Below are 144179 nucleotides of genomic sequence, written 5' to 3'. Positions count from 1 at the left end.
AGCTATTTTCTCTCTGAGAAATACAGGCCTCCATCAATTCAATTGCTCAAGCAAAGGCCCCAGGTCCTGACAGCATTCCTAGTGACCTGTTTTTATACGACAAGAAAAACTGGTCAGCATATATTTTGACCATGTCTAACGCCATTGCAGGGGGCGCCCCCGTACCTCAGTCATGGAAGGGTGCAGAGGTGGTTTCCATTTTTTTTTAAAAGCGACAGATCCTCTCCCAGCAACTATAGAACACTTATTCTCATTGATTTCATTCAAAAAGTAGTCAGTCAAGCGATCTTGAATTAGATTCAGAAATGGATCAGTGAGAATTATATCTTATGCCCAATTCAGGCAGACTTTAGAACCAAGACTAGAACAGTTGACCATTCTTGGTTACGCTTACTTTCTTGGAAAACTGAAGTCATTGGTCGAGGGAGTTTGTGCGTGGCCTTTATCGACCTCAAAACCACGTTCAATCTCGTCCCCAGACATAAATTGTGCCAATGTTTAAGACATGGGGATGCCGTCGGAGATCTTGTTCTTAGTAATTTGACTACATGACACAAATTTCGCTAAAATACGCTGCAGTGAACCAGGACAGCATAATAACCCTAAAGATGTCAGCAGGGGTGTTCATCAAGGGTGTGTTTTGGCTCCCACTATTTTTTCTCTTTCCATGAACAACGTAGTCCAGTACTTGCACCAAAATCCCTCTGATGCCCCAATGTTGGGGGGTGAAAAGATTGTTACGCTCTTGTTTGTAGATCACACCCTGCTGGTGTCAAAAACCCCAGGGGGGCTTCAAAAGTCGCTTGCACAGTTTAAATATTTCTGTAGTACACGGGGGCTAGAGATTAACACCTCAAAAATGAAATTGCTGATGATTAACCCTGGGCAATATTACTCTGGACAGAGCAACCACTTTTTAATATCTGGGAAACTCTATAGCTGATAACATGTTGTGAAAGACCCAAGTTGCTAAATCTACTTTGAAACTCTCCGGAGTAGCAGGGGCATTGACTAAAGATTGTATCAAACTTTGAAAAGCACCGCTTTAGTATTTGGATCTCCACCATATGTGGGTGATAAAGTCTGTAATCAAGAATATTCCAAATGAAAAACGCTGAATCCGTAATTGCAAAAAAGTTCAAAGTTCTTTTAATAATCCATTTGAGGTAACAGCCAACGCGTTTCGTTCCGTCAAGCGGAACTTCTTCAGGGCGCAATAAATGTCATCAGCCGTGAGTGTATTCCAAGTCAAGGTATCGGATTGGGATATAAATCTGTTCCCTCAATGTAGGCGATGGAAAATAAAGTGGATCCAAGATAATAGTTTTTCAAAACCTGTTTCTTGCCGATTATTTCAAAATATTTCAAGATATTTTAGAGATGTAGTATTCACCTTGCAATTTCAAAGGATATATTTCTTGCAAAGACGCTCATATTTCTTCATCCTAATTTCGGATATACTGCATGGTTCACTGTAAGGTATTAACCTTTAGTAATATAACGTGCACGTTTTGCACCGTCACGTAGTCAAACTCCTAAGTCTTGCCGGAAAGGATTTGGCGCACGGACTGTCGAGACGCCAACTGGGGGTATCGGAATTGACCCTGACAGGTAACTACCTTAAAGTGACTGTGAATTAGGAGTCAACCGAAGACTTAGGAGTTTGACTACGTGACGGTGCAAAACGTGCATGTTATATTACTAAAGGTTAATACCTTACAGTGAACCATGCAGTATATCCGAAATTAGGATGAAGAAATATGAGCGTCTTTGCAAGAAATATATCCTTTGAAATTGCAAGGTGAATACTACATCTCTAAAATATCTTGAAATATTTTGAAATAATCGGCAAGAAACAGGTTTTGAAAAACTATTATCTTGGATCCACTTTATTTTCCATCGCCTACATTGAGGGAACAGATTTATATCCCAATCCGATACCTTGACTTGGAATACACTCACGGCTGATGACATTCATTGCACCCTGAAGAAGTTCTGCTTGACGGAACGAAACGCGTTGGCTGGTACCTCAAATGGATTATTAAAAGAACTTTGAACTTTTTTGCAATTACGGATTCAGCGTTTTTCATTTGGAATATTCTTGATTACAGACTTTATCACCCACATATGGTTGAGATCCAAATTCTAAAGCGGTGCTTTTCAAAGTTTGATACAATATTGATTTTTCCCAAAGGTTTTGGGATATACTCTTTGGACAGGGAGTATTTGAAAATTGCACGCAATTCGAAAGAAAACTACATACAGATATTGGTGATATGTGGGTTGGTGCTTTGAGTGTGTAAAAGTGGTCCACAGTCCACATTGCTTTGTATAAAATTGCATTGACTAAAGAACAGGGGCCAGATGTAGATAGCCCTTTACCGGTCGGAAACGGCCGGTAAAGGGCTATGGAGATGTAGGGGCTAAAAAAACGTACATTTTCGGTAATTTTACCGAATCAGTAAATTTACAGAATCGGTAAATTGACGATTCTGTACATTTTACCGATTTGGTAAATTTACCATTCGGTAAAAATACCGAAAATGTATTTTGTGACGTAGGTAGCACTTCTAACAGTGCTACAGGGCCTTTAGAATTCGGTATTTTCCATGCAATACAATTGCATGGTAAATTACGATTTCCTGTGTACATGCACATCTGTGCATGTACACCTGTGTCATGTGGCACACAGACATGCCCTAAGGGCATGTATGTGTACAACATGGCGCAAAGCCAGTTACAGGGGTGCAACAGTGTGTCAAAGTGACACCCTGTCCCCCTTAGCAATTCAGTATTTTTACCGATTCGGTAAATACCGAATCAGTATTTGCTATTGAATCCTATGGGCTTCAAGGCCCATAGGATTCAATAGCAAATACCGATTCGGTATTTACCGAATCGGTAAATACCGAATCTTACCGATTCAGTAAAAAATACCGAATTTTTACCTACATCTCATTTACAGATTCATAAATACCGAATCGGTAAAATTCGGTATTTATGAATCGGTAAATGAGATTTACCTACATCTGGCCCCAGAGGTCTTCGTATAGTAAACCAGTGATGGCCCCATTGCAGATATACAATTCCAATATGCCACATATGGCACAGAGCTGTAGGGTTTTGACAGGTTGGATGAGCTCTCTAGAGTTGAGAACACATTTTGAGAAGATTAGTACTACTCCTTCTGAGTAACCCTCTCCATCCATTGAGGCCTTGGTAGGAAATCAAAAGTGGACAAGGCTAAGCTGTAACCATTGCTTTTCCGGCAGAGAATTTGGACAGCTTCTGAGTTAAGCTCCCATCCCAAGGCCCTAGACGAAGTCATTTTCGTGGACATGCATAACATGACTGAGTGGTTAAAGAACATCAAGCACTCATTATGTACTTTAGTGTTAGAGGACCTCTGACTTAACCGCATCGCTGCGGGCGATATTTTCCTCCTGTGCTGGGCCCCTATGAAAATGGGTGTGGTCGTGACGGAACCATTCCGTCATCAGCACAGCCCAACCGTGACTGATGACGGAATCGTTACGTCACAAGCATCGAAGGGGTTAACAAGGAGCCAGAATCATTTATGGCTAAAGACCAAATGAGATTGCGGTACTGGGACTGGTTTACCCAGTTATCTGCTGACAAGTCCTCTGAGGGCCGGCTCAGTTCGGACATTACAGATTTTAAATCCGATGCCTTCAGAGAACCCTATCTTGATATCATTCAGTCTCCAATGGATAGGAAATTGTACATGCAATTTAGGTTTGGCACGCTTCCCCTTAATGCACACACTAGCTCATGGCGTAATGCCTCATCAGCTTCTAGATTATGCCCTTTTTGTACTGCATCTTCAGAAACACCTGCACACATTCTCTTTGCCTGCCTCACTTACTCCTGTCCCAGAGGAAAGTGGCATACACGCTTATGTAAACATCTGGAGACTCGAGAACACATTGAAGCATTGTGTATCCTAAGGTCTTATTCCAGAACAGTGATAGTTTGTGGAGATGCAAAATTCTTTGGTCATATGTGGGCACTAAGGAGGAAGATGATGCTTAGTGGAGGTGAATGAATCTGAGTACTCCAATACGTGTTAAATATTTATGCACTATTGTCATAGAGCAGCCTCTCCCAGGAACTCCTGCATAACGCTGGCTTGCATGGTGGGGGAAATACTCGATAGGGAGCTGCCCAGAATGAACCTAAAGCACCAAACTGTTATACTATTTATATCCTCTAACTCTGCTTTTAAATGGAAAGTTTGCAAATGTTATTGTCATGAAATTACGTTTTAGACAAATAATCACCATCACATGAGCTAACTTGCTTTTCTAATTTTAGAATCTAATGCTAGAAAAAAAGTTTTTGCAAAGCACTTAGAATTCTATTAATTGTCTGCTGGTTGCTCTATGCATGTGAAAATGTTAAGTCGTTAGGCCGTATGAGGGCCACAAGACATAAAGGGAATTTAGCGAATTTTAGTAATCCCTTTGCCAGGGTATGTTGCTGTCAACCTGCACTTTATTATCTGTTGTACTTCGGCCATCGCACTCTATATGTCTGTGTTTTGTATAGTTAAAAAAAAACGTTATTCTGTACTCTCATTGCTCGTGATTTTATGTCCTTTAGAGATTAACCTTCGAATATGTTCGCACTCTATTCACGCATGATAGTAATATTTGGGCCTATGTAAAGTCGTTCTAATATCATGCTAACTAGTTTTTGCTTCTTTTTATCTTATGTATTGTGTATGTTACTGTTTTTATGACAAAAATAAAGCTATCTTCACTCACTCATTCCATGGTCAGCCTGGCATTAAAAGATGAAATGCCGTGACAATTACTCTGCATATCCGCTGAGGTTTTGGAGGTGTTTTCTGCCACTTCTGAGCGCATGGCATTAAGCATTCCTAGTTCCCTCAGAATGACATCCAAGACGGAGTCCGATGATGGGTCTACCCCCTTTCCTGGTTTAGACTGCTTCCCCATCACCGCCTCTGTGAACAGAGCAGCCTAGTGGACTTCGACTTGGTGGTGGGAGGCCAAGGTGAGCAGAGGTAGTCCAGGATCAGTACTCTGTGAAGAGGGAGACAGTAGGGACCCAGGGACTAACTACAACCAAGTCTGAGAGGGATGATAGCATGATGGGGCTCTGCATCCAAGTGAGTCCAGCCAAGCGTTATCCCCAGGGATCATCTTAGAAGGAGGGGTAGGCACATCACCCTGTCAGGGAAAGTAAGCTGGCACCCCTCAAGTCCCAAGACGCGAGGACATCAGCAAACCCCCAGTACTGCTGTGTCGACTGCACAGCTGCTTCAGAAGTGCTCATGAGTGGTGCAGTAATAGGCGAAATACCAAGATGTCTCAACAGGGGGGGATTGAGGGGGGGGGGGCGGCCTTAAGAGTAACAGTCACTGTCCTTCTTCTCCAGCAGTGCAGAAGGAAGCAGAACAAGTAGTCCACAAGATAATGTAATCAGCGCTTCAACATCAGACACCATCACTGCAGAGAAGGAGGTGTGTGTGCTTCTATGGAGGCTGTTGGGGCAAAAAGATGTGTCCGGGGGAGATTTCACAGGCCACCACTCCCCACACTGTCACTGTGAAATGGTTATCGTGGCCCGGCCCCTTGCAGACCTTCACAGTGCCAACGCCATGTGCTGCGGCTTGGGACATAATGGTATGGGCAGGTCTGGAGTAGTGTTGTCACCGCCCCGCCCCAGCAGTCCCAAGGCAGCAAATTATCCCTCCAACAGTCTTTGGTGGCCAGACATTGTTCTATCTGGTCCCCCTGGCAGCAGTGTCGGTGGTGAGGCCACACCCTAAAGGCAGCAGGTCCTAGCCTAAGCCCCGGTAGTCCTGAGAGTGCAGCGCTGAGGTTCCTTCGGCAACCCCTAGTGGTTGCATCCCAGATGGCAGGGAGAGGATGCCCGTTCACCGCATGCCGGCAGGAACTCATCTAGTGACCCTCCATTTGCCCGGTGCCAAGCTCTTCCTCTAACTGTACTGTATTTAATATTTTAGTATCCACCTATATGGGGATTTATCCACCATATCAGTGGAATTCTCTGAATGGAAGTGAATAGGGAATAGTGAACACTTAAAGTAAATCATACAACTGACAAAGATTCACACAGCAACCACACAACAACATTCTACTTCCTAGGCTTTGACTCATACTCCTGGACTCCCTCACTATCAGAACCCTGCACTCCATGATGCAGTCAGCCCTACTCACTGAGCCAGGAACTTCACTGAGAATTAGATAAGCCCTACTGCCAACAAAAACTATCTACTTCCATACAAACTCAGGAGAGCAGAGAAGGCAGCCACGTGGCAGGAAGGTACTGACTCACTCAATGCATTAAGGAAGAAGGCACCCACCATGAGAGACATTAAGTGAGAACAAATGTCAGGATGACATGAGGCAGGTGAAGGAGACGTTCTCCAGGGTTCAGGTGGTAAAGAGTATTTATGGAGATGAACTGTGATCCATTGCTTCATTTTACTACCTTGAGGTGATTGTCGTTTCTCCCATGCATCCAGACCTGTTGTATGGTGTTGTATGGGCTGCTTGTTCCTGAGAACTCCAAAATCCAAAAAGAAATGTAAACACCTTTTTCCGAACTAGTTCTCATTTACCGACTCATGCTGCCTTGTTATAACCACACCTTACACAGATACGCTCATATCACACGCATATGGGCTTATTTACAAGCCCATTGGGCTGCTGGTGCATCACTTTTTTTGACATACCAACAGCACAGTGTGCTTGCCCATATTTACCCTGCATGGCTTTTCATGGGCTTGTATATATAGCACCCTTTCACGCATTGCGTGAAAGGGGCATTCCATGGTTGTTGCTGTTGATATTACCAGGCAACATCCATTGAATCTGATGGATTCCCAGATTTACAAGGTTCTGTAAACCTGGTATTGCGTCAGATTCCTACACCTCCCTAGGGGAAGTGTAAGGGGGGTGCAACAAGGAGAAATTCCTTCATTACTCCTTGTCTTTCCTTTTTCTATGTGTAGTCCATTCAACAGCATGCATAGAAAGTGGAAAACACATCCTGTAATTATGTTTGTGTAGGACGGTGTCCCTTCCGGCACAAAAACAATCACCCAGATGGTGCAAGTGTGTCTGCATTGGCGCATGGCAGCCAATTGTGTGCGAGAGCAGAGGAAATACAGTAATGCACAGTATCTCATAGATTAAGTGCATTCCTGCCCTCTCCTTTTGACGCAGGGTAGTGCAGCAAGATTTATTGGTGCACTGCCCTGCACCAAAACTTTGTAAATGAGACTTATAGTCTTCATACACATGCAGTCAAGCCCCATTGTTAAAACAGTAAACTATTATATTAACTGTAATGAATTACTTCTTTCTCTTATATAGACCCTATTAAAAGTGCTTTGATGGGCCCCAGATGGGAAAGAAGAAGTTTCATCGAAGTCTGGACAACACATATGGTATGGTTCAAAACACATTCCTATAGCAAACACTGGAACTCATGTTGTATGGCAGTACTAAAATATGTTTCCTTTATCTTCTTGTAAGGTGTAAAATAAACTTTCATGTTTTGTGTGGATGTTTTTAAACATTGACAAATGCTTTAACTATAACTTAGTATAAGTAATGGTACTAATAAATACTTCTTCAATATTTTCCTCAACCTACATTTAAGTTCCTCTATTTTCTTCCCATCCATCGCCTTCCATTATATGTACTTCTGCTCCAAGAACTGGACCAACATGTGGACTGGCCACAGACAGAAAGTGAGGGTAGAGAATGTTAAGTCTACTGCCTGCTTTTTCTGTTTGCTATAACCATATTTTTCTTTCTATATGTGTTAAATTATGTATTTCTCATATTAATTAGAGCTGTGCAGAATGTGCATGAAATTATGTGAAATTACATTCAATTGCCTTAAATGCAAATCCATCATTTTACACTGTATTTTTCAGAAAAAATGCAGCTGTGCATCAATTTGTAATACGAGGATATATTTAATCCCTTTGCTGCTAGGCCTTTATTGGGCTTGTAGACTCACCAAGGGAGGGCCAAAGGTGGATTACTGATCTTATTATCTGTACATCTCCCTATACATGTAAGGAAAAGTCATACAGTGGGGTCCCATTCGCAAATTCTGGAAATACGGGTCGGTAGGGACAGAAATTTACTATTGATTAACCACTACAATAACATCTTTGACCCTTCTAGTACTACTGTTGTAGATGAACTGGAATCTGTTATGGACTCAATTCTCTGCAAATCGGCTATATCCTATGATATTGTTTGGGGGGGAGACTTTAACATCAGAACTTGCCCTCTCTCCTACTCAACTACATGTGGATACGATGGGGACAACGGGGAGAATCTATTACACTTTCTACACTCACCATACGGTACTTCCCTTAACAACTTGATGCTAAAGTCTGATGTATCCATTCACCAACATGCCCCTGATAATGAGGGTAACTTGGCCCCCACCTTTACGGGGAGAAATACTACCTCTATCATTGATTTTCTGCCCATTTCCAACCGGTTAGCTCCCCATTGTTCGGTTCCACAGATCTTAGACCCCGGTCTGAGTGACCACAATGCTCTTACTATGACCATATACTGTGAGCTCCCTAGGAAAGTACATTCCGGTAGGGTTGTGGATGACATTATCCCATGTAGGCCAAACGGGATACGCATCAAGTGGTGTGGGGAAAAATCAGAGAATCTACACCGTAGTGTTGTGAAAGCTGGCCTAAATACGATACTTAGTTGCCTTGATACTGAAGCCCCACCAGAACAATCCGTAAATAACTTTGAGAAATTAGGTGCCATAATTAAGCAAACCCTCACCACCAAGAAGGTCCAAACTAAACGGGATACACAGGGTTGGTTTAACCAAGCATGCACAAGGGCACTAAAAGCCCTTAAACTTGCCCTCTCCACCACCCCCAGAGACAGGGAAGCAGTCACATCCCTGAGGGCTAATTACAAAAATGAGCTAAAACTCAGGAAACAAGAACTAAGAGAAATAGCCTGGGAAGATCTGAGCAAAGCTGCAGCCCTCCGGGACAGCAAGCTGTTTTGGAGTACCATCAATAGCCCATTTCTCCAAAAAGAGGAATTTCCAGTTCTTACCGCCCAAGTTAGCGAAGATGGCTGGGTGTCACACTTCACAGGGATCTTTGACCCAACTGCAGAACCTAGTGATAATTCTTACATTAATTATATTACCCCAGTTGAAATCCCGAGAATCACGATCCACGAGGTGGATATGGCAATAATGAATAGTAAAGGGGGAAAGGCTCCGGGCCCAGATGGGGTACCAATCGACCTGTATAAATTCGATCCAGCCCTCTGGAATCCATTACTGACCATAGCTTTTAACGCCGCTATGGATAACAGGGCCCCCTCTACCTGGGGTGAATCCATCATTATTCCAATCTATAAGAAGGGGGATAGAGGAGAGGCTAAGAACTACCGCCCTATCTCCCTTCTGGATTCCTCACTAAAAATCTTAAGTAGGGTCCTGTTAGCACGTTTGGAAGATTGGGCCTTAGATAATCATATCCTTGCGCCATCCCAATATGGCTTTAGAAAGGGCCTTGGTACGATTGAACAATGTATCAACTTGAACCTTTTAATAGGGAAATATACCAAGGCCAAACCGGGATCTCTATTTCTGTGTTTCGCGGATCTTTCTAGCGCATTTGATCTGGTTGACCATGCTTTGTTATGGTCAACTTTATTGGGTATGGGAGCCCCCCCGACATTATTCATTTTTTAGCCACACTTTATTCTAACTTATCTGCCCAAATTCGCTATGGTCCAGCGGGGGAGTGCACACGAAAGATTAGAGTAAGATCTGGTATCCGACAGGGATGTGTATTGGCCCCGTTGCTTTTCTCGCTCTTCATTAACTCGGTTGAGCAAGAACTAAAGCAAATCCATGCTGATGCCCCCCAAGTAGGAGGCACTCCCATACCGGTATTACTCTATGCCGACGATACTGTCCTACTCTCCAGGACTCCTATAGGTCTCCAAAAACTGATGGACGGGTTTTATGATTTTATACAGAGAAGGAAACTTAAAATCAACAATTCCAAAACCTTTGTCATGGTGTGTGGTAAAAAGCTGAAACTTTTTAAACCCTTTTGTTTTAAGGAAAACCATATTGAGACTGTTACCAATTTTTGTTATTTGGGTGTTACTTTTAGTAACAGAGGATCGTGGGGCCCAGAGGAGATAAATGTCAAAGCCAGAATGGGGAAAGCATCCCTAGGCGTCTTCCGCTTTGCCTCTAAAGTAGGAAGCCGCCGTATTGTTGACATGCTGACTATATATAAGCACAGATGTACCTCGATAGCATTGTATGGTTCGGGGGTGTGGGGACACTGCAACGTAAGGGCCCTGCAAATTGTGGAAAACAAGTTCCTCAAACGGCTGCTCTGTCTTCCTTCTTCGGCATCCACTGTTTTAACCCATTCGGAACTAGACCTGGATTACCTGTCCGATCTAACCGGATTAAGGCCATTGATGGTATGGAAATCCATTTTTACCAAGACGGAAACTGCCTTTACCAAAGACATTATCAAGGACTGCTTACTCTTGGATAAAGTTTTAAGTATTCCATGGTTAAAATATGTGATCTCATCTGTTAAGGACCTGTTTGACATGGATATATGTAATGAACCCACTTGTTTGAATTCTCTGACCAAACAGGAACTAAAAAACGATTATTTGAGGGCGAAATCTGATGCATGAAGCAATGCTACCAGAGAATATTCCACTCATACATTTTATTATTCACTGAAAGATGATAGTCGTGGTGTACCCATGTATCTTAATGTTATCCACAGACAGTCTCACCAGTTTGTTCTCTCAAGACTGAGACTAGGCATAGCACATAACCTGGTTGCCTTCCCCACAATGAAATCTCACCCATCTATTCCTTGTCCATGTGACGGTTTTACCAAACAAAGCACACCGCACTTTTTACTACTCTGTCCTTTGTATAAAGCGCAGCGTATTTGTTATCTTAAGCCTATGTTCCTTAAATACTCCATGTATACTACAGGTAACGCAATGAGGCTTTTATTCTCACTTTCAAGTCCAGATATATGTTTTTTTACTGCTACTTACATTTTGAAATCCATTAGAGCTAGACTTAGTATGGTTTTCCCGTAAAAATTATGTGCAGCAACTCCCACACCATATGCCAAAGTTCTCCCTGTTCATCATTTTGTTTGTTATGTATATGTAATGTTTTAACTGTATACTTTTATGATGTTTTTAACATTCGAATAAAGTTATAAACTGAACTGACTCACCAAGAACCTGATGTACCCAGAGCCAATAACTGAGTTGCACCTTACAATGTTTTTTTTGTGTGTACCGGGTATACAGCAATTCATTTAGTAAAAAATAAAGAGTGAAAAAGAGGTATCAAGCAAACCTATATATTTCCAAAATGGGAACAAGATAAGGAGTTTAGAAGCAATAGTTATTCACACATCTGAATGTGTGGGTTCCCATACTAGCATGTGAATTAGTGGGCATTTTTCAAAATGACACCATTTTTGCACACTGTCTTACATTTGGAAGGCACAAATGCAGAGAAAGACAATTGGCAATAATTACTATTCTGTACATATCCTGGGCACACGTGTATATTTGACAGTTGATACAAAGTTGAAAATATGATACAGTTGACACCAGTGGTATTCTTAAGGGTTGTATATGTAGAGATGTTCCTGAGAAAAACAACGCCAGCTGACACATGTTTAGGCAGGGGTTAGGTCAAAACGGGCGGGTACGTCCGTGAAAGTGCGCAGCCTGATAGTTCAGGGTCCTGCTGTTGCTAGTCTCGCCGAAGGAGTGAATCTGTGTTCCCTTAAGTCTCTCAATAAAATTGGTACCTCACTTGTGTGGGTAGGCCTAGTGCCTGTGACAGAAAAATGGCACAAAACGCAACTTAAGCACATCATATTTTTTTGCAATGTCCCTAGCTGCGGGCTTTGGGTCCTCATTCATCCGGCACCTAACTTAGCGAACCTGTATTTTTTTAAACTAGACATCCAGAATGGGGTGACTTGTGTGGTTCTCAAAAGGTTCTGTTACCTAGAATCCCTGGCACACCTCAACATTTGTCTAAAAAACACTGTTTCCTCAAATTTCTGTGATGAAAAGTTCTGGAATCTGAGGGAAGCAACAACCTTCCTTCCAGCTAGTATTCTCCCACATCGCCTGCTAAAAATTCTACTTGACTTGTGTGGGTAAGCCAAATGCGCACAACAGGAAATGACCCAAAATGCTATGTGGACACGTCATATTTTTCCACTGAAAACTGACCCTATTTTTGCAATGTGCCTAGCTGTGGATTTTGGGCCCTAGCTCCCCCGGCATCTAGGGAAACATAGCAAACCTGTAAATGTTTGAAAACTAGACACCTGAGGGTATCCAGGGTGGGCTGATATGCATGGCTCTCGTTTTTTTTTTACACAGAATCCCTTGCGAACCTTAACATTTGAATTAAAAACAGATTTTCCTCACATTTCTGATGGAATGTTCTGGAATCTGCGGGGAGCTATGAAATTCCATGCACTCAGCATTTTCCCAAGCCTCCCAATAAAAACTGTACCTCACTTGTGTTGGTAGGCCTAGTACCCGCAACCGGAAAAGGCCCGAAATGTATCTGTCATAAAATAACCTAGCTTTGCAAAGGGGTGATCTGTATTTATTGTCGTAGGCTCGGCGGCCACCTAGGGAAACCTACTAAGTCCAGACATTTCTGAATACTAGACACCAAGTGAATTCCAGGGAGGTGTGGTTTGAATGGACCCCCCAGCGTTTTATTACCTAGAATCCCTTGCAAACCTCAGATTTAGCTAAAACATACACATTTTCCTCACATTTCTGTGTGGGAAAGTTGTGAGATCACTGGGCTGGCCCAAATTTCCTACCACCCATTATGCCCCCAGGACTCCTGAGAAAAATTCGACCTCATTTGTGTAGGTGGACCAATTGCTCACTACAAGGAAGGGCCCAAATCATATTGTGGAGGCATCAACATTATCATTGACAAAACAACCTGGATTTGCAAGTAGGTTACCTGTGTGTATGGTCACGGGTTTGGTGACCATCTAGGGAAACCAACCAAACTATGACATTTCTGAAAACTAAACACCCTGAGGGGTCCAAGGAGGTGTGTCTTGTGTGGGTCCCAGAATCACCTGCAAACTTTGGGGCCCCAACAGGTATTTATACTATTCATTTTCAGACTCTACCTGATGTTTGAGTGCTTCTAAAAAAACTTTAAATAAGTAAAAAATGTGGCTATAATAGAGAACACTTTTGCCTGTAAAGGTAGCTTGGTGAAACAAGAGCAATTGAGATGTGGAAGGCACCGTAAGAAAACATTCTGGGGCAGATTTGTTAACGATGTGCACTGCTGCAAAGTCCCACAAAAGTGACTCAAAGCGGAACAAGAGTTGATAAAGAATTTATTTTCCAGTACACAACTTTTTACAATGGAAAATTGCTCTCAAATTAGCACAGATAGTGTTTTACACAGCTTTTTGCTTCTAACGTCATTCCCTGGGTGATGTAAAGCCAGATCTGCAAAGATTATCAAAACTGGCTTTGTGTCAAAATGACACCTCCTTCAAACAGACATTTTACAAGAGAAATGTTTAAATTTCCCCAAACATTTCAATCATTGGAGGTGTGCTTCACAGTACAGTACACATCCAAAGTGTGAAATGATAAAAAACTGATCTAAGCATAGGAATTTGTACGGGAAAGGTACTATTCAGTACAAAATCTGTGCCAGCATCACACACACACACCTTTGAATTATGCTGTAAAGGTGTGTGCCCGGCAAGTGGCTACTTGCTTGTATACCAGCAGGCCATATTTATTTTTTACGGATCTGTTCTGCTTTCTCCCCTCAGCGTAACACCATACCCCTAGGACAAGTTTAACACACTTTTTGGACTGGGTTGCATCACAAATTGTGCACAATCCTGCCCAAAAATGAGTTTCTTATTTACTTGCCAGTGCAAAATTGCTATGGAAAGTTCCCTTAAAGTAGGGCACTGTTTTGCATCACTCTGCATTAAGGGGGCGTGCAGTGGGTGGTACGTAGGCATTCCCATGCAAACACCGCTTTGAAACAGGCATTAAAACAGAGAAATGCTAATTTTTCCCACTTTGCATGTGTGCTGCACTGAAAAGCACTCCAAGGAAGAAAAGCTAAAAAGTTAGTCTAAGCACAGTATTTTGTACTGGAAGGGCACCTTTCCAGTATAAAACCTGTGCAAGACTCAAATGATGGCGCAAAGATGTGTGTGAATGGCACTCAGCTGCCTGATTGTGTGCCAGCGCTAGGGAAATTATAGGATAGTGCCAAGTATCTGTAATTATGGCACTCTCCTGCTCTCTCCTCGTCATGCAATGCAGCACAGCAACCTTTCTTGCTGCGCTGTGCTTAGTGATACTTTTGATAACCTGGGCTCAAGATTGATTGTTGTGCTGGTTTTGCATACATTTTTGGTAAATCTTGCCAGAGTTTCTAGGTGTTATAAATACTTGTATACCCCAACCTGCATGTATAAAAACGCTCCTGTGCAAGTTAAACAAATATCCTGGGAAGTAATGCTAGGTCATATTATAAATGGACCTTACTTATACTAGATAATGTAAATATTAGGAGGCCAATGATGACTTAGGCATTGAACTGAACCTTGAATTCATTAGGTGCCGCCCGTTAGTTCTTAGCATGTAAAGGTTCTATTGCATATGCTACTTTTACACAGATTCACTTTCTATTACAATGCAAAGCGGGATGAAGCAAAGACAAGTAATACTACTATTTATCGATAAATGGACGCAAGAAGCAATTAATACTATTTTGCCCCCTATCTCATGGGCCATGGCCATGGTTATTCTTTTAACCCCTCCCCCGGCTGTGTGAGCATCCCATGGGTCCTCCAGTTGTTCACTTTTCCCCATCCATTATAGACACCAAGACCTTTGTGGTGTTAGAACGGCCAGTTTATTCACATTAGCTGGTACATAAATCATCACAATTGCATCGGTCATTAGCATGGTCAGCTCTTCGCTTATTCTCCATTACATATCAAGTATTTAGTTCATAGTTGGTATTGTAGTGTATAATCTTATCTGTATTGCATATTAGTAACCTTCATTCTCATAACTTGCAATGCATCCTCCTTACAGTCATCATGTTTTTATTTAATGGTTGCCCTAAATCACTGTTTATCAACTTCCTTCAAGGCAATACTAATGCTGGTCACTTGGTCTGGTCGCCTATTGTCGCACTCATGGCCACTTCCCTCTCTGGCCGGATTGGCCATTTAAATAATCACTTGTTGTGGTCACTCTACCAACCACTCAGTTGCCGCGCTTTTCGCGCCTTGCCACTGCTGTGCCCCTTTGGGTGCAACCACAGGGTGAGGAATAGCCACTGTCCCTCTAGGTTCAGCTACACATCCCAGTCCAGTGGGACTTTCAGCAAATATTCTCTGGGCTACTGAAAAATGCAATGTCACTATGTTATGTGACACAACCAATATTAGTGTAACAAGTCATTTTTTATTTCATTTACATAGACTGAAAAATTATAATAATGCGCGAAACATACTAGGAAATGGCAGGACATGAAGCATTTTGTAGAGTATATGTTTCAAAACTGTATTCTAACATGGCCTAAGAAGCTAGAGTCTAACATCCAAAATGAAATACAATTGAACTGTTCTATTCTTTTATGCCATCATCTATTAAATAAATTATGCAAACTTTTAGATTATGTTCCTCAAATGTATTGATTTGTTTATGTAAATAAACAATTCTAATACCATAGTAATTGACTTGACTGTGATGATCCAGTTCAACGTTGCATTGTCAGGAGGATCTTGATCTAAATACAGCAGCAAACATGTTATTAGTATGCGGTTGAACAGCTCTGTGCCTTTTGAAACCTCTGAATGAGGAGTTTCATCATATGTCTTTCGTCGGAGTAGGCAGACAGCTCTCCTAAATTGTTGGAGGTCCTGTGTTTCAGTGCAGTCCATTCAGTACTCACACTGGTGTGTGCACCAAACCCCAACTCAAATTGTGGCTGCATATGCTTTCATAAAAAAGATAGGCCCAAGGTTTCTGATTTTACTTCCTGGCAGAGGGTTGGCTGTGGAGCGAGGAGGTTGCTGATTGAAGGGGTTTGAATTTGTGGAATAGCAACATGGTTTATTGAGTGTCCAAAACATTGCTGACAGAGGGTGTTGCTTATAGGTAGACAATAACGGAAAAATCCATTAAAACGGACGGTCAATGTGCACACTTGCAGTAACCCCACACTTTTGTAGTACAGAGAAAGAGACACAGTGTAGGCAGACCTGATCCCATGTAGAATTACATTGGATGACCTACTTAATTATGAGTTGACAACATAGTGGTCTTTGATATAGAAAACGTGTAAGTGTGTGTCACATGCTTGGAGACAACTCCCTTTGACTGGAGTATATTGGTAAGTGGTTCCTGAAATGTGGCCACCATTTTGGTGGTGTATCCTCAAGAAGTGCATGAGAGACAGGTCCAACATAACAGTATGGCACTGCACAACTGCTCCCACAGATTAGTTTTCCCGAGGAAGTGGCAACCCCCATGCACATGCAAGCTGGGGAATGTATGGCACTGCAGAGAGGGTACCTCGGGCACAACTATGGTTCAGAGGACAAACTTTCAGTGGTTAAAGCACTAGGGGTCCTGTCAAGCCTGCTTTCTGTGGGTGATAATTGACAAAGAAGGCACATTTGTTAAGTTCAACTTTTGGCATCAGCATGGCTAGCACTAGTTGTCACAGACTATGATTATCTGGCCTTTGCGAGTGAAAGTAGACCTGATACTTTAGTGTGTGTTGAAGTTCCCAGGTATGAGCACTCAATCATACTTTGCAAAAGAAAATTAATAGTATTTTGCTGAAATCTCTTCTCCTATTACCACTAATCAGTACATTTCGAACATCGGCTGTTGTGAGCCTTGCACACTACTTGTTCCCAAGCGAAAATAATTTGACTGTTGGAAGCAAATCTATATTTTCAAATGAAAGCTCACAATCATAGATGGGACAGTGATGGCTGTGCTCAAGACGAAGTGAATCCATAGACACTAGGATGTGTGCCTGGAAATATATCACCATGAGGTATAATTGTACTCATGTGGTATTTATAGCTGAGGGTGCAGATGCAATCAGACCACTGCAAGCAATTACAGGGTGATTTAGAAGCAACTAGCACCATCGGTATGTCACGTTGCATGACCCATCGGCAGCGGAACCTGCTGAGTGATATTTACAAGCACACGTAAAGCCACCTTGCTTGGCTTTACCTGTGCTTGAAAATATCATCCCTTTTCGTGTTAGGGGCATGACATGGGTGTTGCTGTGGGTGTTCCCATGCAACACCCATGTCCACAGATTCATTTCCGGATTTAGGAACAATTGTAAATCGGGAAATGCGTCAGAATGCTACGCCACCCTGGTGGCGTAGCGAGGTGCAACATGGAGAAATGTTTTCATTTCTCCCCGTTTTTTTTCTTTTTCAATGCCTGCTGCATTCTACAGCAAACATTAGAAAATAAAATCACCTCAGATTATTGTTTTTGTGCAGTAAGGTGCCCCTTCCTGCACAAAAATAATCTCCCCACGTTGCAGGCATTCTTGCACCATGATCTGGAATTCTGGAATAGTGCACCATCAAAAATATTATCCAAACTCAATAAGGATATGCGTGAAAAATAGGTATTCTTTTCAATTTCCTTCTTTTTTTATTAATATCAGATTCTTAAAAAAATGCACAACATCCAGCCAACTTGTTTCGTTCAGTTATAAACTTGAACTTCATCAGGGCTTAAACAATAATAACTCATTGGATAGTCCCAATTCCGCTCAATAATATTTTAATTACTTCACGTCCCAAGCTGGCAGATTTCAGAAAGAATCAGCCCATAATGAGGCCACAGGTATGATAGCCTGTCACAACTGCCTGTGGTGATTTTCCCATCACATCCCCAATCGTATTGGTTTTTTGATCGGTTGGGGACGTGACGGGCAAATTGCCACGTTACGGCAGTTTTGACAGGCTATCATACCTGTGACCTTATTATGGGCGGATTACTTTCTGAAATCTGCCATTGGACATAAAGGAAGTACAATACCTTTGAAAAAAACATACTTGCCATAGGTGACAGATGAAACATCTATGATAGGAATTGGGACAATCCAATGAGTTATTATTGTTTAAGCCCTGATGAGATTCAAGTTTATAACTGATCGAAACGCGTTCGCTGGATATTGTGCATTTTTTCTCAAGAACCAGAAATTAATAAATAAAGAAGGACATTAAATGGAATACCTGATTTCATACATATGCTTATTGAGTTCGGACAATAAGTTTGATGGTGCACTATTCCAAATTTCGAGATTTCTGTTCTGCGTCGCAGTTGCACTGAACGATGGCAGGTGCAGGAACTGTTGTGCACATCTGTATGAAAAACATACAGTATATGGAAGAAGAAACAGAACAGTGAAGTGCAGCCTTGACAGTCTGCCATCGTATGTGCTTTCTTACCCTTGCACCATGGTGCAAGGGTGACTGTGCCAGTGCATGGCAGAATTATGTGTGCCAGTGCAGGGGGAAGCACAGAGATGCGACATATTGTTGTAAATATGTCGCATCTCTGTGCTTCGAAACTAACGCAGCACGGCACAGCAAAATGACTTGAGGCACCGCAGTGCGTTATTGTCTTGTAAATCAGCTCTAACGTTTTTAATCAGATTTAGAATGAGCTATCACTATCAAATATAGTCCCAAACCATCAATGACTTAATAGATGAGTGTCGGAGTAATATCTTTGAGGTACAGCGGAGGCACAAACTTGCAAGGTTGAACGCTTTGGTGAATTTATGGCAGGATATGTTTCACCATCGATAATTTACAAGGAGGAAGATAAATGCAATGCTGATGTTTATGCTAAATCCAAACTGGCATGGTATGATTAAGAATTACTTGAAAATTAAGGAGCAACACAAATAACTGACTACATTTCACTTTGATGCATCAAAAAGAAAGAACAAAGAACACAACTGTGTGTGCAAAAATACCATTGTAGCAGATGGCTCTGCTCCTGGCTAAACCCCAACACAGACTTCTTTTTGTAATTCCATTTTGACAACAGCTACGAATCATGCACTTTTGGGAGAGCCCTCTATGTTCCAGTGAGAATTAAATGGTTCAGTGATGTTCTCCACTTCACACGAGTGAAGAACTCGTATGGACAGACACTGCTGGCCGGGCTACATTGGAACTGTAATAGTGTTATAAAGTTAAAATTACATGAATATTTTTTGACATGTCCCTGTACTGGCTTAAAATCAGCGTGTGACTTCCGCTTTAGGCAATGTTTATAAAATCTGACATTACACAAAAACACTTGCCTCTTTCTAAAGTACTGTGGCAGCTATGAATCTGTGAGAAACTGGATCACAGATAGAGGTGTTATTAAAAATCATAATCACTGTTGGAAAAATTCTGAGACATTTTAAACGCTTGGCATTTGATAAAATAGTTATGTATTTTCTTCAGCTTAAAAGTAAAGTTTGTTTTCTAGAGTACTCGTGAATATACTGCAAAAGGCAACAGCATTCTATATCTTTTTGGGCTTCCAAGATGAAAATGCTTGCTGTTCTCCAGGGAGAACAATCAATACCTTTCCTCATAGGGCCTCATTACGATATGTTCTATAAGGGGTATGCAGTTCCTAGGGGGACGGGTAAGACAAGTCTTTCTTCGTGATGCCCTCACACACACCGGAGGATGTCATGCTTCATCACTGGGCTTTTCTCCTTGTCGGGCCGGCGCTGAAATGCCTGACGGTCTCACCGTAAACAGGGCTCTTTGGCGGAGATCTTTTAGAAGAAGTTGAAGGGTGCGTGCGGGTGAGAGGGCAAGGGTAATGCACAGGTGGTGAATATTAAAATACGTCTGGAGCAGTCCTAGTCAAAAGGTTTAATGTTAAGGTAGTTCCAGCTTGGTTAAAAGTATGTGGTTGCCCTATGTAAATGCAATGTTCATAGAGGGCTACTGCTGTGAGGTGGGTCGACATTTTTAGTGCCTATATTGCTCCTCAAAAGTTTTGTGTCACTTCATCAGGACCTATGTGAATAACGTGGTGCACTACTAGAAGTCTGGTTCCAAAATTGTGGGGTGGTGACCAGACAACATAGAGTGGTGCCCTATTAGACCTAACTGGGCGGCAGAGAAAGACCTCTAGGGGGTGAAAAAGGAAAAGGACAGACAAACACAATGGCAATTAAAACCTGAATAAACAGGGGGTGTCTCTGTTGAGTCTAAGACCTGGCAAATAGCCGAGTGGTGTTGTAATTGAACATGCACGAGTAGTAGACGTTGTGGCGTGCAAGTAATGGAAAAGGACAGACAAACACAATGGCAATGAAAACCTGAGTAAACAGGGGATGTCTCTGTTGAGTCTGAACCCTGGCGCATAGCTGAGTGGTGTTGTAATAGAACATACACAAGTTGTAGACATCGTAGCGTGCAGGTAATGGTACTTATGTGGTAATAATGTCCAAAGTGGTGGCCAGTGCTTATAACTTGTGCCGAGCGTCGTGTGGTAATGTCCAGAGAGGAGGGTGCCCCGGAGAATACTTAATTGGTTATGTTGACTTCCTGTGGGGATACAGGAACCCTCTTTAGCCAATATACGGTTTTTACCTTAATTGTATGTGTCAATCCACAGGTTGTGTGTCTATGGGTGATCCCACTTAAAAGGTAAGACACCTAGTAACAGCAATTGCGTGCCACCAAGGACGTGCCCCTAGTTAGATCGGTGCTAGACCATAATGTACATGCATGTACGAACTTGTGTCGCTTGGGATATCACAGCACCTCCGCGTGAGAGCTGACAGAAACACCAATTATTTGCACGTTATGTGGCACCACCCAATCGCAGCAGCTATACATAAGGTTGGCAAATACTGGGAATCCAATAACTTATTTACAATTGGCTGTATCAGCACAACAAAAGGAGCCCCCTGGTAAGTGATAAGGCAATATACCGGGGGCTAGCCCAATTCCAAATTATTGGTTATGCCTATGAGTAGGGGCTAAATCTGGAGATGTGTCTTGTTCTATGAATGTTGCATGGGAACACCCACAGCAACACCTAAGGAACTCCCCTTCAACACAAAGTTCTGTGTATGAAGGGGTCATATTTACAAGAAGAGGAAAAACCACAAAGGGTGGCTTTTCGTCTCCTTGTAAATATGAAGGAGTGCCTGGCGCCATCACTACGATGCAAAAAGTGACTTACTTGTGGAGCAGGGTGCTTGTAAATCTGCCCCTTAAGTGCTTAGGTATTGGCAGACTGATGCAATAAGACCATAGTGCTGGATGGGTGATAGAAGAATTGCATGAGACTGACAGGAGGTATCCTACGCTGCATGGGTACTACTTCAGTATTTAATGGAGTGGACCAATAGTATATCTGCTTAGAAATTTGAATCGACTGTGCACAGAATATTTTATGTGTACTTGTGTTAGTGCATATGCCATTTTATGAGAATACCACTAGTAGCTAGAATAATGCCAGTGCTGCAAACAGAGTGAACACTTAATTTATAAGTGCTTACGTATTGGTGGAGTTGTAGAATAAGTAGATAGTGGTAGATAAGTGATTAAAGAAGTGCATGGGACTGACCTGATGATTCCTACACTGCATGAGTACTAACCTGGTATTTAGAAGAGTGTATCAATAGTATTTGGCTAGTTAGAGGTCTGCTTGGATAATGCACAAACTATTATAGCTGTACATATGTTAGTAGCTAGGCCATTTCATTGGTTCATGGCTAGTAACTAGAATAATTACAGTATTCCAAACAGAGTGTATAGTGAATTTATAAGTGCTTAGATATTGGTGGAGTAATAGTATAAGTAGATAGTGCCAGATGGGTGATTGGAGAAATGCATGGGGCAGACAGGATGATTCCTACACTGCATAGGTACTAACTGGGTATTTAGAAGAGCATGTCAATAGCTTGTAGCTTGTAGCGAGAATGTAGTCAGCTGTCAGACCAGGGAGGATAATAGTCTCTCTCCTAGTCGTGCAGCAAACTCCACTGTTCACCCAGGTATTCAACGCTTGAATACCTGGGTGAACAGTGGAGTTTGCTGCATGACTAGGAGAGAGACTATTATCCTCCCTGGTCTGACAGCTGACTACATTCTCGCTGTACCATCTACATTTATTACGTGTGGCCTTAGCAAAACTATCAACTTTTTCTCAGAACACAGCTGCGAACCAAATTACTGAATGATAATCAATTGGAAGTGCCACTTCTGCAGCCTCCAAATATAAACCATGGATAAAATACCGAAAAACATTTGCGTAGTCCGGCATCCATGTGCATAATACACTGTACTGCACCAACCGAGCGTAATATAGGATGATTAAAGAATCCTTTGGACCCATGCTGTATGCAAGTCTGTAATCATATATGGTTCTAGTGCAATGGACGGCTACCTGATGAAGGCAGGTATGCCGAAACGCACGTAGTTTGACACCTGCCACACTGCCTCCATCATCTTTACGTCTACCATGTATATTGGACATACAATTATGAATGTACCTGTATGATAAATATAAATTATAATGCAAAAAATAATAATAAGATATATACAAAACAAGAACAATAAATAAAAAATATATGTTTTGATATTTATATCTGTGTATACCCATTTTTATTTAAAAGGGTGAAACCTTCATGGTCTTTGTCTCTTTCGCTGTAACATGATATAACATAAAATAGACAGAACTTTGAATTAAATATCTAGCTAAATCTTTTCCTAATGTTCTACAAATGCCTAAAGTTGCCAACATTAACAAAGGACTACATATTACTTTAATCCAGAAATCTGGCGGCCATATTGGCCTGGTCAAGATGTGAACATTCAGGATACAATAAAGAAAAGAAAACAAGTGTTAATATGCACTCAATGTCATTTCAGCATATCTTGCCCTGTGACCGCCATACCTGTATGTTCGTCAACGTGACTTACTCATAATAAAACAAAACATACTTAGGATTGCAAACATCAACATAAACAATGGACTACACATTACTTTAAAGTGAAAGGCTGTCGGCCATATTAATCTGGGTACTTTGCATATTGTAATGGTTCTTACACGAAAGAAAAGAAAAAAAGGGGTGTTAATATACACCCACTGTCCCTAAATAAAATTCTAGCGATTATAGTTCCATTCCAGCCACAGCTCGTTTAAGATGTCATGAGTGATGTAACTGATCATGTCATAACCATGTCTGAGGTCGTTAGCAGTACATTGCGGGGGCATAATTTATAGTTAGCTCAGGTAACTATAACTGCTGAATTTCACCGGTGTGTATGAGTGAACTCTGAATCTAACTATACCGTCGCTGTAATCTTTGTTTTTTTCAGTAAATTTCTAGGTTTTTTTAACGTTAAGTAAGATGCATATCACAGTGGATGGTGGGGGTTGGAAGCAGGGCCTGGCATTGTGTTGACCCCACCCAAGCTTGCTGCTCCTGCCTTCCCTCTTCCTAGCCATCCATTGTCCAAGTCCATGTCCCTGCTCCCTTATTATAGCCCTGTGTAGCCGTTGTTTCGCAACTGGCCTTCCCGCCTTCTCTGAACAGTTTGCTGCCCCATCCAACTCCTCCCTATACTCAGTTGTTTGAATCCATGAACTAGCTTCCTCCCTTCTGCCATGCATGCTCTGATGTACTGCCACTGCCCTCCATTTAGCATGATATACCAGTCCAGTCCTCCTGCCCTCCATTGCCTAATTCTATACCCCCTGCAACTGCTCCCCCTGCCTGCCCTGAGTGGTCTGTTGTGAGGCCACTTCCCCTGAACTATCTTGTCTGTGCCCAGGTCTTGGCCCTCCCTTCTATCCTCATGGTCCTTTGTGCATGCCCCTGCACACTCCTTCTTGCCCATCATAGCCATTGTGCTGCCACTAACCCTCCTGCTTGCCATGCATGATCTTCTGTGCTGCCACGGCCCCTCCTACTTTCCCTGTGTGGTCAGCTAGCTACCCCTGACCCCCTCCCGCCTTCTCTCCATGGTCTGTGTGTATGCATTATAGTCTCACTGTTGCTCTCCATGGTGTGTCTTGCTTCTAGTGCCCACCCTGCCTGACCTCCATGGTCATCTTGCTGCTCCTGCCCTGCCTGCTTTCCCTCAGCCCTCTGTTTCCATGTGCAGACCCCTATTCTCTCCCTCCTGGCTTGTCTGTTCCATTGTAATGCCCCTGATCTGTCCCTCCTACCCTTTATGGTCCGTTATGCTGCAGCTTTCTCTCCTGTCTGTCCATTATGGTCAGCTAACTACCATTGCCTCTTTAACCTCTGTTCTCTGTTGTACATGTGCATGGTCCTGTCCCCTTTCTATTGCTTTCTATGGATTGTTGTGCTGCACTCCCATCCTGTATGCCCTGTGTGGTGTATTGTGCTGCTGCAAACCCTGATGCCTACCCTGTAGGGTCAGTTTGGTGCACCTCTCCATGTCCCTCCTGTCCTTTGTTATCCAAGTCCATGTCCCTACCCCAATTCCTCCTGCCTTCTATGATCCATTTTGAACTTGGTAAGAAGTGGTATTGATTTTCCCCTTTGACTTACATTGAAAAAGAGGAGATGGTAGAAAGGCAACAGATCAAATAAAGACCATTTGGGCTTAAAAACATTGGACATTTCCTGGTTGAATCGGGTCTGGTGGCATGTATGGTTGTACTACCACTGCATCTTCCTTCTGCCCACAATGGCCCATTATATTGGCACCGCCTCTCCTGCCAGTTCTGTATTTTTCACTGCCCTCCATAGTCTGTTGTGCTGCCACTGCCCTTCCTGCCTGCCCAGTGTGGTCAAATTGTTGCCTCTGCACCCTCCTGTTTTTTTACGAGTGGAAAGTCCAACTAACTATAACGTCCCTGAAACCTATGGTTTTTCAGTGAATTTCAAAGGCTTTTTAAATGCTAATTTGTGACTATAACGTCCCTGAAACCTATGGATTTTTCAGTGAATATATATATATATATATATATATATATATATATATATATATATATATATATATATATATATATATATATATATTCACTGAAAAAACCTTAGGTTTTACAGACTTTATCGTTAGGAATAGCATGTAAAAAATCTTAGAAATTCACTTAAATGATGTAATTTGAGATGTCATCAGTGATGTCACTGACCATGTCATGAGTGATGTAATATGTGACATCATCACCAGTGCATTGCGGGCACGCAAGTTATAGTTAGCATAACTAACTATGACAGGCGAATTTCTCTGGTTTTATATGAGTCAAATGCTCAATAACTATAACGTCCCTGAAACCTATGGTTTTTTTTGTGAATTTCGAAGATTTTTTAAATGCTCATTTCATATTTTAATGTTTATAAAACCTATATTTCAATAATACCACACACCATTGACATGCATGTCTGCACATATCCACAGCCTTGACAATGACATGTGATATTCGCCATTCAATCTTTTCGAACAGCATCTCATTATTAATAGTTGCCGTCCTCCCCATACATGCTACAGGAATATAAATTGCGCATTCTGCGACGTCAGAACTGCAAAAGAAACACATATAACTACACTTCCTGGCCAGGAAGGAACTGAAAAACACCCAGATCCCCAGAATAATTATTTACACCCCTACACTGGCCTGGCGTATGCAAGCCCAGCCCACTTTGCGTACGTATGAATAGGATAACGACAACGCCACATGTCCCAGTTCTTCCACACTGCTTCAGGTGATATGGCCACGTCCACCTCGCATATCACAATACTTAATTAAAAAAAAGGGATCCATGAGGTGTACACCATCCTGGCAATCAACACTGGTTTGAAATTGTGAACCCTACCACCTGTCATGTTTCCAAAGGGATCCATGAGGTGTACACCATCCTGCAATCAACACTACAACTGAAGTGTGAACCCTGCTGCCCATAGTGTTTGCATACACAACAATGACAGCAGATGAGCAGTGGGGCCTAGAAGCACAGCGGCTCCAATTAAGCGCAGTGCTGCAGGAGGGGTGGGCTGCATCAGCCTGAGTGCGCAGGTGCAAACAAGTGAAGTTCCTTGCGTAATAATGTGATCTCTGACCTCCTTCTGTCACATCTCTGTCTCATTTTAAAGACCTGCTGGACCTTACTGTAGGCCTGAGCCAGCGGGCAGCGCTGCTCTACAGACAAGTGTTGAGCACAGTGCTGCGGGAGGGGTGGACTGCATCAGCCTGGGTGCGAAGGTGCGAAAAATCAATGTTGCTGTGCATAGTGATATGATCTCTCACCTCATTCAGTCACATGTCTGTCTCATTTTAAGGACCTGCTGGACCGTACTCTAGGCCTGAGCCAGTGAGCAGCGCTGCCCTACAGACATGTGGCGTTGGCTTTTAGGGCACCGTAGTGAGCTAATTACTAAGTCTACATGCACACAAGCTTCAGCCACTGCATTACATGTGCACATTATGCTTCTAGCATGCGCTCTGTTCCTTTGTATGTGAACCTTGGTATAACATATTATTATTTAACCTTATGTATTGTTGTGCACTCCAACTCCTCTTTGAACCACGATTACCACTAATAGTTGGTAGATCGTACTTCAAAAACGAAGGATGCACTCAACTGGTGTTTTCAATTAAGCTTGAAATCAACCTTCACTTACCTCCACACGTTTCACCATAAGATTATTTCTCCCTTTTCAGACACTGAATTAATTGACTCAAAATGGGCGGAGCAGGCGCTCACCCCGTAATGATGCCGTGGGAATTTTGACGCATTCCATCGTGGTATCAAGACACCGTCCCTGACCGGAGACCTGCTCTCCCACCCTACAAAAGTACCCCGGACTCGGAGGTTGCACTGGCATGTCGTTGGACACACCGGTGGTGTCAGGTGAGCAGTAAAGCCTCGGTGCGCAGGACCTTCAATTGAGCACAGTGAGGGGAAGGTGCTGGGGTGCAGTACCCTGAGTGCACATGTGCAGGCGAGCAATGTTCCCGGAGCTAATAATGTAATCTCTGGCATCATGCATATGTTTCATTTTAGGGACTTGATAGACAACACTCTTTCTCGCGCACCCCCGTGTCCTGGACAAACGGGTGATGGGACGTAAACACTGAGGGCTGGTTGCAGTAGGCCGACACTCTGTCTCCTCCTCCCTCTGTTCTTTTGACTCTCCCTTCCCTTCTCCCTTCCACCCACTCCCTCCCATTCTCACTATCTTCCTTTCATTCGGACTACCTTTCTTTTCCTCTTCCACTTGGCAAACATACTTATGTTTCATTTTTGTCTTTCAGGTTTTGTATGCTTCTTCCGGAGGAGTCCCACCCACGTATTTCATGTTATACTGTTGCTTGTTCTAATAAACTTGCGTTTCAATTTATTTGTGTTGTTTTAATAAAGATTATACTTTTTCCAATAAATAAGTGAGTGTATAGGTCTTCTTTTTCTGACAACACTTGTCTGTAGTTTATTGTGAAAATCATATGTTTATAGGAGGGTATGATGGAAAACATTTGTAATTTTGTGGTGCACCTACCAAATTTAAACCAATAGACTATTACATAAATGAAGCCTGCGTAATTCTACATCTGCAAGTGTTTTATGCTTGTATTATTTTATAACACCACGAGTACTGACCATGTGATTACAGAACCAATAAGGCACTGCCTAGGACCACCGCAACTTCAGGGACTGCCAAGGCCCACCCTGCAAAATTAAGTAAAGCACTGGAGGATGGCGTTCCCCAGATTGCAGTTGGCCTTGAAGACCCCCTAACAATTAGCAAACTATACCCCAGAAGGTGGCGATCCCCTAGGCTACAAAATGTCTCTGATCCCTTCCACGCCTATTTTACATCTGACATTAGGATCCCCAGTTCTACAGATACCCGATAATATAATAATAGGATTAACCACAGAACATTAGCCACCAGGAGCCTATTTCAAATCAACGAGTGAGACCCCGCTTTTTTTTCTCCATTTTTACTATCCGGATCTGCTTTATTAAAGCTATACGAGGTTTTCCTCCTCTCGCTTCAACTAGTCAAAAAAGGATTTGATATCACAGGGTGAAAGCCATGCACGGGCCCTCTAATATCAAACATAAATGTCCTGCGGATGCACACCCCCGGACATTGTATGAGCTGCGCCTGGGTTGTTGCGCTCCCTAGGACCATGATGCATTGGTTAGTATAAATGCATACTAACACTACTTACACACGTGTAGTACAGCGACAAGAGTGTGGTGAAGAGGCAGAGGAAGCGCAAAATCTAAAAATCTAAATCCAACCAGAGGTCGGATTACATAGTGTAATGAGCCGACGCCCCTCGGATAAGTAGAAACAGCTACACGAAGAAAACGGGTTTTCAGCACAGCACAAGCAACTTTGAAGTATTGGTGAGTGCTGCCTTCTTTTTACATTCTCCCGCTCATCACGAAATGTATGTAGTAAAGAGGCAGACAGCAGTGGATCCGATAAGTAGATGTATTGCAGGAAAACAAGACACCTTAAACACCCACCAACAGGAGCAGACAGCAAGACAACCGTCTTCTCCAGCACCATGCACATACTCCCCAAGGTTTCCCTCATAACAGTCCTACATTCTAATATTACATACTTACAGTCTAGTAGAATTACATACTAACTCTCTACTAGGTCTTACATTGGAATACTACAGAGAGCACATAACTTTCCAGCAATGAGCTCATGGTTTCATCCAGAGTCTTAAGACCGGTAGGGGTGAGTAGTTCACATCCCACGCCCTGTATTATATCAATGCAAATATACACTACTTCCACAGATATACTACAGCGCCCGGAGCACATCACATTACAGCAATGAGCCCACGATTTAGGCTCAAGGTTTAATCCCTGAGTCTGTAGACCAGTAGGAGAAAGTAATTTGCTTCTCACTCCCTATATACTATAAACGCATACTAACACTAACACAGTTATATTACAGCGGCTAGTATCCTACAGCCCCCAGAGCCCATCACTTTACAGCAATAAGCTTGGTTTGATCCCCGAGTCTTCACACCGGTAGGCGTGAGTACTTCGCTTCCGGTAAAGCATAAACACACAGTAGCCGTCAGTAATTTGCTTCCCCCTCCCTGTATAGTATAAGTGCCTACTAACATTACGTACACTTGTATACTACAGTGCCCAGAGCCTAGCCCTTTACAGCAATCACCTCAGTTTGAACCCCAAGTCTTCATACCGGCAGGCGTGAGAACTTCGCTTCTCGCTTCCGGTATAGTATAAACCTAGGATAGTGGTCAGTAGTTTGCTTCCCACACCCTGTATGGTATTAAGGCGTACTGACACAACTTGCACATGTATGCTACAAAGACCAGAGCACATCACTTTACAGCAATGAGCTCACGGTTTAGGCTCTCGGTTTCATACCCGAGTGTAGCAGCATATCATCTCAGCACCATGTCACTTTGAGCAACACTGCACTTTCAGACCAGTAAGAGTGACAACTTCTGTCATATAGATATATATAGCCTGTATGCTGTGTTAAGTTAGCATGAGCTTTTTAGGAGTTTAAACGCCATTTTACCTTTCTACTGCTTTTGCACACGACACATAGCTGTTGCTTTAGCTTTGAGCCTAGTAGAATGCTTTTGATTCATGCGAGAATAATATGTTGTTAATCTGATATCAGCCTTGCTTGGCGAACTGTGTCTGTACAGTGAGTGCAGAAACCTTCAAGGATATCTGAACACAGTGGTTGTTGTGAGCACTGATCTTCGCACGTTCCTGGACATAACATACATGCAGCTGCAGCCAAGTTCTGGCTTTAGGCGCGTTTTATATTGCTTTGCACAAGAGCATACCAACACACTTGATGGTGCTCGCATGCAGAGAGCTGGTGGCTGATAATGTGATCCCTTACCACTAGGAGCTTGAGGTATGGGGCCGCTCTGCTAAAACCCAAAGAGACCTTCTTAGATATCATATAATATACTGGCTAGGGAGGGTGAGAATTAGGTTTTGTTAAACCCTATTCATTTTAGCATAATACCATGCTTTCACCGTTTGTGTTTTATGGACTAGTGACTATGCTGATTACTTTTGTTTCTTGTAATATGTTGGCTTGTATTAGCTAAGATACTGCATTTGAGAACACTGCATTAGTGAATAAACATTTCAAATGAGCACGTGTCCTCTTTTACTCCTTGTTCTGGATTGAATTGATTGTATAACGAAAGAGTGTTCATGTGTTCCAGTTTACCTGAGGTGTACTAAGTCCATGTTCTGGTTTGTCTAAGCATTGGGAGTTTGTGATAACGAATGAGACACTGTAGCTAGTCTGGTAGGGGATTTTTGGGTACTAAGGTGAGTTTTGGCACACCCTAATTTACTGAGGTTCCAAGCCTCTACGCACAGTTCTGTCTGAGCACGGAATCCCTGTGACATGGCGCCCAATCGTTGGTGGTCTTATAGCATGATACTTGAGTAGTGCAACATTCAGTCCTTAACCCCTTCACTATTGTTTCTGGTTAACGGTAGTGTCGGACAAACCTGCCTATCTTTGCATAGGTCTTTTCAAGCTTGAATCTTTCTAAAACGGTTTCTTGAGTTACTACCCAATTGTGCTACAGAGTTTCCTTTGTACCTTTTTTCTTTCTGTGTCACTATGGCTGCGGTGGACATTGTGCAACACAGCCGCATTGCGGTGCGCAATCATTTGCAGACTTATAATGTCCCCGAAGATGGTATGGCCGTGATCTTGGTAGTGAGTGCAGAGGTGGCTTACCCGTATGAGATTTTCTACTCATGGGTGACCTTCCCAGCTTTGAATGCAAATACTCGTGTGTTCGACACGTATACTCCCACGGCTGTGGCAGCAGAATATGCACCATATAGGGCACAGGAAATTCCTACTGATACTTGGCAGCATCGAGTTTGGTTTAATGGCGCCCTACCCCATTCATTATCAGCTCCGAGGTTAAGTCCTTTGTCTATTCCTGGCGCAACTTGGCCTGTTTTGGCTGGATTTACTCCTCAACCTCAGCACGGAGCATGTAACGTGGCTGAGTTAAGACGACTACATGTGGTCACAATTAGCGTGATTAGGTCGTTAGTGCAATACATTACCCGCAATCTCCCGGGCGGGGCCCCGGGGGGTGCGGCGCTTCCTGCCGGACAGGGCAGAATGAAGCTCAGTCCCGTTATGGTCAACGCTGTGATGGGAAAGCGCCCCCAAGAAAAGGGTGATTTTCCTTTCTGGCTTGCCAAGAAGTTTGACCAACTGGAGGCAGTATTTCCTAACACGTCTCCTGGTGAAAAACACAGGATTCTGACAATTAGCTTACCAAAGGACTTGACCCCCGAAGTCGGTGACTGCGAGTCCTGGGGAAAGAAATTTGCGGCGGTCTACAGGAGGTGTTACGGCACTCCGTCTATGACTGTCCTGCCGACGGTCCTTAAACGTGTTCAAGATGAGCACGGACCAGAGGCTGCGGTTGAATTGGGTATGCGTCTCTGTCGCACCTTTGATGTGGTTTCCCATCTCGTTCTTGCTAATGTCAAGGGGGATGCAATGAACTTTCAGGTTGCCAATGCTTTGCAGGCGATTCCCGATGCCGAAAAACCCCGGCAGTTGGCGAGGATTATTGTGGCGGCTTATGATCTACTAAGGAGAAAAAACAACCCAAGGGCAGAAGTCGGAAACCGACGACCAGCCCAAGACCAAAAAACAAAATAGGCCTAAAAAACAAAAACAGGGAAAACAACAACAGAAACGGGAATCTTATCTTGCATCTCCATTGCCTGCGCCCCCAGAATGTGTTTATGACGTGCGCGATCGCGCGATGATAAAATCACCTGATCGTTTTCAGGTTTCTGACCAACGCTCTCCTCGTTCTTTTCAGGAGTCATCGACTTTTTCGTCCGGTGGTGCAGGAGGCGGCAGGGGTTGGGGTGGTCAACAAGGACGCGACCAACCCCGCCCGAAAGATGGTAAAGGCAAGCAGGACGATTCTACACCAAAGAGACCCCAGTTTCGGAAAAAGAAAGTTGCCTCTTTAACAACACACAGATATGCCACAGATAGTGAGAACCCAGCTTCGGAATCTGACATGGGCTCTGACCTTGCTGGACAGAGCGGCCTAGATTACCATAGTGCGAGAGGCCCTGCGTCCACTACTGAAGGTGACAGCGACTGACCGGTATGTTGTTGTGGAGACAGCTGACACTAAAGTAGCTCCCCCTGACAGACTCTATGAAATAGTCTTATTCATTGAAGGTGACATTCAACGTACCATAGAGGGAGTATTTTAGGAGAATCTTACGACTACCTATGACATTTTGTTAGCGGAGGCTGACTGGCCCCCACCTTTTGTGCTCGCAGCTCCGAGAGGGGAGGAGGTAATCCTCCCTAGTTTCGTGCACACGGTCTCGAAGGAGCATGCGCTGAATTTTGCAGAAGAGTGGGCTAAAGCCCTTGTGCCGGCTCTGTACCGTACGAACTGTGGATGGGATACATTTTCCCAGCACCACGAGATTCCTTTGCGGTCTATGCCTCAGCCTCAACCTCAATATCACATAAAGCGTGAAACAAAGGCTTCCGTTGCGGAAATCCTTGATCAATTAGAATATCAGGGTGTTATTGAAACTTGTGTGTCACCAATGAATAACCCTCTTTTTACTGTAACCAAGCCTGACGGTTCATATCGTTTGGTATTGGATTACCGGCATTTAAACTCGAATTGCCATACCTGTGCAGTACAGAATACTCACAGCTCTGCTTTAGTGGATAGTCTCGTGCGTAATCGGTTTAAAACCACGCTTGACATTTCCAACGGTTTTTATGCCCACCATTTGGATGGTCTGAGTTCCCAATGGACCTCCTTTACTTGCGGCGGTGTCCAAAAACATTTCAAGCCTTTACCGATGGGCTACAAAATAGTCCTGGAGTGTTTGCTGCCCGCATAGTCTCTCTCTTGGAGAGAGTTGACCCAGATGCTTGTTCATATGTGGATGACATTTATCTCACGGATGATGAACTGTGGGAGCATCTGTGTCGAGTTGACCGCTAAATTTGTAGCTTTGCAGACTTCGGTTACAAACTTAACTTTGCAAAATCACACATTGCAGAGTACACAGTGTTGTTCCTGGGCTACGAGCTCATCAATGAAGGTCGAGGATTTTCTCCTCACTTCTTGGAGAAATGCGCACAATTGCGCGCTCCGACAACCCTGAAAGAATTACAGTCTTTGCTGGGATTTTTGAATTTCGGGAGAACATACATACCTGAATATGCCCATCGTATCAAGCCCTTGTATGCTTTGATACAACCAAATTTTGCAAAATCAAACTGGCTGCCTGAGCATTCGACTATATTGCAATATTTGCAGGCTGATATGCTCGCTTCTAAATACTTATTGACTCATGATAATCACATCAACCTGGTGATAAGAATCATCCCTGGAACAGTGGTTTTCACATACCTTACTTTTAATGAAGGAGATACAGTACCTATTGCTTACAAGTCAGACTTGTACACTTCGGCTGAAATGCGATTTTCCACTGTGGAGAAGGTTTTGACGGCTGTACAGATGGCGATTATGAAGGAACGCGCTCTGTCACAGGGAAAACGCATGTTAGTGGTTACCCCCTGTCCTGCTTTGGAAGCAGTTATGAAAGCCAGTGTACCTAATTCTAAAGCTTTGCACCCTCGGTGGATACAATGGGCTGCATCATTGACGTCTCCGGATGTCACGTTCATTTTTGATGCCTCCTTACGGTCGCAGGAGTTTTTGCAATATGAGTTTGTTCATCCTGAACCTTTGGCTATGCGGCCTTTGGAGGATTTCCATTGCATCATATACACTGATGGTTCGGCGCAGGTTGTGCATGGTTCTAATCACGCCTACGTTTCCGCCTGCGCCATTGTTGTAGGTGCCATGGTGAACGATGAGTTCAAGTCCAGAGTAGTGCACACGCAGACTCTAGGGGACTGCACCGCACAATTAGCTTTGTGCTCTGATGCTTGCATTGGAGTACGCTGATGCTAGTGTGTCAACACTTATCGTAAGTGATTCTTACTACTGTGTCCAGTCTTACAATGAGAACTTGTTCTTTTGGATTCAGAATGATTTTCGTGATTCCAAGGGTAGCACAATAAAACATAAAATTATCAGGGTCCGAGTGGCTGAGCTTAAAGAGCAGTTGCCACTCGTGTTTGTAATGCATACTCTCGGTCACCAGCGCGTTGGAGTCCATGCTGTCGGCAACTCGCTTGCTGATGAAGCAGAAAAATCAGCGGTATCGACATATTTAGTTGCAGCAGTCACACGGTCCAAAAGTAAGATTGATGATGATATCTTGGCGGCTGTTGCTGCCACTGAGAAGGGAGGTAAATATCCTACGGGGGTTCCCTTCGAAGTACACATACCACTTAAGTCCCGATAAGGTTCCTTATGTGAAGTTTTCTGAAGTTGGGGAGAGGTTGATTCCCAACTTGGATCACAGAAATACACTGATCACAGTGGCCCATGAAGGTGTTGCGTCTGCGCATGTGGACGTTTCAGCCACTGTGTCTCAATTACAACAACGTTTTTGGTGGCGGGGACTGTACAAACAGACGCGTGACTATGTCCTTTAATGTGACATTTGCCAGCAGATTAAGCCTTCAACTGCTACGCGTCCGCCCCAAACACAGTTGTTCATTTCTTATAGCCAATTAGGTTGTGTTTATTTAGATCACTGCAGTCCTTTTTCTTCTGATACTGCGTATAAGTACATCTTAGTAGCAGTTGATTCATGCACATGCTTTGTATGGGTCTGGCCTCATCCCAGCGCTGAATCATGGACTGTCATCAGGGATTTGCGAGTCTTTGCAGGGATTTTTGCCTGTGGTACCTTCCATTCGGATCAGGGTCCTGCTTTCACCTCTAAGGCGTGTAGGGATGCCATGGCTTCCATGGGGGTCCAAGTCAAGTTTTTGTCTCCATACTGACCTGAGGGTAATAGTGTTGTGGAACGAATGAACCGTGACTTAAAGCAATCACTGACAGCTCGAGTTATAGGCACTGGCAGAAACTGGCTGGCCCATCTTAATGGCGTGCAGCATGCTCTTAATAATCTCCCTAGAAGGTCTCTGGGTGGGCGGACCCCATACGAAATGATCTTTGGTATCAAGATGTATGTCCCGGACCTTGACCGTCTAGACACGGTTGTTTCGGCTGCTTCCTTTGACGTAGATGAACATTGCAATGTTTTACAGACTCTACAAGAGACGAGAGGCAGTCTTGCAAAGGAACATTTGCCCTCCACCTCGGTTGATGCATTGCAGATCCCGGTAGTTGGCTGGCTACCCCTAGTTGGAGATTTCACAAAAAAGAGAAGACCCTACTGAGTTCCAGGGAACAGGGTACTGTCGACAAATTAAGTCAAAGGAAATCCCTGGACTGTGTGCTAATTGCTCTGCAGCCACTGTCTTCATACACATCAATCATTCAAATATCACAGTTATTATTCAATGTCAAACCAACACGAAAATATGACGTTTACAGTCTTTATGTTTTATTAAAATCTTTGTATCCAAGGTTAAAAATCAGACCTTCGTCTGCAGTACATAAAAAACAAATTTGTTATACACGTTTGTCAACTCTAATACACAAGAACATGTAAACATACAATATTACAAATAAAAAATACAATAATAAGAGAAAAAAAGGCCAAAGACAGTCATAAAGGTTACACAAATTATAATCCGTTAAGTTCCACAATTGTTAAAAAAAACTTTTTTTTATATAATAGCTCTCAAAGACACAAAAACAACCCCTATCCACCATAGGTAATACGTGTTCCCTATTCTTGTTTTAACCTGACCCAGTATCCTCTTGTAAATATGAGACATAAAAATGCGAATGGTAGTCAAGATCACAGTATCCAAAATCCAGGTATATCTGTTCTCTGTTTGGGATCTGGCTGGGTTCTATTATATTGTGCGTCGACGCGTTTCGTTGTTCTCACTGATATGTATACACCTTCTTCAGGACCGCAATATTCGTGGGGTTCATCAATATTACATATCCTTTTCTGTGTGTGTAAAACAATAGGACACAGTTAGAAGGGGTCTTTCTTTTCTTTACTATACCCTTTAGTTTTGGCCCTAGTACCCATTACACTAACCATTCTGGCCCTAAAATCCTCTATGTGACCATTCCTCTTTTCCCAGGACATCTATGTTGCCCGTTACGCCATTACCTGTTTAAGGAGAAATTTTTCTAACATCATTTGGTGATATTGTGACTAAAAGATCCGCATAGTTACGACAATGCATAACATCACATTTAAGAAAAGGCTCCCGGGTATCCCTCCGTTATATTTAAGTGTTGGACTCCTTTTATTTCACACCTCCATACATCCGTTCGCATTCATTCACACACTTTACTCACATTGCAAGGAAGGGTAAGAGTGTTAACTTCCTTCCAGAGAGGTATATCCTTTTCTTAATAGGTCTCCCCCGTAATGATGAGACAGATAGAGCTTCCTGTAGGGTCAAATTACACTTTCTTAGATAAGTGATTTTCTAGATCCCTGATGTTATATTTGTACTTGGATCTTGTTGGTACCTTTTATTGTTCAGGGCTCAAACAATTCCCTTTTCAGAACAAGAGTGAGAATCCTATTTTGCTCCTCTCTCAAAAATAGTAAACTTCTTATCTTTTGTTGCTGGAGGTATAGGAGAAAAGAGATAAAAGGGTAATTGCATATTTCCTTATACCTTTACTCTCATTTTATGTTATTGGGTGCATTCGTTATTTATTTACCTTTTCTTATTTTTAGAGGGTGCCTTGTGGTCTTCTTATTTGAATTTCGTTCATGCGCTATCTTGATCTTGGTATCGGTTAAAATTATTTCTGTAAGTAATGGGTGAAAGTGTGTTACTGCAATGTCCCTCTCTCGTTTTTGCATTAATAGCGTTTTTTCATAGAATGACTCCTACCTTATGTAGATTAAAAATCATAACATCGAGGTATAGCGCTTTTCATTCTGCGTACCAGCGAACCGGATATGTTCTGTAGAGGATTAACAATAATGTCCTCCGTTATTCCATCTGCCTTTCTGCCTCTCTTTCGCTATACATTTCTATCCCATCATTGTGAATTCCATGGGCACTTTGCTGTTCTTAATTTAAATATATGGGCAGTGAGTGATATTTGCGTCACTCTTAGCCCTATAGGGGTTCCAAATATATAATCAGATAGATGTAATGCAAAGTAAACCCCCCTTTATTACTGTTTCATCTCTCTGATGTTTGTTCATATCAGCGCCTATGTTGAAAATTTGGGGGTGATTCGTATAGGGGGGTGGGGGGGCTGAGAAAAAAAGGGGGTCCAAAAATGTGTTTTCTCCATGTTAATTTCCATAGGAAACTTTAGACAAGGCTACAGGTCGAACGGGTGAACGGAATTACCCTAAATAAACGGGTGAACTTAATTACCCTAAATTTGGTCTAGAAAGCACGCTTTTGTTTATTTTGTGTAAATCCATTCAGCAGTTTTTGAGAAATATCGAAATTTACATATATCGATATTTGGGAATTCTGGCATCTGATTGGCTGAGGCATTACGAGCTCGAGCTTATTGGTTGCGAGCACTGCGAGCGGTTGCAACTAGGAAGTGTTGACCACCATTTTGTGATTTGTTTAAGCGAGTAAGGGAAAAAAAAGCCAAAAAAAGTAGGAAAGGAGGGTAGAAGCACTGTAAGCTCTGTGGGGGAGTGTGAAGCATAGTGTCACAGGGATTCTGTGCTCAGACAGAACTGTGCATAGAGGCTTGGAACCTCAGTGAAATAGGGTGTGCCAAAACTCACCTTAGTACCCAAAAATCCCCTACCAGACTAGCTACAGTGTCTCATTGGTTATCACAAACTCCCAATGCTTAGACAAACCAGAACATGGACTTAGTACACCTCAGGTAACGTGGAACAGATGAACACTCTTTCGTTATACAATCATTTCAATCCAGAACAAGGAGTAAAAGAGGACACGTGCATATTTGAAATGTTTATTCACTAATGCAGTGTTCTCAAACGCAGTATCTTAGCTATTACAAGCCAACATATTATAAGAAACAAAAGTAATCAGCATAGTCACTAGTCAATAGAACACAAACGGTGAAAGCATGGTATTATGCTAAAATGTATAGGGTTTAACAAAACCTAATTCTCACCCTCCCTAGCTAGTATATTATATTATATCTAAGAAGGTCTCTGTGGGTTTTAGCAGAGCGGTCCCATACCTCAAGATCCTAGTGGTAAGGGATCACATCATCAGCCACCAGCTCTCTGCATGCGAAGCACCATCAAGTGTGTTTGTATGCTCTTGTGCAAAGCAATATAAATAGCACCTAAAGCCAGAACTTGGCTGCAGCTGCATGTATGTTATGTCTAGGAACGTGCGAAGATCAGTGGTCACAACAACCTCTGTGTTGAGATATCCTTAAAGGTTTCTGCACTCACTGTACAGACACAGCTCGCCAAGCAAGGCTGATATCAGAATAACAACATATTATTCTCGCATGAATCAAAAACATTCTACTAGGCTCAAAGCTAAAGCAACAGCTATGTGTGGTGTGCATAAGCAGCAGAAAGGTAAAATGGTGTTTCAACTCCTAAAAAGCTCATGTTAACTTAACACAGCATACAGGCTATATATATCTTTATCACACCCCCCTTGAACCGAGCACGCATCAGATAAGATAAGATAAGATAAGATAAGAACAGGGACTCAATGTTGAAAGCAGAGTTCAATAAAATATTCTGTTCAAAATCTAGTAGGTGAGGAAAAAATATTTTTGTCCACCCAAAAATCCAAAATCTCACCAGCATGACAATGTAATGAGCACTGTTATGAAGGCCAATAGGCCTGATATAAAAAATTGTCCATCATAATTCTGAAAAGAAAAATTTTGAGAGAGAGAAAAAATTATGACATCAAAGGCCTCAATAGGAGTCAGCCTAAAACTGAGTATGCGAAATAAGCAGCAACGGCTTCCAGAAGGAAGTCACTATTATCATCCGAAAATAACTCAGCCATCCAATTCAATAGTGAGAAAGAACATACATGATCTTCAATTACCGGAACCTCTAGTACCATCAGAGGACAACTCGGTGGGTTTTCAATGAAGCTGTGTGCCAAGAAATCTTGCGCCGCTGCGAATATATTCCAACGACCAAGAACTCCATGCATCGCTGCAAAGGCCATAATCCCTCCGTCAGAACAAAGCAATTCAAGAGTAACTTAGGGACTCATGAGATGATTAAAATCCACTTCAGGAGACACCAATTTGCAGAGATAAAATACAGGGCCCAGTCGAAATCGCAGCTCAGGCAATGAAAGACAGGCTGGACACAGGTGAAATAGGAAAATCGAAACGATAATCCATATGCTGCACTTAAGGTGGCAAGGGGCAGCGGACCATAGTATTCAAGCATCCTGTTGCTAACTGCGCCAGCTCGTCTGCAAACACAGGACGGGCATCCATTTTGAATAAAACAAAACAGAAACAAAAAGCCAGGAGCCAGCGCCAGGTCAACGGGAAATCCACCAAATAGGCTGGAAAAGATCGAATGGAAGAAAGCAGGAATGACTCCAAATATCTTTTGGAAAGAAGTCACTAGACCACTGCTCACTACTTTAAAAAAATGAGCAAGCCCCGAAGTGGAGGACGCGTTAAAGATTGTATGAATCAGCTCACCGAAATGTAAAGGAAGGTCAGTATTTAATAAAGCATGCACTTCTGTGCGGGTGTTAGCTACGTGAAGGACAAATGTTTCGCGAGCAGATGTCAGGGAAACTTCTTTTTGTGACAATAAGGCTCTTATTCTGCTCATCTTATTGAACTCTGACTTCAAGGTCGGAATTCTCGGCCAGATGGAAACATCCAGTTTCCCATGCGTGGGTGGATACAACACATTTTTACAGCAAACCACACGCTCACTGACTGTTACAACATAAGCTATGCCTTTCAATAACCCACAACAATCTTCATTATTCAAAAGTAAATAACTCCCGTTTGCTAATACAGTAAAAGTCGGGACAATAGCGGGCACAGGTGTACCTTTTAAAACACATGCTAAATGATTACAAGAGCCATGCAATTGTGTGTGTCTACACATTAATGAGTGATCTGGTGTTTCCGTACACTCCTCCCCTTTCAGATAACCCTGCTTTCCATCACTAAGGCATCTTTAAGTGAAAGGGAGTGAACAGGCTTCATGTAAATAGGAGCTACCAAGTGGCTCGTATCTACCTATGGCGAAATATTTCATGCAATTTGTAAACTGGAAAAGTGCAAAAGGTAAAGTTATTAACCCGTGGATAAGCCACGTAGCAGCAGTGGCCTCTGCCACTGAAAAGGGTAAAGACTCTAAGCTTTCAATGTGTAACATGGAAAAAGAAGCATCTCTCATTGAAAGTAAATGTTGCTTTTCAGTCAAATTAAAAGGGGCAAACAGAGATGAGACATTAATGTAAGTTTCATGAAGATTCATCTAACTACGTCAAAGTTATAAGCAGAACAAAAAATGCTCTTTCTATGGAAACTAGGTCCTAAGTATAACTACCTACTGCCGTCAGCCAGTAGGTAAGATATATATATATATATATATATATATATAGAGAGAGAGAGAGAGAGAGAGAGAGAGAGAGAGAGAGAGAGAGAGAGAGAGAGAGAGAGAGAGAGAGAGAGAGAGAGAGAGAGTCACTTTTCAGCAGGAAATTTGTTGACTTGAGCAACCTCCCCGAAGTCCATTTCACACTAACCCAGTGATGTACACATGATTTTATCTGCCTACATACATTCTATCCAAAATAGGTGTCTCCAATATATTTCTGCGTCCTGATAATGATCCCCTTTTAAATAATCTAAGTCCAGGGGTTGAAACATCGACAAAAACATTATATGTGGTCTTTTTTTCAAGAAACTGATGGTGGCTATCAATACTTGCTTAGCTGGGTATGATCTCCAATACTCTATTATCCCTATCAGCCACATGTATATATTTATGTAGATGCAAACAAAACAGGTGATGGACCGAATGTGGATCAATGTCACACATTCACACCAGTCCGAAGATCTGGGCCCAAATCCATCGTTTTTTTGCACTCCACACCACCCTGGGTTAGACAATGGCGATATGCAAATCTGCTCTGACCCTGTGCCCCATGGGAACAGTCCAGTCCGAACTACAAAAGCCATGTCCTTCCCAGAACGGAATCAAGCATCCGAGGACCGGACCGGTTTCGAGGTAACACCTCTCATCAGCCCGGCTAGCTTGACTCCAATGGTGTGGAGTGCCTGGGACCCACGTCTGAGCTGATTTGCATAAAGCCATTATCTGACCCAGGGTGGTGTGGAGTGCAAAAAACGATGGATTTAGGCCCAGATCCTTGTACTGGGGTGAATGTAAGACATTGATCTACATTCTGTCCATCAAATTGTTTTTTTGTAATTTTCTCCCTGAGTGTACTGGGGTAGCTCAGACGTGGGTCCCAGAGCCTCCACACCACTGGAGTCAAGCTAGCCGGGCTGATGAGAGGTGTTACCTCGAAACCGGTCCGGTCCTCGGATGCTTGATTCCGGTCTAGGAAAGATATGGCTGTTGTAGTTCGGACTGGACTGTTCCCATGGGGCACAGGGTCAGAGCTGATTTGCATAAAGCCATTATCTGACCCAGAGTGGTGTGGAGTGCAAAAAACGATGGATTTAGGCCCAGATCCTTGTACTGGGGTGAATGTAAGACATTGATCTACATTCTGTCCATCAAATTGTTTTTTGTAGTTTTTTTTTATATTTATGTAGATAGCACATATGCACTTTATGCACTTATAGTCACATTCACTGTGCCATCACCCCCGTTTTTTTGGAGCACCTTGTGTTGAATACAGCAAATATTACTTCTCACTGTCAACACTCAAAGAAAAAGTTGCTAAAATGAAAATATAAATATGTAATGCTAAGTTATTTGTGTTAGAGATGCTTGTATCCCCTTCTTGACACTTTGCTGTGGAAGTCAAGGGCTACACTTCCTCCATAGGGACTACCTTTTTTATAAAAATTATCCGTCCCAGGTCCCCGGGTTACTGGGTTGCTCTTTTTGTTTCAGAGGGCTATTTTATATAGGTAGGCACAATGCATCAACAACCAATATATGGTAAACGGAATAAGAATATGACAACACCAAATAGCTCAAACAGTAAATGATTGTGATTTAGTCAATATCACAGGGGTTGTCAAATAGACCAAAGATTCAGACAAATCAAACTGAATATCATATTTGGCATTTCAAATAAAAACAGGTGCATGTAAACGTGAAGTGACAAATGCACAGTTGGGATAAGTGGAGGTGGTGTGCAGAGGGAACGTAGGACATGACAATGCACAAGTACAAACCCACAGTCCTGATGGGATAGCAATGCACATATGGCAGAGAGCCAGAGACTCCGTGACACACACATTGGCATAAAATCAAGACACAACACAGTTGGAGACAAGTGAAAGTGTGGAAACTTTATTAACAAGTGCGTGTCAGTATGGCCAAGAGAAGTGCAACGATATGCAGACCAATGCAGCAGCATGTCTGAATGACGAACGCAGAAAAGCGCACATTTCCACCTCGAGGGAGTCCATTACCAACACAAGTCAGTACCAACCCACGTCGGTTGTCCGTGCTTGGATCATGAATCCACGCCAATGCAGCCATGTCCACTGTCCATTTGGGACATGTGATCTGATTCACAACGGGCAACCAGGTGTAGGGAGACTTGCAATGGGTCATATCTAGTTGTAGCTGCACGTACCTGGTTACTCATTCATGAACACGAGTGCAGCTTCGTAGGCTAACATCTCCAATGAGCGATCGTCGTCCACTACATCTGACATGCCATTGTCGTAATCCATCAGCTGACCCGGACAGATGTGTTGACTCCAACCATTGGACCCAATGTGCACCAAAGCCAAATCCGGTAGTGGCTCAATGTGCTCACTGCACGCAAGGAATCTTGCAATCTCCCAGGTCCAGTTAACAGCCTGCTTGTCAAACATCCATGCATGCCATAAACGGGCATCACTATGACACTTCAGGTCGTATGCCAACAGGGGGCGCACACAAACATCGTAATCCAGCTACTGTTACATTGGTGAGGCAGACATTCCTGGATGACTCAAATATGCACGCGCGACAATGCAATACAGGATGAACACAGGTAATGTCCGCAAGGCAGAAACTCAGCCGGTAACTGATCCACAAGACTGCCAACGGAAATGCCCCCAATACATGCATAAGACGTGCACGGTACAGGTCCACTTAGCTGGATTTGAGCAAGTGCGTGTCAGTATGGTCAAGAGAAGTGCAACGATATGCAGACCAATGCAGCAGCATGTCTGAATGAGGAACGCAGGAAAGCGCACATTTCCACCTCGAGGGAGTCCATTACCAACACAAGTCAGTGCCAACCCACGTCGGTTGTCCGTGCTTGGATCATGAATCCAGGCCAATGCAGCCATGTCCACTGTCCATTTGGGACATGTGATCTGATTCACAACGGGCAACCAGGTGTAGGGACACTTGCAATGGGTCATATCTAGTTGTAGCTGCACGTACCTGGTTACTCATTCATGAACACGAGTGCAGCTGCGTAGGCTAACATCTCCAATGAGCGATCGTCGTCCACTACATCTGACATGCCATTGTCGTAATCCATCAGCTGACCCGGACAGATGTGTTGACTCCAACCATTGGACCCAATGTGCACCACAGCCAAATCCGGTAGTGGCTCAATGTGCTCACTGCACGCAAGGACTCTTGCAATCTCCCAGGTCCAGTTAACCGCCTGCATGTCAAACATCCATGCATGCCATAAACGGGCATCACTATGACACTTCAGGTCGTATGCCAACAGGGGGCGCACACAAACATCGTAATCCAGCTACTGTTACATTGGTGAGGCAGACATCCCTGGATGACTCAAATATGCACGCGCGACAATGCAATACAGGATGAACACAGGTAATGTCTGCAAGGCAGAAACTCAGCCGGTAACTGATCCACAAGACTGCCAACGGAAATGCCCCCAATACATGCAACAGACGTGTACGGTACAGGTCCACTTAGCTGGATTTGAGCAAGTGCGTGCCAGTATGGCCAAGAGAAGTGCAACGATATGCAGACCAATGCAGCAGCATGTCTGAATGAGGAACGCAGGAAAGCGCACATTTCCACCTCGAGGGAGTCCATTACCAACACAAGTCAGTGCCAACCCACGTCGGTTGTCCGTGCTTGGATCATGAATCCAGGCCAATGCAGCCATGTCCACTGTCCATTTGGGACATGTGATCTGATTCACAACGGGCAACCAGGTGTAGGGACACTTGCAATGGGTCATATCTAGTTGTAGCTGCACGTACCTGGTTACTCATTCATGAACACGAGTGCAGCTGCGTAGGCTAACATCTCCAATGAGCGATCGTCGTCCACTACATCTGACATGCCATTGTCGTAATCCATCAGCTGACCCGGACAGATGTGTTGACTCCAACCATTGGACCCAATGTGCACCAAAGCCAAATCCGGTAGTGGCTCAATGTGCTCACTGCACGCAAGGACTCTTGCAATCTCCCAGGTCCAGTTAACAGCCTGCATGTCAAACATCCATGCATGCCATAAACGGGCATCACTATGACACTTCAGGTCATATGCCAACAGGGGGCGCACAAAAACATCGTAATCCAGCTACTGTTACATTGGTGAGGCAGACATCCCTGGATGACTCAAATATGCATGCGCGACAACGCAATACAGGATGAACACAGGTAATGTCAGCAAGGCAGAAACTCAGCCGGTAACTGATCCACAAGACTGCCAACGGAAATGCCCCCAATACATGCAACAGACGTGCACGGTACAGGTCCACTTAGCTGGATTTGAGCATGTGTCTAGGATGGTCTGCCATTGCATCAGTGGCTCTGCTTGAAGCAGCACTGGTTCATCCTGTGCCAGTCTTGTGGATGAAAGGGCACAGCTCGGTGCAATGAGCAGTGTCTGTGTGCAACAGGTGCAAGCCTGGGTTGGGGTGGGAGTACATGTGAAGGCCATTTCATGCACGCCAACTACGACCAAGGACATCTGCATGTGGGATGTGTACACATCGGTCTCACGTAGGACAGTGTGTAGTGTGTGAGTAGCAAGCAAATGCAATCTTATCTGTCAGGGGTTGCTGGCCACATGCAAGTTCCTGCTCGGAGCTGCAGATGTGCTGCTGCCTGAAAGCACAGACAAAGTACCTTACCTCACTACAGTAACTTCACCATCTTCATCCATACAGGAGATGTACAGAGGCCGGTTGTGGGTGTGGTGAGATGTCTGCGACCCTGGGTATCATGGATGATATACCCAACACGTGGCACATAAGTGGCCTCACTGTGTGTTACATTGGTACACATCTGCTCCTCCCTGCCACGAGCACCCACACTTGTGTGCGCTGCGCAGTTGCATTACGTGCACTCCTACGGCAAACCATTGTAAAGCCTGTCTGTGCATGGCCAGCGACATCCTAACAACACCGTGAAGCTGGCCTTTGAAGGTGTGCGGCCATGTGAGTGTAGGCCAATGGTCCAGACAGGGCGGACACATGTGTACAACCCATAGCTGGCTGTGATTGCGCTGTGAATGAGGTCAGGTGATTGACTCATGCATCCGCAGGACTGATACACATAACGCTTGGCATGCATGTGCCAAGACCCCGAGCGGTCTTGTGCCCCTACATATCCCTGCCTTTTTGGTGCATGCTACATTTCAACAGCGACTGCTGTGGCCCTGGTGGTCCTGCTGGCTTGCATTGAACAGGGTTAATGGCACCACGTGTGGCCGCTGGCATTGAACAGTTTTAGTGGCACCACATGTCGCAGGCCTGCCATATGGAATTATGCCTCACTGATCGAATGGAGTCTAGTGCTCTGGCTGCTGCCACGTACTTGGGGACACTGCCATTCAGGACTCAGGACACTGTTCCACATGTGGGACCTACAGGGCCAAAGAGGACGCCGGTGGACTATGTAAAAGAGAAAGGAGTACAGTGGGCCAGCGTATGGGGGCCAGCGATGGTCTGCAGAGGCTACAGACATCACAGGACTTGTGCTTGGTGGAGCTTGCACTGGCACGCGGTTAGCCCTCTTTTACACACGCCAATGTAGCAGGTGAGCGGAGCCTCGTTGGTGCACTGGGGCAGGCATAGCGGGTCTGGGGATTAGCGGCCCGGGGTACAGCAGGCGCACGGGGACACAGGCCCCACCGCACTCGGAGCAGGACTCGTGTCAGGCTGAGAGGCGCCGCCCGGCAGACGCGTTGTCCATTCCAAATGAGAACCACAACCAGTGCGAGGGCTTTCTGTTCACACCCCTACGCAGGCCTGGCGTACGCAGGTCCAACCAACTGCGAATGCGCATGCAGGGGTGGAAGTAACTTGCAACATTTCTGTATTCTGCCCCACCTCCTGTGGGGACATGGTAGCATCACTAGCCACTCCACTCTATGCACCAGCAGTTGATCTCCACATGGCCATTTCCGTGGTTTCCACTCTGTTGTCTGTCCGGCACCTCCATGCCACACCTGGCATTGGATAGTTTCACATTCATTAGTCACTTGCCACTCTCGCACATGCCTGCTCCATGCCCCTCCTCACATCCTGCTATTTTGTGTCTGTGGTGCCATGCCGTGGCTGGGTTGTGGGCATGGCAAGGCGTGATTCACAATGGAGTTGTGTTGTTGTGTCTGGTCGGTTGGCATGTTGTTTGTCATGTTGGATGTAGTTGTGCTGCTTGCCCATTGGCAGTGTCGTGAGTTGCATGGCTGTGGGCATCACGTGCATTTTAGTTGGGTCCACTGTCTTTGTGTGCGCTGCTTCTGTGGTGTTTTGGGGAGGGCGGGACGATTCCTGGGCGTGGTGACGGGCCGGGTGTGGTTGCAGTGGATGTTGTGGCCCTCATGGATATCCAAGTTGCATGATCATTGTCTCAATGGTATCTGTGGGTCTTTAGGTGTTGCTCTTGGCTGGGCTCCCTTTTATGCAGCTGGTAGTTGTCCTGCTTAACACCAGCAAAAGCCAGGTGTTAATTTCCTGGTACTACAGCAGCTTATCGCCTGTTTTTGTTTCGCATTGCCGATCTGCCAGTTCGTTGTGAAAGTGGTGTTGTGTTTTTTTCGTGTGTTTTTGCACGGGAACGCCCACACTGCATCTCATTAGGGTAAGTTGGTGGTGGTGGTGTCCACCGTGGAGATACATTTTGGAGCAGATATTGCGGGTATACAGGTGATGTCTGCAGTTTGCACCAGCTTGTGAATGGGGTGTTAAATCTATCTTCACTTTTGATGCATTAAGGTGGGGATACATTGGAGATAAGTCCTTGTGAATATCCCCCCTAGAGTTAGGGAGGCAAATCTAGAAGAGGAGGATGACAATGAGCCAGTCATTATTGATGATAGCCGAGTTTCAGTGAATATCGACGGTACCCCATCCCAACTTCCGGGGGGAGGGGGGGTGGCAGTGGCACCACAAATACAACCAACGCCAGCTGGCATATTTGCAAACTCCTGGCAGCGACCTACACCCACAACCACCTCAGTAGAAATAGGTACTGCAAAAAATCAAACGTCAAAACACCTAACTACTGCCAGTTCATCCACCATTGGCAGTGGCACCAGCATCAGAAAGTTGACCTTCCAAGTATGGGACTTCTTTTCGGTTAGCCAGAAGAAGGTGAACATTGCCCTATGCTCCCTTCACGTAGCAAGTGTTAGTCGGGGTAAGCTTGGTAGAAACTATGGTACCGGGGGCCAAACAATCCATTTGAGAAAGCACTATGTGATACGTTGGGAGCACACCTCAGCAGCCAAAAGACTGCAAGTGTTGTTGGTGAAGGGGTAGAAGCTGACTGAGCAGGGCATCCAAATCTGATCCCATCACGGTGGAAGATGAAGAAGAGGAAGACATCTTTATTATGCAAATCAGCCCTCACCCCAGCTGTGCAGTAATATCACTCATATCAGCAACAGCACAATGGCACAAGAAACAGGTCAAGACACTAAGGCAAGAAAGGACAGTGACTGCCCCGCTGATAAGCACATTGAGCCTACCACTGCCTACTCTCAAGAGGTCACCTGCACCTGTGGCATCAGGAAAGAATAAAACTCAGGCTACTATCTCTGACATGTTTGGGCCAGAGAGGCAGTATGAACGCAACCACCCAACGGCATGTTTGTACAATTCAAAGGTGGCTAAAATGTTAGAGCTGGATCTCCTCCCTTTTTATTTTGTGGAAGGGGTGGGTTTTCTTGAATTTATGTCAGCCAGCTGCCTGAAATGGAAGGTTCCCAGCTGGTCCTATTTTGACAGAGTTGCTGTTCCAGCGATACATCGCAATGTGTTGGAATTGTTTGGACAAGCTTTGCAACAGAGTACTGTTCACAGTATCCACCTGACAAAAGACATGTGGACCAGTTCCCAAGCGACTGATTACATGTGCATCACTGCACACTGGATCTCTTTTGTGGGGGCTAGAGAATAAATATCTGCAGGTGTTGACACTGCTGGGATTTTTAATGCTGCTCTAAAGCATGCAATAGTAGCCATGTTTGCGATGGAGAAATCCCATGCAGCTTCAAACATGTTGGAAGACTTTAACAACAAGGTCTTTGAATGTCTGCGAGAAAGTGGGCTTAAGATTGAATTTGTTGCCACGGACAATGGCAGTAATATAGTTATACAGTTAAGGCCATGGCTGAAAAAGAAGAACAAGTAAGTAACTTACTGTCCACCTGCAGAAGAATCTGCACTCATTTCAGCCATTCATTTAAAGCCCGGAAACTTTTGAGAGTCATTCAGCATGATAATAGAATGCCTGTTCAAGCACCCATACAGGAGGTGCTAACATGCTGAAACTTGACTTATTAAATGCTTGAACCCCTGTTTCAGCAGTACAGACCTTTCAATGCATGTGTCATACAAAGAGGGGATGCAGCTGTGAAAGGCATGATCATGGAGATGGACGATGGGGCCTAGTCAAATGCTTGACAGAGTTTGTGATTCCTTTTGAGGTGTTCACATGGGGACGTCAGCAAAGAGTACAGTACCATGGGCTAAGCTATCCCATTGTTGCACATGCTACAGGAAAAGCTAAAGGAGGTGTCTGTAATATACAGAGTTGTGGAGGGAAAAAAGAGGCATACAACATGGTGGTGAGTTTAACCTTCACATGTCTGCTAATACAAGGGTGCAAAGAGACAGTGTGTCCTCCAAACATTACATCTGTGCCACAATTCTTGATCCATGGGGCGAACAATTACTGTCCACTTTCATTCCTTTTTCAGACAGGAATGATAGAAAATACGAAACATGGGCAGCTGAGCAAGGCAGTGAGCTAGAAAAAGAAAAGCGGGTAATTAGTGCCCTACTCCTCCAGGGCACAAGTGCTGCGTGGTAGCCTTCAAGTTGAGAGCCTGAGGCCAGTGCTGTTGGCTCACAGCATCCAAAACCAACAACAAGAACAACATCAACAACAAGACCGGGAGTATCGGCCCCAAAATCTGCAACTGAGTGGTTTTTACTGGCAGAGCTTAAGTCCAGGGCAGAGGCGAAGGCAAAAGAAGTCGGAGAAAGTGGCGCACCAGCAATCAACATTGAGCAAATGGTCCAGGCCTATCTGGATGACGCAACAGAGGTACCTTGTTAAAAACCCTTTTAGCAAAAACACCCAAGCATAATAGGTAAGATCTGGCAGCCTTAGCCCCCCTTTTCAGACCGGCGTCTGAGCTTTTTCTACGAAATTCTTACCCCTTTGGAGGCCCAAATAAAACTAGATATTTTAGACTGCATTTTTTTTTAGCCAATCATCCTTGAAAGTCAGCGGAATATTCTGAAATAATTACTTAAATTATGTCTTCACTCCTCAACTTTTTAAATAATGGTCTGTCTTTTTAACACCCTTCTTCTAATACGCTCTTAGCTCAGTGTATCTAGCATCCCAGTGGAACCAGTAGATCACAAGATCATGGCACATTCTAGAATGAACACACTACTTCCAAATGAGATAGAGCAGGTGTGTTTTACAGGACAGATTTAGAAGCATATCCCTGTCTGTATTACATTCCTTTATTTTAAACAACAACCAATAATTGGACGTCTTATTAATGCAGCTAACCTTCTATCTAATTTTATTCACTTACCAAGAGTATTCAAAGAAATAGATCTTTAAAAAAAAAGCATCTCCATTTTAACTGCATTTCATTTGGAAAACTGCCTATTCAGCTCCTGCCTTCTCCCGACGACTATTGATCCTTCACTTCATAATACTTAGAGTGTGGATTGTTGGCCTCAGCTATGTCTATTGGACTAAAGAGGCTGCAAAAATGAGCGGTATTGACAGGGACTTGAGTTTGCTAAATGTGGAGATTACTTGGTTTGGACAGAGAGGGTTAAAGTCGATAGTTGCTGGCTTTAGTGAAAACCATTGTGGATTGTTGAGCTCCTCACCTCATGATTGTGCAGTGTGGTGGCAATGACCTAGGCAAATTGATTAGGGTAGGTTGGAAATTCTAATGAAAAGTACCTTTGCAGAAAATAGAAACCTTCTCAGGGGTCTCACTGATACTTGGTCCTTTTAAACCAACAAAGAAGAAATTGGCACAGAAGCTGAAATATAAAAAGAATGCATTTCTTCACCTCAGATGAGTGAGACTACGTCACACAGAAGCCTTAGCAACTGAATGAGGCAGTCTAAGGAGTACAGAAAACAGGGGCCTTATATATGCTTAGGGTTACATAGTCAGCATAAGACCAAGGGGAGGTCCTGACTCATATAAGCATGCAAAATGACTAATATGGGCATGCAAGATCTGCTTGCTCAACAAATTGGGAGGAGCTAACAGTTACTAATTCTGGTGAACACATCCTGACATTTACAGACTATTAAACAGCTGCAAGGACAGCTGCAAGCTCAACTGAGCATGTGCGAATGTGGAAGATGCTAAATATAGTTTGTTTCTAGGCAGATTACAAGAACAGTCAACACTGAGGAAGGACAGAGCACATGGCGAGCACATGGCAGCACATGGCAAACAAGATGGCTGCCAGAAATACAAAATGGCTTTCAGCTCATGCTAACAAATCCCTGCAATATTTAACACCTTTGTTGAACTGATGTTGCTTTTCCCTCACACTGATTGGTGTACTCTAATATATGCGAAAGACAGAAATGGAACTGGTCAAATCTGTTCTGTCCACAGATTGACAAAGCCAGGAAGCATGTTAATCAAACTGTTTTTGCATTCCTTAGAGACCGCCACAAGAACTGTATCTATAACAACAACCTGCGTTTTGACACAAATGAAATTTATCCAAAGTATGGAGTGAACTTTATAGATGGGGTAACAGAGTGTTTAAAAAATTATACTCTGCATCCAGTCTTATGTGTAACTGTCATATGAACACAACAAACACAAAGGCTTTTGTCGGAGCCACTCTAGTACCTGAAATATTGTTAATTTTCTATATAAGGTTCCTTTTTCTTAGTTTTTGAGAATCTTTGCTACAACATCACAATGGTCGCGAATAAGTCTTGAAATCGCAAAACAAAAGCTGACATTCAACCAGCACATCTAAAAATATTAACTGAATAAATCCATTTTAAACATTGCGCTACATATATTACTAAAATAATGATTCTTTAAAATGATGTTTAAACTCATATTTTGGCACTAAGTTTCTTTAAAATCCATTTTTAAAACCTATTTTTTTTCACGGTTATTCGCCTGTACCACAAAATGAAAAATGCATATATGCACACATATTACAGTATTTTACCGACTAGGGTTTTATTACTGTACACTTCAAACTCATGTTTTTTTAGTGTATTTCTAGAACATCTATCTCTAAAACCTATTTTCTGTTTTCGTGGTGAGGCAGGACATCACAGTGACATAGGTAATCGCGATCCCCCCGGATATGGCATGAAAGTGGAAAGCAAAAGTAGGAATTCAATGGCACCACCACATTCAAAATTGTAATTATATAATTGATTCTAACCATCACCCTAGATAAATCACTTTCTAAATATTTCTATAAAAAACATTTTCAGAATCTCAATATCTCTGTAACAATGTGTATTATTGATTCACTGATATGTATTTTTTATTTTTCCACCAATATTCATGGTGTTGCAGCAATAGTCAAGACGTCCCCATGATGGTACATGGGGAGGCACACTGGCGATTGCGGTACCATCGCGAATATCGCGCACGATGATCAAAGTTCTTTTGTGTACATATAAGCGTGTGTCACTAAAACTCACATTTCTGAAACATGGGTTCAGAGTACCTCAACCTTGACCCCTTATGTTTGCTTTTACACAAAATGTTCAGCCCCGAACTATTCCCGATCAATAAAATGGAGGGCGCAACTTCTGTTCAGGTTACATCCAGCAAATCAGAGCATTCCTGTTGGCACTGCATTCAAGATTTATTCGCATTGAAATATCCACAGCCAGATTTATCACTATAATATTTGGCTTTAATTTTGCAAAAAGTATGGAAAAATAAAAAGCACATTCTGTGTAGCAACGTCTACCCTTCTACCTATCTGCCAAATTTGGTGTAATTTCGTCCAGCAGTTCCAACAGCAGGTTTGACAAAGCATTCCTATGGGAATTAACATTACAAATGCACCCTTATTTTGCACCTCTATTTCTTTTTGCCAACTGCATGGATCACCCCCAAACTTTCCATGACACACAAGACCTACTTTGACACTTTTTGGAAAACATTTTGTGCAGATTGGTTAAAAGTCCCCATTTTTAAAGGCAAGTAAAAAAATGCTAGGCAAGAGCCAGCAGTTAATATATATGGGGAGGGGGCTACACGGCTCCCCTCCCAGGCTGGTTTTGGCAGTGGGGACCCCATTCCTCTGACATGGCCAAAAAACTATGGGCACCCAGGGCACCTACCACACTATCGCTGGGGGCTGCGAGTGGAGCCTCAGGCCTCTTATGCCCAATGGACTAACTCTTGTACGTGGTGGATGTATGGTGTTGGTGAAGCAGAATTAGAGGGGAGATATAAGCAGGAAATTACGGAATCTAAGGCACCAATGAAGCTAAGCGAGACTCTGTAGTATTCTACGGCAGGCCGGTATAGCTAACGAGAAAAAGGGTTTGAAGAAGTACAAACAGAAGTCCTTTTGCAGCACAGGTTACAACTAGCCCCTGACAGAGGGGCATTGGGACCCAAAATACATAGGGTGGACAACGACAGTCATCGAAAGAATTTGCATTTGAATCTCTGGATAATGGTCAATATGTAAACAAATGATGTTATGATAATAAGCATGGTGGTGTAAATGCGTTAAATGTTATATATATATCACATGTATGAATCTTGTAGGTTAAATACAACAAAGGCAGTGCACACAGGCAGTTTCAGGCTCATTGGTTCCATAATTATTTTCCACCCAGGATACCTACCACACTATCGCTGGGGGCAGTCGGAGTAACCTTAAGGCACCTTATGCCCAAGCCAACTCCCCACAACCAGCAGGACCCGGAATTGCTCCTGCCCACAGGGAGCAGCTAAAATTGCTATTCTCTGTGTGTATTCTCTTTTGGCAACATTTATGAGCTGGTCTACATTGCTCTTGCACCACGCAACATGGTACAAGAGCAACAAAAAACTAAAGTCAGATTTATGAAGCCACGCAATGTCCCTTTGCATGGTCTTGAGTAGCTCCATAAATCTAGAGTGAGGCGGGGCACATCCCTACCTTTCCTCACTTTGCCCTGGGTAGGCATTCCATGGGCATTGCATGAGTGTCCTTGCACAACTACCATGAATTTTGACGTATTCTCAGATTTACCAGAATTTTTAAACCTGAGAATGAACCAAAAAGATACGTCTTCCAGGGAGGAATGTTACTTCCTCTTGCTATGCGTGCTGTATTCTGCAGAACATGTAAATAGAGAAATATGCCTCTCATGATTGTTTTTGTGGAGGAAAGTGTCCCTTCCCGCACAAAGCAGTTCTGCATGCAACGGAGGCACCCTTGTATTATGGTGCACGGGTGCCTGCATTTGTGCTGGCCTGCCAAAAGGGTGTCAGCACAGAGGAAAAGGCACATTTCTGTTCTTTCTCTGTCATGCAGGGCAGCGCAGCAAGGTGACTTAATGAGCTGCTTGACTTTATTCTAAATTCGTCCCTTAGTGTTTGATCCTGCTTGGAGGAAGCTTTGAAATTGCTCTTGCCAAGCAAGAGCAAATTCAAGTTTCCATGACTTTGTCAGTGCTGGCAGGAAAACCGCTATGTCCCAGGGGTAGGTACCTTGGGATATAACAGGAGCTGGCTCTGGAGGTTGGTGTCCCCAGGGCCACTAATGGCTCCGGGAGGGTGCCCCCTTTTGAAATTGCCGCCATGCCTCGGAGAATGGGGTCCCAGAGTGGAAATTGGAAAGATTAGGCTGGCCACCCTTCCCATTAGTAAGTTGGCTGAACCCACAGGTATTGGGTCCTTGGGCTAATTTGACCTGGGGAGGGGGCTGTAAGCCCCCCTTCCCCTTTTCAACAACGACCCGGCTCCAGGGATCAGATCACCAGGGCCAAAAGAGGCCTGGAGAGAAGGTCCGTGCACTCCCACCTCCCCCAAGTGAAATAGTGCTTTTATGTTTTTTGTTGTTGCTTTTTTTGGAAGTCAGGCTAAGTTACTAAATGACTGCCACAACGTCCTGGTTGAAGTGGTGGGAGCCAATCAGATCTCAGCATGAGCACTGTTGGCTCTGTGAACCCTCTGCATCCTTAGATGTATATCAATCTTTTTTCTATATTAACCCCAAATCTACTGAACAGATTTATAACAAAATACGAAAATAGATCTTTCTGGACCAACATCTAGCTTTTCTCCAAATTTGGAGTAATTCCATTCAGTGTTTTTGGGCTGCATTCAAGTCTAAATTCACTACAGAAAATTGCAAAGGGAAAAAGTGTTTAGGGACCCCCATTTTTCTTGGCCCCATTTCACTAATCACCCCAAATCATGTCAGACAGCTGTTAAAGTGAGTGGCAAACTCGTTTTGAACATATTGTGAATATTCATCAAACTACACCCAAATTATTAGTGAAACAAAACATGCTTGCCCTCTGTAATCAAGGTCCTAACTAGACCTACTGGCAACTGCCAGTGGGTTACATATATATAGTCAGTCAATTGACAACAGTATGCCCAAGCCTCCGGCAATGCATCCTTTCGGCACTGAAAAAAGAATACACCATTTCCAAACAGTTTCCTGGAACAGGTTTCATTTGTGCATTTCACCAACAGCAGAAGCAGCGGTACTTGCCTGTAAATTTGGAGCTGTTTGACGAATGTTCACACAATTTTACCTAACAAGTGTTGTTAGGTTTTGTTGTGCAAGGAAAGCTTCAGGGTGATTTGTCAACAGGGGGCAGAGAAAAAGGGGGTGTAAAAAAGAATGTGTTTCCCATATTATTTCTCATAGGTGCTTTGAAAACGACTACAGCCTGAACAGCTTGGCAGAATTATATCAAATTTGGCAGAAATCTGGCTTTTGGTCTTCAGATTGTGTTATTTGGTGTAAATTTGTTCAGTAGTTATTGAGAAATGTAAGGAAATCCAAATGTGTTTAATTTAGGGTATGAGTTGAAGCAAGGCAATCCCTAAATCGCTGTCTCTGATCTGTGTGTCCACATGTAGATCCCAAGGTCATGAGCCATGATACCTCACAAGATCATGTCTACCATGCTACATTATATCACTCATCATATACACACATCACATCCTGTGTGCACATCGTTTTTTTGAGCACAAACCACTAAATCGTTCATTCAAAGCCCCAAACTGTGAACCAAGGTGCAGACTCATGCATAGTATTCAGATAAAATATCAAAATAAAAATATTGTCCTACCAAAATATTGTGTCCAAAATATGATGATGTGGAAATATTGTCCGCAAGAATATCAATGTCAAGAATATCGATTTTGAGGTAAGGGTTTTTTTTTTAAATATCTAAGTCATTAATATAATTTACAAAAATATAGTTCTTTATTAGTTGTATATAATATTTATTTTTAATTATTGTTATGTATTTTAGTATATATTTTAAATGCATATGATGTACCATTTTTTAAATATTGCGTATGCCTTTTAATATAGTTAGTTCTTAAATTTCATTTTTTGTTTGATTTTTAGTACTGTAGTGGGTTGTAGGTTTGTAGAGGTCTACGGTGGGATTTAATTTAATTATAATGAATTAATAATTAGTTTTTAACTGATACTATTTATTTAATTAATAATTAATGATGTTAATTGTGCAATACATTTTTTATTTAGATTTTCGATGTGGGATGTGGGGTTTTTAGGGGTGCATGGTGGCATGTAAATTAATTCTAATGAATTATTAAATAGTTGTCAACTAATAATAATGAATAAATTGATAATTAATTATGTAAATTGTGTAATAATACGGTTTTCTTTTATTTTAGAAGCAGGTTGTGGAGTTTATGTGGCCACAGAGGGGGGAATTAATTCATTATAATTAATAAAAAATTTGTTTTTTTATTATTTATAATTATTTAATTGATAATGTATTTTGTTTACCTTTTAATATAAACTATATTTGTATTTTTACATGTTTGTATTTATTTACTATGATTTTAAAATTATTTTATTGTGCTGAATAGAATTTGTTTCTTTCTAATGTTGCACTGACTGGAGAAGGAATAGTAAATGTTACACCTCTCCACCCAACATTACCATTATAAGTATAGGTTGACGAAATTTTTAACAACGATATTTTGATCACAATATTTTGCTATGGCGATATGGTCATTTTTATTTCATTTTGGCAGTGAACCTCATGCATAAACTACATTTCCCATGACAGCCGACAACACAGTTATCATGGGAATAATTTGCTTATATTGGGGCAATGCTGCACAGGTTTTGCCAGTGCAGCTACAACGCCCTGGAAATTGATTCAGGTATAAGATATAACCTACACTGTCCACAAACAGTGTGGCACTGTAGTGTAGTTAGTATACCAGTTGCACTGTACAGCGCACGATTCACCCTTGTGTACTGTCACTAAAGCAGGCTCTACGGACTGCCATGTGCACACTATTGTGTCCTACAGTGATACCCGCTCACTATCCTTTCCATGGCAGTACACATTGGACAACATTGACTCAAACTTTCAATGCAACATATGTGTGAATGGGGAATGCCACATCACCTGCTTCTGTTACATGTTGTAAAATCAGACAGGTATTAGTTTGGAAATGGCAATAGTAGCCAATAATAGACCCAGTAGATGAATGAAAGACATGTGTCTACTGAATGGCAAATTGACTCTCCTTACTGGTGACAAATCATCACCTGCATGACATTGGCACTTACCAGTATGACAAATAGTAAGTGCATTACACAGGACAGCACACCTGTATGTGTTGGACAGTATCATACATTTACAATCCCTACTTCCGTGTATGCCACATAATATCATAGTACATCTAAAAGCAAGGTGTATGACACATAACAGAATAGACATCAATGTTGGACCGTCCCTTGTCTTAACTCTTAATTAATTGTACACCTCCTATCTTTCCAATGGACCAAGGATACGTTCTGCTACCATGGCTCATGACTCCCCTAAAAAACCCACAAACAGAAGTTCAGCAGCTCTACAACCATGATCTATACAGCACCAGATCCATCATTGAGAGGACATTTGGAGTTTTAAAATCCTTCTTCCTCAGCCTTGACATATATGGGGGCAGATTGCTATACTTGCCACCTATGGTGTGCAAAATAATATTGGTACGCTGCATATTGCATAACATATGTGTAAGGACAAATGTGCCTCGGGCTGATGACAGTGGGTAGCAGGAACTGCCAGACGATTAGGAGGAGGAAGATGAGGAGCCTCAGCGACCTGTACCATCACTTGAATGACTGTGTGTGTGTCTCTCCTCCTGCTAGTCTTTGAACAGCCTCATACTTATGAATGCTTGTAGAGAGCTCTCATAGTATGATGATGTTGAAGTGTTCCACATAGCATGTGCATAAGAACACAGTTCCAAAACTACAGTATACATATGCTACATCAACAACCGTATCTACATGTCAAATTGATTAGGTGATCTCAATTCACACATACAACTTCTATATAGTATGCTTTGCCAGTGCAACAGTGTTGCATCTGAACAGCCACATCTATGCACAATAAACACTGCCTTGATGCAGAGTGTAGTTATGGTGTGATATATGCAGCCTTACTATCAGCAATATGCAGAAGCTCACGCTCAGGCATGCATGGTGATCTACCATAGCAGTATCAGCATGATTTAGGACAATGTTGGACACAAAATATAACACTGTAACTTTCCTGTAGGGTATGGCCCATGGTTATGAAAGGCAAATACTCAAACAATCAAATGGTGCCCTCCATACATCCCCTTCCAGGTGGGTGCAGCCAATCGACGCATACTGTTTGGCAGTAGGCTGAGCTGGCGTAGATGTGGGTGCACTGACCTCATGACAGTGGAAGTCTGTCACATCCCTGGGCAAAGCTGATACAATGTCATTGAGTGCTAAGACTAATTGAAGGTAAGGTGCATCCTTGTGCTACCACAGTGTTTGAGCACTATGAGAAGTATGATTCCTGAAAAGGATGAACTCACACATATGTTCACAGCCAACACACATAGTAAAAACTTGCAAAGATTGTAAACAGGCCAACTCCACTATTTACACCGAACACTGGAATCCTTGTACATGATCACATGCATTGCACATTCCAATACACCAAAAAACACAAGTTTGAACATGATGCATAACCATTAAGTATACTTTTCCAGCCACCGCATTAGCCAAAGATGATGCTTCCTAGCCGACTCATACAAATAAAACGCAGTGTGTTGTGTGTGAAATCGACGCATTGACTGGTAGCGTGAAAGAACAATTATGCTTCGGCTGAAAGCATGACGCAGTTGCCAAGGAAGTGAAGTCATGGATAAAGGGAATTTATGTAATGAATCCTGCATGCTGAACACCAGAAACTGTTAAGATACTTTCATTTTCACTTTAAGTCACAGATTTCTTGTCTCTGTTTGGGAGAGGTGTTGTTTTGGTTGTGCTGGAGAGTGGTTTTGGTGTGGTTTGAGATGGTTCATCGTGACTGCTAGCCCTTTCATGTCCCTCAAGTCTGTAAATTGTTTTTTGGCCTGTGTGCTGTCAGGTGTTTGTCTTTCGGGGTATATTTGTTATAGATGTAGTAGTAGGTTTTGGGGGGGTTCAGTTTGGTTTGGGTGTTGTAATTTGGGTGGGTTCATGCCGGGGCAGAGTCGGTCTCGCACCATGACTGTGTAGGAGTTTGGGAGCTTCCTCTGTCTGGTCACGCATTACCTGCCTGCCATGGTAGCCAGTTAGGAGATGTGTTATCCAGGGCTAACCTGTGAAGGACTGCAAACAACAATTGGAGTGTATATGCCACCAGTTGCAGAGGATGTTCGGAGTGGACCGTAACACCCACTAACTAAAACATCGCTGGTCCAATGTGGTCTGCAGGGAGTGTGACTTTCTGGATTATTTTAGCATAAAAGTTGGTAGAGAAACTTGTAAGTACCCATGATTTATCTGTTTGACTATATGTCTCATGTACCCATTGATGATTTGTGATGATATTAAGTATGGCTCATATGACTTTTGGCTCAAATTAGCCATGCCCCCCCATAGAAAATCAGGAAATGCTGTGGCTATTGTGCAGGCATGATCATTGCATCAGTGCTATCTGTGACTGTGTGTGCTACACAATTATTTGTATCCCTGTAGGTGATACAAATGAGTCCCAGGGAAGCATTGAGCTGATGTACATGCCCATAACCTATCCAGACAACTCATATGATGATAGACCGGGTAGTGCAGATCTGCTCCTGAGCTGCTCATTTCATATGAAGCATTTGTCAGGTACAGTTGTGAGTGGCCATTACAGAACATATGTTACACATAAATGGGCTTATTTACAAGACCCTTGCGCTGCTGGGATGTCAGTTTTTATATTGTCAAAAGTGATGCACCTGCCATGCAAGGGCCTTGTAAATAAGGCTCCTAGTAATGGTGCCGATGATCCTCCTTGACATACCTCCCCTGGGTTGTAGTGCATTAATGAGGCATGTACATGGCTTACTCTGCTTAGCTAACCTGTGTGTGGCAAAACACATATCACTGGTCTTGAACAGCATTTTGTACGTAAAAGATATGGCTCTTGATGTCACCTACATCTACACTGTGCTTTGCACTGACATGCCTGATTACATACCTCTGAATGCATAGCAAGTCCCACATGCTGCCTTTGCATGGCCGCTTGGAGATATTTTTGATTTTCCTCCTCCAGTCTTCTTTGCATCGCAAGCCTTACAGCAACCTTTTCTTTCACCCTCACTCCGCAGGTCATGCCACCGCTTGCGTAGATCCACAATGGAGCACTGTGTGACCCCCACTGTGCTATTTCTTGATTATATTACCAGGCATATTTTTTATTTCAGACTCTGGGATCTGAAATGACTGTTTGCCAAACAATTATTCATGGCTCTTCACCACTTCCTCAATGAGGACTTACAACTCCGTCACACTGAACTTTAGCTTCCTTTTGCGCAGTGCTGGCTCCTTCTCATTGTTTCCTGATGCCATGCTGATTTACTTCAAAAGGCTTCATAGTGCTGTGCTCTGCAGTCTGCCTCCTCCTATCTCTCAGTACACAGGTAGCAGCATGAGATGCCTCACTTCCTTGTTGTGAGGTCATCATGCTGCATAGAAATCACAGATTTGCTATTAGCGATTCTCTAATTGCGGATTTGCTATTATGCCAATCGGAATTTGGCATTCGCTAATAGCGATTGCGAATTTGACCAAATTGCAAAAATATAGCGATTTTTTAAATGCGTAGGCATTTGCGATTACCAAATAGCAATCCATTTAAAGTCGCTATTTGGTAATTGTAAAAAAATACTTTAATGCAAATGCCCCTAAATGTCATTGTTTGCTACCTACAGGTCTACGTCATGATTTACTGTGCAGAAGTTAGCATCTTGATCAGGTAATGTTATGTACATTCTTATGTCTTTGCTTGCAGTGTTTAGCAACATGTGTGAGTAGGTGTCTTATTTATGGATAGAGATCTGTCTGGTTGGCTATGACTTTACATCATCTAACTATTAGACTTTGTTGAGCATTGGAAGTGGGAATCATGATGGAAATTCAACACAGTGCAATTGTGTGTTCATATACAATATCTCTGTGTGGGTACGTCATGCAACATGCCTTGGAGCAATTTTGGGCTCAAAAGCATTTGCCCAATTAGTAGGTTTTTGGACTCACACACTGGTTGCGTACCCACTCACACTTGCAGTGTTTACTTGGCAACCCAATGTTCTAGGCTTGCTAGTAACCATGAGTGGACCCAGCACTTCCAGTATGACTTAATTAACCATTAACATTGACTGCATGACACCAGTTGAACTTCATGCTTGCAACCTTGAGTAAGCACTTGCTAATCAACACACAAATAGGGTTAATCAAATATGTGACACTCTCACTGCCCAGCATGGTCACTGACTTCACAAAAAATGCCCCTTTGGCGAGTAGTTGGTCTATTTGCCTCACAGAATGACCAATGGTCAATCTGGTCTTGACTCCAACAGACAGGCAACACACAGGTAGTTGTACAAGCATTTGTGCAAATGCTAAAGCAGCTCACAGGTAAAGTTCATTGGACAACGACCCCAAAAGATATTTAGAGCCAGTGGATGTCCAGACAGAGACCATGTGGGAAACATAATCATGGGGCATCTGGAAAGGAATGCTTCAGTCAGGAGGATGACCACAATGTCATTATGGAGGATAGATACCCTTGACAGACCACAAATGGTCAAGGTGAATAAAGGCAGTAAAAATAAGGACAGTGGCATGTTCATAAGCACAGGGCACAGGAGAAACTGGGTATGTGGCACAGATGAATGCTACAGAGACTTCTTCATTTGAAAGAGGTCCCGTCTGCATCTTCCTTCTCTGATGTTTTTGTTGTCTCCTCTGAGGGTGGGTTGTAGGTACAGCAGCAGAGGGAGACACACACACATCAGGGGCGAAAGATGTGAATACAATGCCTGCAGCAGCATTCAACAGTGCCAGCAAATGAGACAGCATTTCATTAAGGAGGATCAGCTGGTTTTGCAAGAAAGCAGCAATGTCGCATTGGTAGGCTGTCATCGCAGCAAAGTGAGAGTCCTGCTTCCACTCCATGGACTTCAAGATGGTTCTAATTGCTCCCACCTGGTTGGCCACCTCACCGGTGCCACTTTGGCATGCCATTTGCTCATGCCTCTGCCTCATGGCACTAGCAATATCATCCAGGGAGTGCAAGAGGTCGCGGAGAGTAGGTGCCTCTGATGGTAGAAGTGGTGTCACTTTTGGGACTGGGGCACTCACGGATTCCCTGTAAGTTGGCCACCACAGTCTCCATCCCTTCCCCCATTTGCTCTACCAACACCCACTGGACTCCTACCACAGCACTTTGGGAAGTAATCTGTTGGTCCTCAGAGTCCAGGGCTGGCAGGTGGTGACTGTTGTTTGGTAGGTGGGGTATGTGGACTGGAGACAGCCCAATTCTGCTTACTACTACCCAGTGATGGCACCCTGATCATACATTGACTATCATGTGCCTTCCATACCTAGATTATGTGTGAGCTCATCCAATGGACTGACATGGCAGGCTGTTACAGAGTGACATATGTCAGGCAGAACCACAGATGGCAGAAGTGCTGGTAATGGTAACATGTACCTACTGAGGGCAAATTCACATAGAAATGACACAACACAGCAGTGCAACCACTTTAGCTTTGCCTACTGCATCATTCCACAAACATAGTAAAGCACCATATTCACGAGGATATGGTGCACCCCATGTGCCTTCCCTTGCGCTGGTATGGATAAAAACAGCCAAGAGCCAACACAGACACCCTTGCACAACGGTACCTACATTGGTGCAAAGATGTTCTTTTGGCAGCGGCGCAGGGGCAAGCACAGGGATGGCACATATTCCTGTAAATACAGCCCATTAATGCATATTTGCAATTATAGAGCTTGGCACTGCAGACTTATTTGCATCGACGAGCTGCATCATTTCACTGTAAATATGCCCCCGGTGTCCTCTAGTGAACATCGCTTGCATTCATCTCCATGCCCATTTATATTTAGTATATGGGAGGAGTTCAGGTGGTCCCCACCATGTCAGTTGGCACCGGTGTAGTCCGAGCCTGCATGCCTAAACAGCTACGTACCATGTAGTTTAATCTTGGTGAGTTTGGACGTGACTCTTGAAATGTCCATGTGTGTAGGTACTAAACATCGTCCAAAAATCCCCCACCCTTCAGGTGTGTTGTTCTCCTGTGAGATACTAATTCTATGCTAGGGATTTTGAGGCTAGGTTATTTTGCATGGGCTTAGGTGAGACTGAGGAGCATCTTTCATAACATGTGGTGCAAGGGCAGAAACCGTTTTCCTGCACCAAGCGGTGTGACTAGGATAGTGAAGGGTTGTGCTGTGTTTACAATAATACATCGCATTACTGTGCTTTCCTTTATGCTGGTACATTCAGCTGGCTACTACCAACACAGGTACCCTTGCACCATGGCACAAGGGTGACTGCTTTGGCAGACATCTGCTGTTTGTGCACCATCATTGGCAAAAAGTACAGGAATGTGCTATGTCTTGTAGATACGGCACATTGCTGCCCTTTTCTTTTGATGTAGGGTTGCACAGCTAGAAGGCTTGTGACGCTGCCCTATGCCAACATATTATCAAAATGTCTATGAGCCTTCCTTTAATGTCATGTCTAACCATAAATGAGCCAGGAGCCTACTCTTTGGCCATCAGACGGTGCCGCAGGGACAAAGCTGGCTGGACGGTTCCACAATATGTAGTTGCAAACATTGACCCTTGTTAGAATTTACCCTGTTGCTGATGTAGTTCATCATAGCCAGCACTGTCCTGTCCCGTAGCTCCAACCTCCGACTCCTCAGAGATGACTTCGGACACCTGGTGCTCCAAAGGATTCTGCTCCTCTTGGGGTGCTGAACTACCGCCAATGCTGGCTTGAGATTGGTTTCCAGTTTCTCCTTTGTCCTGCACTTAAAATCATGCCAGTGCTTCTTATAGTCACTCACTGTCCTCTTGACTTCGGCAGTGCTGTTTACCTTGTCCACCATGGACAGGCATATGGCCTTTTTCCTTTCTAATGTCACTTTGGAGCTGGTGAAAAGCGGTGTTCGGGCTCCATCACCTCTGTGATCAAGATCTCAATATCCTCCTGACTGAACTTGAGACACTGGCTGGTCAGCCTGGCTTTTAGTGGGGTTGCTGGGGTTGTTGTTCTGTGCTGTGCTCAGTGCTGGCTGCTCCATTGCTGCTTTCAGGTAAGTGTAATTTTATTTTTGCAAGTAGCCAGTTCTTGTAAATATACTCAACAGTTTACAAAAAGCCTGATTGGGTGCCATATCAGAAAAGTGATATAGTCACCTTGATGATGTCTTTCATTTTTCCAATCAAGTCCTTGCCATCTGGGACTACTCTGGGTGATTCCGTAGTGACCGGGTAGCCGAGGACTGTAGATTTCTGCATGACCATTCATAGTTTCCAGAAATTAGCACTCCCCACACCTCACCATTGGTTAACATATTGAATCAGCCAGGCAGAACAATCCAACCTTGCAAGAAAACGATTAGGAAAATGTAATAAATGTTTTACTGAATTTACCACTAGGGGTGCTTCAGAATATAGGCTTAGCTGTAGAAGTGCTCTTCGACAGTTGTTTGAAGTTTCTTAAAGATTGTAAAATAGCAGCATATTTAGATCAGTCAAATGTTGAAACTTTCTGACATTTCCCTGTTTATAGATATTTTCATAGTTTTTCAATCTATCCTGGGAGGTGGGGGGAATAAAACATCACATTTGAAAAAAGAAATATGCAACGCAATTCTTTTGGTGACATTTAAGATAGTTTCTTACAGCTAATATGTCAAAAATACAACAATACACACATGTCATTGTAACGATCGAGAGCCATTTATGACTGCAGTGGCACTTACTGTCTGGCTGAAAAGAATAATAACAAGCAGAAATGCTCCTGGTGCGCACTCAAAGTGAAACCCATTTAAAAGGTATTTTTTAAGCTGTTGCTTCATTGTTATTGTAACAACCTTTCAATACTAAAACACGATAAATCTGTACACAATTACCCAATTCTAGGAAGAGGAAAAAGAAATATACAAAAATAAATCTTGTTGAAGTTCTTCAAAATCAGTATCGGCAAAACAATAGGTGTAAACAATCATTCAGCCAAGCACCACAAGTAAAGTTGATGCCTTGTGTGAACGAGAAAGAGCAGAGCAGCACCATAGCTACTAAAATGTGGTGTTGTTCTGATCTCTCCCTACGCGTGTGCACTTTTGGCTAGTTTGCTCCAATGCAGACTCTATTCTTCTATAGTGCAAGGGTGTTGGTGCTTGGGTAGCATAGCTTTTGTACAGCAAGGAATCCCTTCCAGGACAGAAGCAATCTGTTATAACTTACTTGTCTCTTCCCTACTGCTCAGCCAGAGTGAGTGCTGGTGTACTTGATGATGTTTGGAATGCTGCATGTGTGTGATGTCATGGGATGCTTGGGGTCTGGAGATGTGTGGAGTGGCAGTTGGTGGATGCAGGCTGAGCAGCAGGAAGGCTGCTCCTGGTCGGGCTTTTGTCGTCTTTACTTATTTACTTGAAACCTAACCTGGAACTAAGCTTAATTAAAACCAGCGTGTTATTTATATACCTGGCTCAAGGACTTCATTAATTACAACACTATCCTTTAGTGAGTTTAGCCTTTTATATGTGTGCTGTAGAATGCAGCACACATGCAAAGATGTAAACACGAGGAGAAATGAAAACATTTCTCTAGGAGGCACAAATACCTGTCTACAATTGTTTGTGGAAAGGGATTTGCGTCAAAAGCCATAGGTGGTTGCATGGGAACGTCATACACACCCATGAAACTCTCCCTTGATTAAAAGTAATGCAAGGGTGAGCATTGCGCAGCTTTGGGTTACTTTCCATTAAATTCTAACGCAATTCGTGATTTGTGTTCAATTGTAAATTCCACCACTACACTTTGTATCAGGTTTGCGTTAAAAAATAATACTACCTCGATCTAAAGTGTTTCTAAATCTGAGCTACTGTCTCCACATCTGTTTCCTTACATGTGAAGCTGCTGGCCAACAATCATCCCAGAATAGGTTGCTTGCACTGATAATTTGAATTTCTTGATATTTTCAATTGATTTCGATTCTTCAAACTTCATTACAACCGTAGGAAATACACTGTCTCCAGAAAACCTTTCATACCTTACTCCTAAACATTTTTTCTCCCATCATATCCTAATGCTACCAAATAGCTGTCTCCCAAACTCAACTTAGGCTTCCTAAAGTACCTAACATTTCCATGACCAATGATTTGTGTGATGTGCCCAAACGGGTTATATGTGTAACAGCCTCCGTTTCAAATGTATCTGGAAGAGACTCCTGCCATACTAGGCCTTGTTTAGTCCTTAAGCATCTTAGTAGGGTGAGTATTCACATTCTTTCGTTTCAAGTAGGAAAAGCAATTCTTTCCAATGTGTGTAGGAGGTCTCTGTTCCCAAAGAGTGTATCAAAAGGTGACAGAAAACTATTGACCCTTCTTCTCATCCCAGTCTTCTAAATTGGTGCTGGTCACAGGTGATATGTGCAGTGTCCATGCGCAATCTATCTTTGAAACCCATTCTGTAAGATAGAGCAGCTGGGACTCTTAGCCTAAGTTCTGAGGCCAGTGATATCTATTTCCTACTTCTTCAGAGCATTTACACTTTCGAGGACCTCTGCTCTGGGTCTTATGCTACTTGTAATAAAGCCAGTACAAACCTTCTGTATATGGTCAAAGACCATTTTGGTGATATACATGGGTAGCTTCCTGAAAAGGAAGAGAACATTAGGAAGTACTGACATCTAAACCATTGATTCCCATCCTTCCTAGGAAAGTGAAAGAGTATGCCATTGCTTCAGATAAAAAGAATCCTCTTTGATTAGCCCTGATTACATGGCTCCAGATAATCCCCAATAGAGTAAATCAGGTGTTCATCCACATAGTAAGTGAATATTCTGCTACCATTAAATGGTATATGTCTGTGTTGGTAGGTAAAAAGACTATGATTTTGTCACAATGAACTCGAACCCTGACACTGTTGTCAGTTGCTCTTACACAAAGTTAACAGTATGGATGACTATGGGCCTTTTAGGTACACAAATGTATTGTCTTCAAACATTGATGATATGAAGTTGTCCCTCAAATGTCTATTATCTATAATATGTTGTCATAACTAAACAGTGATTAAGGGCAAGCTTGTCTTGTGCCTCTCTATATCATACCTTTCAGATAGTTTTTCCATTCTACATGACATTAGTTTTGAGGGACGTTTAAGTTTCATGACCATCCTGATAAACTTGCTCCTAGACCTCTGTGTATTCATGGCATCCTCTAGGATCACTAGTTCTATCCTCTTAAAGGCCTTTTTAAGTATCACGGTACAGGATGCTAGGCTATTTTTCCCCTGTCAACTGTCTATTATACATGTATGTATGTATGTATGTATGTATATGGTATTTCTGAAGTGTGAACCTAGTCAAAAGTCAGCGCTGATCTGAACACAGTCAATGACGAGCATAAAGTTACTGAGTAGTAGGAGGGAAAATTGGGTTGTTGTCGGTTAATGGACACATAAGATGCCCATTCAGAATTGCAAATCAGCATCAATTTCTGAACCCATCTCGCAATTCAGAAAACCTTTCCTGAATTAATAAATAGGTTTTGTACATCTCCTCAAAAAAATGTAATGTTCGCAAACTCTAATATTTAGCAAATCAGAGAATTAGTGTCTGTCATTAGAACATCTGGCCCTTAGTGTGCATTTTTCAACACTCCTTTAATATGAAGATTGAATGAGCACAGTTAAATTTGTGAACCTCCAATTTTACTTTGAGGTACACACCATGCATGAATTGACTGATAGGCAGATATAATACTAATGTCCCAGTTTTGATTTTGAAACAGGTAATCATGGAGTGTAATTAATGATTCAAGATAATCAATAGCTGTAAATGCACTTTTTTACTATTTTTACTAGAGTTTGGCCCTGTTATGACACTTAAGTAAACTCCAGCTTCAATGTGTTTGCTCAGTCATTTTAACTAATCTGAGTATTCCTTAATATTGTTGCTTTACATGTGAGAGGGACATAAATGCTGTTTCTTAATGACACACAGTCAAGCAAGCCTGCGGATTGAATAACTCTATTTTGGCCTTCTAGAAGATGGATTGTGAGGACTATGGGCCCGATTCACAAAACTAACTTAAGCCAAAATCCTAAACTTACTACCATTTTGGTATTCACAGGAAGCACTTACTCATTTCGGTATTCACAGAAGTTAGGAGTCCTAACTTTAGGACTCCTAAATGCCTTCTGTGAATACCAAAATGGTAGCAAGTTTAGGATTTTGTCATAAGTTAGTTCTGTGAATCGGGCCCTATGTTCTGAGACTGTGTTTCTCATATTACTGTAACTGGGTCAAATACAGCCACACAATGAAGTAGGGATAAGGGAAACATGACTTTCACTGTTATTTTATGAGCCCTTTTGTTTTGCTTGGATATGTTCAGTTTTCTTTCTGAGCGCTGCCATTTCTGGATGTTATTGTTCGGTGAGTGAGATAGTGAACTCTAATGTGCAAGTTGCAGAACCTTGTGGTTGAGAGCTTTTACACTTTTCTAATAATTCTCTCAGTTGTGCTGACAGTAGGCAGGTAAGCAACCTATTTGTGCTTTGATACTCCATGATTAAGAATGGAGGCATCCGTACTGCAGTAAACATCACTGTACTACAATATGTTTAGGGATAGCAGTTTGTGTTTTTTGCAATATACTATCACGAACCCAAAATGTATATGAAATATTTATTTTATTTATTGTGATTTATTTATTAGGCAGGACTGTCACCTACCTAAAAGGAATCTTGGTGCTGACACCGGCAGGGCACGACTGACTTCATTGACTCAGTTTAAAAGAATATAGCCAGGCCTTTAATGTTTTATGGAACAGTAACAGCTCTTGGATGGTGCGCAGCCCAGGCAGCAATTTGTTCCATAGGAGTGCAGCACCTTTCAGTAAAAGATGTGTCTCTCATGCGGGAGCATTAAGCTTGCTAGCACAGAAATTGTTCCTTCAGATATATTAGACCAGTCTGGTGAATGGCTTGAAGCACTGTTAGACCTTGCATCTTTAGCGTGTTTTTCCTGTCTTTTTTTTCGCGTCTGACCTATTGTTTTAGGACACTGGGCACTTTACCACTGCTGAGAAGTCCTAAAGTGCAAGTGTTCCCTGTTGAAATTATGTTGGTGATTGGATTATCCATGATTGCATATCTGATTTACTGATGAGTCCCTAGTAAAATGCAAAGCATGTGCCCAGGCACTGTAACTCAAATGCTAATCATTGCCCTGCAACCATGTCTCAGACTGGCCACTGCTGTGTCTGTGTGTGCAGTTCCAACCTGCCATATCAACATTGCAAGTTCAACCACTTGCCAGGCTCAAACCTTCCTTTTTACTACATGTAAGCCTCCCCTAAGGTAGGCCCACTGTGCCCCATAGGCAGTGGGCAGTGTATTGACAAGGAAGGACATGTACTGGTGTGTCTTACCTGTCCTGAGAGTGAAAAACTGCTAATATTCCACTATTGCAAGGACAACCTCTCCCATTGGTTATCATTGGAGCTGCCTTGTACCCTCTTATGAGTGTAACTTTCAATTAGGAAGAGACAGAGAGTTGGAATCTTGGGTCCCTGAACTCACAATTTAAAAATACATCTTTTTGTGAAGTTGGTTTAAACTGCATGATTTAAAATGCCACTTTTAGAAAGTGGACATTTTCTTGATTTACCACTCCATGCTTCTGCCTACCTGTGGAATCCTTGTCTGAAGTAGGGTGACAGTTGGGCTGTTTGTGCATTCATTGTAGACAGTTACACAAAAAGAGCTGAGGTGCTCCCTGCATATCCTGATGGCCCATCACCAGGTTGATGGGTCTTCCTGTACTAGAGTCGTGGGAGGAGTTGTCACTAACACCTGGATAGGGCTGTGCTTGTCTTTGCACAAAGTTGTCTCCAACCCACTGTAGTGAGTCTCGAGCCAGGTCAGGGAAAGGCAGGGTCTTGTGCACTACAAAGACTTTACTTTGAAGTTTGCCTACTTCAGAGACCGAAGCTGGTATAAGTACTCGAGCTGTGACACCATAACTTCAGAACACTTCGGGGTTAGGAGAACATTCTTCCAGGAAGAAGAGCTGGATGTTGTGGGAGTGACTAACACTCTGCTTTTTGCTTTGTTAGGCTGGCCTTCTGCTTGCTGCTTCTGTCCTGGGAGTGAAAGGACTGGACTTTGCTTTTTACATCTTGCTTTTCAAGGGCATGTGCATGTGTGCCTCCTGTTATGAAGTCTCAGGCCCATCAAAGACTACACCTACAAGTGTGTGGGATCTTCTTCTGCGATTCATGACTTTCCGAGTGGTGCCAAATCCAGCTCCTGGGACCTTGGAATTAGACTCTGGTAACAGAAACAGATAATCCACACATTGACTCTCAGCACCTTAGGTGCAGCTGAAAGGCCACCACAACCCGAGTCCGTGTCCCTGGTGTCTGTGGCAGATGCTCTGACACGGGCCCTGCTGTGTGGCTGAAGAATTGGTGCACCACCTATTTTGTGGTGGAGAAATAACCACAGCACCTGCTCCGCATCACCACAGCAAGACGGCACACCTGGATTTTCAATGCATTCTTTCTGGGCACAGAGTACTTCATCAATGTAGCCCAGCAGTAAGGAACTGTGGCCGCGTGTCCAGAGATCAACACCGCACCTCCCTGACAGTAAGGATCCAATGCCTTACCTCTACTGACAGTAAAAGAAACATGCATCTCCTCCCCTGCACTGTTGTAAAGAACCAATGCATCACCTCTCCTCATTCACTTACTCATATACACACGCATCCATTCATTTACTCATACAGATACTAACACATGTACTCGCTCAGCTATTAAGTCACTGATACAAACACATACTCACCCATACAACCACTGTCACAAACACTCACTCTTCCATACAGTCGCTCACACACACATCCCTACTCCACTTATGCACCCACTTGCTCACCCATAGAACCACTCACACACCCAAATACTCACATATACAGCCTCTCACATACCCACTTACTAACCCATATACCACTGACTCACCCATGCAACAACACACAGTCACACATTCACCCATACAACCACTCACTCTCTCACATACCCGTGGAGCCACTCAGACACCTATTCACACATGGATACACACAGTCACACAGCCACTCACATAATATGTGTTACAAATTGTATTACTCTTTGGCAGTTCACAAACCATACTTATTTAAGTTTTGCAGTATTTTTGTATAGATCTTTAACACTCAGAAACCTTTAAAAAAGACTCACACTCACTGGATGATGTCATCAATGATGTTCTTTGAGATGTAATCCGTGATGTTATGAGTGATGTCCCTGACCATGTCATGAGTGATGTAATATGTAAAGTCATAAGCAGTGCATTGCGGGTCTGTAAGTTACGTTAAGCTCAGGTAACTATAGCTGCTGAATTTCACTGGCTTTGTAGGAGTGAAATGTGAGCCTAAACATACTGCCCTTGTAACCTTTGTTTTTTTCAGTGAATTTTTAATGCTTTTTAAATTTTATTTCCTAACTATATTATCCCTGTAGCATTTGTTTTTTCAGTGAATGTGTAAGGTTTTTTGATAACCAATTTTATTGAAAGTTTTGCTGGTAGAAACATTATTTTCCCCAAAAACACAGAAATCACATATAGGCAATGAATTTGCAGGAAGTAACATCAGTATAGCCAAACTGCATGGAATTACAATGACAGTCCATAATAGTTACACCATTTCCCCCATATTATGTTGTGCTTTTGAGGACAGCCACAAGTTACACATACTGGCTTTACCTGATGAGCACACCAGTCCACCCTCTTTTGCCAGCACCTGATGGTCTGTAGTTTTCGCTGCTTCCAGTCACGGGATATGTCCCTCTTGGATATAAAACAAGTCACTCCCAAAAATGCATGTTCTGGCTGTGGGCCCCCAAAGTCTTCCACCTGCCCCAACAGTAAATTACAAGGGGTGAGTTTCAATGTGCAGTCCAGGACAGAAAAAAGTTCCTGACCTATTCCTTCCCAATTGGGCCTCAGAGCTAGACAGTTCCATGCCATATGGAAAAAATCCGTTGCCGGAAGCCCACACAGCTAGAGTGTTGGGGGAGAAATGCTGCAAATGATGGTGGTGAGTGGGTGAGGAATGCGGTGTGTAGATAATTGAATTCAACCATAAACAGCTGCACTGAAATCTCTAACTCATAACGTACCAGGCAAGCCTATCTCCATTTACCTTCTGAAAGGTCTCCCACCCATGCCTCCCATCACTGTCTAGCATATTCTAGGCCATCATAGGTGTGAATGACCAGTGACCGATACATCTTTGAGAAGGCTCTCCTAGCCAGATCCCCAAAGAAAATGTTCACCTTAAGCTGACTGTAAACAGGTAGTGATGCGTTTGGGAGGGCACTGCCTGCATTGATGGTTTAGTTGGACATACCAAAAAAAAAACCATCTCCCAGGTAAGAGAACCCAATACTATGCCAGGGGGCCTAGCCCTCCAGAGCTGTGAGATGACACAGCCATGTTCCTTGCCACAAAGGAGTCAGTTCTCTGAACTGCCAGTCTAAGCTGAAGAGCTGAAGAGGTGTCCTCCAGCAGGTATGAGACACGTGTGTACAAGAGAACAGTGGGTTGGGCAGACGCGCCCCGTACAGGAGATCAAGCAAGCCACTCAAGCGCATTGAATAGATCTCTTGGCTCGTCCCACCCACCAGTAAACCATTCAATAATCAGTACCAAGTGGAGTGAGAGGTGATAGAGGTATATGTCTGATAGACTCAGAACGCCATCAAAGGGGGGATTGTGCGGTGTCTGAATAGCCATGCTGTGTCTGCCACCCGCGAACACAGAGCTGCTGATCTTGGCATTCAGAGTTAAAGCATTTGTGAGCGATGGGTTGGTGGCAGTGACCTAGGACATATAAATAGCCTGGCAAGCACACCATCTTAAAGAGGGCAGTACGCCCCATAGGATTCCACAGAAGAGTGGCCCAGCAGCCCAGGTTGTGCTCTAGTGTTCAAAATGTCACAGCCAGATTCGTCTTCAACCTCCCCTGCCTCAGTCACATCACCGAAAACCTTCAAAAACTCCACTGGCTTCCAGTTAACAAAACAATCACTTTCATGCTCTTCACAATGCCTACAAAGCCCTCCACGATGCCGGACCAGCATATCTGATCCACTGCCTCTCATTCCATGTACTCACCAGACACCTCTGCTCCGCACAACTGGCCCTGGCCATCATCCCAGGGATCCACAAGACCAGAACCAGAGGACGAACCTTCTCCTACTTAGTTGCCAAGACGTGGAACATCCTGCCTCTCAACCTCAGGAAATTCCTCTTGCTGACCCAGTTCTGGAAGGATTTGAAGACCTGAGACAGGAATAACGCACTCACCAGACACCTCCGCTCCAGCTAACTGGTCCTGGCCACCGTCCCACAGATCCACAAGGCCAGAATGGGAAGAAGATCCTTCTCCTATGTTGCCACCAAGACGTGGAACACCATGCCTCTCCACCTCAGGCAATCTCTGTTGTTGAATTAATTCCCTGATGGATCAGCAGCCCCCCTCGAGCACCTTGAGGCCCTCAAGGGTGAGTAGCTGCACTTTATAAATCACTGATTTATTTGCTTGAATGTGTATTTGGATCAGCCCCTGGAAATTAAGGGGCATATTACCAACGAGTAGCAATATTTATCGCTAACTAGGCTTTGAAACGATTTTTTAAGCGCTAAGCATCGCCGGACATTATCGCTGAGATAACTTGCTATTAGCAACATTTATCTCAGAAGTGATAAAAATCCTCACGCTAACTGCCAAATAAGAGATTATCGCTGGAAAACCAACGATAATCTCTCGAAGTTTGGCGTTAGCTTGATGATAGGGGCTCACAAACTTAGCCATGATATCCACCTTCCATAGGATATCATGGCTAAGTCAGGAAAATACCAGGTGTAAAAAAAGCAGCGCTAACCGGGGTTAGCACTGCTTTTTTTTTATCACTAACAGGGTTAGCGATATCCTTGATAATAGGAGAAATGTTGCTTAACAACATTTCTCCTATTATTTTTCTCTGGAACGCCCCCTTTGCATCTCATTAGAAATGCAAGGTGAAGCGTAGAGAAAAAGGGTGCTAACATGCAAATTTGCGTGTTAGCACCCTGTTGCTGATGGAGATAATTTTATCTGCTTTCTTGGCTTTTAAAGCCAAAAAAGCAGAGATAAATCCCTTGATAATATGCCCCTAAGTTTCCACGCCTGTCTGGGAAGGGGGACATATGAATCTCTAAATATTTAAAGGAGTTTTGCCAGATGGGATGTTGACGCACCAAACCAATCCTGAGCATCTTTTTGTTTTGTTTTATATAGAGCAAACTCGGAACGTATCAAGTATCAGAGCACTTTATATGAGCACCAGTTGCGTTTCAGAAGGACATATTTATTTTTGGTAGGCACAGGGAGATTAAGTGATCTGCCAGGAATAACAGGATGTTAAGCGCCCGTTGTCGAGATTCAAATCCGGATCCCCAGTTTTGAGGTCGACCGACCTAGCCGTTAGGCCACATCCTCCCCCCTCATCCCCACTAGACTCGACTTGCCCTCATTAATCTGGAGGCCAGAGGCCTTGTCATAAAACCAATGGATGGACAGGCATCAGGGCCCAGAGCACTGTGGATTTTGCAAAAACAAGAAAATATTTTCAGTGTACAATGTGATGTGGTCCCTGAAGCCACTCCCCTACTGCAAACCCCAGATGTGTGCATTGGGGAAGATAAGCTCTGACAGGGGTTCTATCACCAGGGTGAATAGCAGTGGAGAAAGTGTACAACCCTGTTGCGTGCCACGTTTAATGGGGAATAGGGAAGTATGGACCCCGTTCACCCGAAACAGAGTGGTTGGGGTGCTATAGAGAAGTTGTACCATAAGACAGAACACCTCCCATATCCATCCTTCTGGAGGACCTGTCCAGAAAATCTCATGATACTGTGTTGAGTGAGGCCTCAGTAAAGTCAATAAACTGGAGCGCCAAGGAGCTCTTGGTGTCTTGCGACTGAGAAAGCGTGGCATAGACCCTCCTGATACAGTGCTGCAACCATGTAAGTATCTAGATTGATCTGGATTAATCAAATTTACCATGCACCAGCTGCGTCTCTAAGACTATCGCATAGAGCTTAATATCAGTATTAATGAGAGAGTTTAGATGATAGGTTAAACAGTGATCAGAGGGAAGGACTCCTTAGGTAAGACAACAATGGTGGCTCAGTCTAAATCAGGTAGAAAGGATCAGTGCTGCGCCGCAGGTGTATAGAAGTTCAAAAGATGGGGACATAGAATGTCCCGAAGTGCTTATAGTATTCAACAGTGGGGCTGGAAATATTTCTGGATTGCAGCACTATCACTGCTGCCTACACCTCCTCAAGCTGCAGGTCCTTCTCCAGTTCCAGAGTCAAGGCACCTAGTATAGATGGCAGAGGTATGTCATTCATAAGTGGGTTTGCAACTTCAGCAGGTAGCGGTGAGTGTCTTAAATACAACACCCGGTAGAAATCCACATAGGCCTGGGCTATGGAGCATGATTCCTCCAGGAGGTGCCCTGATGAGCCCCGAGTCACTGGTAACACCCTGTCAGAGATGCCACAGGTCATTAGCCAGTAGAGTAGTTTGCCCGATTTCTAACAGCACACACACATATTCTGCATGGAGGCCATCCAGCCAGCAATGTTTGACCTCCTCATGAGAGACCTGTTGCAGTTCTGTGTCAGCTATGGCCAGGGAATTATGGATGTCATTGATTTCACTGCAATGCAAAGCAGCCTGCAGGTGTAGTATTGTACCTGCAAGTTTGGTCACCTGCAACAGGCACAGGGTCTCGGCCCAGCACACTTACCTCTTCAATCGGGGACCAGGTTGAAGTCGCCCTCGACCACTGTATCCCCTTGAGGAAGACTCAAAAGAAAGGAATAGGAGTAGGGAGACATATCACGATAAAAAATTGTTTTGCCTAGCCTCCATACAACCTTCAACACACACATAACACCCCTGTGAGTCTGGGTGCTGCCCAGTAACTGCCAGGGGAAAGGACTTGTGTATCAAGATGGTGACCCCTCTCGAGCCACAGACAAAGCCAGAATGGTAGATACCGTTGTATCCAAAGCAGCCTAAGAAGGTGCAGCACATACCCAATTAGAGAGTTTTGTGTAGGAGAACGACTGCCGGCTGGTGTACCTCATATACATCAGGACTGCTGAGAGTTTAATCTGGTCCAGTAGGCTGTTAACGTTCCAGGAGAGAACAATTACATGTGCGGAGGACAGTAGTTGGTTTCTTTCGGGGAACAGGCTCTAATGTGGTAACTGGGGGCACGCAATGTGAAGCCGCACATGTTCAAAAATGATCAAGATTATGTCTGCCAGTGACAACCTGCAAAGGAAATTAAAACACAAGAGAAACATTTTGAATCACCAACCCCCTAACTCCCTCATTCCACACTTCACTTCAGGAAGCATCTGTATCCCTTGACCAACTACCCCCAACAAACTAACTCAGAGGGAACATCTGGAGCCAAAACGTGCCCATAGAGAAGGATACAGTGCCTGACAACAGAGAAACACTTAGGTAAAAACAATAACAGTTATAAGACACACTCAGTTACATTCAGTCACCTCCTGAGATCAGGAAAAGGCGATTTGAAGGAATGCAGTGCCAACCAGTCAAGACGGTATGGAAGGCTGGTACCAGGCATCCAGGTAAATTTCTGTGGATTGGAATATCATTTCAAATAAGTAGCCATTAAGTACCCATTTGATATCTGTGAGGATGGGGGTGATGCAGTCTCCCCCAGGGCTGAGCTGGGACTCTCCTCAGCCATGTACCACTCCGTCTGGAACCTCTGAGAGTGGGAACGATTTCCCCTCTGTCAACGACAAGGCTGTGCGGGAGCATGTTCCACTGGGTCACCCGAGCACAGCCGCCCAGGAGAATGCCGCAGTAGCGGCTGCTGCTCCGTCGCCCATTCCCAAGCCTGGTCCAGAGTGTTTCTGGGGACCCATGTTTTAAACCTGTCTTCCAATGCCCAGGAAAGACCCTGCTGCCCCAGGGACTCCAGAAGGCCAACAAGTCTGAGGTTATTGCTCTGTGACCTATTTTTTGCATCTTCTGCACAGTCCATGAGCGGTGACAGAGAGGCGGATATTTTAGAAATCTGGGTCTTCAGAAATGTGATTTAATCTTCTGCGTTGGACACTCGAGTTTCAATCTCCGTCATTCTGTCCACCATGTTACGCAGTTCCTGGCGCAGTAGAAAAAGGTCTACATGAAGACCATCAAATTTACTTTCAACTGCCTCCTTCGAGCCTTGAATGGCCTTGATCATCATTCCCCGGTCAGCCGGCCCTTGCTGTATTGGGGCAGGCGCCTATGCCACCAGTTCAAATGCATCCTGCCTGAGGTCAGGTACTGGGAACATATACTGGTATGTCTTGGTTTGTACCTTTCCACAATGAGCAGTAGTGTCACACTTGAAGCCCAGAGCTCAGAGTCCGACACAGCGGATTCAGGTGGACCCGCCAAGGCACCGCACTCAAGGCCCCTGAGGCAGCCGGGTCTCAAAAGAGCCGGCATTGAAGCCCCAGAGCAGGCAGGTCCACTCCTTCTCTCAGCCACTCAGGAGTGCCTGTATGGACCTCACCACAGGTCTCTCCACAGCCTCTGAAGTCGCTCTAGATTAGGGGCAGCATATTGGACTAGTCACCAGTTTAGTGTTGTAGGCACTGGATATAAATAGTAAAATAATACGCAGGTTAACAAGAACTCTTGAAGCAGTAGTGAACGAAACTACTTTTGCCTTAGGAAACTTAACCGAAGAGCAGTCTGCCATGAGACTTGTTGTTCTTCAGAACCGCCTTGTTCTTGACGCCATCCTGGCCGATAGGGGCGGAGCTTGTAGAGTGATCGGCTCCAGTTGTTGTGTTTTCATTCCTAATAACGCACCATCAGTGTATGCTGCAATAACAAGACTCCATAAGATAGCCCGTGAATTGCATCAGGACCCATGCTCTTGGTCCGGCTGGCTCTGGAATGTAATAGCAGGATGGGGCTGGACCGTATTGTCATTCTTAGGACTAGTATTGTTTATAGTATTCAGTTGCTGTCTCTGTCTGCAATGTGGCCCAGCGATTTGCGGCTTGTGCGCCACTGCTTGTATTCCCCGTTCCCGTTCACGTTCCCGTGCTCGAATGAAAAAAGACGAGCAAATGATGTTATACGAACAGATAGATGGTCTCATGAAAATAGATATATCCTAAAGGGCGCAGTAGGGGCCAAGGAGGGAATGAGGAAACAGAAATTTTTAGGTAGTCAGTGTGTCCCCCCCTCGCACCCTATCCATGTACCTATGTCCCATGTATGTCCATGATTTTGTTTTAATTCCTTTCCCTTGCCTGTTTTAATAATGCCCCTGCGTTTCCGTCAAATGTTAGCATGTCAGTTATTAGGCCCTTCATGGTTTTAATGTCAATTCCGCATCCAGGCCTACGTTTCCAATGCATTTACATGGTGCACTTTTAAATATCGCAAAGCACACGTTTTTGTGGCTCAGTCGAGCCAGACCCTGAATTCGGGCTCCGAGCCTCTTCTGTCTCAGAAAGCTGCAGTTTAGGTATGCATCCCTGACCTCTACCTTACTCCCTGCCCAGCCGAGCGGTGCCCGGCTTGGTCTGCCTGCCTGCCAAGACGGTATTTTGCCTACAGTTATCTGCTCAGCCTTCGCAAAAACACATTCCAGTCTAGTGAAATAGGTAAACATATTCCCGCCAGCAGATCAAAGGGCCCCGGGCTTCCTGTCTTCTTGCAAGTAATTTACTGCACCCGTTGCCATAGTAGGCCCATGGCCGCGCGCATTGCACGAAAGAAATATATGCACACACTAGCATTTAGTGATGAACGGCCTCTGCCCGAGAGACCTTTTACTTCAGACAACACATCCTCCAAACACAAGATATTAGATATGCCAAGGTGCAGGTCATTCTGACATCCCAGACACCAGACTCCTCTACTAGTGCTAAAGTCAAGTCCCCCAGCTCTTCTCAGTTACACGTCAATCTCACGTCATGTTCAGTTGCGCGCGCATGTATGGTAAAGGTTTCTGCTGACCCTGCAGATTTTTCTCTATGCATCCACCCACCTATGACACTTCTGTGACGCATCCAGTACACACCTCCGTGTACGCCCCTTTACACGCCTTCTTTTACGCCCATGTGTTCTTATCTCTCTCTTTTCACTTGTTACGCCTACTGTATTCATTGCAATTGTACAGTTTTACTATATATAATGTGTGATGTTAATAAAGCATTAGATATTCCTTCCTGAACCTTAGTGGTGATGGAACCCGATTCTCAATGACTCGAGTCATCTTAATTAAAGCCCGTATGACTCAGATACCACGGACTCTGCCTCTCATTTTTTATGAGCTATCCTTCTTGTCATTCAATGTATAGAATAATAGTCCCGGTAATTTTATTTACCACATAATCTGGCGCCCGAACAGGGACTAGTCCCCTTCCCCACGTGCCGGCGATGTAATGCATGCCCCTGACCCCTTCTACAGCCGTGACGGACCCCCTTCTGTGCACATTCGCGGGTTTTCCTGCTAACTCCCTCAGGCCCACGGAGGAGACGGAGACTGCGACCAGGCATCCACACGAGGCGGTGAGGAATGCGGACTGTCCCGACCAGAGCCCAAGCCGAGAGAGCAAGGTCCGAGGTATCCGGAGGCCCACCTGTTCCGAAGCGCATGCGTAGCAGTCAGAAGCCGTAGCAGTCCAGTCCAGTCCAGTGTGGAGTTTCCGAGGCCTTCAGTTTTGCTGCCCGGTGAGTACCGTTGTTGGGAACGCATATAGACGGGTTCATTTATTCGAGCCCGGTCAAGACGGGTCTGGGTACACAGATCCGGTATAGACGTGTCCACTTAGGCGGATACGGTATGACGTGTCTCTTTATGGGACCGGTATGACTGTACTGTTCTAGCTGTCCATCCAGTATTCTAGTATTGTTTTCCGAGATTCTCAGAATTGTGTTATTCTATGTACCAGGTAATCTCTGTTCGCAATGTTTTAATGTCGTGGTATGAATGATTGTTTTCAGTTTATTATTGTGTTTAATGTGTTTTTGTTCAAGTCAGTTCAAATATGCCGCTGTTTTCGAAATTACGTCAGATAGGAACCAGGAAAGGGATACTCGAAGAGGCAGTTCCCGTCCCGCCTAGGGATACTCCCGGACATTTTATGTACCATAAACATGGCTTAGATGCCATACTGTACTTAGATTTATGGGTAGACTACACTAAGGATCTGGAAGAGAAATATAGATGGCCTGTCTCAGGGACATGGGATGCTGATTGCATCATGAGAGTAGAAGAAGCACTGTGGAAAAAGAAAGCCAGACAACCCCAGAAAGATGCCATAGAATTGTGGCGCAAAGAAGCGCATAGAAGAACAGAGAAAGAAATTAGGAAAGCAGAGAATAGTAGAGAATCATCAGAAAGGGCCCAAGAAAAAGAATTACTAGAAGAAGGTGAACGAGTCAGAGCAGAACAATTAGACAGACAAAGAAATGCCCTTATTAAAGGCATGTACCCCCTTCTCGCCGAGGGCCTACCTAAGGCGACCCCGGAAGTACCCAGTAACTTGCCGCAACCACTGATCCCGACTAAACTCCGTCATAAACAAACCGCAGCGGACATTTTCCTTTCTTCCTATTTAGATGACGCTGCTCCAGAGTATGTAAAGGTACGTGTACCACCTACTAATCCTCCTCCCCACCCTGTTAACACGACTTCCCCCACTGTTCCTCCTGTTAGCAACCCCCCTCCCAATCCTTTTCTCCCACCACCTGTAGTCCAAAATCAACCTGCCATACCAGTGACAACATTACCAGTAGCTACACTACCAGCGACAGCACAGCCAGTAAAGGTCGATGCAGGCCTAGGCGATCCCAGTATGGGAGCAGCGGGAGGAGGCCCATCCACCCCGCCTCAGTTAAAACGAACATCACTACGAGAACTAGCATTACAGCGCACGCCAAAAGCAGCTACTCACGCAACCCTTAGACAGTACCTTACTGATTGTATATATGATCCAGTACCAGGTGAAGGTCAAATGCTTATATATTCATTACGTGTACGACGCATTACAAACTATTTGAGTATTCTACCAGACATGAAGGAACATTTAGACAACATATATCACTTTATTAGAACGGGGAGAGACCAGAAAGTATTCACGAGGCCATGGCACATAGGAAAGCGGAGATTCAACGTATGATCTTACAGTTTTTGATAAATTGTTTGATAAGGGAACAAGACCAGCCAAGTAAAGATAAAAATGAGATGAAAGTCCTGACAAACTGGAGTGACAACATAGCTGATGGTAAACATGATAAACAGAGTTGTATAGAAGCCATGTACAGAAAGATTCGTAAAGAAATCCTTGAGATACACGAGAGGGAACGGGCAGAGAGAGAAGCCGAGAAAGAAGATGACGAAGTCTCAGAGGACGAGGACTTAGCAATTGAGAACCCGAGTAAAATACAGTACGTAGGAAGGGCGAGACCCATACGACTCGAATACAAGAAGCGTTCTCTTTCTCCCATACCAGAACAGTATTCCCTCGAACATATATTTCAAGCTACTGACCAAGCATTAAAAAGACGAATAGGGAGTAGCGACCTTAGTACCATGCATGAACAGGAACTAGCCCGGTCAGCAGTACAATGGGCTGGCAATACTAACGTATATAAGGATGACGTAGTAGCGCAAACATTTTTGAGTCTTCCTCCGGAAGAACAGCGATTAGCTGGTATGTACATGATTCAACATCTCATTACATTGTACGAGAGTCAGCATTCTGATCCAGGTCCCCTATATAAATTATTGGACGATTTACTCCTAGCAAGATGGAGAGGTCTAGGTACTGAATTAATTAATGTCATTCTAGAACAACGACATAAATACAGGACTTTCCTGACTCCACATTTTGTTCCTGTTTCACACCAAGAAAGGAAGACCTTTTACATAGACAGACAGAATCCTTTACGTGAGGTTCATCCCGTCAGAATTAATGGGGGTGCGCTTCAACGAGTATTCGTATACACACCCTTGACGAAAATGGAATTATTGGAAATGAAAAAATTACTGCCCTGTCATGATAAAGATCCAGCAGGCTTCCACCGTGAATTAAAGGACATGCTCCGCATGGGAGAGTATACATATGCTGATACAATTAAAATGTTAAAAGTCCTGTTACTTGCAGGCATTTACGAAAAACTTAAAGAAAAAGAATGGGAGGTGGGAGAGAAAAAGATTAACTGGACAGAATTAGAAAACGAAGATAATACACGAGTCCCTGGTAATGGTCTCGGGGATAAAGCTAAAGAATTACCAGAGCTATTGATACAGGTTTTGCCGAGATTATTAGTTACCAAAAAGGAAGATTGGGATGCCATGTCAGCCTGCAAACAGAAACAAGATGAAGACACTAGTGATTTCTATTCTAGATTTGAGAAATGTTTTATTATTAATAGCGGCCTAAAGACAAGTAGTGAATCGTATCCACATCTGTGTGTGACCAAATTAGTAGAGAATTCCTTACCCCAGGTTAAAAATAGAGTACTGAAGGTTGAGAGTACCTGGCAAGCTAATACCCCTTCCCAAATGTTACAAATGTTACAGTATCATCAGAACCGAATTAGAGAGGAGCAGGAACACGAAAAAAGACGCATGAAAGACACGAAAATGAAAGTATTAGTTGCCCAAACTGTTCCGGCTGATGATGGTCAGAGAAAAGGCGCGCCACCTGTAAAAGGGACGTGCAACTATTGTAAACAGCCAGGTCACTATATAAATGAATGTGCCATCCTGAAACACAATATAGCTACAGGCAAGACGAAAGAAAGACCGCGTCCTCCTAGACAGGAACACATTCCGCAGAACACGCAACCTCCTCAGAACGCTCAACAGACAGTAGCCGTACCCCAGCCCATAGCTGCCACACAACATGTTACACAGCAAATGTACCAGTATGCACAGTCAGATTACCCAGAGTATCAACAGTATTCATGAAACAGCCTAGAGAGGGAGGTTGGCTTGCCCCTTATCGAGGTTCCTGTAGATCAAGAGGGTCCCTATGTACATAGTCAGGTATTAGGGAAAGACAGAAAATTTTTGATTGACACAGGGGCGAGCAGGACTACCATCAGTCATGACGAGGTTCCAGGGGCACCCCTCTCAGGCTCACAAAATATTTCCCTGGGATTTTCAGGAAAGCCTATTGTTAACAAAGTGTCAAAGCCAGTTTCCCTAGAAGTTGGTCCATTGTCCCACACTACAGACTTGTTACTTACGAAATCATGTCCAGAAAACTTGCTTGGTATAAAAACGTTGAAAGAACTAGGAGCAGTGATTTGTTGTTCTCCGGAAGGAGTGAAATTGTTTTTACGTGATTTTAAAGGACATTATGTGTTGAGAGATTTTGATCCCAGATTACAGAATGTACCACAGCATTTATGGGCGCAAGGTCCGACTGATGTAGGTTGCATGCACATTACACCATACCGTGTCACTCTCAAACAAGGAGTTGTACTGCCCCGAATCCGACAATACAAGTTACCACCTGAGGCTGTAGTGGCCTTACTGAAAATTATTGACGAACTAATTGCACAAGGAGTGGTTGTAGAAACTGACTCCAATGTATGTAATTCTCCTATCATCCCGATTCTTAAACGAACTGACCCTAATGCACCACCGTTCTACAGACTGGTGATTGACCTTCGAGAATTAAACAAATGTATAATACCCCAGTACCCAGTGGTCCCAGACATTTCCTCCCTATTGACTGCCATTGATTCCGAAGCTGCGTTCTTCACTGTAATTGATCTCAAGAACGCCTTCTTTAGTGTCCCCATCCACCCGGAAAGCCAGTATCTCTTCGGATTCTGTTTAAATGGCCGAAGCTTCAAATTTGCAAGGGCTCCTCAAGGGTTCACAGAAAGCCCCAGTATTTACAGTCAAGCTCTGAAACGACAACTAGACAGTATTCACATGCCTACTGACACTGCCCTGCTCCAGTACGTAGATGATCTATTGATCACAGCACGAACAGAACGAGACTGCGAACGCGCATCACTGACAGTCTTGTATTTCCTGGCCGAAAAGGGGCATAAAGTGTCCCCTTCGAAGCTACAATTCTGTGCCCAGCAAGTGGTATACCTTGGACACTTGCTGTCCAAGAGGGGTAGACAGTTGACACCTGATCACATTCAGTTAATTGCACATCTTCCACAGCCCAAGACACAAAAGGGAGTACGGGCCTTCATTGGCCTCACTTCTTACTGCAGACAATGGATTCCTCAGTATGCATATCTAGCCAAACCACTCATACAGTTGACAACACAGGAGGCAGCGACTTCGACTGTCCTCCCTTGGACTCAGGAACATACACTTGCTTTTGATGAATTGAAGAAAGCCCTATGTCAAGCACCTGTTTTAGCGACACCATGTTACAGCAAACCTTTTACACTTTTTGTCACTGAATGCGATGGCACAGCATTATCTGTTCTCACACAAGATCAAGCAGGAAAACACAAGCCTTGTGCTTATTTTTCTAGTACATTGGATCCAGTAGCCCAGGCTTTGCCTGCGTGCCTAAAGTCAGTTGCAGCAACAGCTCTAGCAATCAGACAAAGCGACTCCATAGTGTTAGGACATCCCCTGACAGTACAGGTTCCACACTCCGTGGAAGTTCTCTTAAACAGGACACAGACACAACACCTGACCATAGCACGACTGACAGGATATGAACTGACACTGTTCCAGCCACACATAGAGATCAGACGTTGTAACATATTAAACCCTGCTACACTGTTACCCTCGATTACAGCAGACCCTACGCCACATGACTGTGTGGAAGTCATTAACACAGTGACGAAGCCAAGACAAGACTTGACAGACATTGCATTACCCGACCCAGACCTGACACTTTATGTGGATGGTTCATGTATGAGAACAAACACAGGAGAGTTAGTGGCCGCATATGCAGTGACCACTGATATTGAAGTCATAGAAACACATCGTATTGACACCTTGTCTGCCCAAGCAGCAGAACTCATTGCTCTGACCCAAGACTGCATACGAGCCAAGAACCTGAAAGTAAACATATACACAGATTCACAGTACACATTCGGAGTCGTTCACGACTTCGGTGTCCTCTGGCAAGAGAGAGGTTTTTTGACTTCTCATGGAGCCAAGATACAGCATGGTCCCCTCATTCAAGCTCTGGTAGATGTAATACACTTGCCTACAGCCATAGCCATCATGAAGTGCAAAGCACATACGAAAGTTACTGACACTATTTCCCAGGGTAACGACCTGGCAGATCGAACAGCCAAGCTTACAGCTCAGACTCATACAGACATTCCAGTTGACACAACAAAGACCGAAGCACCATCACTGACGAATTGCATGACAGTCAGGGATCCCACACAAGATGTACTTGACATACAGACACATGCCACTCCAGACGAAATCAAGAAATGGACTGAACAAGGAGGGGTCCAGACAGATCAGGGATGGCTGACAAAGGGAAAAGCCACATGGTTTCTCCCCGACCCTATGGTTCAAGTTATTATTAATACAGCACATAGTCCAGCACACTTAGGAGAAAAAACTATGTTAGACAGCATACAGAACATTTGGTCCAACAAACATTTACGTGCAGCAGCAAAACAGAAAGTACGTACCTGTATGATCTGTTGTCAGTTCAATCCAGGCAAAGGCATTCCCGTGGAACAAGGTGGATTTCATCCTCCTGACCACCCTTTTGAAGTCCTCCAGATGGATTATATCCAGATGGACCGATGTCGAGGATTCAAGTATGTCCTCGTAGTTGTATGTGCCCTATCCAGATGGACAGAAGCATACCCATTCCCAGATTACACTGCTGTGACCACTGCCAAACAGTTGGTCCGTGAATTCTTCCCGCGATACGGCTTGCCCCGTGTCGTGTACTCAGATAATGGACAGCCATTCTCCTCTGAATTAATGAAACAAGTATCTCTTCTGTTAGGGTACCAGTGGAAGTTCCATTGCGTACGACATCCAGAGGCAGCAGGCCTTGTCGAAAGACACAATCAGACTCTGAAAACACGACTAGCAAAGATCTGTGCAGAAAAAGGCGTAGATTGGATGGTAGCCTTGCTGGTTGCCCTCTTTTACATGCGTATGGTAGCTCATTCCAGAACCGGACTATCTCCTTATGAGGTTGTCTTCGGTAGACCTCCAAATATTTGGGGTACATCTATGCCTAGGAAAATTACCGACGTTGACAGTAATATGCTGACAGATTACCTGGCTTCCTTGATGTCTGCACTACTCTCTTGTCTTTCGCAGGTTGCCGGCCCCTTTCCAGACAACACCCAGGTTAAGGATCACACCATTGTCCCGGGCGACGTCGTACTTGTGAGAAATTTCGACCGGTCAAGTCCCTTGGAGCCGCGTTGGAAGTCACCAAAACTTGTGCTGCTAACAACGAGGACAGCTATAAAAGTGGAAGGTCGTAAGGGCTGGATCCATGCCCATCATGTAAAAAGATTTCATGGACTTAGCTCAGATTCCAAAGACTGTTTCGCGAAGGTTTCTGAGAACATTTCTGATAATGACACTAAACTCCCTTTGTTAGAAAAAACTCCGCAGCAGGAGTACAGATCCAAGCTACGGTCTAGTAAGTCAGGCAGCGTTTAATTGTTTAAGTCCCCCTCGGGTGAAGCGGTTAGACAGGTTCCTGATATGTATGAGACTGTAGACCCAAATAGTGAGAGAGGTAGACAGGAAATAATGAAAATGAAATATTGTAAAAATCTACGTAGTAGATGCATCGTTACCTTGCTTATTATGTTTTTTCTAAGTATCACGATTATATGTATAAGCTTGACCCTACATGATTTCTTTCCTCCTCTTGGTTCACATGTACATTCTTCTTTCAATGATACTGAAGAGCACACATTCAGTGACCTGCCACCTCACAAACTATCCTATCGACTAGCACTGCGCAACAACACTTTTATCCGTATGTTACACCATTCTCACCAGACCAGCAATGTCACGAATTGCTGGGTATGTGGCCGACTCCCACCTTATCAGAAAATGAAGGGAGCTCTGCCCCTCTTTCCTTATCCGTTTTCGCACAATGGTTCGTGCGGAGCATGGTTTGCTTTAATGTCCTCACTAGGGAGTAAGTCCACAGTTTCCCAGAGCAATTGGATATGGGGAGACCTGAATACAGTTATGAATAAAGCCTGTTTCCCATACAAAGACGGTCTTCCCCAAAGGACAGGGACCGATCTAGAAAATGAAGTGTATGATTTAGGTAATTTTTCCCTTAACCTCATGATTCTGAACGTCCAGTCCGAGGCTAATTCGGACTTACCGTTTTTAACAGTTTTACCCGTGAAAGGTGAATTATGCGTTAGGAATGGTTCAGTACACCTAGGACACAGTGATTGTAATACTGTGGTCGAATTCAGTGATAAAGGAAAGTCTACTTTCAAAGCTTCCCGCCATTCTTATTTTATTTGTGGTCAGACAGCTTATGTACGTCTGCCCTTAGATTGGGGTGGAACATGTTATATTGCATTTCTACTGCCACCAGTTTTTCTAGCCCCATCCAATTATCACCGAGATACCCGTCTTGTGCATGTTAGACATAAGAGAGATCTTCCTCCTGTTATCGATTACTCCGAGTCAGCGTGGGACCAGTATAAAGATTACATTAAAGGATACTTCTGGTTCATAGGTCCCGTCCAAAATAGTAAAATAATACGCAGGTTAACAAGAACTCTTCAAGCAGTAGTGAACGAAACTACTTTTGCCTTAGGAAACTTAACCGAAGAGCAGTCTGCTATGAGACTTGTTGTTCTTCAGAACCGCCTTGTTCTTGACGTCATCCTGGCCGATAGGGGCAGAGCTTGTAGAGTGATCGGCTCCAGTTGTTGTGTTTTCATTCCTAATAACGCACCATCAGTGTATGCTGCAATAACAAGACTCCATAAGATAGCCCTTGAATTGCATCAGGACCCATAGTCTTGGTCCGGCTGGCTCTGGAGTGTAATAGCAGGATGGGGCTGGACCGTATTGTCATTCTTAGGACTAGTATTGCTTATAGTATTCAGTTGCTGTCTCTGTCTGCAATGTGGGCCAGCGATTTGCGGCTTGTGCGCCACTGCTTGTATTCCCCGTTCCCGTTCACGTTCCCGTGCTCGAATGAAAAAAGATGAGCAAATGATGTTATACGAACAGATAGATGGTCTCATGAAAATAGATATATCCTAAAGGGCACAGTAGGGGCCAAGGAGGGAATGAGGAAACAGAAATTTTTAGGTAGTCAGTGTGTCCCCCCCTCGCACCCTATCCATGTACCTATGTCCCATGTATGTCCATGATTTTGTTTTAATTCCTTTCCCTTGCCTGTTTTAATAATGCCCCTGCATTTCCGTCAAATGTTAGCATGTCAGTTATTAGGCCCTTCATGGTTTTCATGTCAATTCCGCATCCAGGCCTACGTTTCCAATGCATTTACATGGTGCACTTTTAAATATCGCGAAGCACACGTTTTTGTGGCTCATTCGAGCCAGACCCTGAATTCGGGCTCCGAGCCTCTTCTGTCTCAGAAAGCTGCAGTTTAGGTATGCATCCCTGACCTCTACCTTACTCCCTGCCCAGCCGAGCGGTGCCCGGCCTGGTCTGCCTGCCTGCCAAGACGGTATTTTGCCTACAGTTATCTGCTCAGCCTCCGCAAAAACACATTCCAGTCTAGTGAAATAGGTAAACATATTCCCGCCTGCAGAGCAAAGGGCCCCGGCCTTCCTGTCTTCTTGCAAGTAATTTACTGCACCCGTTGCCATAGTAGGCCCATGGCCCCGCGCATTGCACGAAAGAAATATATGCACACACTAGCATTTAGTGATGAACGGCCTCTGCCCGAGAGACCTTTTACTTCAGACAACACATCCTCCAAACACAAGATATTAGATATGCCAAGGTGCAGGTCATTCTGACATCCCAGACACCAGACTCCTCTACTAGTGCTAAAGTCAAGTCCCCCAGCTCTTCGCAGTTACACGTCAATCTCACGTCATGTTCAGTTGCGCGCGCATGTATGGTAAAGGTTTCTGCTGACCCTGCAGATTTTTCTCTATGCATCCACCCACCTATGACACTTCTGTGACGCATCCAGTACACACCTCCGTGCACGCCCCTTTACACGCCTTCTTTTACGCCCATGTGTTCTTATCTCTCTCTTTTCACTTTTTACGCCTACTGTATTCATTGCAATTGTACAGTTTTACTATATATAATGTGTGATGTTAATAAAGCATTAGATATCCCTTCCTGAACCTTAGTGGTGATGGAACCCGATTCTCAATGACTCGAGTCATCTTAATTAAAGCCTGTATGACTCAGATACCACGGACTCTGCCTCTCGTAGCTTGTCTCCTTTCTGGTGAAGAATTGGCTTGGTAGTTTAGTCTGCTCTGTTCCCATGATGCACTGGGCCAGGGACAGACTGATTTGCATATAGCCAGGTTCTGAGCTGGGATGGGGCAGGGAGATAAATAACGGTGATGGATCAAGCCCTGATCTTTGGACTGGGTAAGAGTGGTCTGTTTAACTCAGACACTCTGTTCATCACCACCCCCTTTTTGTAAATCGTTTTTGGCCACTATAGGTGTGGCAGGGTATACTCAGACATGAGTCCCTTTCTCACTGCTCCATCAGGATTCAAGCAAGCCGGGCCGAAGAAGGCTGAAATGCCAGAAACCGGTCCCCGGTAGCTTGTCTCCTTTCTGGTGAAGAATTGGCTTGGTAGTTTAGTCTGCCCTGTTCCCATGATGCACTGGGCCAGGGACAGACTGATTTGCATATAGCCAGGTTCTGAGCTGGGATGGGGCAGTGAGATAAATAACGGTGATGGATCAAGCCCTGATCTTTGGACTGGGTAAGAGTGGTCTGTTTAACTCAGACACTCTGTTCATCACCACCCCCTTTTTGTAAATCGTTTTTGGCCACTATAGGTGTGGCAGGGTATACTCAGACATGAGTCCCTTTCTCACTGCTCCATCAGGATTCAAGCAAGCCGGGCCGAAGAAGGCTGAAATGCCAGAAACCGGTCCCCGGTAGCTTGTCTCCTTTCTGGTGAAGAATTGGCTTGGTAGTTTAGTCTGCCCTGTTCCCATGATGCACTGGGCCAGGGACAGACTGATTTGCATATAGCCAGGTTCTGAGCTGGGATGGGGCAGTGAGATAAATAACGGTGATGGATCAAGCCCTGATCTTTGGACTGGGTAAGAGTGGTCTGTTTAACTCAGACACTCTGTTCATCACCACCCCCTTTTTGTAAATCGTTTTTGGCCACTATAGGTGTGGCAGGGTATACTCAGACATGAGTCCCTTTCTCACTGCTCCATCAGGATTCAAGCAAGCCGGGCCGAAGAAGGCTGAAATGCCAGAAACCGGTCCCCGGTAGCTTGTCTCCTTTCTGGTGAAGAATTGGCTTGGTAGTTTAGTCTGCCCTGTTCCCATGATGCACTGGGCCAGGGACAGACTGATTTGCATATAGCCAGGTTCTGAGCTGGGATGGGGCAGTGAGATAAATAACGGTGATGGATCAAGCCCTGATCTTTGGACTGGGTAAGAGTGGTCTGTTTAACTCAGACACTCTGTTCATCACCACCCCCTTTTTGTAAATCGTTTTTGGCCACTATAGGTGTGGCAGGGTATACTCAGACATGAGTCCCTTTCTCACTGCTCCATCAGGATTCAAGCAAGCCGGGCCGAAGAAGGCTGAAATGCCAGAAACCGGTCCCCGGTAGCTTGTCTCCTTTCTGGTGAAGAATTGGCTTGGTAGTTTAGTCTGCCCTGTTCCCATGATGCACTGGGCCAGGGACAGACTGATTTGCATATAGCCAGGTTCTGAGCTGGGATGGGGCAGTGAGATAAATAACGGTGATGGATCAAGCCCTGATCTTTGGACTGGGTAAGAGTGGTCTGTTTAACTCAGACACTCTGTTCATCACCACCTCCTTTTTGTAAATCGTTTTTTGCCACTATAGGTGTGGCAGGGTATACTCAGACATGAGTCCCTTTCTCACTGCTCCATCAGGATTCAAGCAAGCCGGGCCGAAGAAGGCTGAAATGCCAGAAACCGGTCCCCGGTAGCTTGTCTCCTTTCTGGTGAAGAATTGGCTTGGTAGTTTAGTCTGCCCTGTTCCCATGATGCACTGGGCCAGGGACAGACTGATTTGCATATAGCCAGGTTCTGAGCTGGGATGGGGCAGTGAGATAAATAACGGTGATGGATCAAGCCCTGATCTTTGGACTGGGTAAGAGTGGTCTGTTTAACTCAGACACTCTGTTCATCACCACCCCCGTTTTGTAAATCGTTTTTGGCCACTATAGGTGTGGCAGGGTATACTCAGACATGAGTCCCTTTCTCACTGCTCCATCAGGATTCAAGCAAGCCGGGCCGAAGAAGGCTGAAATGCCAGAAACCGGTCCCCGGTAGCTTGTCTCCTTTCTGGTGAAGAATTGGCTTGGTAGTTTAGTCTGCCCTGTTCCCATGATGCACTGGGCCAGGGACAGACTGATTTGCATATAGCCAGGTTCTGAGCTGGGATGGGGCAGTGAGATAAATAACGGTGATGGATCAAGCCCTGATCTTTGGACTGGGTAAGAGTGGTCTGTTTAACTCAGACACTCTGTTCATCACCACCCCCTTTTTGTAAATCGTTTTTGGCCACTATAGGTGTGGCAGGGTATACTCAGACATGAGTCCCTTTCTCACTGCTCCATCAGGATTCAAGCAAGCCGGGCCGAAGAAGGCTGAAATGCCAGAAACCGGTCCCCGGTAGCTTGTCTCCTTTCTGGTGAAGAATTGGCTTGGTAGTTTAGTCTGCCCTGTTCCCATGATGCACTGGGCCAGGGACAGACTGATTTGCATATAGCCAGGTTCTGAGCTGGGATGGGGCAGTGAGATAAATAACGGTGATGGATCAAGCCCTGATCTTTGGACTGGGTAAGAGTGGTCTGTTTAACTCAGACACTCTGTTCATCACTACCCCCTTTTTGTAAATCGTTTTTGGCCACTATAGGTGTGGCAGGGTATACTCAGACATGAGTCCCTTTCTCACTGCTCCATCAGGATTCAAGCAAGCCGGGCCGAAGAAGGCTGAAATGCCAGAAACCGGTCCCCGGTAGCTTGTCTCCTTTCTGGTGAAGAATTGGCTTGGTAGTTTAGTCTGCCCTGTTCCCATGATGCACTGGGCCAGGGACAGACTGATTTGCATATAGCCAGGTTCTGAGCTGGGATGGGGCAGTGAGATAAATAACGGTGATGGATCAAGCCCTGATCTTTGGACTGGGTAAGAGTGGTCTGTTTAACTCAGACACTCTGTTCATCACCACCCCCTTTTTGTAAATCGTTTTTGGCCACTATAGGTGTGGCAGGGTATACTCAGACATGAGTCCCTTTCTCACTGCTCCATCAGGATTCAAGCAAGCCGGGCCGAAGAAGGCTGAAATGCCAGAAACCGGTCCCCGGTAGCTTGTCTCCTTTCTGGTGAAGAATTGGCTTGGTAGTTTAGTCTGCCCTGTTCCCATGATGCACTGGGCCAGGGACAGACTGATTTGCATATAGCCAGGTTCTGAGCTGGGATGGGGCAGTGAGATAAATAACGGTGATGGATCAAGCCCTGATCTTTGGACTGGGTAAGAGTGGTCTGTTTAACTCAGACACTCTGTTCATCACCACCCCCGTTTTGTAAATCGTTTTTGGCCACTATAGGTGTGGCAGGGTATACTCAGACATGAGTCCCTTTCTCACTGCTCCATCAGGATTCAAGCAAGCCGGGCCGAAGAAGGCTGAAATGCCAGAAACCGGTCCCCGGTAGCTTGTCTCCTTTCTGGTGAAGAATTGGCTTGGTAGTTTAGTCTGCCCTGTTCCCATGATGCACTGGGCCAGGGACAGACTGATTTGCATATAGCCAGGTTCTGAGCTGGGATGGGGCAGTGAGATAAATAACGGTGATGGATCAAGCCCTGATCTTTGGACTGGGTAAGAGTGGTCTGTTTAACTCAGACACTCTGTTCATCACCACCCCTTTTTGTAAATCGTTTTTGGCCACTATAGGTGTGGCAGGGTATACTCAGACATGAGTCCCTTTCTCACTGCTCCATCAGGATTCAAGCAAGCCGGGCCGAAGAAGGCTGAAATGCCAGAAACCGGTCCCCGGTAGCTTGTCTCCTTTCTGGTGAAGAATTGGCTTGGTAGTTTAGTCTGCCCTGTTCCCATGATGCACTGGGCCAGGGACAGACTGATTTGCATATAGCCAGGTTCTGAGCTGGGATGGGGCAGTGAGATAAATAACGGTGATGGATCAAGCCCTGATCTTTGGACTGGGTAAGAGTGGTCTGTTTAACTCAGACACTCTGTTCATCACCACCCCCTTTTTGTAAATCGTTTTTGGCCACTATAGGTGTGGCAGGGTATACTCAGACATGAGTCCCTTTCTCACTGCTCCATCAGGATTCAAGCAAGCCGGGCCGAAGAAGGCTGAAATGCCAGAAACCGGTCCCCGGTAGCTTGTCTCCTTTCTGGTGAAGAATTGGCTTGGTAGTTTAGTCTGCCCTGTTCCCATGATGCACTGGGCCAGGGACAGACTGATTTGCATATAGCCAGGTTCTGAGCTGGGATGGGGCAGTGAGATAAATAACGGTGATGGATCAAGCCCTGATCTTTGGACTGGGTAAGAGTGGTCTGTTTAACTCAGACACTCTGTTCATCACCACCCCCTTTTTGTAAATCGTTTTTGGCCACTATAGGTGTGGCAGGGTATACTCAGACATGAGTCCCTTTCTCACTGCTCCATCAGGATTCAAGCAAGCCGGGCCGAAGAAGGCTGAAATGCCAGAAACCGGTCCCCGGTAGCTTGTCTCCTTTCTGGTGAAGAATTGGCTTGGTAGTTTAGTCTGCCCTGTTCCCATGATGCACTGGGCCAGGGACAGACTGATTTGCATATAGCCAGGTTCTGAGCTGGGATGGGGCAGTGAGATAAATAACGGTGATGGATCAAGCCCTGATCTTTGGACTGGGTAAGAGTGGTCTGTTTAACTCAGACACTCTGTTCATCACCACCCCCTTTTTGTAAATCGTTTTTGGCCACTATAGGTGTGGCAGGGTATACTCAGACATGAGTCCCTTTCTCACTGCTCCATCAGGATTCAAGCAAGCCGGGCCGAAGAAGGCTGAAATGCCAGAAACCGGTCCCCGGTAGCTTGTCTCCTTTCTGGTGAAGAATTGGCTTGGTAGTTTAGTCTGCCCTGTTCCCATGATGCACTGGGCCAGGGACAGACTGATTTGCATATAGCCAGGTTCTGAGCTGGGATGGGGCAGTGAGATAAATAACGGTGATGGATCAAGCCCTGATCTTTGGACTGGGTAAGAGTGGTCTGTTTAACTCAGACACTGTTCATCACCACCCCCTTTTTGTAAATCTCATTTTTTATGAGCTATCCTTATTGTCATTCAATGTATAGAAACATAGTCCCGGTAATTTTATTTACCACAAAACCAACAGACCACGCACAAAACCTGGGCTTCATCCTGTACTCCTCCCTCTCCATGACCAGACAAGTCAACGCCGTCTCCTCGTCGTGCTTCAACATCCTGCGCATGCTACGCAAGATCTTCCGGTGGATCCCCACCGAGACCAGGAAGACGGTCACCCAGGCCCTCGTCACCAGCCGTCTGGACTACGGCAACACCCTCTACGCCGGAACCACCGCCAAACTCCAGAAGAGACTCCAGCGGATCCAGAACGCCTCAGCACGACTCGTCCTGGACATCCCCCTTCGCAGCCACATCTCCGGACACCTGAGAGATCTGCACTGGCTCCCGGTCAACAAAAGAATCACCTTCCGTCTCCTCACCCACACACACAAAGCCCTACACAGCCAAGGCCCAGGATACCTCAACAGCCGCCTCAACTTCTACGCTCCCAAACGCCAGCTTCGTTCGACCAGCCACGCCCTCGCCGCCGTCCCCCGCATCCGTAGAACCACCACAGGGGGACAGTCCTTCTCCTACCTCGCCGCCAAGACCTGGAACTCCCTCCCCACCCACCTTCGCCTGACCCAGGACCACCTCGCCTTCAGGAAGCAACTCAAGACCTGGCTGTTCGAGCAGTAGCGGACCCCCCCCCTGCGCCTTGAGACCCTCTGGGTAAGTAGTGCGTTATATAAATTCGATGATTGATTGATTGATTGATGGTGTAGCCACTCTTGGAGCACCCAGGGGTAAGGCCCCATTGATCTGATTATGCGTGTCTCCCTGCCAGTGTGAGATTCCCCATGGTGCCAGGCAATGCTAATGAGGCAGGTCTCACTCAGTGCCCACTGACTGATCCCTAGCAGAGCGGCCCATCCTCAGGTCACCACAGTCCCAGGACCTGCATCACAGTCAAGCGGAGTAACACATCACCAAGCAGAGTATGTGTCTGCTACTTTACTTACTGCCACCCTCTTCAAGGGGGAGGGGCACTCCACAGTACAACAGGAATGGTCCAGTGGCTCTGGCCTACACAGGTTACCTGCAATGGTGAGCCACCCCACCCGTTGTTCTGTGGCACAGCAGATTCCAATCAGGATATGGCCAGTTGGAAGGCATCCCATAGGGCACAGAACGGGTCTGATGAAGTAGAGAGGGACAGCAACACTCCCCTTTGCCCAGAACCCTGGGGGGCCACTGTTATCAGGCAGGATGAGAAAGGATTATATGTGGGCAATTGGAGCTACACTAAGGCTCGATCACTATCTTGGCCACCATGGCCATGCCCCTGAATTTCTAAAGCTTTTTGAATTATAGTTCCTACTTCTAACCTGTAGCCTCAGCGGGTGTGTGACTGGGTATGTGAGTATATCAATGGGTGTGTACTTGGGTGTGTGTTTGTGTCTGAGTGGGTCTGGGACTACCTGCATAAGTGTCTCACTGAATGTGTGAGTGGGTGCATCTCTGTCTGAATGAGTCTCTGACTGTTTGAGTAGATGTCTAGGTGTGTGCTTGCGTGTCTGAGTGAGTGTTTGAGAGCAGATTTGACTGTTGAGAAAGGCCTTTGACATGCCAAGTGAAGTTGGCAGAGAGAGCGCACGGACAGGGTCTGCACTACTAGCCATCATCCATGTTTGAAGGACTATTTATGTACGTGGTTGAGAACTTTGTGTCAGTTCTTGCCTACATATCTCAGAGAGTGAAGTAGTGCACCTCTATTAGTGCCATGCAATGTTTAGGTAAATGTACTGGTAAGTAACTGCCTGCTATAATACCTATATGCCCGTCTAAATGTGTATGCAAGTGGCTTCACTAATACTTCAGTGACTTTGCTAGGCAATAGATGTAGGTGTCACTGCAACTACCTTTGTGTCTGCTGTATGCATGAATAGTTTCTGATGAGTGACTGAATGTATACGTTCTTCTGTAGCTGACTATGTAACTGAAACAGAGTCTCTATGCTTTTGCGAACATCTATGTCAATTGATTTCAGGATGGCATACTCTATGTAGTACTTAGCATAGAGGCCTGCAAGTGCACAAGTAACTTACTCAACTCAAAAGGACATCTGTCAATCTCTTAAGCACAAAACAGCATTCTTTATAGCGTACATACAACATATCTTAGAAGTGTGTTAAGTGCACTAAAACATGTGTTTGATGCTTAAGAAACACCTATAGCATGCCAAGTGAAGCTTGCAGTGACAGTGCCCAGACAGGGTCTGCACTAGTAGCCATCACCTATTTTGAAATACTATTTCTCTGCTTGGTTAAGAAGGTTGTGTCATTATTTATCTACATATCCTAGAGAGTGTAGAAGTATATCTCTTACAGTGCCATGAGATTTTTAACTAAACATGCTGTTATGTAGCTGCCTGCTATAATACCTCTATGGCTGTCTAAGCTGTAAGTGGCTGCAGAATTACCTCAGCACCTGTGTTAGGCACTACAGACCTACATAGGTGTGACTGCAACTAACTTTGAGTCTGCTGCATGTATTAGGAATTCTGATGAGTGACTGAATCTATACGTCCTTCTGTAGCTGTCTCAATAGCTGAAATAGTGGCTTTTCGTATCTTATCTGTGTTATCGTGTTCAGTTTTTCTAAACACAGTAACATAATGATTTTGACTTTTGTAGTGAGTGCATAGATAACATATATAAACAAACTCCGGCTTCTCTGAAGAGACTGCGTTAAACTTTAGAATCTCTTCTTGAAAGTTATTAACAGTAATACCTGTCTCCTGGTCTGCTACACCAGCAGATGTCAAGTCTTCATTTTCCCTACCCTCCTCTTCAGGTCCAAAGAAAAAAAACTGCTCATGATCACAAACCTTTTCTACCTTTGAAACTGCACCAAAAGAGCTCTATTCATTTCTCCTAAACACAGTTTAGGAGTTTTCACATTGTGAAGCCCTCTAACTAAAGTTCTCATTTTTAATTGGTGTACAGCTAAAATTCTGAAATGATGAACGGTGCTTTGGCACACTTTCTTTGATAGAAATGCTAGTGAGTGATCCTGTAAATAAGTATACTTTGTTACTTTGCATGGATCTAATCCTTGCAAAATTCTAATTTATGTGTAAGACTTGCATGGAAAGATACACAGGAAACTTCTCAATATAGCAATAGATCCCTGCCCAACACTGCAAATACAGCTACAGTCACATTTGTATACAGGGGCCTGTCTACGCCTTCCGTGTACCTCTTCAGCTATCACTTGATCTACAAATCGAGCTACCATGACTTCACTTAAGATAGAGGATCCATCCTTCAACTGATAACATCATGCAGATTCCTCAACCAAATGCACTAATGTGTTCTGTTAGAAATTGCTTTCTTCCATAAAGAAATGCGCAAGGCTAGAAGTATGTCTCCATTTACCGCTGACATCTTTACAAGTCTTTTCGTTTGGCTTCTTTTCCTCATACTCAAAACTATTTTATCCAGTGTCTTCATTCTGTTTAGAATCAAAATAAATAGCATCTTCATCAGAGCAAATGCTTTATCAACTACACCCTCAACACATTCCTTTTGTCTTACAGCTCGTCCAATTCTTTTATATTTCTACCGATTTGTCAGTAGATTGTGAGTATTTCCTCCCTTTCCCTTGACGCTGCTCTGACGCCCGTGAAGCGTCCTTAGTTACGGCCCTCCTCCCCATCTCGCTTCCAATCCAGAGCCTAGGACTTGATGTAGGACACGTTCCAGGAAGCACCAAACATTTTTTAATGTCCCCGCTCACCATATCACCACGAGATACCGGACAAACACCGCAAACATCTGTGGCGGCCCGGGATTTACTCACCGGATGGATTGATTCCAAAACATCTGATTCTCCAGGTAAGCCGTGGTCCTTACCGCGCCTCACTGCATTTTACCGTTTTTTTCCCAACACCCAGCCTCACTTATTGACCTCTACCTTCCCAGGAAACCACTGCTTGACATCGATGCAGTGGATCAGGGCTCCGATGCTGCACCTTGAAATTTGTTTTCCAACATCCACAGTGGATGAATCCACCCATGCTACCTTCTCCCTCCCTCCCTTCCACACATGCTCTACAGTACGCCCATTTGCTGACTCCACTCTTCCCCTTCCTAGATGACCGCGCTGGTCCTTTGACCACGCTCAGATGTTCCTTGACGCCAATTATTTCACATAGGACCCTTGCACCCACATGATCCATTCCTGGAACCCACACCTTACGAGCTTCAGGTAGTCCTTCCTCCCCCTTTTTCTTTCTTTTCCCCGCTCTTATCCCCACCCCCTCCCCGTTTTATCCACCCCTTTTCCAATCCTTCCCGTTCCCTACCCCACACCCCATCACCCCCACACCCACCTTGCCTGCTTCCTCCCCTTCCTCTTATTTTGCACCTTCCCCCCTCCCCCCTCCCCCCATCCCCACTGGTCTCTCCCCTCTTCTCTCCTCTTCCCTCTACCCCCTTTTTCCCCCGTCTTTCCTTTCATTGGCCCAACCAGACCCCCAGCTCACTATCTTGGTTACCCGGTCCTAATGATGATCCTGATTTGCTAGGATTGAAATGCTGTCGACCATTGTTACCAGTTCAATTTGTGGCACACATTCATCGTTGGTTCACCTTGATTAATTGCCCTGAAATTGTGTTGAACCAACAACTTTGTATATATTTTATGCCATTTTCTCACTTTGCGCCTAGCACTGTGTTCTTTACTTGTCACTTGCACCGTCAACTTTGTCATGAGCACAATGTGCACTATCAGCCTGATTCATGAAAACCGAAATCTGCGATTTTCAAATTGCGATTAACAGCGAATCGCAATTTAGAAATCGCAGATCGGTATTGATGAAATTTACCGAGAAAATAATGCGATTCGCAGGCGGCCGCAAAAAGCGCTTGCGAGTTACGGAAATCACAGAATAATCGCTATTTTCGGCAACATCCGTGTAGGAATTGCGATATCGCAAATAGCGATATCGCTAATTGCAAGATCGCAAAATGCGAGATCGCAAAATCGCGAGATCGGGAAAACGGGAAGTTGCATTTCGAGCACAGTGATGACATCACAACCAGGAAGCAGCCAGTTCCCACCCCCATTCACAACAGCGAGGCAGACCTCGAGGCAGCAACTAACTCTGCTCCTACCAGGACACCAGCAAACTTGCTATTCCACACCCAATCTCACTGCAGCAATGGCAGAGGAGGCTGTACCAGGGCCCAGCAACACCTGGCGCAAGAGGTAAATGAAATTCTCCGAACAGGAGTTGGAGCACCTCATTGAGAGGAGAGAATCAAGGAGGGTGCCTGAGCCGGAGAAACAGCGAATCTGGGTCGGGATAGTGGCCACAGTGAACTCCGTGGGCGTGGCACACAGGTCACTGGAGGAACTCAAGAAGAGGTGGTACGACCTCCGAGGTCGTGCCAAGGAGAGGGTCGCCGAGAGGCTGGGTGAGACCCTGGCCACTGGAGGGGGAGAACCTACAGTCCCTCCCAACACCCCCATGGAGGACCGCGTTGAGGATACGTTAGAGCCCGAGGCGTGCATTGGGGTCACCAGATTGGACTCATCCCGCCCCACCCAAGAGAGCCAAGGTAAGTGGCGTGCGACTGCGACCCTGTCCCCTATCAATGGCCATGACGCTATAGCCTCCCATAATGTTCCAAAGTCATGCCATCCGTGCACATTAGGTAATGCCCTAAAGCATTGTGGGACATGTAGTCTGCCCACAATATACAAGTACCCCAATGCAGCCAGACAGGTCCCAAAGTACGCAATGCCACAGCCAGTCAGGGAATGTCATCCAGCATTCATGTAGCAACTGCACGTGTGACAGATACATGCAACTAATGAACGTCCACTTCCCCTCACAGGTGGTGCAGACAGCAGCGACAGTGACAGGCTGTTCATCGATGAGCAACCAGAGGATGCCGAGGAGGTGCCGTCACCAACACATCCTGCACCAACAGGCGCGGCACCTACCCCCGCAGCCAGGCCCACAGCATCTGCACCTCCACCATCAGGCGCAGCACCTACCCCTGCAGCCAGGCCCACAGCATCTGCGCCTCCACCATCAGGCGCAGCACCTACCCCTGCAGCCAGGCCCACAGCATCTGCGCCTCCACCATCAGGCGCAGCACCTCTGCCTACCTCAACTCCACCAGCAGCTGGAGCCTCCACATCTGGTCCAGCGACTGCGGTGACACAGCGCCCACCCACTGTGGCCAGCCAGCAGAGCAGGCATGGCAGGGCTCGCCTGCAGAACAATGCACGCAGCGGCAGGAGGGGGATGGATGTGCGTGTGCCGAGCATGAGCATTGAGCGTAGGATGCTACGCATTCACCAGCTGCAGGCACGCCGGCAAGGGGCCATACAAATGCAGCTACATAACATTGGCCGCAATGTGGCAAATGTGGCAGAGAGGATGGACCGCATGACGGCAGCCATGGAGGCCAAAACTGCTGCGCTAATATCGCAGCGCAACACCGCCCGCCGACGCCACCGGCAGCTACTGACGCAGCTGTCCGCATACACCAGATCCAACTATGTGATAGGGAATGTGACGTCCCAGCTCTCGCGACGGTCCCTGGCGCAGCAGCAGCAGTTAATCCAATGCTGTGAGGATGTGGCCAGAGTGTTGGAGCACGTCACTACTGCCGTACTGGCACTCCATCCCACTCTACCAGGCAATGTCGGGGGGGACGATACCAGTGAAGGCACCTCCAGTGTGAGCAGCCTGTCTGCCTCACAGGTTGCGGTGTTACGACGTAGCACCAGGCCCACTGCAGGGTCACGTGCGGTGGCAGAGGAGGAGCTGGAGAGGCGCTTGGGTGCTGCGCGCCGGAGGCGCACCTGAGTTACATGTACTTTTACAGGGACATGCTGACACTACAAGCCTGTCCTGTGTTTTGGACGCAGCAATATGGGGTAATACTGATTGCATTGGAAGGATGGCAACTTAACACTATTATTGTGAGTCCAACAATAATATTTATTCTTGCATCATACATTGGCGTCCTGTCATTATTTCCATTTGCATGCAATTGTGATTTGTTGGGTGAGGGGAGTGGGTGCACTAGAAACTGTTCATTGTGATGTGGTTGCGGCATCTGTGGCCTTCAGCTGGGTTCTCCCCGCGTGCTTGGCGCACATGTGCAGGTGGCCGGTCGTCCCCTTCCGACTCACTGGCAGAGATGTCTACAGGTATCCGGCGCTTGGTAGCAATGTTGTGTAGTATTGCACACACAGCCACAATGCGGCAGCACACATCAGGACTGTAGTACATGGCCCCACCTGTCTTGTGAAGTATGCGGAATCTGCTCTTCAGTAGCCCAAAAGTCCTCTCAATGCAATTCCTTGTGCGTATGTGTGATACATTGTAACGCCATTGCGGTGGTGTAGCAGGGTTGAGGTATGGGGTGAGGAGGTATTCATGCAGGGCGTAGCCACTGTCACCTCAATGAGAGGAGCAGAAGGTGAGTGCCTGTGCAGCGCAGCTACTTCATCGCAGTGTGACATTGTGGGCAAAGTGTACTTACCAAGTAGGTGTCCTTCCCCGAAGTCTCCCCTGGCCAGTCGTGTGTGGAGGCCGCTGTGCCGGAATATGAATGAGTCATGTGTACTCCCCGGGTACTGTGCCACTATGTCTGTGATGTATGTATTAGCATTGCAGACCATCTGGATGTTGAAGGAGTGGTAGGACTTGTGATTGCGGTACATGTACTCCGTTGTAGCTGGTGGGCAGATGTGGATGTGGGTACAGTCAATGCATCCTATCACATGTGGGAAATGGGCAACATTGTAGAATTGAAGCTTGGTCTCATCCAAATCCTGTTGGCTGGTTGGAAATTTGATGTGGTGGTGTAGCTGGGTCAGCATTGCGTCAAGGAAACTCCCTAGGCAGCGGGACATGGTGGGCTGGGATATCCCCCCAGCAGCCCCAACTATCCCCTGGAAGCTCCCAGAGGCCAGAAGGTGCAGGCTACACAATACCTGGACATGTGTTGGCACAGCATTGGTCCGCCTTGTTGGGTGCTGCATCAGGGGGTCAAGGTCCTGAATTAGCTTGATGATCATTGCCCCATTCAGGCGGTACTTTGCGTATATTTGCTCTCTGGTTTGGCCCAGCAGGGTGACCCGCTGGGGGAATATCCTGTCCTGGATTCTGCGTCTCCTCTGTGCTGTTCGCTGTAGCCTTTGCCGCCTGACCACCATGTACATTCCTGGCATTCTGACACTCCTTATGTTGATGCTGCTTCTCCTTAAGTGTGTTTGGTCAGGCCAGGACGAGTTGCTGATTGGCCAACGGCTTTTCAATTTTTTTTTTACTATAGTTTTGATGGTTACCACCTGCTTTGGGTTGTTCTTAAATTGCGCCTCGCAAACTGCGATTTTGGGTATTTCGCTAATTGCGATATTTCATGAATCCCGATTACGATAATATTGCGATTTTGCTAATATTTTCGCAGATTCCGTGATTTCTCGCTATTTCCGATTCGCAAATGGTCTACTGCCGGGATTCTGCGATTCTTTTTGCGATTTCGCAATTCTGTGTTAGCGATTTCGCAATAATCGTGGTGAATACCGATTAGGGAAATTGCGCCCGCAATAGCATTTTCGCAGCTATTGCGAGCGCAATTTTGCTTCATGAATCAGGCTGTAAGTTTCTTAGGGATGCCTAAGCATTTATGCTAACAGTGCTGATATAACTGTGATGTATAAATTGAGTTTAATATATGATGCAATGAGCACATACAGCAAAATTACTTGGAGTCTCCCTCCTTTTCTTGTTGTCCTTCTCGTAATGTCTTGTACATACAAATATATGAACAATCATTCAATACGGTTGAGACTTTTGTTGTTAGTTTGCATATATTCACCCTGATCTCTACCCGGTCTATGGGTTATACTCCTGTGACTTTTTACTGCTTTTTACACCAAATCCACATTTTGCACCTTTTGTTTATCAGTTGTGAGGACTTACTATCCTTGTCCTAGTTTCTATTTTATCACACTTTTGGATGACATTGTAACTGTCTGTATTTACGTAGAAATTGATGTCTGAAAAGATAAAAATAACTATATTTAGGTTTTCATTATGTAGTATCAGATACTGAAAAACCAATACAAACAGTTATAATATTGTAATACAGCTAACATTACTATATTAATTTTCATATGTATGTCTCTGTGTCTTTTTCTGTATCACTGTATCTATTAGTCTCTTACCAGGTATCTTATGATATACACTAACCCTGGGCGAAGAACTACGCTCCGTTTGCGGAGTTTGCGGAGTTTTGGCAACTCCGCGCTCCGCGGAGTTCGCGTAGCTGCCGATAACTCCGCTATCCGGTGCGGAGCGTAGTTGTCGCGCGCTAAATAACATTGTCGCGCGCTAAATAACATTATCGCATGCGCGGCAATGGCTTACCTTGGTTCTGCGTTCGCTTTTTCCCGGTCGCGTCGGCCACCATGTTTGTAAACCCTTCCGTGCAGCTGTGCGAACGCGATAACGTCATTGGAAGCGCGATAAAGCCATAAGGACGCGCGAGTATGTTTGTTGGTAAGATCGAGTTGCCGAACACGCAGAACCTGCAATCTTGCACAGAATAACTCGCGAGCATGTTAAAAGTTAAACCATAATAATAAATTACCATTTTGGTTAGCAAACAAGTGAAAAACCCCTCAAAGTTGTACCTTTGGATGTATTTCTTGGGGGGAAGGAGTCCTCTTTCTGTTTCTACTGTATTTTTGAATATTAAGGAGGAAGGGCTCTGGAGTTTACAACTTCCTGTTCCTGTCCACCAGGCTCCTCCCAGTGCTTTGTCCATGAGGTGGTCACTTTCATTTGGATTTTGAGCTGGCAGGATCACTTTCTGTGTGTGTGTTGGCTGCATTACTGCTTTTTTTTAATCTTACTGAGGACTTTTGGATTTTGAATTCTCTTTTTCAAGTAAGTTCAGTGAGTATGATGTTGTAGACTTGTGTTTGTTTGATTTAAAAAATTTTAACTACAGTATTCATTCCTTGATTTAAATTATTGATGGGTGCCTACTTTTATGAGGTCCCAACTTGTATTTCTTTTTAAATTTCATCCAGGCTACATAGAGAGGTACCCATGGGTAAAATCATAATTCTGTGTTTAAATTTTTATTCAAGTTTGTAAACAAACATCATGGCTGGCATTGGATTATGGTCATCATTATGCAATAGCAATGTCTGCTGTGGAATTTCTGTTTGTGTAATGAAAAAGTTTTTTGATTTTTTTAAGCCAATAGCTGACCCTAGTACTCCTTGTAGTTAGTGTGTAGGCATGTTTGAGTTCATTGTAATAACTTTCTGTTGTGGCCTGGCCATGTGTTGTTGGCGGCCATTTTATGTTTCCCAGCCACTTTGGTCTTGCCATAGGCCTCCAAACTTGTGGCCTACTCTTCCAGTAGGCCAGAGGTACTAGTCATAGGGTCATGAAAGGTAATCAACTGTTTTTCTGGTGTACCTCTAATTAGGAAATCATGGATGGACTGGTTTGATTTAGAAAATCTTATGTTTATGTGTGGGGTATGTCAGGTTTCGGGTGTCTGTCAATTTCTGCCATTAGGTAACCCTAGGAATACAGCTCGGGTAGTTTTGGTAACGTCGCGCCGTGTGAGAACGCGACCTTACCTTTTTTGTCTTGTTCGCGCGCTCAATGTACTGGCTCGGGAACGCGATAACGACTTTTTACTCGATTCGCGTTGCCGAACACGCCGATTTTGCATTCTCGCGAACAATATGTCCCGAGTTGCATAAAAGTTCCTCGAAAATGTTTAATGTGTCCCCTGTGCTACCAAAAAGTCCTCATTTTTGTGTTATTTACTTATTTGGTTGTAGTTTTGTCTTCCTGGAGCATGGGCCACTCCCAGTTCCTTTCTGTCCTCTATGTAATGATTTCTTGTTTATGGTTGGGGTGACCAATTTGGGGGGTGGTGTCTGGTGTGTCCATTTTGTGAAGCTAAGCATTGTCCCTTTGGCATAGGCATTTATTGTCTGTCCTCTCTTTCTTTTCATGTAGTGGTGAGGGCCATTTTGTGTGTACTTACTTCCTTTGTGATGATTCTGCTATGTTGTTGTTGGTGGGCAGGCCATGTGGTGGCGGCCATTTTGTGTATGCTTCCTTTGTGACTGATTTTGCCATGTGGTGGAGGCCATTTTGGGTGCATACCCTTTCCATGTTGTTTTTGGGTGTCCCTGTCCTCCTGGCCCTATGGAGGCGGCCATTTTCTGTGTCCTTCCCTGGTTCTCTTCTTTTGCCATAGCCATCCAAGGCTTTTGTTGGTACTACCACTCACAGCCATAGGTGCATTCAAGTTAATCAACTATTTTTGTGGTGTAACTTTAATTACACCGTGTATGGCTTTGGATTGCTTCACATTTTTTTGTGATGGTGGTACTTTTAGTTTTTTGGTTGCTTGTGTGTAGCTATTATGGCACTCCCTGCCATTAGGTAACCCTAGGAATACAGCTCGGGTAGTTTTGGTAACGTCGCGCCGTGTGAGAACGCGACCTTACCTTTTTTGTCTTGTTCGCGCGCTCAATGTACTGGCTCGGGAACGCGATAACGACTTTTTACTCGATTCGCGTTGCCGAACACGCCGATTTTGCATTCTCGCGAACAATATGTCCCGAGTTGCATAAAAGTTCCTCGAAAATGTTTAATGTGTCCCCTGTGCTACCAAAAAGTCCTCATTTTTGTGTTATTTACTTATTTGGTTGTAGTTTTGTCTTCCTGGAGCATGGGCCACTCCCAGTTCCTTTCTGTCCTCTATGTAATGATTTCTTGTTTATGGTTGGGGTGACCAATTTGGGGGGTGGTGTCTGGTGTGTCCATTTTGTGAAGCTAAGCATTGTCCCTTTGGCATAGGCATTTATTGTCTGTCCTCTCTTTCTTTTCATGTAGTGGTGAGGGCCATTTTGTGTGTACTTACTTCCTTTGTGATGATTCTGCTATGTTGTTGTTGGTGGGCAGGCCATGTGGTGGCGGCCATTTTGTGTATGCTTCCTTTGTGACTGATTTTGCCATGTGGTGGAGGCCATTTTGGGTGCATCCCCTTTCCATGTTGTTTTTGGGTGTCCCTGTCCTCCTGGCCCTATGGAGGCGGCCATTTTCTGTGTCCTTCCCTGGTTCTCTTCTTTTGCCATAGCCATCCAAGGCTTTTGTTGGTACTACCACTCACAGCCATAGGTGCATTCAAGTTAATCAACTATTTTTGTGGTGTAACTTTAATTACACCGTGTATGGCTTTGGATTGCTTCACATTTTTTTGTGATGGTGGTACTTTTAGTTTTTTGGTTGCTTGTGTGTAGCTATTATGGCACTCCCTGCCATTAGGTAACCCTAGGAATACAGCTCGGGTAGTTTTGGTAATGTCGCGCCGTGTGAGAACGCGACCTTACCTTTTTTGTCTTGTTCGCGCGCTCAATGTACTGGCTCGGGAACGCGATAACGACTTTTTACTCGATTTGCGTTGCCGAACACGCCGATTTTGCATTCTCGCGAACAATATGTCCCGAGTTGCATAAAAGTTCCTCGAAAATGTTTAATGTGTCCCCTGTGCTACCAAAAAGTCCTCATTTTTGTGTTATTTACTTATTTGGTTGTAGTTTTGTCTTCCTGGAGCATGGGCCACTCCCAGTTCCTTTCTGTCCTCTATGTAATGATTTCTTGTTTATGGTTGGGGTGACCAATTTGGGGGGTGGTGTCTGGTGTGTCCATTTTGTGAAGCTAAGCATTGTCCCTTTGGCATAGGCATTTATTGTCTGTCCTCTCTTTCTTTTCATGTAGTGGTGAGGGCCATTTTGTGTGTACTTACTTCCTTTGTGATGATTCTGCTATGTTGTTGTTGGTGGGCAGGCCATGTGGTGGCGGCCATTTTGTGTATGCTTCCTTTGTGACTGATTTTGCCATGTGGTGGAGGCCATTTTGGGTGCATCCCCTTTCCATGTTGTTTTTGGGTGTCCCTGTCCTCCTGGCCCTATGGAGGCGGCCATTTTCTGTGTCCTTCCCTGGTTCTCTTCTTTTGCCATAGCCATCCAAGGCTTTTGTAGGTACTACCACTCACAGCCATAGGTGCATTCAAGTTAATCAACTATTTTTGTGGTGTAACTTTAATTACACCGTGTATGGCTTTGGATTGCTTCACATTTTTTTGTAATGGTGGTACTTTTAGTTTTTTGGTTGCTTGTGTGTAGCTATTATGGCACTCCCTGCCATTAGGTAACCCTAGGAATACAGCTCGGGTAGTTTTGGTAACGTTGCGCCGTGTGAGAACGCGACCTTACCTTTTTTGTCTTGTTCGCGCGCTCAATGTACTGGCTCGGGAACGCGATAACGACTTTTTACTCGATTCGCGTTGCCGAACACGCCGATTTTGCATTCTTGCGAACAATATGTCCCGAGTTGCATAAAAGTTCCTCGAAAATGTTTAATGTGTCCCCTGTGCTACCAAAAAGTCCTCATTTTTGTGTTATTTACTTATTTGGTTGTAGTTTTGTCTTCCTGGAGCATGGGCCACTCCCAGTTCCTTTCTGTCCTCTATGTAATGATTTCTTGTTTATGGTTGGGGTGACCAATTTGGGGGGTGGTGTCTGGTGTGTCCATTTTGTGAAGCTAAGCATTGTCCCTTTGGCATAGGCATTTATTGTCTGTCCTCTCTTTCTTTTCATGTAGTGGTGAGGGCCATTTTGTGTGTACTTACTTCCTTTGTGATGATTCTGCTATGTTGTTGTTGGTGGGCAGGCCATGTGGTGGCGGCCATTTTGTGTATGCTTCCTTTGTGACTGATTTTGCCATGTGGTGGAGGCCATTTTGGGTGCATCCCCTTTCCATGTTGTTTTTGGGTGTCCCTGTCCTCCTGGCCCTATGGAGGCGGCCATTTTCTGTGTCCTTCCCTGGTTCTCTTCTTTTGCCATAGCCATCCAAGGCTTTTGTAGGTACTACCACTCACAGCCATAGGTGCATTCAAGTTAATCAACTATTTTTGTGGTGTAACTTTAATTACACCGTGTATGGCTTTGGATTGCTTCACATTTTTTTGTAATGGTGGTACTTTTAGTTTTTTGGTTGCTTGTGTGTAGCTATTATGGCACTCCCTGCCATTAGGTAACCCTAGGAATACAGCTCGGGTAGTTTTGGTAACGTCGCGCCGTGTGAGAACGCGACCTTACCTTTTTTGTCTTGTTCGCGCGCTCAATGTACTGGCTCGGGAACGCGATAACGACTTTTTACTCGATTCGCGTTGCCGAACACGCCGATTTTGCATTCTCGCGAACAATATGTCCCGAGTTGCATAAAAGTTCCTCGAAAATGTTTAATGTGTCCCCTGTGCTACCAAAAAGTCCTCATTTTTGTGTTATTTGGTTGTAGTTTTGTCTTGCTGGACAGGCCATGTGGTGGCGGCCATTTTGTAGGTACTTCCTTTGTGCATTTATCATTGGCCTCCCTGCTTTTGGTCTGATCTGATAGTAGGACAGAGTCCCAGAGGTGGTAGTTAGTTACTAGTTAGCGGGGCTGCTTTATGTAGCTGTTTCTATTTGGTCTATTTAATTACCATCATTACGGCATGTGTGTATGCCATTGCATTTCCAAGTTGGTTGTCTGGGCAGGGGGGTAGGTAACTTTTTTGTGTGTGTAATAATTTTATGACTTGTATGTGTTTTTGCAGTGAAGTTTTACAAACTCTTAGCCATGGGGTATTTTGATTTTCCTTGCATTAACCTGTCATGACTCATGTGTAGCAGGCATCCTCCTTTTTCTGTCCATATTGGTATATGATAGGCCTGCTTGACTTTATTATTGGTTATTTCTGGACTTCATGTGGCTGGGAGCTGTGGTGCTCGTAGTATTAGTCTTCTTTTTTGTGTTTTATACATTGCCCTGTGTGTCTTTCAATTGTTCATGTGTTGGCTTACTGCTTGTTTGACTGACGTTTTCTGTCTTCTTTGCTTGTAGGTGCACAGAAAAAGACTGAGGAGGTGCTGGCTGTTTTCATCCATCGCCCGTTCAACTGCCAGACGGACGTCCTTCAATTGTACGCCACGTGTGGTGTGTGACTCATCTGACCACACGTCTCTGCAATTTGTGCTACTGAGTGCTGCTGTGTGCTGCTGACATCAGAAGAAGATGGGTCCTAAGAGAGCAGGTACCAGGTCCTCCACCACCAAGAAAGTTGCTGAGAAGAAGGTACAGAAGAAGGAAGTGTCACTTAAGGCTGGTATGGACCCCCAAACCTTTTTTGGGCCCCCAAAACGTACGCCTGCAGCAGCGGTGTCCGTGGTGCAAGCTGGAGCCAGCACATCCGCATTAGCGGGGGCAAGCCACCAACCCAGGGCCAAGCACATGAGGGTCGAAGAGGTAGCCGGCCTAGTGTTACAAAGCAGTGATACTGAGCCTGAACTTAACTTATCGCTGTCTCAAAGTAGCACACAATCCACGCAAGATGAAAGTGCTGAACAACCGCCGCCAGCAGTAGATGTTCAACAACCACAACCACTTCCCGCAATAGTTGTTGAAAAACCACAACCACCGCCCGCAATAGTTGTTCAACAACAACAACCAAATCCCACAGTAGTAGTTGTTGAAGAACCACAGCACGCTATAGTACTTCCTCAAGAACAACCACCGTCTCCGCACGCAATAGTGGAAGTTGTTCCTCCCGATGTCGGGGCAGTTCAGGAAGTAGAGCCTCATTCCGAGCAAGAAGAAGAGGAAGCCACTTCTGGAGGTGATCTACTGTCTTTAAATTTACGAAAGGAAAGGAGGGTTAGTGGCAGTGCATCGAGTTCTTCGCATAGCATCCCTTCAGATGACCTTGATAAGGATTGGCATCCACAACGAAGAACTGAGCATTCAAAGGAGAGGCATCAAAAGACCAGGCTGGGAAAAAGGAAGGATCCGTCAAGGCTTGAACTTCCAGAGTTCGATGTAGGTGAACAACAGGATACTGATGGTGATAAAGACGGGTCTGACACTGACAATGTCATCATCACAAGCGTTATTCCTGGTGCAGAGGATGTAGAGACCAGCATTTTCACCCTATCCAGAAGGGCTGCGATTAGTGATGAGCAGATAGCACGTGTAACTCCTACACACTCAGCGCCCAAAGTAACACCAGCTCCCATTTTTGCATCAGCGAAGGCCCGGCAGCGTGCGACATCCAGCGCAAGCGCCACCTCAACAGAAGGAGGTAGTGGCAGTACTAGTACTGAACTGTCACATAGGGAAATTCAACAAAAAGGCTCCAGTTCATCCGGGATTGGAAGTGGGTCCTCCTCTTCCTATGGCAGGAGACAAAAGTTTAGCTCCCCAGTCTGGGATTTTTTTACGGTTCACCCACATCAGGAGAACATTGCTATATGCACCATTTGTCACACCAATGTTAGTCGTGGTAAGATTGGTACAAACTATGGTACTGGAGGCCCAACGACCCATATGAAAAAAACACACACAATTGTATGGGAGAACCACCTTGCAAGCTTACAAAAAGATGTAAGCACTGGTGTTGGTGGGGAGGATACAGTACTACAAGGTCCACTCATGGAAGAAGAGGGAGACGATGACCTTCTATCTGGGAGTGGTACACCAATGAGCCCTGTCGCCAGCACTGGAGTGGTGCAGTCCAAATCCTCAGCATCAGCAACTTCTCAGTGGCACCAGAGTCAGCCGGAGACACCAAGGGCAAGGAGTGAATAGTCTGCGTTGAAAGGTGGTCCGTCTAGCAGAACAGACAGAATTACCAAGCAGCTTACCATTACTGGCATGTTTAGGCAGGAGGGAAAGTACGAGCGGAACCACCCAACAGCACGTTTGTACAATGCGAAACTTGCAAAAATGTTGGCACTGGACCTTCTCCCATTTTCATTTGTTGAGGCAGTGGGATTTCGGCAATTAGTGGCAACACTCGCCCCAAAATGGGACGTTCCCAGTCGCTACTATTTTGCAAGAGTTGCTATTCCAGCACTACACCACGACGTGCTGGGATTGATTGGGAAAGCCTTACAACAGAGTGTTGTCCATTGTATCCACCTGACAACCGACATGTGGAGCAGTCGTGAAGCCACAGCAGATTACATGTGCATCACCGCACACTGGATCTCTTTTGCAGGTGTGAAAGACAAGTTAACATCAGGCCTTCTTGACGTTGCTGGGATTTTCAATGACACTCGCAAACATGCAACTGTAGCCATGTTTGGTATGGAGAAAAATCATACTGCTGACAACATTTTGTCTGACTTTAACAGCAAGGTCTTTGAATGGCTGAAACCAAGAGGCCTTAAGATTGGTTTTGTTGCCACCGACAATGGCAGTAATGTAGTGAGGGCAATGAAAGATGGACAGTATTTCAGGGTACCCTGTTTGGCACACTGCATTAACTTAGTCGTGCAAGACTTTCTGAAAAATGAACTCCAAGTCAGCACCATACTGACCATCTGCAGAAGAATATGCACGCATTTTAACCATTCTTTCAAAGCGCGGAAGCTGCTACGCGTCATTCAGCGGGAGCATAATTTGCCAGTCAAAGCACTGATCCAGGAGGTCCCAACACGTTGGAACTCGACTTATTTCATGCTTGAGCGTCTCTTTGAGCAGTACATACCACTGAATGCTTATGTAATGTCAAGAAGATTAGTGGATCCTACTGTTAATCTTAAAAGCCTGACCGTTGAGATGTGGCAGTGGGACATCATTAAATGCTTGACAGAGATGCTACAACCTTTTGAGGTGTTCACACGTGCAGTTAGCAGGGAGGACTGTAGTATGGGCCAAGCCATCCCATTGTTGTACATGCTCGAGCAACAGCTGAAGGAGGTCTGTGAAACATACGAAGGTGACGAAGAAAAAGTTGATGCATGTACCTTGGCCAAGGCCTTACGCAACCGCTTATCTGTAAATGCAAGGCTTAAAATGATTGTGTCAGATCCAAATTACATAACTGCAACAATCTTGGATCCACGGTACAAATTGTTTGTCAGCAGTAGCGCAGTCATTCCTTTTTCAGATGGGGATGTTGCCAATTACAAAAGTTCCATAGCTGTGGAAGCTAATGATTTCGAAACTGAACGGCTGTTACTTAAAGGCCTGACAGTGCCAGCCCAGGACAGTCAAAGTACTCCAGGCCATCCTCCTGAGGCAACTCAGGCAAGTTCATCACAGCATGAGAGCGGTGCGTCCGCTTCCCAGCAGGCACCAACAGTACCAAAAGCAGCACCTACACGATCTGATTCAGCAGACACAACCAAAAGCATAACTGCTTTTTTTCTACAGAAGGGGATGGGTAAGTCCGTTGCTGTTGCAAAGGGGAAAGAGGAGCAGCAAAGCCGAGCACCAATGAACACTGAGCGGATGGTTCAGGCCTATCTGGATGACACAACAGAGGTGTTCATGGAGCAAAGCCCATTGGTCTATTGGTATGAAAGAAGGAGACAGTGGCCAGTGCTGAGCAGGCTGGCGATAAAGTATTTGGCTTGTCCTGTAGCCAGTGTCGCCTCTGGGCGGGTTTTCAGTGCTGCTGGTGCCATTGTGACATCGAAAAGGACCAGTCTCTCCCCTAAAAGCGTTGAGAGGCTGACAATGATAAAAATGAATCAACACTTCATACCACCAGACTATACTGTACGTGAATCAGAGCAGGATGAAGAAAGTGAGCCCGAAGAATTCATCACTGCTGGGTTACATGACCTACTGCTGTCCGGACCCGCAGAGTTTGAGGACGAGCACCTCTTCCCTGACCAATAGGCTGTTAAATTGTGACTTTTTCCCTTCTTTTATTTGTGTTATTTATTTTCTTATTAAAAATGACTTTCTGGTGCAAAACTGCTAATCTTAAAATAAAAAGCTCAACCAAATCCATCCCCACCACTCATTCTTTTAATGTACCTACTGGAGTTGCACACCTGTGCATTGATTTTCGCTGTATCTTTTTTAGTTACCTCCTGGAGTTGCACGCCTGTGCATTTATGTTCCATGTTGACTGCACTCCTCAGAGTCTTGCTGCATCTTCTTGACTCCCACTCAAGTCAATACAATTCCATCTTGGCAGCCATACATTTGATGTTGTAGATGGAGTATAGTACAATGACAATAATGTAGCCTCTAACAGTCCCTCCATAATAAGTGAACCGTACATGACTACAGCCATCCTCTATTTCATTTGAAATCTGCAACTCATAATAACTGCCTTGCTGAGTCTTACTGTTAAGGCTACCACCTCTGTCTGCAGGCATTCAGAGACGACTCTTCTGTGTCAAAAGAAACTTGAGCAGGCATCCACAACTGAAGTCAACTTGTTGTGATGACTCGCATTACAAAGGCTCGGCAGCATCTGTGATCAATCTTCTGACAGTGAAAGAGAAGAAGAGCAAAACAGGTATAAAAATGAATGATGCCATGCATTGCATTGGATGTATTTTTTGGCTGACTCTGAGCTAATGTGCATGGAGTTGAAGTATACTAGTAACTTCAGTTCAGACTCACGTGATAGCCAATTCTTCCATGTTATTTACTAATAATAGAAATTATTTACGCACTTGCGTTCCTACTACTACAGATGCAGTCAGGACTTAATTTATCTTTGCTGTCAGGCGGTTGGATCTGAGCTGATTGATGCACGATGTTTCTTGGAGTGGAATACAAGGTAATAAATAAATACAAATAAGAGTCACAGCACAGTAGACCCAGGCTACTACATGTTTGTGCACAGTGCTGTGGTAGAGTACAATAGTGGTATGATTGATGACTGAGAATGACGCATTGATTTTGTTGATTAATTTTGTAAATGCTAGGTTGCTTTTTCAATTTCATTCACCTTTCTGTGGCTCTGAAATTTTTAGGGAAATGCAGTTTGTATAACGGCCAAACCTGTGTCGTCGTGGGCCTGTTGTTGTGTGCTGGCTCCTGTCTTTTTTTGTACTTCTACATTAAAAATGATATGCAACTAGTAGACTTATACAAATTGTATCCAAGCCGCCTCAGTCTGAAAGTCCTCTCATACGACTACTCCTCTTGTATTGTTTTTTTTATCTTCACTGTATTACAATTTGTTTAGGTCATTCACATTCTTTTGTATTTGCCTTTTCTTTTTCAGGCTGGACATCTTTCACGGTTCACCCACTGCTTTATAGTATGAGCATCAACTCTCATCCTTACCACAGATCCTCATCATCAAGCAATTGGATTGCGGGAAACCAAGAATCATATTCAGCGTGTCCTTTTCTTACGTCCATTGCTTACAATCATTAGCTAGCTGATCAACATCATAAATCATCGTCTTCATTGTTTTGCTTTTGTTGTCTCCAATCTCCATGCGCACTGTTTTTCTTTCTCAAACCTTTCCCAAAACCCCCGTACCCATCCATTAAACAATCCCTAACCCTCTTCCCCCGGGCTGCGTGGTTACATTGAGGTGTGATGTTTCTTACATTAAATATACACCAACAATTTGATCACGCGCTTGCTGGGGCAGATGTGGTCAAAGCAACAATAGTGAAATGTCAACAAGGCATGGCCAGGATCTTCTGCGGCTTCCCAACTCAAGCTCTGTGTATAACGCCAAATAATTTACCATTAACCTCAAGCAACGAATGCATCTAATGAATTGGCGTAATTTTTTGGGTTTAAAGTGTAAAGCATTATGATTTAGAAAAGTTTGACGTTGCCGTGAGTATTACAAGTAAAGTTGAACTTCTTATCTTCTCTTGCACTTTGTTTCCAGTCCCCAAAACCATTGTTTTGTTTCAGTTTAGCAGTTGCAATATTGGGTCACCCATGCAATGTACTGTACTTACTTATACTACCCCCACATTTTCTGTCACGCAAAAGACTGTCTCTTTCTTTTTGTCGCTACTGGCAGGGTCTGTCTACTACTATCACAGAAGTTCTGATTCTGAACCACAGATCTTCGCCATTGTCTTGGAAATCAAATGCAGCCCTTGCAGTGCCACACTTCATGATAAATCATCATCATCTCATCAGCAATCACAGGTAAGATAAGTTTGCAGTGAGGTATAACGCAAGACAGACTGGTCGTTCTTCTAATACTACAAATATAACTCGGTGAGGGTTTACTGCATCTATCTGTTTGCATGTTAAAGATGTGGGCAATATATTTAATTATTAAAAAGCACTGTCCGCCGACCTGCATGGCCAAATTAAACCTTGCGAGGTTGCACAACGTACATTATTTGGTGAAACACTCCCCCCTCCAACCCCACAAGAAACGCAAATGAACTTCAAATGTTTTCTTTTTAACATAACTTTGTGTCTCGTTTATTTTAACATAATGTAATATATAACTAAAGATGATATAAAAATAAAATATATATAAATCCTACACCAAGCTGTCCCCCTACCCGCCTCCCCTAACCCCAACCAAATTCCCACGCTCAATGTCATGTAAAAAAAAAGTAAAAACCCAACACCCAATTCCCACCCACCAACAAAAGGATTGAAAAAGGGGCAAACAGGGTCCATCTCATAGCCGGCGGGCTTTTATGTGTTGATCCACCAGGATCTTTACACGCTCCTCTATCTGTTTTTTAGTCTGACTGCTTTGAGCCTCCAGCCTGGCTACCCGGAGGAGAATTTTTCGCTGGAACTGGCGGCACCTACATTGGCAGCCATGTTGTTGTGGGGGGGTGGACGATGCGGGGAAAATCTGGCGGCGGGCGGCTGCCTGAGCACGCCGACGTACTCCTGCAGGCTTGGGGGCCGGGGCATTGGAAGAGGCAGCAGCTGCTGCCGCCGCCTCCTCCTCCTCCTCCTCGGCCTGAGCCACCAGCCGGCGGTAGGCCTCAACGATGGCCTGCAGTTTCCGCTGACGGGCCCGGACTGCCAGCTCCTTCCTCGTTGGTTTAGAAGGAGTAACTATAAAGAAAGAGACAGAATTGTTGTAATCAAAAATCCCAGCAAATAAAGAACGCAAAATGGATCCAACACATAGTGGGCGGCACAGTACAGTAGCAATAGCAAGCAAGTTGAGTACCTAAAATGTTGTTTTATCTATCTTGAACATTCTACGCCTTATATACTTCATTTGTCTGCCTTTTTGGCACGGCATTATGCCTGCCCTAGTAACATAGCATGGGTGTACTTCAACGGTCACATACGAACACCTGTCTTTTTCATATCTCGTTTTTTTATATCATATACTCTGTGCTTCCGGGAAAAGTGACAGTCTCAAACTAACATTAAATTAACAGTGGCCAGCTAGAACTAGTAAATGTCTACTCTAGAGACTATCATTCTTTATATCGCCAACAAACGTTAGGTGGTTTGTGTTTCGCCAGCAACGACCCGGAATGCATCCAGTCGTCCCCTCCTTCCCTTGCCTTTGTGTTTAACCAAAACACCGCTGCCAACACTAGTATCCACTATCCACTAACCACCAATATTGGATGTGTCTCCCACCCACGCAGGCAGCTGTGTTTTCCACTTTCTATGCTTCCACAACAACCCACGCATCCAACTGCTCTCAAACACCTGCATTGCTGATTCCAAAGTATCCTTCTATATTATATGATTAGAGCTTTTTCCTTGCACCTTTCATCATACTTAAAATCAATCTCATGTTAATCCATCGCGGTCATGTAATGTTGTGGATAAGACTTTTTTAGTCTGCCACCAACCTTTCACAGCTGAGTTGTAGTCACATAGAAGAGGCATGTATAACTAATTTTATCAATTCTGGCCGGTGGTAATGCTTTTGCTAAGCTTGGTAATGAGAACAGTGGCGTCATATATTGTCCAGTAGAACTTCAAGTTCACTATAAATATCAGAGTACAGTGAGGAAGTTTTCCCCACCCACCAAGTAATGCGGATCACTATTGAATGTAACTTACCATCGCCCACCGTTGTTGTCTCCTCCCCCGCTGCTGCCGGTGCTGCTGTAGGTGCCTCTGGTGGTCCTCCATTCCCCTCCGGGATCGCCTCTGCTGACGGCGTTGCAGCGCCGCTGCCCCCGTCGGCACTGGTGGATGGTACCGGTTCTGCAAAAATAAAAATAAGTAATTAAGTACACCTTTTTAGATGGATGCACAGCCCCCATTGTACTTGTTCACCAAGAACGGAGTTCTGCAAAACAGTTAAGTACAACTTAATCACTAGTAGTCCACATTGCCTAGTACAGCAGAGTAAGTAACACACTACACATATCAGCATTTATTTGGTATGGTATGGTACCCAAGCTCATCTCATCTATACTGGTACTCTAGTCCTTGGAAAGTTAGACTGAACCATGTAACCTAACCAGTTTACTTTGTACATCAATGACATGTCTACAGTTTTGCGCATGCTACCTCACAGCTTGTTGCGCAGTACGAGGAGACGCCTTTGAGGCCACATGATAGTTCAAAGCATACACCTGAAGAGTTTGGAAAATAGAGGCCCGTATTTACTTTTTGAATGTGGATTGTGGAATCCAGTTTCCTTACAGCCTCAGGTTACACCTTTTTTTTAGCATGACAGCTAAAAAGTTGAATAAATGTATGTAATGTTTTCATACTGTCTAACGTGCACCACTTTTGTCATTATCTTTCGGCAGATGAGAAGATTTACTTCTACGAAGCAAAGATTTGCAGAGCTTACCAACAAGAGGCATATGCAACCAGTATACGTTCAATGGTGAGGGGTCTCGGACATTTCCCACATTTCCCTATCGTGCACTGGTAGCTGTACAAATGTAGAATACTTTTTATTGAGCCTTTTTTAACTCTGGATTTTTTCTGGTGGCCCTGCCCTTGACGTATTTGACAGAACAACTTAAAAACATTGATGTTACTTACTTAGTTACTTCTAACAAAATAAAGGTTTTGAAGTACCACATTGACTCGGAAGTATATTTTCAGTGTCTGTTGTCTATTAGACTTACACGAGAGAGTGAGAAAAAGGGGGTTACTTAGGTTATGGATTGTGTAATAAAAGCATTTGGCATCTTCATATTGGGGTTCAGGAAAGGGGTAATTGAATAATTGACCAATGACTGAGCCCATATAGGTTGTCGTTCATTGAATTGTGGGTTCCTCTGAGTTCTGTGACTGAGGTGTAAGACTGTAAGTAAGTAAGGTCCAACCTGCCTATCAACAACAACATCCAATTTTGGGGTGCATACATAGTTATGTATGTCACTGCATAGAAGAATACCCGCAAGAGTAGTAGTGGTATTCATTACTAACGCTTACAAAATAGTAGACCAACATCTGCATGCATACTTGGTTGGTGTCAATTGCCAAAGAAGAGACATTACAGAGGAAAAAGCATAAGACAGGAGTGGACCCTGTGCCTTCCGCTATTCGATCACAGATTTTTTGAAAAGATTGATACCTTAACTAAACAGTTAGGTGAAATGTCATTAATCGGTTGGAAAAAAAGCTCTGTTAGAAAGTTAGGGAAATATCATTGTTCCAAAAGAAAACACTGTTGGACTTACTAGGGACAGCAGCAGGATCCTCAGTAGAGGAGCTCTGTGCCTGTGGTTCACAATCACGTTCACCCGCCGACTCGGTCCCAGCCTTCTGCTTGCCCCTGGGTTCTGTGGTTCATGTAAGAAATAATAAAGAAAGAGAAAACATTGAGTGCTGTGAAACATAGACAGCAAGCATTTCAAAAACCACTGCTACAACATTAAAAGAAACAAACATTGGTCTACCAAATGACTACTGCCTTGCATGATTCACTGACTAGTGTACTTGGTGAAAACAAATCAAATGTTCCATAAACATTCTGATTGCAGATTACTAAGTAACACAGAGGCAGTAAGACCTGAACAACACCACAGATTCAAGAATGTAAGTAGCCATTTCTTTTTCATTTTTTGCCAGCAAAATGCATAGATCGCAAGGAGGAGACATGCTTAACTTTGTGCATACTAACTAACACGAAATTGTACGTTCATGGCATCATATTTTGTTTTGCTACTGACTGAATGCTACTGCTGCCCTACCCACTCAATAAACAAACTACATCAGTTCTATGGAGGGCTGAGGCAGGGGCAGCTATAGGCTCATGGTGGTCCTGGACTCCTGGCCAGGGAGCGTAGGTGGGGGGCCCGGAAGAGGAGGTCGGGGCGGAGCACGGAGGCCAGTGAAGAGGGGGGAGTCAGGGTGTTTGGAAGTGGGACAGAGCCGGAGGCACCAAATCCCTGCCAGGGGCCGCCACGCAAATATGTATCCATCCTCTGAGGATTATTAAATTAAGGATATATATTGGTGGGGTGGCCCCTGGCGTTTGGTGGCCCTGTGCAGTTGCACAGCTTGAACATGCCTAAATCCGGCCCTGGCTGAGGTAAGAAGAACAAAGTAACTTTTGCATTCATTGCCAGAGGAGTATTATTCATGCAGAAGAGAAGGCCGTGAAAAAAAGATACAATATGCATTGCAAACACGTACAATTATCCATCAACGGCTATTTCACTGACGGACAAAGGAAGGACAAGACTCTATTAATAGCATTAACTAACTTCAGTTCTCTACAATAAAGAAAATCTCACACCAATAAACAGCAAAAGCTAGCGCCAAATTGAACACGCAAGAGTCAGTGAAGATGAAGAAGCGCAGCATAGACCAGTGTCATACAATTACAGTAGATATAATAACGGAATACATCGGAAATGTAACTAGGAGCACCAGTCATTGCGTTACTTATTCAGCCAAGATTTACAAAGATACATCAACAATACTTATACTACTATAGAGATATATTATACACACACTTTTTTTTTTGGGTAGCCACTCACCAAGACCCACGACCTCGACGCCAAGCAGGTCCAACAGGTCCTGCTCCCGGTCCAAAATGTCTGCCCAACGGTGGGTCAGCTGGTGGTGGGTACGCCGGATACCGGAGCAGCGGAAGACTGCCCGGCGCACCTTCACCCACCGCCGGAGACGCTCCTCAATATGCTGGTAGCCGGAGCCGGGCCTGCCACCTGCTGCCAACATCAAGGGGAGGTAGCGCTGGATAAAAAAAACCAGGGCAGCCACCTCCTCCTCCCCAAAAAGTTGGCGGGGCCTCACCCCTTGGGGGCGCATTCTGCCGCAAGGCAGCCTAGTTTTTTGGGGCACTGGCGCCTTGCCCTTTGAGCCGCCGCTGCTGCTGGCGCCCTTGACCATGGTTCTGGGTGGAGGGTAGAAGAAAACTAAAAGTTCAAGACAAAAAGGTAGGGGAAAGAAGAAGCAAGGTAAAAGAACAAGAAGGAAGTAAAAAGCAATAGAAAAGTTGTAAAAGTAGAAATAAAATGAAAAATATAAACCTAGGCACAGAGAGAAATAGGTAATAACTAAAGAAAGTTAGAAAAAGTGGGTAAAAAGACAAGGATTAAAGAGATTTTAACAGGATGCAAAAGTAGGCCCAAAACCATAGCCAGAGTGTGTGATCCAAGATGGCTGCGCCCATCGCGACCGCATGGGTAGGTTTGCGCGATATTTAGCGCGATCACGCACTTTTGTAGTGCGAACGAGAAGATGAGTTCCCGAACATGTCTTGCACAACGCGACCACGTTAATTGTGACCCGGAACAGGAAATAAGGGAACGCAAGCAGGCGGGACAAACCTCTGGGGTAATTTAGCGCGCTAGCCATCCCGAGCATGCAGGCAACGCCCCGAACACGCGCACCGCGCTCCCAAAGACGAAAAACGGCGCGCGAACGGGCCCAGCAAGCAACTCCGCATGCTTGCGGAGCTACGCGTAGTTCGCGGAGTGCAACTACGTCTTCGCGTAGCTCCGCGGAGTCCGACTCCGCGAACTACGCCCAGGGTTAATATACACTACTGTGCTCCTGTGTATCTGCCCTTGTTTAAATGAGTAATTGGCTACATACATGACTAGAGTGTCTCAGTACTCTGGTACATATCTCAATGTCTTTATGGCACCAGCAGTTAGAGTGCCATAATATGTCTAAATAAATGTGCCAGAATGCAACTCTCTGATTTAGTAGTTCTATAGTTATCTAATTATGTAAATGTGTGGCAGAACCAATACCTCAGTGACTGGATTAGGGGGTTAGAGGAGTATGTAGGTGTCTGTCCAGCTTCCTTTTATACTGCTGGATACATTAATGGTTTCTGAGTATGTGAGCAAATGTAGACGTGCACCTTTTGTTTTGAGAGTAGGTGAAAGAGAGGCTCTATGGTTTGTGAACATGTATGTCAGTACCTTTATGGGTGGTATAGTTTATGTAGTGCTTGGCATAGGGTTCTGTACCTGTGTAACTAAGCCACTAATACTCAAAAGTACATCTTTCAGTTTTTGAAGAATAAACACTGTCCTTTATGGTATACCTACATCTCAGAGGAGTCTTATGTGTATTAAAGCTTGGGTTTAACACTTGAGAAACAGCTATTACTTGCCAAATAATGCTTTCAGTGAAAGTGTGCAGACAGAGTCTGCACTACTAGGTATCATCCATGTTTGAAGGACTATTTTTCTGGATGGAGGATACGCTTGTGTCAGTACTTGCGGACATATCTGAGTGAGTGTGGGATTACACTTGTAGCTGTGCCATGTGATGTTTAAGTAAATATGCCAGCAGGTGACTGTGTGTTTCCATCCTATATTGCTGTCTAAATATGTATGTAAGTGGCTTTAGAAATACTTGAGTGCCTGTGTTAGGCAATACAGAGCTATCAAGGTATGACTGTAACTGCCTTTGAGTCTGCTGCATGTGTTAATAGTTCTGGTGAGTGATTGAATCATGCTTCTGTAGCTGTCTCAATAGCTGAAATAGATGCTTTATGTTTTTCTGAACATGTATATTGGTTGCTTTAGGGATGGCATACTCTATGTAGTACTTGGCATAGGGGCATGCATTTTCACAAGTATCTTAGTGAACTAAAAAGAATATCACGACCACAAACCACCATGCTTTATAGCACACCTACAGCATCACTCACATGTGACTTGTGCATACTGAAACTTGGATTTAGGACTTGACAAACAGCTTTTACATGGCAAATCGAGCTACAAGTAAATGTGCACACACAGGACCTGTACTACCAAGCATCATCCATGTTTGAAAGAGTATTTCTCTACATGAATGAGAAGGTTGTGTTGGTACTTGCCAACATATCTGAGAAAATGTAGAAGTACACCTGTAGCACAGCCATGAGACATTTAAGTAAACATGCTGGTATGTGACTGTCTATTTAAAAATATCTATGACACTCTAACTATCTATGAAAGTGGCTAATAATAAAAAACCTCAGTGCATGTGTTACGGAAAACAGAGCAACACGGATGTGACTCCAACTATGTTTGAATCAGCTGCATGCACAAGTAGTTTCTGGTAAGTGCCTGAATGTATACGTGCTTCTGTAGCTTTCTGACAAAGCAGTGTAACAGAACTACAATACCCATGATTCCAAGAAAAGCTCTCTTTGAGAACAGCACAGCACATCATGTATACACATGTAAATATTTCCACATCTTCTACAGCCTTACTAACTAAAAGTTTAATCCTTCATCTGCAGTTTATACCATGTAGTAAGGAGCACATAGACAACATACTAATTCAAGGCAACAGATTATAAATTAACTTCCCACACACACAGGGCTGTATTACAGAAGGTGCCCCAGTGGGGCCACTGGCGTTTGCGCCCGCTGTGCGCACCCCGGGGTACTTTTGTATCATAGTAGGGGGCATAGACGCTAGTGTGTCCCCTTCTATAATACCAACAGCACTGGCGCACTTAAAGCACCAGCACTATCAACCGAGGGTTTTCCCTCATTTGCATAAGGGTGTGCTCTATGCAAATGAGGGATTTCTTTGACCCTTCGTCCTCGCATATTACATATGTGGCGCAGAGTCAAAAATGCCCTCACTGACAGTGCGCCATTTAAAAGGTTGAACATTGTCAGTGCACCTCCTGACAGCAGCCCTCTGCAGGAGGTAATGGGGGTCCCATTGACCCCCCATACATCCCATTGCAGGCAGGTGCTGATGCTGACTGCACCCGCCTGCAAGGGGATCTCTAATCCTGTTTGAAAGTGCAGGCGGGTGCCATCTGCACTGTAAAAACACGGAGCAGTTGCTCCTTGTTTTCACATGAATGCACTGGCTTGGGGCCAGCAAGAGTTCACAGCTGCCCTGGGGGCAGCGCATACACCATAATGGGGCGCATTATCACTATTTGCCCCCAGCGCACCTTTTGAAAGGTGCGCCAGATGCAATCAATGATAATGTGTAATAGGGTCCCTAGTCTGCAAATCAGACAAACCGTCACATTCTCATACACTCAGAAAGCATCTTACTTATCTGTTGTTTAACATACAAATCGACTCACAAAACCACTCATACATGACCTCATATAGTTCTAAAATTTTCTAAAAAAATATTTGATACTCGCTTATAACATAGTCCCATAAACATATACCCTTTCAATAATTTTTCTCTCAAAATTATATGCAATTCACCAACCTAAAAATTGAGTTTGTTGATCAAATACTATTTTTGGGCCTATAAGATAAAGACAATACTGTCAGAAAATGTAAAAACTGAGCATAAGATTGGCACACCACTCCCTCACAAAGCAACCTGTAGTGTTCTGATTGTCCTCGTGAACTCCAGCTTGTCGGGTCATCACGAGGACAGGGCAGGAGAGAGCAGTAAGCATTGTTGTTTACTTATAAATGCTTTATCTTCGTGCGCACAAGCTCATGCTTGTGCGTACACTTTATGTTATTTACCAGCTGTAGTGTATGGTTTTGAAGTCTCAACGTATTTTATGACAGTTATAACTGCGGTGCTTCAGAGCTCCATGCATTTATCTATGTCCGGTTAAGTATTTAATAAAGATACTTCAAAATCTCAGGGGTGTAAGTGTATTCACTACACCTACTAAATTGGCTACTTGGTGCTTAACCGGATAAACCCCACGTTATTTTCATCAGTTTCCAGATTTTCCGCAACCTCAAAAAACGTCAAGTGATCTCACCTCGGAAATTTACCCTGAAGTGGATTTCCTTTCAATTTTCTTCATTGCTGATCGTCACAGCGAGTGGTTCGTCTTCTGGCTTCCTGTTTCGCTTTTGCATAAACACGTCCATCTAAATTTCTTCCAGAACACCTGCTCCCCATTGGTTCTCCTCAGACACTGTGTTAAGTTCAGCTGTGCTTCCCGCTTTGAACATGCCCTCATTCCGGTGGCGTTGTGGAATTGCGGTGATTCATAGCCAACCACAGCGGTAAGAGGAGTTTGGTTTAGTGCGGTTGCGGTTGCTTCATGTAGCGGATGGATTTTGCAACGTGAGGTGAGATCGTCATTGTGTCTGCATTTCCAGCTCTTCTGTTGGACTTGCTGTTGGTGCGTGGAGTGCCAGTCAACTTTACTGTTCATTTTATGCTTGCCATTGCTCCAACTGCCTAATATAACTGCCAATTGGTGACTTTTTTGTGGCATCGCATGAATTTTTTTCTCCATACAAACTTAATTTCGCCTTCTTTATTGGCTAGTTGCATTGCTGAATGTTGCAATTTAAATATTTTTGTTCTTCGTTTCTTTTTTTTAAAACAGATTTTATTAGTCAAGTGGCACATATCAAGCAGCACCCTGCAATCCAGAGGCAACTACACAAACATTGCAACAAATTCACATTTGCCCCTGACTGTTCGGTTCAAAGTCTTTCAGCCCCCCAGGAACTTCTGCCCCAAAAACAAGAGCCTATAAAAGCCCCCCCCGCCCATATTCCCAACTCCCCCCTCACCCAACTCCCCCTTAAACACCCCCCCAGGTCACACAAGTACACAGTTCCATATTCACAGATATGCAAAATAGCCATATACAGTAAGGCACACACGGTCCACCCCACCACCCCATCGGCACAGTTCGAAGTATCCATATGTAGTCTCCCCCTAGCCTGGCAGTAACTGCTCATCTGCCACTGGGGGGTGCAGCCACAGTCCCCGATATTCTGCCTACCTATTCCAAATTTTATCCTGCTTGCATGGATACCCCCTTACCACAAATATAGGCTGCTCCAGACCCATGCAATAATCAAAACCATTTTTCCAGACCGCCACCGAGGGTGCCCGCGTCGCTATCCATGCCTGTGCAATATCTCGCTTTGCTAAGGTGAGCCCTAACAATGAGAGGTGTTGTTTGTATCTGTTGCCACCCACCCCCTCCATTACGTGTGAAAGGGCCAACTGCAGTGTGCGTGCTAACTCCCACCCCAGGACCTCCGAGAAGCATGCAAAGACCCCGCCCCCAAAAGCGCTCTAGTGAAGTGCAGTGCCAGATCGTTTGGATAAATGTGCCTTCCGCCTCATCGCAACGCAAACAGATCGGTGAGGAAATCATCCCCGCCCCTCAGAGGCGCATCCTAGTAAAGTACACCCTGTGAAGGTATTTAAATTGTACTAGACGAAGTCGCATTGCAATGGCGGCCCCGCGCGGAGATGCCAGCACCTCCACCCAGTCCTCCTCCTCCAACACACCCACATTAGCCTCCCATCCCCCCGAAGCTTCGGAAGTGTGGGGGAGTAGTGCCTAACTAGGGTTTGGTATATGCGCAAAATCTTCCTGTCTCCCAGATCCCCCATAAAAAGTTTGGCCTCTATGGGACTGAACTCAGGGATGTCCTCCAGACCCCGCAAACTGGGGGATAGCGCGTGTCTCAACTGTAGGTATTGATAGAACTGTGCCGGCTGCAATTGATATTCCTCCTGCAGATTCTGAAAGGACTTAATAGTGTTATCAGCCACCACATCGCCCAGCGTGGATATGCCAATGGAATCCCACCCCCTGAGTCCCGACAGAGCCGCCAACTGAGGCAGCCGCCCGTTATTCCACAGGGGGGTTTCCCGAGTCAAGACACCCCACCAACCCATGCGCCAAAGCGCCTGCTTCCAGATCATGAACACCACCTTCGTAGCTGGCGGCAGTGTGCCACGCAACCTGGCCGAGTACAGTATAGTGTGTAGCGTGTGCTGACCCATCAGGCAGTGCTCTAGCGCATACGCTGGATCCTCTCTGTCCCCGTACCACCAGTCATTGAGGACCAGAAAATGAAGGCCTGGTAGTAGGATAGGAGGTCAGGTGAAGCCAATCCACCGCTGTATGTAGAAAGTAGGCATGTACGCACAGCCACCCGCACCCTCCCCCATCCCACAAGAATTGCCCAAGCACGGAGTTTACCGTGCTAGGGCACCATTGAGCTGGAATCGGGAATGGGTGGTTCTGCAACTGGTACAGGAGATGGGGAAGCGCCACCATTTTAAAAATTGCCGATCTACCGAACAGAGTCAGGGGCATGCAAGACCAGGACCTGATGTCTGCCCGGGTCCTTTCCCACACAGGTGCCACATTACGCTCCCATGCCACAGCTGGAACCTCCGACAACACCACCCCGAGATACTTCCTTCCCCTGGCCGCTAACTGTACCGTGGACGCCCACAATCCCACCTTAGTGTGCCCGTCTAGGACCCATTGTGTGGATTTGCGGGTATTCATTTCTAGGCCCGACGTCTCCCCAAAAATCTGCATAATCTCCAGCAACCGTGGACCTGTTCTATTCAGGGCCGTTAAGAAGAAGAGAACGTCGTCTGCATATAGGGCTATTCTGTCGGAGAGACCCGTGTCCCACTCAAACCCATGGACCTGCGCATCAATGCGCTGCCATGCCACCAAGGGCTCCATGGCTAGGGCAATCAGGTATGGCGACATGGGGCACCCTTGCCGCGTACGCCTCTGAATCTCAAACGCAGAGGAGACCCCCCGCAACCCTGACTGTTGCCGTGAGGGCAGTGTATAGCAATTTTATGTATGAGAGGAAGCGCAGACCCAGGTTGAGCCTAGGCAGCAGGGCAAATAAATAGACCCAACTCAGGGAGTCAAATGCCCTATCCATTTCCGCCAGAAGCATCGCCGCTGCTTCCCCCAGCTGCCGAATCGCCGCAGCTGCCACCTGCGCCCTCCTGATGTTATGTTGCGTAGCCCTCTGGGGCATAAAGCCCACCTGGTCCGGGTGTATCAGGGATGTTATATGCGGCAATAGTCGATTAGCTAACGCCTTCTACAAAACCTTGGATTCAATGTTTAGAAGAGAGATGGGGTGGTAGGACGCATGGCTCTCCGGAGGGCATCCGGGTTTCTGAAACACCACCACCTCCGCATGTCTCCAATCTGGAGGAAGCTCCCCCTCTCCCGAGCCTCCTCCACCACTGCTCTGTAGTGCCTAGCTAGCTGCAAATTGTAGCGGCAGAAGAATTCACTCGGAACCCGTTTGGACCGGGAGCCTTCCCCACTCTCAGCTCTCCCAGAGCCGCCCCAGCTCCTCCTCCGAGAAGGGTGCCTTCAGGTGGTCCCACTGGTCATCCGACAGCGCCCTTGGTGGCAGGTCCGTTATAAATTTCTCTACCACGGCAGCCTCCAGGCACTCCCGAGGGGCATATAGGTCGGCAAAGTATTCGGCAAAGCTCTCCGCAATAGTCAAGGGATCTGTAATCCGGCCCCCTGCCCAGTTCTAGTATTGCAGGCAGGGTCTGCGCGTGTAGGGTACCCTGGCATAACCCGTGCAACATTTTCCCCGATTTGTCCCTCCATTGGTACACCCTACTGCGTGTAGCCAGCCAGGCCAAGCGCGCCTCCTCCATTAGCAGGGCCGCACATTCTTGTCGAGCCAGAAGCAATTGCTGCACTCCCAGCTCGCTACCCGACTCTGGGGTCTGATGCTCAAGCTGCTCTATGTGAGCCTTGGCTTAGATCAGCGCCTCCCATTGCTACATGCGGGCGGCTACACCCCACGATATGTCCACCCTCCGCAACATGGGCATCAGAGCCTCCCATAACGTGGCCGCACAACACACACTGCCCTCATTCTCTGTCAGGTATTGAGCAAAGGATTCCCCCATGTGAGTCGTATATTCCGCCTTCTGCAAGTTCCACACAGCTAGGCGCCAACGGAATGGCTGCCTAGTCCTAACAATGTCCAACTCCATGGAAATTGGAGAGTGATCCGAGAGGCCCCGGTGCAGTATCTCAGCCGCCAGCACTCTACCCGCCCCAACCCTAGGAACAAATAGATAATCTAACCGAGAAAAAGATTTATGAACCGCCGATAGATAGGTGTATTCCCTGGCCGCTCCGTGCACCAGACGCCACACATCAACCCAATCCATTCTCGTCACCAATAAGTGTAGCTTCGTGGGTAGGCCTCCTGTGGCCCCACATCAGAACCGGACCTATCCAGCACCAATTGCATGACATCATTACAATCCCCACCCAGGAATGACATATCATCTGGCATCTCCACCCAGAGTAACCTCAGATTTTCTATTAGAGTCCATTGCAGCGGAGGCGGAGCATACACACTACCCAGTATTATGGGGAAGCCACCAATCTTGCCCTGAATGAGCACATAGCGTCCCTGCAGATCATACCATTTTTCTTCATGTGTGAACTGAACACTGCTGTGTATCAGTATAGCCACTCCCCTTGACCCCCTGCTAAAGCCTGAATGGAACACCTGCTGAAAGCCAAAACGCTGCAAGCACAGGACCCTCGTGCCCATAAGGTGTGTCTCCTGCAACATAAGGATATCCGCTCGCAAGCGCTTTGCATGCTGGGTTACTGCCCCCCACTTGACCTTATTCAACATCCCTCGAACTTTCCAGCTCACAGTACGACGACTCCTTTGCTGACCATGCCCCTTTCATTCAGACTAGCCATCCGAGAGACTGTTGTCATGTAATGCAGACATTAAGCCGCGGTGGTGTGAGTATGCATCCCATCGTGCCTTTGGTAAACAAGTGACCTGGTGACCAAAACTACCCCAACCCAACCAAACCCCCACCCCATACCTCAACCCCAACTCTGAAGTATATGTCGCGGAGGAGCTAAACCCAAGTACCCAACTGGAGGACCGGGCCCGTCCCAACCAATGGATCCCCAATTCATAGCCCAGAAACACTACCAGTGGAAGCACAAGCCCAGTTCATGGCAATCTGGCAAGTGTCAAATGTTTCGCCATACATCTGCTGCTGCCCCCATCATTTCTCCAAGATCTGCTCTTCCAGGACCAGCCCCTCATGGGAGACCACCTCCCCGGACCTCAAGCGCCACTTCCTGGACCGTGACCGCCGCTCTGTGCTTCTTTACCGCTGACCGGCATCCCCCCGGGGCAGTTCCTTCGCTGTCTCGTCCCACCGCATCCTCTGCCCGTAGTACCAGGCCCTTCTGGACCGTTTCCATTGCCGCCACCTTCCTCTTGAGTTCTGTCACATCATCTTCCACCCCCGAGATGCGCATCTCAGCCTCAGAGATGCAGGATACTGCGTATCGTAGGTCCTGGCGCAGCAACATAACGTCCACCCCAACAGTGCCAATTTTTGCATCTAACATGTCTCTGGCCTGGGTAATGGGGGCTATGAGGGCCGCGTTGTCCGGCATTGTTCCCAGCTGATCCCCAGTCGCTCCAGACCCCCCACTTCTGGCCCGTCCGCACAGTCGTCCACCTCGCCCCTGTTCCACCCTGACGTTTCAGCCAGTCTACCCCGCTCTGTAGGATCTACACTGCACTCCCCCCGAACCACAGGCCTGGCCGGCCACTTGTCCTGCAGCGATGTCCTGTCCCAGGGAGGGGGCCAAGCAAGCACCACAAGGCGCAAAAGTCAGGGCAGGCTAGCAGTCCAGACCGCTGGTTCCAACCCCACCACTCAATAGCCCCACCGGGCCACGTCTCCTCCGCCGCTCCACCAACTGCGGGTGACCCCACCCGCATCCAGGGACCAAAGCCACATAGCCTGCCCACACCAGCACAGTCTGCGCAGTACCATGCCCCCTATCCAGCATGAGGGGGGGAGAAGCCAGGGGCAAAATCCACACACAGTTCCCCCTGGGGCCACCCTGCAGCACGACCACACTGCTGATCCCCGCAGCGACAGTCCCTGCTAAGGAGGGGGCTCGCAGGGAGCCAGGCCCGCCGCCCATCTTGCCGGCCGCCTAGCTCCGCTCACCTCGTCCACCCCCTCAGGCACTCGTTGGGCTCCAGGCACCGCTCCTCTGCACCTCGGGCCCAAGATGTCACCGGGCCTCCGTCTTCCACTCGGCCAGTCTTCTTTCGATGCCACTCCCTCCATGGGCCCTTCCGGACCTCGCGCCTCCAGTGGGGGTTCTCTTAGCACGACCCGGCAGCTCTCCGCAGGTCAGACCAGCCGCGACCCGGCTGCCACATTTTCCCCGGCCTCCACTCCTCCGCAGGCCTTTGCCGGAACTCTGCCCCACAACGGTCCCGGCTACCAGGAAGGATACCGCCAGACAGAGGGACTCACGTTAATATTACCAGATTTCCAGGATTAATACAGGATATTGTATGGGCTGGACGAAGCCGGCTCAGAGCACGTCCGCCATGTTTGGCTACCAAGCCAAGCCCCTTGTTCTTCATTTTAAAGACTGGAAAAAATGTTCCTACTGTACTTTACCAACTGTTGTTCCATACGGAGGAATTAAATTATTCTGCGTGCTTCTTCCACTGGCTCGCACAGTTGCATAGTGTCCATTTCCACAGGGAGCTTCCCACACTGGCTTGCACAGTTTATGCTTCTTTCCTCATTGAGAGTAGCGAGTTCATTCACACTGACTCGCTCAGTTAATACTTCTATGTAACACTTGGTTTAATATGCTATTCAACAGTTCTTCCACTGTTTTTTGATATCTATTATTATTTTTTTTTCTGTTTCTTAAAAAAAAAAAGAACATAACCTTACCTTTACAGGTCTTCTTATTAAGTTTTTAGTGAAATTTAGAGTTACCTATTCTTCACTTTTAATTATTTCATTATGTCTACACCTGTTACTAATATTACAGTTAATCCTCCGAAAGAATTTCGCTGTGTTTCTGGTTATCCCCCAGTTTCATGGTTGCAATGGAAAGAATATTTCCTTAACTATCTGTTCACCATTGACCATGCAAACAAATTATTTGCTGATAGAAAAAAAGGCTTATTGATGCATAGTTTAGGACCTGAAGGTCTGAGAGTGTATAACAAAATAAATAAAGATACGGTTTCAGGTGATGATAATGTTTTCAACCAAGCTTTTAGGCAACTTGATAATTATTTCTCCCCAAAAGTATGTATGGGAGTCACCCGTTACAAATATTTTCAAAGGAAACAACTCAAGAATGAAACTTTTGACGACTTTGTAACTGCCCTCCAAAAATTAGCAATAGATTGTAAATTTGGAACCTTGGAAGAGGAATGAATTCGAGATTAATTGGTTATGCAGGCCTATGACTCTTCAAACCAAGATAGGTTGTGGATTAATGGGGATAATTCCTTAAAAGATGTCCTGGCTGTTGCAAGAAAAGCAGAACTGTCTGGTAGATGAGCTAAAGTACTTGAAATAGAAATTTCTGATGTTAACCAACAGGATACTGTTGCATGGGTTAAGGAGAATCGCAGTAAAGATAGACCGTCCAAGAATTCAACTAAGAAAAATGTTGTCAATAATGAAAAAACCTTTAGATGTTTTAGTTGTGATAGCCAAAATCATTTAGCAAATGATGGACATTGCCCTGACATAAGACAAAGATGCTCTATTTGTAAAAAATAGGTCATTTTAGTAAAGTCTGTCACGCTAAGAATTTGAGAAAAGATAAGGTTAAATGCATTGAAAAAGGCTACATTTCTTCTAATAATGATGATAGTGATGATGAAACTTTCAGCACATTGAACAAGGTTGTTCTTAACATATGACATGAACATGACTCTAGTGAGCCTATGTGCTTTATTTATCTAAGTGGTGTTAACATTCATATGGCTGTAGACTCGGGTTCACCTTTCACCATTGTGAATGAGTCAGTTTGGTCAGAGAAGTTTGTTCTGAAGTGAGGTCAAGATGTATCTCTACCTGATATTGCACCTTTGAGCTATAATGGTGAACCTATAGATCTTCTGGGTTACAGGAACCTAATTTTTAGATTCAAGAATAGAAGTGCTCACTGTAAACTTCATATCTCAAAAAAAGGTCTATCAGTCCTGGGCTGGAAAGACCAGGGGAAACTCAACATTGTTTTGAATCCAAATGGCGCAGAGCAGGTTCCAGTGTTAGATGAAGGAGAGTGCTTAAACAAATTATTAAGTGTAAGGTTTCCAAAAGTTTTTTCTGGTAAGTTAGGTAAAATTGACGGGTTTGAACACCTCATACGTCTTAAACCTGATTCCTCTCCAAAGATTCATAAGTTGCGCAACATACCTTTCTCTGCAAGAGATGAGGTTGTAAAAGAGTTGTCCAATTTAGTTGAAAAGGGTGTCATTGAACCTATTGAGGCCTCACAATGGGTTTCTCCACTGGTCACAGCCAGAAAAGTTAATAGTAAACTCAGGTTGTGCATCGACTTAAGACATCTTAATGATAACATATTGAGAGAACAATTTCCCATACTTAAAATTATTGAGATGATTGCAAAAAACAAAGGGTATGGAAATGTTCTCAACAATTGATTTGTCCCAGGCTTACCATCAGATTCCTTTAGCACAATCCTGTAAACATTTAACAGCCTTTATATCACACATAGGTTGCTTTCAGTATACTAGGATGCCTTTCGGCCTAGCTTCCGCGGTATTCCAAAGATTAATGCACAACATTTTTGGGCATTTAAAGTATGTTCTTATTTTTCAAGATGACATCCTTGGTATGGAGCAAAACCGGGAAGATCATAGAGAAAATTGTTACATGTTATGTCTTTGTTAGGTATTTGGTCTAACAATTGAGCCTACAAAATGCAAGTTTGCTGCTGACAAAGTAACTTATTTAGGCCGTGAGATAAGTGCAAAAGGTATCCATCCCAAAACAAAATTGGTTTCTGCTATCACTGAAGCACCAAGTCCTAAAAATAAAGAGGAAGTTAAATCCTTCTTAGGACTTGTAGAATTCTTTTCAGTTTGTAGAACACTTCTCAAGCAGAACATTTCACATAAGGGAACTTCTTAAATCAAAATGTACATTTTCATGGTCAGATGTTTGTCAACAGGAATTTTCAGACATAAAAAATGCTATCGTTTCAGCACCTGCACTTCAAGGTTTTGACCCTCTTGGAAAAAACATAATCACCACTGATGCCAGTGGTAGTGGCATGGGTGTGGTGTTTTCACAGATTGACGTAAATGGCATTGAATCTATTGTATCATATGCTTCTAGATCCTTGTCCCCAGCTGAGTCTCGCTATGCAGTTATTGAGCGCGAAGCTTTGGCGTGTGCCTGGGCGTTAAAGCATTTTTGCACTTTTGTTTGGGGAAGTGAGGTTATAATCAGAAGTGACCACAAACCTCTTGTTAAAGTCCTTTCCAATGTAGGAATGGTTAATGTCTCAGCTAGATTAGCTCAGATCTCAATGAGACTTCTTGATTTTTTGTATAAAGTTGTTTACTTACCTGGCAGAAAAAACTCAGTAGCTGATTTTCTTTCTAGGTTGCCTGTCCAATTGGTTGAAAATCAAGATGATTTAATGGACAATGTTCATGTGGCATGGCTGTGGGACCATGGCATTGACTCCTTTAAAAACGATGAATGGAAAGACGCTATGACTACTGATATATGCTTAAACAAGGTTGTTGATTTTGTTAAAAATGGTTGGCCTTGTAAATTTGATATAGGTGACATTAAACCCTTTTTGGAAGTTAGTAATGAATTATTTGTGGTGGATGGAAATATCATGAGGGGGGAGAATGATGTTCCTCCTGCAGGGTTGAGAGATAAAATACTCGCTTTGTGTCATGAAGGCATCTAGGAATTTTCAAGACTATGGGCCAGATGTAGGTAAATTAATACCGAATTTTACTGATTTGGTATTTTGGAATGGGTAAATGAGATGTAGGGAAAAAGTCGGTAAAAATTACTGAATCGGACAAATTCGGTAAATTTGACTGAATCGGGAAACTTTACCCGATTCGGAATTTACTGAATCGGTATTTACCGAATCGGTAAATACCAAATTGGTAAATACCGAATTGGAGATTCAAAATCCAAGCAATTGAGGATTCAACCAATCATGTGCATCCACCCCACCCCACAACCAAGCATCTGAGGAACCAACCATTCCTGTGCATCCACCCCACCACACTACCAGGAAGTGGCCACACCAATGCAGGTGCAGACAATCAGAACATTCTGGAGAGCTGTGAGCAACTGACCTATGGCTGTACTGAGCTGAGCAGAACTGCAGGATGGCATCCCAGGAGTCACAGAGGGAAGGAGCAGATAGCAAAAAAAATAGAAGTTCAGCACAAGTAAGCTTCAGGTGCTCATGGAGGAGGTGGTCAAAAACCACACCCAGATTTTTGGGAAACAGTCCCTGCAAGTTGCAAAGCCTGTGAAACGGAAGACCTGGCTGGAAATCCAGGCGAAGGGGAACGCCATATGGGTGAGCCCACGCGAAATAGATGATTTAAAGAAACGCTGGTATGATCTCAGGATCATTACCAAAAAAGAAGCTGGCAGTGCAGAAGAAAGAGGCCAGTGCCACTGGGGGAGGAATGAGCAGGGCACCTGCCCCCACAGACCTGGAGCAGCTGGTGGAATCCACCCTGGAGCCCAAGAGTGTGTTTGGGAAACAAGGTAAGGAGCATGCCCAGCAATCCTCCCCCTATCCCCAATGTGGCTGTGTGACTCACACTCCAGCCCAGGTTTTGGGACACACCAGCAATGCATCATGGGAGAGGTAGTCATTGAAACACCCATCAAGTCATTCATCACACAAAACAACAAGGCATGCCACACACATAATCCAGAAGCAGTTGAGGACATTGAGATAGTGTGACAGAATTGTGATTTAATAGTGAAATACAGGTGTGCAGCACCACTGAGCTATTGTCCATATCTGTCCAAAGGAGAGTCATCATGCAGGACAGCGCAGGAGAAGGTGGGAAGGGCACCCCGTAAGGGAAGGAGTGAGGATGCCTGCACAAGTCCAGGCCCCAGCACTGAACAACCACCCGCACCAACACAACAGGCAGCTTTGCCACCAGAGCAAGCCACAATAGCACAGCCAGCATCGCCACTGCTGCATGAATCTCTACGGTACAAAAGGGGGTGGTGATGGACGGAGCATCTGAATCAATCAAACACTCACACCCAGTCAAAAGATCTGGGTTTAATCCATCACCGTTCTTTAGCCCACTCTGCCACCCCAGTTCAGACATGGTTATATGCAACTCAGTCTGACCCTGTGCCTCATGGGAACAGTCCAGCCCGAACTGCTAAGCCATGTTTTCCCTGGACCGGAAACAAGCTTCCGAGGACCGGTTTCTGGCATTCCAGCCGTCTTCAGCCCAGCTTGCTTGAATCCAGTGGCAAAGTGAGCAAGGGACTCACGTCTGAGCATACCCTGCCACACTTATGTCGGCCAAAAGCGGTACAAAAGGGGGTGGTGATGGACGGAGCATCTGGATCAATCAAACACTCACACCCAGTCAAAAGATCTGGGTTTAATCCATCACCGTTCTCTAGCCCACTCTGCCACCCCAGTTCAGACATGGTTATATGCAACTCAGTCTGACCCTGTGCCTCATGGGAACAGTCCAGCCCGAACTGCTAAGCCATGTTTTCCCTGGACCGGAAACAAGCTTCCGAGGTCCGGTTTCTGGCATTCCAGCCGTCTTCAGCCCAGCTTGCTTGAATCCAGTGGCAAAGTGAGCAAGGGACTCACGTCTGAGCATACCCTGCCATACTTATGGCGGCCAAAAGCGGTACAAAAGGGGGTGGTGATGGATGGAGCATCTGAATCAATCAAACACTCACACCCAGTCAAAAGATCTGGGTTTAATCCATCACTGTTCTTTAGCCCACTCCGCCACCCCAGCTCAGACATGGCTATATGCAAATCAGTCTGACCCTGTGCCTCATGGGAACAGTCCAGCCCGAACTGGAATCTCCACAGCAGGATTCCCATGCACAGTCAGCCTCCCCAGCCTCAAATTTATCAGTAGTGGTAGAGCCTAGGAGGCATGCTGTACCCACTCTCCATATCATGGAGACATCCTCTGACGACGAAAGGGAGGGTGACACCACAACTGCTACACTGGAGTCAACCAATGCTAGGCTGGAGTCCACCTCCGAGGGTGTGCACGCAAGATGCCGTAGGGTACGGGAGAGCTGCACAAGTCGGCAGGGTGAGGGGGTCTTCTTAGGACTGGAGGCCAGCATGGTAAAAGTGCAGCGCCTGCAGGGAAAGGCCATACTATCAGTGCAAAGACAGATGCAGCACTTGAATCATAACATGGGCAATATAGACCGGGGCATCAGCTCCTTGGCAGAGAGCATGAGGGAAATGGCAGAGAGATAGCGGGACATGTCCAGTCCATGATGGCACTTTGCAACAAACTTGATGAGGACCGGGCAAGAAGGCGCAGGGAGAGGCAGTACATGCAGCAGCACACCAAGGCGGTGAACTGTCTAGCAATGGCCACTTCCCTGCTAAGCAGGCGGTCTGTGTCAATGCAGGAGGGGCTCATGCACTGCCGCACTGATGTGTCCAGGGGGATGGGGAATGTGACATCTGCAATGAAACTGCTGCTGAACACCCAATCAGCAAACACTGGTGGTCTAGTTTTGGGGGAGAGCGAAGAGAGTACTAGCAGGAGCAGCAATAGTACACCTGTACCTGAACCCCGGAGGAGCAGCAGGCGCCATTCTGCGGACCCAGAATCACCAGCCGGTGTGGAAAGCCAGCTGCAGACATCAAGCACTGTAGTACGTGGGCGCAGACATTAATGCTGCCCACACCTTCATTAACATTATTTGGGTGAAGTAAACCGTGACTAACAATTAAGGTTGTAGCAAATTTGACTGGCATGGTGTGCCATTTGCAGATTGACGTAGTGTGCAGTTATTAAACTACGTCATGCACATGCAACGCCTGGCTGTGTCACCTTACTTACTTAAAAATAGTTGTGTGTGATCTCTGCCCTTCTCAGTCTCCCATCTGGTGCTGGCGCTGCTCCTGCTGTGTAGGGTTCTGGCTGTTCAAGGCCATCATCAATGTCCTCATGATGAGTTATTTCAACTCTGTACCTCTTTTTGTGGCAAGGTTGTGCAGCATAGCACAGGTTGCAATGATTTTACAGCAGATGATGGGTGTGTACTGCCGTTCACCTCCGCTTTTGTGGAGGCAGCGAACCTGCTTTTCATTAGTCCAAAGGTGCGCTCTACAACGTTGCGTGTTGATCTGTGTGCCACGTCGTAAAGTCTCTCACTCCTGGTAGATAGGTTCAGGTAGAGGGTGAGGACAAACAACCGCACAGCATAAGCGCTATCGCCTAGGTGGAAAAGAGAGTGCCATTAGTAACATTCTGAAAATACATTCATCTGCAGTTTCTATCAGGGTGGGTCACTAGCAGGTATCCTTCTCCAAATTTTCCAGCAGCAAGGCGTATGTAGATCCCACTGTTCTGGAATATGTACGAGTCGAGGGTGCTCCCAGGGAATTTGGCCACAATGTCAGTAATCATGTTGCCAGCGTTACATATCACCTGCACATTTATTGAGTGGGTGGACTTTCTGTTCCTGTAGATGTATTCTGTGGCTGCAGGGGGGAAGAATGGAATGTGTGTACCAGCAATACAGCCTATGACGTGAGGGAACTGTGCCAGTTGATAGAAGTCAGTCTTGGTCTTTAACAGTTTCTCATGTGTGTCAGGGAAGCTGATGTAATGATGCATTCTCTGCATCATGGCCTCCAGGAACTTCTGGAAGAAACAGGACAGGCAGCTCTGGGACAGCCCACCTACCGTGGCTATCACCCCCTGGTAACTCTCAGACGCAAACAGGTGTAGGCTACAGAGCACCTGCACATGGGGTGGGATGGCGTGCGTCCTTGGTGTTGGGTGCTTCAGGAGTTGGTGGAGGTCCCTAATAAAGTCCAGGATGGTGTGGGGATGTAGCCTGTTCATTTGCAAGATCTCTGCCTCAGTAAGTTGAAAGAGCGTGATCCGCTGTCTGTAGACTTGCTTCTCCCGTCTCCATATTCTCTCTCCTGCTGCCTGTAGCCGTAGCCACCTTGCTGTCATGTAGAATGCCGCCATTCTGGTCACATTGTTGCTTTTTGGGGCTTTTTTTATAGCCAGCACCTGGTTACCACCTGCTTTCACTCCAAGGTAATTACCAACTCTTAATTACAGAATGTCATGGAATTCGGTATTTTAGGAGTTTCCTACATCTCAATTCACATTTTTTACCATTTCTTATTTTCCGATTCGGAATTTACAGAATCAGTCTTTTTGGGCTCCTACATCTCAATATCACAATACCGGTTGGTAACGGCCAAAAATACCGATTTTCGGCTGTTACCGACTGGTATTGGGCTACCTACATCTGGCTCTAAGTGTATTGTGAAAAGCAGATTCTGGTGGCCTGGATTGGACATTTCTGTTGAAAGGATGGTCAGGGATTGTAGCTTATGCTACTCAGCTGACAAAACACTTAAAACCCTCGGGCCTCCAATTGCTGATTGTTTGTGACCAAATTCTCCATGGGAGTGCGTGACAGTGGACTTCATGGGTCCAGTGAGAAGTTCTGAGAAATATGTCATTTCAACGTTGGATGTTTTTTCCAAATGGACAGTCCTTAAAGTTATCAAGAAGTTGGACACTGATACTGTTATTGCATTTTTTGATGAAGTGTTCACTTCAGAAGGTACCCCTGCTACTATAATAAGTGATAATGGTGTACAGTTTACATCCGATGCTATGGTTCACTATTTGTGTAAGTGCGGCGTTGTACACAAAACCACCTCCTTGTACAATCCCAGTGGGAACGGACTTATTGAGAGATATAAAAGAGTATTGAAAGGTGCAATCTAATTGGCGTGTAAAAACAGTGTTTCATGGGAAATTCAAATAATGAAAACTTTGTGGGATTACAGGGTTACTTTATCCTATTCCACCAAGTTTTCTCCTTTCGAGCTAATGAGAGGGAGGAAACCCAGAGCCAAATGGTATCCTGTATGGCTTCATGATCATGCTAAAACCTACTGGTCCTCTGCTGAAGTTAAAAATAACTTGTCTTCCAAGCATGACAAGTAGAAAAAATTATATGACACCAAACATGGCACCAAGGAGGTTAGAATGTGTGTTGCCCAGTGGGTTAAAATTAAAAAAACTGGTTTTATTAAGAAAAATATTAGTAGGTTCAGGGATCCTCAACGTATTACAGCATTAAAAAAATGCTGTTATTTTAGAAGATGATAAGTGTTGAAACCTTAAGAGAGTTGCTTTGTAAAGTGCTCCTGCTTCTAACAGGGTCTTGGACAAAATTGTAATAATTGTAGCAAGAACGTTTCACAGCCTCATTAAGCTGTAGAGGATACATCTATAGTCCAAAATGGGTCATCCTCTATTACCATCTATAAGAAAAGGATATCCAGACGTTCTACAGTATTGAATGATTATGTATGTGAATAATCTTTATTATTTGTGTAAGGGACGAGATGTGTAGTGTTCTGCTTGTCCTCGTGAACTCAAGCTTGTCAGATCATCACAAGGACAGAGCAGGACAGAGCAGTAAACATTGTTGTTTACTTTTAAATGCTTTATCTTCGTGCGCACATGCTCGTGCTTATGCGTACACATTATGTTATTTATCAACTGTAGTGTATGGTTTTGAAGTTTCAAAGTATTTTATGACTGTGGTGCTTCAGAGCTGGACACATGTATCTATGTACGGTTAGGTATTTAATAAAGATACTTCAAAATCTCAAAGGAATGTAAGTGTATTCATTACACAACCATTAATGGCAGCATTTTTAAATTTGCACCCTCTGATAATGCCGATGGCAGCAAATAAAAACAATTTTGATTTTTTTTTATTTTGTCACTAAATTCCTGAATGGTTGGTATGTGTTAACCCTTTCATGCACTTTTATGAAGAAGCTCAAAATGACTTCTGACATTGGACTATATTTAGGCTACATTAGCGTGATATTTGTGCTTATTTTGGTTCTTTTCCCTCTGGTGACACTCTTGGGAGACCTATTTGTTATGAAGCTCCCTAATCTCCTCATTTACTGCAGTATCCTCAGTGGAAAATGCTTTCAATTTTCCACTTTGATTCCATCAAAGTGAGAGTCAGATGTGCCACACTTTTGGCATGAATCTAGAATGTTAGCACTCTAGTTGCTTATCAGAACACTGTAGTAAACTGTTGATCACCAGGGAATTACCTAGCAGTTTGCTGCTGGTGTTGAAAGTGCATGTTTGGTCTACATGTCAGAATATTTCAATGTAATAGTAGAGGAAGATATTTGAGAACTCACAAAAAATGTGTTCTCCTTTTCCTTTCTACAGCACTACCCACAATTTCTAAGACAAAATTATATTTTGTTTCTTTCTAAATTAGATGTTTTAAGTTTACCAGTCTGATTCAATCAAGATAGCTTCAGGTGTGCCATAATTTCATCATAAGTAATACTGTTAGTACTCTAGGTGTTCTTTAGAATACTCTGGGAGGCTGCAGTAGAACACCTAGGAATGCAGAGTTTCCATAGTTTTAATGGGCAGGAAATCATGAATTTATTAAAGCCATAGAGCCTAACCTGTGTATGAGCAGCTGCAAAAGAAGGAGGATGGCTGTGAGATCATTGAACATATACATGTTCTAAGGGTTATAGAGAGTTATTTTTGTTCTAATTCTATGTTTTTATTGCTGCTGTGTATGAAGCAATAAAAGAGATGGTGCATAACATTAGCCTCTGGGCCTTGCCATAAAATCAACTAACTGGCTGATCCTGTTGGAAGTACATGTTTTTCTGAGAATGTCAGACTTCATTCTCCTATGGCTGAGAAATATAGTGTGAATGTACAGAAAATATTTTCTCATTTTCTCTCAAACATGATTGATGTACTCTCAGTAGAAGGCTTTTTCACTGGGTAAAGTTACCTTAGAATGCGCCACAAATCCTAAAATGAGTATGAAAACATCAACAAATGACTTCTCCTTTTTGTGACCGTTAAAAACTGTCAATTACTACATCACATTTCAGTGGGGTGTTATCATGTATATTGGTCCCAAGGTCGCTGCCACCACTTTCTGTTTGAAGTGCTGAGAGTCAATCACATCTCACCATGCGATCTGTGGTTAGGCTCTGCCCCATTATCCCTATTTGTTTTCCCTTAAACTTCTCAACAACTACTGAACAAATTTACACCAAATAACTGAAAGCATGATCTGTGAACAAAAATGTACCAGATTTAACGTAAATCTGTCCAGTTGTTCGGGATGTAGTCATGTTCAAAGCTCTTATAGAAATTAACCTAGAAAAATTGTAATTTTTTGGCCCTCTTTTTTCTCAGGCCCAGCTTGACGGATCACCCTGAAACTTTCTATGCACAGCAAGACTCACTATGAAACTTTTTTGAGAAAATGTCATGAAGATTCGCCAAACGATGCCAAAGCTATAGACAAGTCATACAACACTTTTTCTATAAAAACATGGTCCTTACTATAAGTACCAACTGGTGACCACTAGTAGGTAATATACACAGTGCATTGTGGGGGCGTAAGTAATAGTTAGCTCAGGTAACTAGAACTGCTGAATTTTTCTGGTTGTGAACAGGTGAAATATAAGCTTAAGTATAATGTCCCTGTAATCTTTTTTATCAATGAATTTCTAAAGTTTATTTTTTTATTCAATTTCCTAACTATAACGTCCCCGTAACCTTTTGTTTTTTCAGTAAATTTCCAAGGTTTTTTAATGTTAATTCTTAACTTTAATATCCCTGTATCTTTGCTTTTTCAGTACATTTCTAAGGTTTTTTTAATTCTATTTTCTAACTAGTGGAGAAAGGGGGCAGGGCCTCACACGCTGTCAGCAATCCCACTGTGTGGAATGTATTGGCGGTAACAGGAGGGGATCTTGGCCTCCAAGGACCCTCCACTCCAAGGGGAGTTCATCCCTCCATAGGTAGTGAACCAGGAGGCACATTTGCAGAGTGGTGGGTCTAGTTGTTTTTTTTAAATTATATTGAATTGGAGTGGAGGCCAATTTTGGCCCTGGGGACCTCATCTGCTAGGGCCCAACCATTACCAAATGGGGTAGCGTGCCACGTTGCCCACCTCCCCTGCTGATTTTGGCCCCAGTGACCCCATCCCATGGGACCTGGCCATTTAAAAAATATATATATTTCCTACTGGTGTTTGTCAGTAGGTATTTACAGTTAAGACCTAGTTTCTACAGGATAAGCATTTTTGTTTTGTTAATAAATTTGGTTTAGTTTGATGAATCCTGGTGGAATTTTCAAATGTAATATGATGCTCACTTCAGCTGCTATTTTGACATTTTTGTGGTGATCCGTCAAGCGGGACCAAGAAAAAAAGGGGAGGTTCTAAAAGACATTTTCCCTGTGTTAATTCCCATAGAGATTTTAGACTTGACTACAGCCTGAACCACTGAATGGAATTACACCAAATTTGGCAGAAAGGTAGCTGTTGGTCCAGAAAGCACCCTTTGTATGAATTGGCAATAATCCATTCAGTAGTTTTTGAGACGTTATGAGAAAAAACAATTTGTTACATAGGGATGTGAAGGATCTGCAAACCCTCCGATCTCGTGCTGAGATCTAATTGGCTGCCTAAACTTCAACCAGGAAGTTTTGGCAGCCATCTTGTCACTCGACTTTGAGTCCAAAGAAAAAATTTAAATAAAAAAGAGAAGGGAGCAGTGTAAGGATACAGTGACCACCTAAGCCTTGGGTGGGGGGATGTCCCACAGAAACCGACCAAGGCAAAAAATGAATTTTTTTCTTTTTCTTTTCAACAGTGGTCACAATGGAACTGCAGCTTCCACCAAAAAATTATAAAAAATGAAATATGAGGTCCTGCACTTCTGGAATTGTTAGCCTATGAGGAATTATAAATATGCAGACCACCTCTCTGCAGCTAAACACTAAGGGGCCGATTACGGCTGCCCACTATCGTTTGTGCAAAAGGGACCACCCACCA

Source organism: Lissotriton vulgaris, chromosome 8 (assembly GCF_964263255.1).
Source record: "Lissotriton vulgaris chromosome 8, aLisVul1.2, whole genome shotgun sequence".
Lineage (NCBI taxonomy): Eukaryota > Metazoa > Chordata > Amphibia > Caudata > Salamandridae > Lissotriton > Lissotriton vulgaris.
The sequence above is the reverse complement of the archived record's forward strand: the minus strand, read 5'-3'. Positions refer to the sequence as shown.